The sequence below is a fragment of the Epinephelus fuscoguttatus genome, linkage group LG13 (assembly GCF_011397635.1).
Source record: "Epinephelus fuscoguttatus linkage group LG13, E.fuscoguttatus.final_Chr_v1".
Taxonomy (NCBI): Eukaryota; Metazoa; Chordata; class Actinopteri; order Perciformes; family Serranidae; genus Epinephelus; species Epinephelus fuscoguttatus.
The window spans coordinates 9,067,453-9,189,348 of NC_064764.1; the positions used below are offsets into that span (position 1 = coordinate 9,067,453).

Below are 121,896 nucleotides of genomic sequence, written 5' to 3' on the forward strand. Positions count from 1 at the left end.
GCCAAAGTCTCATAAGATGGCCCTTACCTTGATGGTGTGACATGAAGAACATAAATCAATCAATACAAAGTAACTGGGGACACAGTCATCCTCATTCATCTCAGTCCAAATTCAATCACACTGTGGATCAACACCAGAGTGAGAACATTTATCTCCCCAGTCTGGATCCATCATCACTCATGGAAACGTGAGTTTTAGGAGTATTTTGTGCTATCGCTGTTGCCCTGTCCAGTTGTAGAGTCAGATTTACTCATATTTAATGAAGTTGGAATAAATGTATTGAAATTATTTTTTTTTTTAAAAAAGGTATCATTTCTGGGCCTGAAAAAAATCAAAAAGACGCATTTTAGTCACCGAAATACCTCAAACAATGTGCTCAGAAACACTGGTGTAAATGTGTTGCATGTGTTGTTTCTGTCATTTTGTACATAACCACACATTTACTCACATATTTATGGACACACACGCACACACACACCACATCCCTTGAGCCGCAAACGGCCCTGCTAGAGAACAGTGCTGATGGTGTCAAAGTCTTTGCTGATCTGAGAGCTGCTGGGCAGTGACTTGAGGTACTCCAGGTGCCTCCTGGCATCCTCCTGATTGTGTCTCACATAGTAGATGACGTACGCGATTACCATGGTGAACCATCCGAACATAGTGACGAACATGGCTACATCAGTGGTCTTGTGATGAAAGTTGCAGAAGTTGATCCCTGAGTCCAGCACCTGGATTACCGGTTTGCCTGCGTATTCCTCCTGCACAGCTGTGTGGCAGATCACCTCGTTAACTGTCTCGGGGTCCAGACGCAGCTCCCTCAGGACCTCCTGCAGCGTGCACTCACAGTGCCACGGGTTGTTCGAGAGGCTGATTTTTGCTCGTAGACGTGCAAATGCCTCTTTGGGGACACTTTGGATACGGTTGTTCGATAGATCCAGGATGAGGAGGCTGTCGGAAACACCTTGAAATGCTCCGAGGTCCACAGTTTCAATGTCATTGTTGGACAGGTCCAGCTCCTGAAGGTAGTGCAGCTCTCTGAAGGCGTGGTTGGGGATGTGGGTGATGTGGTTGGATGCCAAAAGAAGAACAACAGTATCTCTTGGAAGATCTGATGGGATGTTTTCCAAGTTGCGAGACATACATTGCACCACAGTCATGCCACTCTTCTCTATACAGTGACAGCTCGTGGGACAAGCCATCGCTGGTGCACTTGTGATGAATATTCCAAAGAGCAAGCCCCATAAGAGGGCAAAGCCATCAAAGACAGGAAATTTCCTGGGCATATCAGGCCCCACTAAGTCCTGCATATTCAGCAGCGACTTCCCACAAGTCCTGTCAGGCAAAAGCAATCATGGTTTCACCTGTTTCTTGGCATTAAATGGCGATGATGGCAGCTTCATTAGCTTTCAAAATTATCAGCTTATTCACACCAACATGAGGACCTCTCTTGAGATAATTCTTCAAAATGGATGTGATAGAGCCTCAGATAATCTTTTGAAATAAATTTCAAAAGAGCCCATCCAAAAATGTTGCTGCTCACTGAGCATATTCCAGCAGGGACCTGTAATCTCAGGTTTATTGTGGCGATGCTGAAAGCTTCAGAGATGTGGGAGCTTGGCAGGTGAGGCTGGAATCAACACGTCATGTTGTGCACTGAAAGAAACAAAGAAAATATATGGTATTCTTGAACATAAGAAAACAAAGCACTTGGTGCACAGTGCAGCTGAAGATGGCAATGACTGTTGTCAGGTTACATATGAAGAATCATCCAGACAGTGATTCCTGCTAAGATAAGTCATTTTCTAAGTGACAATGGCAAATGCCTTTGTCTTCCCAAATTGAGCTGACTAAATGGTATTCCCACAATGTTTACAAAATGTATAATGTGATTAGTGAGAAAAATCCATTTCACTTCAGCAAATCTCATAAACCAGGAGGCACAGTCATGGGTCAATGCCAGCATTTTCTCATTCAATTAGCCAAACGTCATTTTGTTCTGCATTGTCTGCTATAAACCTTACATGAAATTATCCTCTGATGCTGGAGCACTTTATCAATATTAATTACATTGTTTCATAGCAGGACAAAGACGAAAAAACCCAACAATAAAACAGTTATTCTCCCTTTGACTCCAACAATGAGGATTTTTATTTATTTATTTATTTTTGCAGGGCTCCCTCTTTGCAGGCACTGCTGTCTCTCATGATAAGAATAGCCATGGGCTTTAAAATGACTCCATCTGTCCTACAGGAGGATCATCACTTCAGGACTGCGCACCCTCTGCTGGGCTAAACTGATCTCACAATGAACCCCTCACTGTGTTCGAGGTCATCCGCCCCATGGAGCCGGTGTCTTCTTCTCTTTTTTGTTCTTTTCTTTTTCCGTTTGTCTTTGGCAAAGGCCTTAGAGCTTGAGGCCACACACACACACACGCGCTCCCTCTCTCTCTTTCTCTCTCTCTCTCTCTCTCTCTCTCTCACACACACACACACACACACACACATATGCAAAAGTCTCAAATAAGCGCTGCACGTCCTCATCAGTCTGAGCCCAGCAGGAGTGTGGACAAGATGTGGACACACACAAGGACGCCTGCAACACCCTGCACGTATGTTATGACACCACTACATCATTAAGTAAACTAGTACGTGAGGTTTTACTCGTGCATGTGTGCTATAGCTTGTCCGATCTGTCCTCTATGATTTATTTCTTGGAGAGAAATAAGATGGCAAATTGGGTATCAAATGGACAACAGATGTTTCCTTCAGGTTTGCAGGGAAGAATCTGTTTTAAAAAACTGCACCAAGAGAGTAAACATTCATGTAAGCTCAACGTGAATATTAGTCGGACCTGTGAAGGCAGGGATACTTTAGGCAGCGATTTAAGTTTAATCAAGCTGATGATGCCTACATGGAGAGTAAGCTGTCTTATGGCGTTTTGTAATATTGCGGATTTTAATCACATTAACATGAGGCTTTGTGGTTAAATATTACATCGGCAAAAAAGAGCAAATGACTTAATTAACAAGAACAGTATTTATAGAGGTACTTACCGGGAGAGAGTTTCATCCTTGGACGCATCAATAGCTACTTTTAATGCAGCCTCTGTGGCTAGAAAAGGTGTGTTGGAGAGAAATGGAGTGGAATGGAGAAATGGAGTTTGCTCATGTCACACGTGCATCATCGTTAGACCCCTGGAAATAAATATTAAAACAACATTCTAAAAAACAAACAAAAAAGTGCAGTCAGCAACGCGTTCACATGTCCGCGAGGGAATAAGGGTAAAGTTCCAAAGCAGCACGCGGGGAAGTTATTAAATCTCCGAGTGAGCTGATTCATATCTCCGAATGTGGCTCTTTGTTATGTCTTCTCATAAAACACAAAAGTCACACTTGTTGATGATGATGATGGTGGTGGTGAAGGTGCTCACAGGCGAAGTCTCCAGGAGCCGCACCGGTCCGACTTATCACGCGCCACTCTCTCCGCACCTCGCGCGCACGGCGCCAGAAGGAGTCCCGGCAGCGCGTGGTTTGGACTGCTGTTCTGCTGGCAGCTCTCCTCGTCCTCCAGCTCCCCCCGCCTGTCCGACTGTCTGTCTGTCTGTATGTATGTTTGTCATCCTCCCTGGCTGCCCTGCCTGCGCCTCCCCTCTGCTCTGAACCCGTCTCCCTCTCCTCTAAGACAATTAACCAAGCAAACAAACAAACAAATTACACATCAGGATATTGTCCCTGCATGCGCAACAGGAGGAAAACATTTATCATGGCAAGTATTTTTGTAATAACTCCTAAAATGACTTTTTGTGTCTTAAATCAATTCAAAACAACCTGACCCCTGGATCATTATTAGTTTTCAGTTTACAGAAATGTTCCATCCTTTGAGTCCTGCAGCATGAAATGCAGTGACAACATGTTAATTAAAGAGTGAAAGACAGGTTTTCTGAAATCAATTCTCTTGTTTAACAGCCCACCTCAAGACCTTGCCTGTGTCACGTTACACTGTGATTTATTGATTATTTTAATCACCTCAAGTGCTGAATCAAACAGACCAGATGTTAGGGATTTAGGCTGCACAGCAGTGGATCAAGATGTCAGCTTTGAGGTGCACTGTATTTTAGTGGTAATTGCCACATCCACAGGCTTATTCCACACACAAAGTGCATAGAAAGTAGACTATATGCCTTTTTACTTAACGCTACCGCTTTCTATGAATCAATCAAGCACCATGCATGTCTGCATTATCTCACAGTAAATGCGAACCATTTTTCTAACCAAGCTATTACGGGTGTTTTATTAAAGAGGTTGTTATGCAACATTTTTAACATGTACAGGAGGAGTGTAAACCACAATGAATACAATTTGCATCTGTATGGTAAATAAGGTCAGATCCCATGTGACCTCGACAAATTGATGGTACACGACTGAACATGCAGTAGGGCATTTAGCATTGTTGTGTTTTGTTTCATGTCATCAGTGAGATTCAAAAAATAAAAAAAACAAAGCTATTTCAATCCATGCTGAGGAAACTTAAATAGCTGTTTTCAATGATCTGTGTTAAGTGCACTGAGCATTAATCTCACAGTATCTCATGAAGCATACCGTGGTTAGAATTTAGTGCAGGTTATAAAACACAATGTCATGTCAATCTTCTTAGATAACCTTGATAATAACGACAAAAAAAGAAAATCTTGCACATATGGGTTTAGAGGAGTGAGTTTAACCGACGGCTTCAGTTCCATTTGTTCCTCCTCATGTGATTCAAATGTAGGTCAGCTGGTCCCAGTGTTCCAGGTGTCATTTGAGCTACGGAGGAGTGGAGGTTTATCATGGGGCCAGTCCTGCTGCCACAGTCTCAAACCCACCGTGAGCCAGCTGGCATAATGAATTGAGAATGATGGGGCTGTTAGTCACGTAATATATTCACTACGAAAATCTTCCACCCCCTTCACACCTTCCATTAAAATGCTTTCTGGGAGATCCGATTGCAGTCGGATAGTGTTTGACCACATGTAAGCACAGGTGCTAATGGTCCAAATAGCACTGAGGGCAGTTTGTGATACAATCGGTCAAACCCCCTCCAGAGGTGGTCAGGGACGCATTGTGACCACATTAACCACAAGTGTAAATGCAATTACATTATCAATCCAAATACAACAGATACAAGGGAGAAATTTTGTAAATGAGTGAATCACTTCGAAGTCGTCGGAATCTGGTGCTTGGGCAGTGACTTGCAGTATCAGAAACCAACAAAAAAAAGGTGTCCTTTAACATCAGCATGGTACGCAGCCTGTTGCCTTTATAGGTTAACAGCGCCTGGCAGCATCAGAGGGAAACTCGGTAGGACAAGGACGAAAGTTAAGGGGAAAAGGGGGGAGGGGTGGTGGGCGGGTCCAACAAACACCGACTTCTACCCGAAAGAGCGGTATTCGTGTCCTGTAAGATTCTAAAGCTGGGCTGTTTGTAGTCCATGTGATACTGACCAATCACGTTTGAGCCAGCTGCAGTTGTTGCCAGGTTAAACGCTCCGTGCAGTGAACTAATGAGGCAGAACATAACTGACGTCACTACAAACTCTGAATCCATCGCAGTGGTTTAGCATATTTACTTATATATAAACAGAAGTCGGAAATGGAAATTCGCCTCCTCCGCCCAAATCACACCGGAATGCCAAAAAATTGGGAGTCTGCCCCCAGAGGCTGTATTGCCGTCTGCCGGAAGTCAGACACCAAATACAGCCGATGGGTTCCGAGAATGGTGAGGAAGCAACCATTAGTCAGTTTGCGAGCTAAGCTACTAGCATGAAAGCAGCAAGCGAGGCTATAGATATTCAAGACACTCGACACTGGAGTCAAGACCAAGTGTCTGTTTTCACTTTGGTTTGATGAAAGCAAAGAAAATCAGTTGCTACAGTTGTCAAGATGCCATCTAAACATGCTGACATTGCACTCCTGATCTCTGACAAACATTAAAGCCTAACAAGAGGAAACAACTTTCTTTGTAATTATCTCTTTATCTCGAGATAACAAAGCATGCTTTCTGGAGATAACGAATGAAGCCTTACATTTTGTCTTGATAAAAGGTTGATTATCTCGCCATCACAAGGTAACAAAGCTTAATTTCTCAAGATCACAAAATAATTGACTTGTGATCTTGAGATAACAGTGTTAAAAAAGGAATTGGTAGCATGGTCGTTCTCAACTTCCGTAGAAAGCAGTTCAATTTCTACACATCCAGAAGATAAAGCACAACATTTGGATTTATTTGGAGCACCACCCCAGGCCAAATTGCCAATCTAAATCCTTTATTAATTTTTCTTTCTCCTGATAATGAGTTTATTATCTCATTATCAAATGCTAACACAGCTCATTCAAAATAATTAACCTGTGATCGCAAAATAATTAAAAAAAAGTTTGTTGCTAGCACTTATTGTACAGATAAAATAATTATACAAATTTTCAATGTTGCATTTTCAGGATGCTGCGCTGCCCCCAAGTGGCCAAAAACAAATTTGACGTAGGGTTCACAAACCAATCATATGATTGAGATCAAAGGCATCATTATTGTAACAAATAAGAAATTATTAGCTAAGCCACACCCCGTTAATAGTGTTCAGCATCCATTGAGTCAAAAAGAGTAATTAAATGAGAAAATCTTTTTATATACATATATACAGTATATTATATATATATATATATATATATATATATATATATATATATATATAGTTTTTTGGGGTTTTTTTTTTTGATGATGATGATGATGTCAGTAGGCTCTCAGAAATATATGTACAGTATGTGTAACTTCTTTTTGAGGCTAAGAAGTAAACCTCTAATTCCATAGTGGCCGCACCACTGTGTGCATCAGCTTTCATTATTAGTTGTTCCCTGTATGATTCTGTGATAAATAAGCAGGCAAGATTTTGGGTCAGGTTTCAGCAGCTCCACAATTTATTGTTTTCATCTGGGAAATTCTATTATCTCAGCAGGCAGGTGAGCGGAAAAATGCAGCTTTTCAACAGCACCATAAAACACAGCCAGACCTTCACACGCCAATCCAATATCAAGGTGTCACAGTGGTTATCATGGAAGTCCACTGCAGAATCAATTCTTTGCAAACTGAAACGAATCTGCAACACAAAGATGTGGGTAGTGATTAAGTTATGAAATATGCTCATCATATAATCCCTTTCGATTTCTGGTGTGTTTTTCTAAGTATTTGCAAGGTTTCAGACCAGACATAGGATGACCTAATCAATTAAAGAGGTCAGCCTAGCAGAAATAAGTGAGTGCGCTGTCAATAGTGTGGCTGAAAGAAGGTGCTCTCTTTTTCCCATTGTTTGTATTTTATAGTGGCAGCAATGTTGCTAGAGTGAGAATGCAAATGTTTTGATAAGGGGTCCATGTCATTGGTCCGACAGCCCATTGGTTCGACATCCCATTAGTCCGACTGTCCGCGGTGCTGTACAGCTCGCAGCAGGCGTATGGTGCACCGCGACCGGCTCTGAGTCAGCTGGGAAAGGCTTGAGGTGGAGCAGGCTCACAGCTTATGTGTTTGCCACTTTCTTTTTCATTTTAACCCACACCATGATCTTTTCCTGACCCTAACCAAGTGGTTTTTGTGCCTAAACCTAACCAGACCTTAACCACAGGGCATCATGATGATTTCGGAACGGACTTCGGAACAGTGGGTTTAATATGGTCGGAACAATGGGCAGTTCCCTTTGATAAGAGGGTGTAAATTTTCAAATTTACCAATCTGCTTTATACAGCAGAGGTAAGCGCTGATTGTCATGCAGTGAGAAAAATTAATTTCCTTCCTCTTATAATGAAGTTTCCCATTATTAATGTGATGCTTTACACACGGTTTATGGAAAGAAAGAAATGCATAATCTCTGGTCTGTCCTCTCTAGACACTCATTTATTATTAATTAAACCAGTTATGCAGCATAACCATAACTATATACACAGGCAACCCAATTACTCAACACATTCTCACTCTGACCTCGTCACATATTGGCATTTTGGTCATGGATGTCCAGAGACGACATGCAAGATATCCTGGGTGCTTTGGTTGTTGACGTTCTGGGACACAAGTTCTCTTCTTTTAAGATACACTTCAGTTTTCACAGGAAATTTAATGTTTGCATACAGTCTCTTTCAAATGAAATGCACAATGTTGGTACAACAATGCCAATTGACATTTTTTTTCCTTCAACAACAAACACACATGGTTTGGTTTGGGCAACAAAAGGAAGTGGTTAGGTTTGGGAAAAAAGAACATGGTTTGGCTTAAGAATCTTACAGGGGGTGAACTCCGCTCTCTTGGGTAGAAGTTGGTGTTTGTTGGACCCGCCCGCCTCACTTGGACTTTCACCGCCTTAACTATCATCCTTGTCCTGCTACGTTTCCCCCTGACGCCGCCGGGTGCCATTAAACTATAATGGCAACCAGGTGCAGATCATGCCGTCCCTGCCCAAGCATGATTTATCCTAACATAGGAACTTTGCAAAAGCCCATATCCATTTCAGGCTAAAATAACAACTTTCTGTTAGGCCCCACCCACTTCTGGTACAGATATGGATAATTTAGTTGGTTGAACAGTTGGAACACAATGGCTTTCTTGCTCATCCTTACCAGTTAAGTGGCTCATTGGGAAACACAGTGACATGTCAGCAAAACAAGCCACGTTTGGTGCTGAAAAGCTGCTGGGAAACAACACTATGCACTGTTAAAAACACCCAAGTTCAGTGCAACAAACACCACAAACACCAGGGGAAATGCTGCAAGGGATTGCCAAAAAACAACTGGTGTTGTTGTCTGTTGTTTTTGAACAGATGTTTGCAGCCTGGTAGGCGTCTCACCTAGGTGACTCACCGTCCACCCCTCCCTCCACATTATGATGACAATGTCAGCTTATATATTATATCACTTAAGGAATGTTGATTTAATATACATGCAAATATAGCATGTTTGTGGTTTACAGAAACGTACAATGAGAATAATGGGTGTAGGTTTTGTTCCAACACTGGGTGGGGGGTTTGGGGGTCCTCCTCATGAACATTTTGCACATAAAAATACTAAATTTTCTCCATTGTGGTTAATTTTTATGCTCAAAGTTGCACCTTTTCTGCATCAATTTATAGTGTAGATGTGTTTAAATGTGGGACGAACTACACCTATGATGAAAACATTTTCTTCTGGCAACTGGGCTGATATAGAGAGTTATAATACCAAAACCTATCAGGCACTGGGTCAAGACATAAAGATTTTGCAGCATTAGGGAATGCTGAAAGCACTTGAGGTGCTGCCTAGACTAAAAACAACGCCCAGACAGAGACTGGTGGCAATTTAAACTGAAAGTCAACATGCTGGGAAGCAGGGTAGCTCCAGGCAGGAAGAGCAATTCAGAGTGCCAATCTGGCTAAATCACTTACATCCAGAGTTTACTGGCTCTGACTGGCACAAAGCATTATTTTTTTGTCTGTTTCCTCCTTTATATACTCCACACGGACGCTAATCATCACCAATCCATCATTCACTTAGGCCCAACAAAGGAAGCCTCCAGCAGATATAAATATGCTCAATTAGAACGAATAAACCCAAAGATGTTTAACCCTCGTGTGACCCCTGGACATTTTTGTCCATTTCCAAAATTCAAAACTCCCTCACAGAGAGATTAAAGGTCACAGGGGGGTGATTTTTTGCATGGGGGTGTCATTCTGGGTGAAATTTCAAATTCTCAACTTTCAGCATGAAAATCCATTATTTGACCCTGTAATGCATTTTTATCCTATCCATGACCCTTCAAGTGGACAAAAATGTCCACTTTCTAGGAAGTGTCCAACAAAAGGTCACAGGGGGGTGATTTTTTGCATGGGGGTGTCATTCTGGGTTAAATTTCAAAATCCCAACTTTCAGCGTGAAAATCCATTATTTGAGCCTGTAACGCATTTTTATGCCGGCAACAATACAAATGGCCAAATGACAGGTGGACATTTTTGTCCACTTGAAGGGTCATGGATGGGATAAAAATGCATTACAGGTTCAAATAATGGATTTTCATGCTGATAGTTGGGATTTTCAAATTTAACCAAAATTACACCCCTTGACAAAAATCACCCCCTGTGACCTTTTGTTGGACTGTTTCAGAAAATGGACATTTTTGTCCACTTGAAGGGTCATGGATGGGATAAAATGTATTACAGGGTCAAATAATGGCTTTGCATGCTGAAAGTTGGGATTTTCAGATTTAACCCAAAATGATCCCCCCTTGACAAAAATCACCCCCCTGTGACCTTTTGTTGGACACTTTCTAGAAAATGGACATTTTTGTCCACTTGAAGGGTCATGGATGGGATAAAAATGCATTACAGGGTCAAATAATGGATTTTCATGCTGAAAGTTGGGATTTTGAAATTTCACCCAGAATGACACCCCCATGCAAAAAATCACCCCCCTGTGACCTTTTCTAGGACACTACAAAAGTTTCTAGAAAGTGGACATTTTTGTCCACTTGAAGGGTCATGGATGTAACTTTTTTGAAGGGGAACACAAGGGTTAAGTTGAATACAAAAGCATTGCTCGCAGACAACACAAGCAGCTGGAGGAGGGATTTTATCTTAAGATATATCTGCTGAGTTTGATGATTCCCACACAAGGGGAGACAGACATTCACACGCAAATGTCCGCCTTTGTCTGACTAGATAAAAGGTCATAATAGGGATCAGTGGTGTTTTCGTTCTGCCAAAACACACACACCTACTAAGTCATAAAATGGGAGGACTGTGACAGTCAGATAAAAGAGAGCCAAGGTCGAGGAATTTGGAGTGCAGCTGTTCTGGGAGCAGCAGAATATACCACCCATATGCTGGCAGAGAGACGCAGCAGGTTTTCCACGTCAGCGACTTGTGCTAACACTTCCTCAATCAATTCAAGGGACCAGGCAGAGAAACTCCAGGGTTGGAGGAGGTGCGAGTATGTGGCTATTCATCTAGATGAACAACAGCACTACATTTACGTCCGTATCAATTTATTGTGATTAATGTAGCCACAGCAGAATTTCCCCTATGTCAGGATTTTTTTTCCCCCTGCAAAAACATGTTTTGTTCTGAATGCTTTTTGAGGCTATGAAGCTGGGCGGTGGATACTGTAAATAGGATGGCATTATTCTACATTTGTCTGATGATTAACACCCTGGTGAAGTGTTTCTAATGGTCACCATCTATTTATATTATGCACACTTTACCACAAATTTGGCTCATCCCTGCCTGTAATTGCCCCTCCGACAACTAATAAGAGCTTCAAACACAAAACACATTCATCCAACTCCCCCAAAAGCGGGGAGATGGCCCGCTGATGTATGACCAGTTGATTATGACACTGAAGATAAAGGACTGAGGTGTGTGTGGGTGTGTGTGTGTGTGTGTGCTGGCATGGCAGAATTTACTCAGCAGGCAAAAACCACAAGTCCCGTTGTCACCAGGAGGCCTTTCCCCTCATCTCCCTGTTCACCTGCCCCTTAATGAATCTCCAAATGCCTTAGAGGAGACAAATTGCCCGTGTCCGCTTCATCCAGTCAGTTCAACCTCTTGTCACCTACTTACTTATCCAAGTGTATCACTTTGGATTTCCTTCGACAAAGTAAATTCATCTACCTTGAAGGGGGTCAAGATACTGATGAGTCGAGCCTTTAGTTTGGAACGATTCATCACAATTACGTAGTGACTGTAGCAGTGTCCAAGGGAGCAGACCATCAGCAGCTAATGGCATCCACAGGCGGGGAGGTGGGCTGTAACTGTCTGATTAGCTGCTGCAATACATCTGGAGTCGCTTGTTTGTGACAGGGTGACATGTAATAAAACACAGATTGCACTGATGCGTGGCACATGGTAAATCGGCAGAACATGATTTATCGTCTGACACTGTATCGGGTTAATCTTAGTTATTAATGATGCTGAACATGTGTGCGTATTTATTGATTACCCAACCATCTTGTACTGTACATACATTAACTTTTCTCACATTTTGTTATGTTGCAGCCTTATGACTTCTGTTAATGTTTAACTCATCAATCCATAATGATAAACTTAAAAAAACAGGATTGTAGAAGTTTCTGCAAATGTAATACCCACCTTTTTCTTGAGGGTGCTGGAGGAGAAATGAAATTTTATGTTTAGATAACATTAGTTGCAGTAAGCGAGTTAGTCACTTAGACTGTCTACGCCTTAACCTCAGGGGTTAAATCTTGGTGTTTAACTGCCAATGGTGATTCTTCTCGAACGTAATACACTTTAAATTTAGCAAATACAGATTTGTTTTTTCCCCCTCACATATATTTAATTAATGCTACATTAGCATTTTCTAACATGTCCTTGTGAAGCTCTGGAATCTGTTGCATTGTCTGTGTCTGTAACATTACTCAACAAGGTTGTCTCTCACATTATTAACCACTAGACTAAGCTAAATTTGTGTCTTCAAGACATGCACCCAGAACAAAAAGGGGTTGTTCCTCAACCAGCGATACAGTTTCCATCCATTCCAGTTTACATACAGAGAGGAATAGGTTGCCATACTGTATAATACCAGATCATCCTCTGTAAAGAAATAAAAATACTCTGTCCCTTACTCAATCAATACTGGATGTGATTTAATCTGTTTTTTGCACACCCTACTCTAATGTATACACTACGTTTTCAAATCCTTGGAATGATATCAGAAACAAAACCAAAGGGGTTTTGAGAGCGGAGAAGTGTTAAACCAGAATTTGCAGAAGAGACTGACACCTAGAATAACAGGTCTTTCACTCAATGTCAGTACATGATGTCCCTGTCTGTCTATGTCTGACTGCATTCTCAACCAGCATTACAAAAATGCCTATTATAAAATAAACTTAGCTGCATACCTTGAACTGTATATAGTCATCTAGGCTGTTTTGTTTTACTTTTTTCATAACTCATAATTTAAAAAAAAAAAAAAAAGTTACACATTTTTCTACTACTTTATGGTACTTTAATGGTATTGCTGAGGTCTGCTGCTAAATTTGGTGTTGCGTAGTCAGTAGTACTCTGATTTAATAAAACAGCAGTTATAAAATTGTGTAAACTGCATCGTTAAGGCAGATGAGCTTTGAAACATCATGTAATTCACTGTATATGGAGCTAAATTAATATGGACTAATGTTAATGTTCGCCAAATATGCTAGCTTCTGTTTATGAGTTGTAAGCAATCAGTCACCTTCATGAAGGAGTAGATGATAACCTTAGGCAAGCTCAGGCTCTGTTACATTTACCTGCATGTTATCATAGCAAGGGAAGCCAGTTGCTGACAATCGCTTGGTTAAAAAGGAAAACAACCACTGCTTTGGGACTGTTGTCAGAGATGGCAGAGGTATGATCATGCTACCTTGTTTCAAGTGTAACAGGTGGTGTATTACACGTTTCATTTTTCCAGTTGCTTTAGGAGAGAGGATTAGTATACCATTAGGTACTGTTCCCATTAGAAAACGCCAGTTCTGGTTCAGTACTGGAAGTCGCGCCCATAATTCACGCAAGGCATCATGGGGGCTGGGAATATGGTGGATAAAGAAATGAAATAAAATATCACATTGAGAGTTTGCTGCGACAGTTAAGCTCAGGTGCTTCCCATTTCTCTTGAACAGCTTTATGATGTTTTTACACCTTGATTGGAGTCCATCTGTGGTAAATTTTATTAATTGAACATGATTTGGAAAAGCACACGCCCACCTTAATAAGGTCTCACAGCTGACAATGCATATTCAGTGTAATAACCGAGCCATAAGGTGGAAGGAACTGCCTGCAGAGCTCAGAGACAGGATTGTGTAGAGGTACAGATTTGGGGAGAGCTACAAAAAAAACTGCTGCAATTAAAGTTCCCACAAGCAGAGTGGAGAAGTTTTGAAACAACTAGGACTCTTCCAAGAGCTGTCCCAAACTCTTTTTTAAAAGATTATTTAATTTTATTGCCCTTATTATTTGATAGTGCAGCCGGAGAGAGACAGAAAAGTGGGGGGAGAGAAAGAGGATGAGATGCGGCAATGGGCCAAGGGTCAGAATCAAACCCAGGCTGCTGCCAGGGTCTCAGCCTACATGGAAGACATGCTCTACCGGGTGAGCTAGAAGTCGTCCCCACCCAGCCAAATGGGGGACGAGGGCCTTGGTAAGCAGGGTGTTCTCACTCCCAGCTTGTCAAATATGGAGGCTTGGTCAGTGGCCCTATGCTTTAAACTTTGATGCTCCACTTACCTCTCTAGTAAAAAGTATGACAGTCTTCATGGCTGTAGAAATCATGACTAGAGCAAAGGAGGAAGTCAGGCTGGATGGACGGGTCAAACAAACACAGGACTTTCACGCAAGGGACCAGGACTTGTGTCCCATATGAAACCACACATCCCGTGTGTAAGGTACTTAACAAACATCACATATGTCATGCAATGTACATACCTCAACTTGATATAAGAAATGTACTTATTTTAACCCAAACCCTGATCTTTTCTTAAACCTAACCATGTTGGTGCCTAAACCTAACTGTATGCTTATTTGGCAATGACACTACATGCATGTAATGAGCAGAAATCAACGTCCAAAACTGATACTAAAGATGACAGTGGAGCGCTTGAAGCATAGTGCCACTGACCAAGCTGCTGTATTTGACAAGTTGGAAGTAAGAATGTGGTGTGGTAAGTGAGGTGACCAAGAACCCAGTGGTAACTCTGGCTTAACTCTAGAGCTCTTGTATGGATATGGGAGAGATTTCCAAAAGGACAGCCATGTCTGCAACACTGATCTGGGCTTTATGGAGAGATGGAAGCTTCTGCAAACCGAAGACCCATGAAAGTCTGCTTGGAGTTGTTAAAAAAAAGCACATAAAGGACTCTCAGGCTTTGAGACATAAGATTCTCTGGTCTGATGAAACCAATAGTGAACTATCTGGCCTCAATTCTAGGGATTGTAACTGGAGGAAAGGAGGCACTGCTAGTTCTCTATGCAATACCATCCCAAGAGTAAAGCATGGTGGTGGCAGCATCAGGGTGTGAAGGTGTTTTTCAGCAGCAGGGACCATGGATCTGGTTAGGGTAAGGGGAAAACTGAGAAGCAAAGATCCTTCATAAAAACCTGGTCCATAATACTTAGGAAATCAAACTGGGCCAAAGCTTTACCTTTCAACAAGACAATGACCCGGAGCACCCAGCCAAGACAGTCAGACAGGTGTTGTTTGCTGTTTACACTGGTGACCATAAAAAAACCTAATACACCTCCAATGTAAGTCATGGAAGACAAAATCTAGATTCCCTCTTACGAGTAAAAAATACATCCAAAGGTTTATGTGAAGTCAATATGAGGCTTTAACAGTGTGAGTGGGACAAATCATGTAGTTATCTCCCAAAGTACTGTAGTCGACTGATAGTAACACAAAGAGGAAATCATGCACTATAAAGACATCCATTCAGACTTTCATTTTTGATGATACCCACTCAATTTGTCCAAATCAAACACTTGCAGCTTCACATTAGCTTCAGATAAGTGTCGGAAAATGTTCACACAGAACGAGGACAGTAGAGTTTCTCCCCCATCACTTGGACTGGTGTCACATTAGAAAGGGATTTGTTAATTGCCAGTATGAACAGAGAATAGATTACAGCAAGCAGAACCTGTTTTCGTGTTCATATGGGCAGCTGACGATTGTTTTAAGATAGACTTGAAAAAGTGTGAACCTGTCGGATCAATGCACAGAAGGCCCATCATAGTCATTGGTTGCATGAGCCATAAGCTGAAGACCTCCCACGTATAAAGAATCATCAGGTTGAGTTGCTTAAATGAAGAAGATGCAAGCCACTCTTTACTTCATATTTTAGCAAGTACAAGAGTAACATTATCATGACAGCTGTGACAATTATAGGCCATTGTTTCCATACCTGTCCATATCTAGTAATCCATAGTGTGCAGTGTGTCTCTGTATTGCAAGAGTGTTGGCTATCAACATAATATAACTTAACCCTCGTGTGACCCCTGGACATTTTTGTCCATTTCCAAAATTCAAAACTCCCTCACAGAGAGATTAAAGGTCACAGGGGGGTGATTTTTTGCATGGGGGTGTCATTCTGGGTGAAATTTCAAATTCTCAACTTTCAGCATGAAAATCCATTATTTGACCCTGTAATGCATTTTTATCCTATCCATGACCCTTCAAGTGGACAAAAATGTCCACTTTCTAGGAAGTGTCCAACAAAAGGTCACAGGGGGGTGATTTTTTGCATGGGGGTGTCATTCTGGGTTAAATTTCAAAATCCCAACTTTCAGCGTGAAAATCCATTATTTGAGCCTGTAACGCATTTTTATGCCGGCAACAATACAAATGGCCAAATGACAGGTGGACATTTTTGTCCACTTGAAGGGTCATGGATGGGATAAAAATGCATTACAGGTTCAAATAATGGATTTTCATGCTGATAGTTGGGATTTTCAAATTTAACCCAAAATTACACCCCCTTGACAAAAATCACCCCCCTTGTGACCTTTTGTTGGACTGTTTCCAGAAAATGGACATTTTTGTCCACTTGAAGGGTCATGGATGGGATAAAAATGTATTACAGGGTCAAATAATGGATTTTCATGCTGAAAGTTGGGATTTTCAGATTTAACCCAAAATGATCCCCCCTTGACAAAAATCACCCCCCTTGTGACCTTTTGTTGGACACTTTCTAGAAAATGGACATTTTTGTCCACTTGAAGGGTCATGGATGGGATAAAAATGCATTACAGGGTCAAATAATGGATTTTCATGCTGAAAGTTGGGATTTTGAAATTTCACCCAGAATGACACCCCCATGCAAAAAATCACCCCCCTGTGACCTTTTCTAGGACACTACAAAAGTTTCTAGAAAGTGGACATTTTTGTCCACTTGAAGGGTCATGGATGTAACTTTTTTGAAGGGGAACACAAGGGTTAAACAGTTGGACAGCCAAGCAGTGAGAAAACATAAAAAGTGTTGTCCAGTCAATCTTTTCAGCACACTGTTTATGGCCTGGCTTGGGAATAATTTTCTGCACCTTTGTGGACACCTCCTTGAGGCAAACTCCACCAGGAAAACAATTTAATTTAATGGCTGAAAAAAGACAAATTTAAAGGATGTGGCTTGTGCTATTTTCTCTTTATTATTACCAGTGATTGCCCCAGAGAGATGAAGTATTGTACTGATATGACCTGATGTAACATTTGTCTCCATTTACACTCTTTACAGTATCTTCTATTTAAATTAAACTTTTTCAGAGATTAAGCTGACATGGGAATGCAAAGACTGCCACTGCTCCTGCAGGTGTCGCAGCAGATGGCAGCTAAAGAAGATCTCCAGCGAACCATCAGCCTATGTTCAGGAATTACAGAACACACTTTAAAACTTTTTTTTTTTCAACAAAAAGAAAAAAAAAGGTATTTTTCCATTAATAGGTTTCTGTCAACTTTCTTTCTGCATCTGTCATGTTGACAAATTGCAATTTTGATAATCTTCAGGGACTCTGATTCTGATTTTGATCAGAGAGATATTTCTATTCATTGTGTAGGAAAGTTATTGTTGCATATGCCAAACAAACGATATTGTCAGACAGTTTCAACAAAGATAGACAGAAAGGAAAACAAGGCTGAGTAACAGAAGCTTGACTGACGTAGGCACCAAGATGCCCAGTCACTCCCCGAAATTAGAGCATCATTTGTGTTGCCAATCAAAATGACTCCCACATGGATCTCAAGGTTATTTCAGTGTCTTTTAACACAGAATAGCAAGACTGCACGTCATTTGTGGTGGATAAAGTAGTGCACTGAAACTGAGCTCTGTGGATGAGCACCACTTGTAAGGTGTCTCTCACAAGTGAAACACAGCAGAATAGGGTACGGAATACTATATTAAACTGCCTTTCATATCATACAAACTATAAAGTTATATATGTATTTCACTATTGAAAAATGGTGGAGGCTCAACATCATCATTTGGTAGATACACAGCCAAAAAAAAAGTCTGTAAACAGACTTAGGATGCCCCAAAGCCCCATATAAGACCATGAATGATTCATAAGTAATTGCATTCACAGTTTTAAGAATCATAAAACCCAATTTTTTGTAAGAGCTAATCTAAACCCAAGGGTGGATTCATTTCCTACCCAGCATGCCTCACAATTTGCTCTGAGACTACTGAGAAGACCTGCGTCTTTATTTAGGGGACAGAAGGCAAATGGCAGAGCAAAAAAAAAAAAAGTGATGTGATGAAAGAAATTCAATCTTAATGAGAGACATCATGTCACAGTTTGAACCTGAAATCTTCTGAATATCGACCACTTAAAGATGCCCTCAAATGTCAGTGGAAATTGGTAGTCATGTTCGAATGCTCAGGGGGAAGTAATGAGAGCATTAAGGCTTAACATTTATGCAGCTAAATCAGTATTTTTGAAATAAACGGTGTATCACATGACAACTTGTATGTGACAGGAATCATCCTGCAGTTCCCTTCAGCTCTACAGAGCACTTTAGCTTGTTTCAGCTCATGTTTTGGTCTTACAACCTACAACTGAACTGTTTTGGTTCACTTTCACTGCCTTACGCCTTGTTATCAGCTGCAGCAGGCAGCGTGTAAGAATCCACTGCACTCTACCGGCTCAGCACCAAATGACAAACATATAAGCAGCTGGTAATCATACAGTAGTGCAGCTTTTAGCTGCTAAAGAGGCAGATGTTTCCCTGAAGACTAAGTGGAACCTAAAAGGAGCTAAAAAGTAAGTGGGTATTGGACTTACATTTGTCATGTAACAACATTAGCATTCCAAATAAATGCTAATATTATTCCATATCTGCTGGATGTGTAAATAAGCAGCGCCTGTTTTGCTGACACTTTTGCAATATCAGCTTCATGAAGTGATGACATGTCAGTGTTTTCAGCTTGCTTCCACCGAGCCTGAATGGCCAAATGCTAAGTTAAGTTTAATAGAAACCTCAATAAAAAGCAAGAGATCCTTAAAGATACCATATTCACCATAAAACTTTTTTTTAAACATTCTAATTTCAAAATGAACCCAAACTCATAGATTAATTATACTGGGTTGTGGAATCTTTAAATTCAAGTACACACTTGAGCAAATTCACTAAGAATAGACTGCAGTCGCTGATAGCACAATAAATTGCATACCTGTTGCAATAGCTATCTGCAAAGTGAGCAGAACAATTACAGAGAGAAAAAGAAAATTTTCAGACTACAAGCTACAGGTCCTGACCAATGAGGTGCAAAGGTATTAGTCAAGAACTTCAGGCAAGGAATTTAAATGTGACAGAGAGAAACCGTAGTCAGGTCAGTGCTGGGCGTGACCCTCCTCATAAATGCGCTTTAGTAACCGACTCTCTGAAGATGCTAATAATTCTGTGATAACTGGGTGTAGCTACAAGTGCTGATCTTTGTGAATAAGACTGTTTTGGCAGTGAGGTTCATTTGCATAGAAGGGGGCCAATACTGTGCCAAATGTATTCATATTACCTAATTTACATACCTGCAAACAGCACAACACAATATGCTTGGCAGTGCAGTTAGGGGTTCACCCTTTGTGGGTGTTTTAAAGTTTTTACTCTTTCTCTTTGCTTAGTAAAACAGTTTAGTAGCTGCAAAGCAGCAGAGAACTTTTGTGAATACACCGCTGTGTCTTCAGCATCAGGAGAAGCGACAAAGGTCCCCGACTGGGGATGATATGGTTACTTAAATGCATGTCAGGCCGCTAGCAGGATGTAGCAAGAATAACAGTTATGAGAATTCATCCATGAAGGGATTCTGTACCTACAAAGCTCTGTAAGAAATGCTATTAAAATTGAAGTTACAAGGGTTCATTTCTGCTTTGGCACTGATATGAGTGGACAGAGGTTTCTGGTGTTTATCTGTAACCTGTCAGCAGTGACTAAATGAATTTGTCGTAATCAATATGCAGCAGACAGCCGAGAGTATGATGTTTTTCATTCTAACCAAACCCTGCACCATCTGATTTCACTAAGCTGCAAAACATTAACCACAGAGGCTGTTTTACCCCATATCGAGTACCAGATGGATGGGACCCAACACACCAGAGCAAAGCAGATTGTGTCACATAAGCAATTAATTATACAACATATTAAAGTCTCAAATAATTCTCCATGATTAGTTTTTGGCATCCAGAGTGCTGTCCAATATTTTTGTAAGCAACGCTCATTCCTTCAGTCAGATTGGTTCATATTTTATTGAGCTCCAAAGCTGACTGAAACAATTACATATGAGTGAAAAACAAATACCCTTGAGCCCTTGGAGTCCCAAAAGGTGTTTTTTTTTTTTGTTTTTTTTTTTTGGTATAGAAATAAACCCCTCTCTGGACTGTAGGGGACCCGTACTTTAACTTCGATTTGAATGGACACAAGCTTTTTAAATTTTCCTTTATATATAACAACATTAACATAAATAAAAGTGTACATTAACCTGCTTGCATTACCTAATTTCCTCACGCTTTACCTACAACGGCTTGAGCAATCTTAAAGGGATAATACACCCAAAAATGTAAATTCAGCCATTATCTACTCACCCATATGCCGAGGGAGGAATCACCGCGTTCATGTGTGTTCATGTGCTTTTCGCTGGTCTCGGTCCCCCTCTCCCCTGGGATCTCCAAAACTTCACCTGCGTCTCCCTCGGCATATGGGTGAGTAGATAATGGCTGAATTTACATTTTTGGGTGTACCATCCCTTTAAGATGGCTCAAGACGTTGTAGGTAAAGTGTGAGGAAATTTGGTAATGCAAGCAGGTTAATGTACACTTTTATTTATGCTAATGTTATTAGGCCTATATATAAAGGAAAATTTAAAAAGCCTGTGTCCATTCATATCATCGTTAGAGTACGGTGCCCCTAAAATCCAGAGAGGGATTTATTTCTACACAAAACAAAACAAACAACAAAAAAAGCAACTTTTGGGACTCTAATGGCTCAAGGGTATTCCTTGGCCATTGGTGAAAGTTGGCCCATTGATGAGTGTCTGCCGCCCTCATCAAAGTGGCTTCCCCAGCACCATTGCCCCTCGTTGGCCCCTATCTTATCTTACCATATAATGACGAAAACTCTGTCTGTGTGTCTGTTCCACGTTTTTCTCCTCACTGACTTGGTCAATCCATGTGAAATTTGGCACAGCGGTAGAGGGTCATTGGAGGATGCGAATGAAGCAATATAACATCAATTGGCCAAAGGGGGGCGCTATAGCAAATGATGCAGTATGTCCTAGAGACATTTTGAATTTTTTTTTAAAAAACACTTAAAATCGATCTCTTCCTAGGAAGTTTAACCGATCTGTATGAAACTCGGTGAACATAATCTAGGGACCAATATCTAAAGTTCCCTCTTGGCAAAAGTTGGAAAACTTACTAAAACTGAGCTTCTATAAGACAATGAATATTGCGGAGGGCGTGGCTCATCACATAAAGGTGTATAACATCTCAAGGGTTTCACCAATCACCACGCAACTTTGTAGGCATACGACCACACATAATCTGAGGGGACCCCTCCATTATTGACCTGATCAAACAAAATGGGGGCACTAGAGAGCTAATTTCTTATCCAGGCCAAACTGCCATATCAATTTTCAAGAAATTTAACTCTAATTGGCAACTGGGTGGCGCTATAACAACAGAAAAATGCTTAAAAATGGCTAAAATGCGACCGATCGCTGTGGCTCCCCCTGTGGCCCAATGTTGTTGGGGGGTTTTTTTTCAAATTTTTGGTATGACTAAGTCATGGTATGGTATGCTGTACTCAATGGGTATGGACTAGTAAGGACTAGCTTTTTTTTCCCCCACCAGTCAGCGTCCATAATAGTGGAGCCTGTTTGTGAATGAAATCACTCTGATTGGCCGTTCAGCTCAGTGCACAAGAAGGGAAACAAAAGTGAGAAAAAGAAACAAAGAGTTTAAGTCAAGAGGGAGTGAGACCAAAGCAAACTTGTCACATAAGGTCAGATTATTTTTCTGTAGCCATTAGGCTATTTAGGAGAGACGTTTCCTAATGGTTTGTGGTATTGTTCACTAGGGCATGGTACATGTGCTCTGTTCTTTCAACATTGTGTTGTTAATGTGCTAACTGGCTACACGACAGACTACCGCCGTCTGCTGCTGTGGAGAGTTATTTCCTCTCACACAGGTGCAGAACGTACATGCTGGTTGACCATCAGCTGTAGTCTTTGCAGTTGTTCATGTGCAGTTTATTTGGTGACACAGCAACACGAGGCAACGCAGCAGGGGCCTTTCATCACCTCTACTCCTCTGAAGTCTTTCTGCTGGGTCTGGGCCTTTAAAGGGCAGTTCACATAAGTGCAAGCAACCACTTCTTGCTTGACAGGAAAACAGCAGAGGAGTCAGGATTAAGTTATTGAATGTTGCAAAATCCCTATGAGCTTCATTTGGAGCTTCCTCTTTTCTTGGCAAGGTTGTCAATTGTTAGCATGGGGATTATCTCTCCCTATTTAGACGTGGTGAATGTGTTACTAAATGCAATTAGGGACTTTGGGAGCAGAATCAAGAGCTGTTTGAAACGCGGCATGTAACAGCTATGGAAGATTCTGTGAGGTGCTGATGGTCGAGCTGTACACAAGGTGACCTCTTGTTGCCCCTGAAGAGCGACAATGTTAATTTGGAACATGCCAGTGGACAAAAGGGTCCCCTGTGGCTCGATCTCTCGTGCACACACTCTGGCTGAATGTCAGGCCACAACATAGCTTCGTCCAATTAACAGCAGTGCCTCTTTTAGACACAACTAACACTTACAGTGGGAGACACAAGGGCTTTTTTTTTTTTTTTTTTTTTTTTTAAATCATACTTCCATTTTGCATTCAGACTGTGGTAAACTTTGAGAATTAACAGTTCAGAAGGCACAAATTATTCTATTGTTAACTGTCTCTCAAGGAGCTCATAGAGAAAGCGGAGAAAATTGGAACTCATGATGGTGTTTTAGATCATTTTCTTTAATTAACACTTAACTGTGGCATATAGTTGCTTACAATCTGGGCTGAGAGTGGCAGGCAAGATCAGCATGTGCTTGAATGCCATAAAAACATACCTCACAAATTTCCATAGAGTTGAATCAACACCTCACTGACAGTGTCAAGAAAAAACTGAACGTTTTTAACCTCATGAGTTTAGAATTCTTTGCAGGGATATTGCAGCTGATTGCATCATATTGCAAGGTGTTCCTGATATTGTGTCCACCCCCAGAGACATTGCTATCGTTGTTCTAGATTCTGACAGTCTTAAACAAAAACAGATCCAGACAAGCTTCTGGTCAAAACACAGTGGACGAAAAGGTGCATTGAAAGAGTACAAACCCAAAACATTTAGCCTGACAATCATAAAAAAAATACTACATTTCCCATTAGTTTGTATGTAACTTTCATTGTCAGAGTGGCTGTGAACATTTGGCACTGTGGGAAACCACAGTCTTTGTGTGCACTAGTCAATCTCTGAGTATTTAAGGGAAATGAAGCCAAAAGTCAGTAAGACCTTCTAAATTGCCATTTTGCTTGTCGGCAACTTGCATTTCAAAGATCTACTGCAGCTGTTTGCTCCACTTTATGGTCATTAAGTTGTGCATAAGTATTAATTAACTGACCTCATGCAGGGTATCTTGGTCTTATTTGGAATCATTTTCACCCAGTACTCAAGATCCACTCACTGGGGGTGAGGTGATATTCATTAGGCGGGGATAAGCTTCCTTTAAACTGACTCAGGTCTACACTGCCCATGTGATGCCACCCTGCTGATGTGTTCTTGAGCAAGACACAAGGGTGCTGTTCTGTGTCTGAATGTGACTCCTCTCCCCGTGGCGGGGGTAAGGGAAAAGCAGTGGGAATCAGAATGAATAACATATCATTGCATTAGATACTGTAGGTGTAGATTTGAATGCTACTTTAAAGAGGTTTTGATCCCTCTCCTACTAAGAGGTAGGAGAGGGATCAAAACCTTCCTTTTTCATTATGATCCGATTTTACATGTCTGTAGATGCTTTTATAACGCCCAGAACTGAATACTGAAATGCACTTTTATCTGGTCTATTCATGACAACAACATAACAAACTCAGCTCCCAGAGTACCTCTAAAACTGAGATGTTCTGTTAGATTTCACTTGTCCTGATGTCTCTGCATTGGCCATCAGAGCCAATCATCCTTCTGCCCTAAACAGACTCTGCATTTCTTATTCCTCCATAAACTCTGTTACACCCCTGATGCTTTCTTGTTACAGATATTTAAAGACCCCCTCCAGATATGTTAGAACACAGTAAAAGTACCTTGCTTTGAAAGATTATTATCTGTTATAGACTTGACTTTCTACAAACCTGTGCAATTACCTCTCATCTTCTACCTCAATGAAAATCCATTCTCACTGTATGATGCGCTGGAGATTCGCGTACACTGTATATTGGACCATGATTGGCTTAAATCGTCTTATATGTGTACGTTTTGAACTGAGATTTAATGTGAGCACAGGGGAACTTTGCACCTGCAGCAGATGAAAGTAAAAACAGCCTCCACATGTCAAACTCTGCACATTCATCATTCTGCACAGTGAAGGTCAAACATCACAGTGGAGTCAAAATAAGACACACTTGAGTACAGGGGGACTTACACTGTTTGACAAAAAAGTATTTTGAGGTTAAAGCTTTTGCTCACAAGTTCTCCCTTTCTTCCATATTGCAATTTCAGTGTGTATGCATGTGAGTGCCCATACGTTTGTGTCTAATTTACTCCTTGGGTGATGTTGCACCACAAAAAAGAAAAAAGATTTCACCATGTGTATTGATAGATGTTTTTTTAAGCTTAGTGAAGCTGAAACTTTGAACACATTCAGTATCTCAAAAATAGTTTAGTTTGTAACTTGTCACTGGAGGGGCCTTGGGTAACAACCCAATCCCTAGAATGAATGTTTTACTGCAAATCCCAGATACATTTTATATGTAAGTTAGTATGTAGAGTATGTTGAAACTTTACATTTCAACAAGGCTATGGTTAACATGTGGTTATATTTGGGCACAAAAAACACTTTCATCGCATTAGGAAAAAAACATGTTTGGGTTTAAATTAAGCCATTTTGGTGACACAGTCATGCTGGGAAATGCTGCAGGTGTCTTGCTAAAAACACCCGCTTTTGGTGGCACAGTTACCACTGGAATTGCCACAGATGTCTTGCTAGATAACACCTGCATTTGATGGCACAATTGCAGCTTAAAATATTGCAGATGTGTTGCTAAAAAAACACATGGTTTGAGTGGCCACATTTCTGGAAATGCCTCCAATGTCTTGCTACAAATACCTGCTTTTGGTGGCAGAATTGCCACTGGAAATGCCACTGATGTCTTGCTTAAAAAGCACATGGTTTTGGTGGCATAACCACAGCTGGAAATGTAACTGCACCAATATCTCACTAAAATCTCTAGCAGTTTAGGTCCCGCCAAGCTGCTGTCCTGGATGTAGCACATTTGGCACCCTATGCGAGCTTCACCTTGCTAATAATAATAATGATAATTACACTTACTCTTCAATGATACAGTGCTTTTCAAAACAGACTTACAAAGCAACTGGGCTGCCACAATGCCCAATTAAATATAACAAGATTTTTATGATTTTGTAATAATGAAGAAAGAACCCAATTCACAAGAACTTGAAAAAAATGACAATGATTCGAGTGAAGGGAAAAAACACAAACTTTATTCTCTTCTTTTTACAAAACATTTCAGAATCAACCTCAATAAATAATTATAAATCTATTACAGACCTTCAAGAAGCAAATGATCAAACTTAAACATGATCAGACACATTTGCTGAAACAGCATCATATAGTGCTAGACTTTAATTTTTTGCTGCTCTAGCACAGTAACAAAAGTGTTAATGCATCAGTAAAATGACAAAAACAACACAACAAGAGGTGTTTGACGTACACGGCTTTGTAGAGTGATGAGCACATGAGCGATGCCATGATTGTGAAAGATATGACAATCTAAAAGGCAACTGAGATGTTTGCAAATCAGTCATACTGTAAAGTATGACTGACTGCAGGACTTCTATGCTGGCCTGCCTGCACACAACCAGCAGACACCTTAAACCTACAAACACAACTATTAATGTGCACTTTACAGAAGATTTTAAACAACTTTAATGATCAGATTCTGCAGAAAACGAAATGTTTTTATATGACACATTAATAAAAACCTGGTAGCCCTCAATCAGCGATTCCTTAGTTTATTCATCTGAAACACATCTGAATGCAGCCAGATGAGCGCTTATGTACAGATTTACATTCGTAATGTAAATGTGAAGCGATGTATACATGTGAAATGTAAATGTATCAATGTAAAGCAGCCTTGTTTCAACAACAACAGTGTATTACTGACTTGTAACAGATGTATAATCAATTCAAACCAAAAGCCAAGTACCTGAGCCTAAATTGCAATGACGCAAATAATATTCCCCAAACATCATCTCTATAGTTATTATTGTAAATTATGCATATCCAGGCTTTGGGATTTAGTTGTATTAAGATAAAGAGGATTAAAAATGGTAGCTACCTGCAATCAGTGAGACACAGCCATCAGATTAACATTATATTACTTATTGGAGTGTCATGTTTGACTGCTCAGTGATTAGTATAAATATCATCTTTTTAAAAATCAAATAGCTTATATTTTGAAGTAAGCAACACGCTTACCCCTCTAGCATCAGTTTTGGATGCTCAGGGACGGCATGTCAATATCAGCTTGTTACATGTAGTGTCTTTTTAAAATAAACCTACCAAAACTACTTAAGGTGTAGGCCTGAAACTACCTTGTTAGGTTTAGAAAATATGATCATGGGTTTGAGTTACTTAAATAAGTCAGTGACTGTGTTTTGTGGTGTACGTCATGTGACATTATGTCACATGATGTTAAATGTGTAATGTAGTTGAAAAAAACTACATAGTTGAAAAAAATGCTGTATCAAACCCCCTCTGCATCTCATACCGACACAAAGGCTTTCCTCTGCGTAAAACATGAAACACGTGGGTAACATTGTCAAACGGTCACAGTTAGTTTCAGGGGACAAAACTACTAGATTAGGTCTTGAAAAAAATCATGTTGTGGGTTAAAATAAGTATGTAACGTGTCGGAAATACATCACGAGTGACTTAATTATCTCATGTGTCTACCTAAGTTATGTAAGGCTACATTAAAACAAAGTGGGCTTTTGTTTTTACACTGGACACTAACAGTGGTCTCCTGGATTAAAGTCCATGTTTGTTAGACCCATTCACCACCACAACCCCTGCCGCCCTACTTAGACATTCTTGCTCTCTATATTACGTTGTTGCGATGGAAGGGTTGACATTATGGTCAGCTGAAAGCTGAAACTAAAGGGTGCCTTGTGCATCGAATTCAGCTGCTGATGGCAACTGACCAAGCTTCTGTATTTAATGCCCTAGGAATGGCATCAAATACAGGGTGAAATGAGAGCTGCAAATACTGATGAGGCCATCTATTGAAATGTCTGAAAACACAAGGAAAGTCTTTGTTTATGTTTGAACTCTAACATAATAGAAAACAATCAGATTACATAACATTGTATGTATCTTGTCTTAAAATTTGCAGATTACAATTTTAAATAGATCATCTATAACAAACATCGTTTTCAGAGTAAACTGCTCAACCTTAAAAAACTGAAAACTTTTTGATAAATAAGCATCTCTACTGTATTCATCATTATGCATCACATTTATTTTACTTATTTAAATGCCAAAAAGACACCGTCAAAGGTGTTTTGATCGAATATGACATGTTATTGACAGCAGTTAAAAACATTTTGAAATACATTCAGCTTCAGTTTGAGCAGGGATGCAGGTTGGGTGTGTGTGTGTGTGTGTGTGTGTGTGTGTGTGTGTGTGTGTGTGTGCATTTATTAGTAGCTAAAACATGGTGTAACCAAGGAGATTCTGCATTGCATGTCAACCGCAGAGAGTCATACATAAATGTATATGTAAGCCTTATACGTATGTAGCTTGATGAGCTGACATACCAGCTGCAATACCAGCTAGTTCATTGCAGATACATATGTAACATGTTTCCAATGAGTCATAAATGCTAACCAGAAACACAGGCTTGCAAACAGATGTGAAAAACAGCCCTTATGGCAAATACTGAAACCTTAAATTAAGTGCAAATATACACTAGATGATTCTCAGCTCTTTATATGGCCCATGCCTCTTATACATAGCTGTTATGATGGCAGCATGGATAACATGATTATATTATGTTGGTTGAGTATGGGCGAATAAAGTGGGCTTTATTTGTAGCATGCATTTGGATTTCGCTCTTCACTGCAGTCATTTACTTGGCTTATTTTCATTTTTTTCCGCCCAACCTTCTCGTCAGGTCTCACATGAAACTCAGAAAGACGGATATTTGTGCATTACAGTGGATGTTTATTGGCCTGCGCCCATGAGGTCATTTCAGATTGGAGTCAGAGTGACACATCCAGATCATAAATAGACGTTCACAGCTTGTTCCGTTCCCCTTCACCGTTCAGTCTCCCTTTCTACCTGTATGATTTTGAAATAACTTGGAAATGCAGTAGGTTTCATGTGTCATGCAGATCAATCTATAGTGTACACACAACACTAAGACAAGCAGGCATATGTATGCATATGTCTACAGGCACACAGTAACGCACAGTATAAAATAAACAGGAATAAAATACCTGGTTTAGAGTTGCTTATTGGGCTTTTGTGTGAGTAGCCTAATGCACTGACACAGGTTGTTAAAATATGGAATAAAAATGTGTCAGCATATTAGATTGTGGGGTGGAAGAGGGACAACCTTGGTTTAAATTGTCACCAGTCTTTAGGTTTACTTTGCATTTACTTTCAGGTGCCTGCAGTGCAAAACAGAAAAGTACAGTGATGTGCTACAACATGAGGTAAAAACAAAATGGTGCAGTGCATGAGATGCCATGAAAGGTACTAGAGTGACAAAAAAGTAAAGCGACCTTTCAGAAACAGAAACAACAGGATAGGTGTGAGGAATCCTAGTAACAGTGCAAATACACGTGTTTATGGTAAACACTAGAAATTATAAAGGTTAAAGTCACATAAATATCAGGACAGTCAAATACAGAGAAATAATAAATATACTATGTGCAATGCCATTTGCTCAAAGGTCATGTGATGCACTGAGGGAAGATGGGTAGAAATTAGAGTGTGCCCATTCCAGTGACTTCAGACGTCAGCCTAGAACAGTTCAGGGGAGGCGGGAGAGGAGGAGGAGCAGGGGGAGGGGAGGGTGGGGAGGCAGACAGAGAAAAAATAAAAATACAGCTGTGAAAGAGGAACTTTCGCTTGAAAGTGAAAGTTATGCTGCAATGGCTGGCTTTGTGCTCCAATTCTTGTTGGCACCAGTTTGTTTGTTTGTCTTTTCACACAGATTAGATACCATATTTTCATTGTACCCTTTGACATAAAACATCTTAACTTCTAAAAAAAAAATATGGTAACATAACCATGCAGTACTAACCCTCTCATGAAGCCATGCAGTGGACAGAAAAGAATGGTAGTGTAATGAAAAATGTCTAGTGTAGAAATTGCTGTATTCCCTGACAGAGGCATCACATCACTCTTCTCTCTAACAGCATTGCTCAATTGGCAGTCATGTGTTTAGTCCTTTTTTTCTTTGCTTTTTTTGTTCATTTTACATTTTTTATTCATTTTACTCTTTCCAGACACAATAGGAATTAATAGGTAAATGTATCTAATATAGTAATGACAAAAAGAAACACAATATATATTGTTCCTGGAATGAGGCATGCTAAATAAATACTTGCAGGAATAGTGTGACATTTGGGAAATACACTCTATTTCTTGTAGTAAAATGAGAAGATCAGTACCGCTCTCAAGTCTGCTCATTAAAGTGAGGAGATGGTTAGCTAAGCTTAGCTTAGCGTAGCATAGCATAGCATAAAGAGTGGAAACAGGGGGAAACACCTAGCCTGGCTCCGCCTTAAGTTAGCAGACTCACCAACACCAATAAAACTTACTTACAAATCAGAGTTTGTTTATTTCATAGAAAAAATGACATGGGACAGAAGGGAAGTAAATGGGTCAAACAAACACAGGACTTTTATTCAAGAACTGCTGTTCATGTCCTGTGTGAAACCCAAAAACCAATATGGATGTATTTTAACAATGTTACACAGACTGTCTTAGTATGTGATGTGTGTCATGTGAGATACGGACTTTACGTTTTGTCAGTGATAGATGTACTAATTTTAAGTCCAACTGTGGTCTTTTTTTAGCCTAACCAAGGAGTTTTGTTGCCTTAACCTAATCATGCAGTTTTGGCACAACTGTAATAGTTTAACAATGTTGATCACATGTTTACACCTGCAACCATTAGTGTTCATATACAAGCTATTTTATCGTCCACCAATAGGAGCGCCAGTTTAGGAAATGCCCCAGTGGATAGTATTAGATGGTAAGAACAAAAAGACCTATGTGGCTGTATAGCTTGGAAGACTTTTTACAGCAATGAAGCCTGAAGCCTTGCCTTCAATGTGAATCAGTTAACTTTAGATGTGCTGCTATATGAATTGAGAAGAGTTAGGCTAGCTGTTTCCAACCTTTGCTAAGCTAAGGTAAGGTAAGCTAAGGTAAGCTAAGCTAAGCTAAGCTAATTATCTCCTAGCTTCATATTCAAGTGACAGAGATGAGAGTGGTGTAGATATTCTTATCTAATTCAATGCAATTATATTAATAATCTTAACTGAATATCCCACAATGTCAAACTATTCTTAATGATACACTGGCTACATCCATTTAAAACAAATCCCTGTGTTGTTAGTCTGACTTTTACTATAGGTCACTCACAGGCTAATGTTAAAGTGTTATGTAAAACCAAGGGAGTCTAAGGGAAGTTCCATGGGATAACACGTAGAGGTTAATTGTGAAGCAGTTGTGGTTTTGATGTTAGCTTCTGCAAACAGGGGCAGATTTGGTGTGACTTCAGGATGTAGTCATGGATGAGGGGTCATTCCACATGGCAGCCACGTCCCTGAACCTGCCATTGGAATTGTGGGAAAGCAATAGCCATTAGTTTCTCAGCGGGCTGTTGTCCGAAATCCCCTTAAAAGTCAAAGACATAAAGTCCTGTTTGTTGAGTATGTGGGTTCTCCTGCTCTGACGCTGATAACATTTGACTTTGAGGTGTGGGTAGCCTGTGGACATCAGTGAGGTTCTGTTTTATTTTCCAGAGTTGTGGATAACACATTTATTTTCTGTGTTGATAATGAATTAGTGGTTTCAGTGGATAGAGGAGGGAAAAAGAGACAGGGGTGGTAGGGCATGGCAAGAAAATTCAAATGAAAAATATGTTCCTCAGTATTTTACTGGTATAAGCAGTATCTTACCTATCCAGACCCTGTTTATCTTAGTCCTGGGGTTCAAAATATTTAGTTAGTTGCTTTAAATTAAACAAAACGATTGGCTTATTTACAAATACATGAGGGTCATCTTCGTTTCATCTGATATATTTGTCTTGTTGAGGCTGAATACCTTTTTGTGTTGTTTTACAGATCTATGATGAAGGTTTTGTCAATGAACTTTCCAGACCGATGTTAGCATTAAGCATCTGATGATTCATTTATTGAACATCCAATTTACTAATCTGCAGGTCTTGTTCAAAGGCACAGCTTACTTGTCTCAGTAGTTGGCATTGCTCCCACGAGCCACTTACTTGCAAAGAGTGTACTGACTGAAACTTAATGCATAATGCATGGAAATAAGGAACCAAAGTAGAAAGGAAAACCCAAGAATATAACATGAATAGTCACAGTCTTCATGGACCTATCTGTCACTTGTCAAAACCTAACAGATATTGTGCTTTTTCTGGCAACTCATCAAAGTATCAGTGTCATGAATGTCAAACTAAACTACCACGCTTTCTTCTTCTTTTCAAACAGCACAGTCACCGATAGCAGTGTTCTTGGATCTTCACTATATAAATGGACATTCAGGTGTTGCTTTTATCCTTTAGATTGTGCTGGAGCCCAGCAGTTAAAGTTAAAAGGTTACCTGGCATTGATGAGATACTGGGCCAGGCTGATGTTAGCTGGAGTCCCTGTTATGGTGATCTGGCGCTCTGACGAGCCCTCCATGGCGTTTGCAATTTTGATCTGCGCTCCAGACATCTGTCGAATCTCATTTATTTTGGTTCCCTGGCGTCCAATGATGCAGCCTATTAGCTGGGGAAAAGGGCAGAAGTCTTAGAACATGGAGCAAGGAATCCTCCGTGTTGTCTTAATACATTTATACTTAATGCCTTATACATTTGACGTTAAAAGGAAGTTTAATGGGTTATAAAATGGTCTGGATTTCATTTAAATCCCATCATTCAGGAAGTTAAGTTTGATTAATGATAGCATGGTCAATATACCAGCTGAATGGGGGTATTCTGCTGTGCAAACAGTAAGAACTGAAGTTTGCAGGAGCATTGTTGGTAATGATGTCAGTTATTTGATCCTATAATATCAATACCTTTGAAAGAACAGTGCACTCTACCATTTGTAAATATTTTCCTTATCATTTAATTAACGATCAAAGCTACCATCTACTCTCCTAAACTTTAAGTTAATTGGATCAGTGTGCTCTGTGACAAATTGTAGGTACTGCACTATGACATAAACCACAGTCTCACATAATTTGAAAAGTACAGAATTTTTAAACATAACTCTTAGTCAGCTGTCTACAGAAAGCATTACTCACATCATTAGGAATGGTGAGTTCATGGGTACTGGCTGGTGGACTGGCATCCAAACCTGAATTGGGGAGCAATGGGATAAGAAAGGAGATTTGACTTTAAAAAGTCATTTTAAACTTTTAAAGGACTACTTTGACATTTTTGAAAAATACGCTTATTTGCTTCTTCAGATGAGAAGATTGATACCACTCTCTGTATGATATAAAGCTACATCCAGCAAATGGTTAGCTTACCTTAGCACAGCTAGTGGAAACAGCTAGCCTGGCTCTGTTCAAAGGCAACAAAATCTGCCTACCAGTACAAAGCAGAGGTAAGAACAGTCTCTTGGCCCCAACTTCACATTTAGCATACAAATAAAAGGGTCAGTGTCGATTTTCTCAGCTAGCTCTTAGCTTACAAGGAGCTGTATGCAACAATCAGAGCGCATATGATTTAGAGACTGCGCAAGAATTGCTTGCACACGGCTCTGAACATGTAGGTGGCTACTCAGCAGCGAGCAGCTAACAGTGCTAACAGGGCAAGCAAAGCTAATCGCATGAACACTGCTATGGCAATAGTGCTGACAGAGCTAATAGTGATAACTTAGGGGTGGGGGGTTGCAGAGTCACACTAAAGAACAGAAAAGCTCAGATTAGTAGAACACACACAAAGGTAGCGAGACTTCATTCTCTGCACAGGACACCATTTTTCCACGAACGCTGGCATCTTTTTCAGTTGTTTCCAATGAGGAGAGAGCATATGCAGCAGCATGCAGCCACCAGGTAAAAAGTGGCGCAGCTAGTTGACACATTTGATTTGTGAATAACCGGGACATCTGACGCACAATGTAGGGCGATAAACCATATTTGCAAATATATCATGTTAACAGTTGTAGGAATCCCCATTGCCTCCCTTACCTCTATTAGTCCTGATGTGCAGTCGAGCTCATAACACTCAGCAGTCAGATACAGCTATTGCTTTCCTCTTTGACCATTTATGGATCTAAGCTTCACTAACTACACCTGACCATTTACTGAAGTAATAAGACAAGTTATAAATGTTCAAGTAACGTGAGTATGCTTGGTTTATACCATGTCCATTACAAAAACAGGAGCCCATATTCTCCATCCAGTCACACAGACCAAGTACATCAGTGGCTGGAAAATAATTGATCACTGATCATAAAGTCGAAAAACGTACAGAAACCTACGGACTGTTTTTGTCAAATCATTTCCGAGCTTAATCATCCTAATAGCAGCACTAGAGTAGCCTAACTGGGCAGTTGCTAGGTGATAAGGTAAACTTTCGTATTGCTGCTACCAATGAAAAAGATGTCTAAACTTATGGCCAATTGTTGCTGTGTGCTACTCATTGTTACCTGTTTACAGACATGGGATTGGATGTCTAAACATAAAGAGAAAAAAGCAGAATAGCAGTAGTAGAATCCGGTTTTATTTGGAACTCTGAAAATTTAAAGTACATTTTCACATTTTCTGGGGCAGTTGCTCAAAAAAGAGAACAATCTGGGAAAACCAGAACTCATGGCAACCCTCGCTGTACCCAGAGACTTTTTTTACAGAGTGCTCCAGTTTTGTTTTTTTGTTTTTTATTTTGTATGGCTGCTCCGAGCATGTCCAGTTGAAAATCTCTAAACTTTTCAGAAAACCGGTGACATCACTGCCACTCTTGTATCTACTGTATAACACATGTCAGTCTGGCGCTATCACAGCAAAGACAGAAAATCCCATTTGTGGGAGCATATCAGCCGGACACTGAATGTTGCGGGTGAGTGTTGTGCTTTTATCACCATATGTACTGTAAGCCTGTTTTTACCTGTGTAGTCAACCCTCTGTTAATGTAGTGTTACACTAGCTACCTAGCAAACATTAATGTCAAGATATTGTTGCTATAGAAATATACCCACATTTTGCACAGTATTTAAAAAAACACTGGGATAAAGCACTACCCAGCACCCTGCCACCGCTTTTCTGCTGAGTAAAAACGCCATGTGGACACACATTTACATTGCAAATAGTTGTTTGCTGCTGTATCAATGTTCTGAATGTTGCACACAGCTCATTTAAAGGTGTTGGTAGGCAGATTTTACAACTTTTCAGGATAGCTGTAATCGTTTGGCTAAGCTAGGCCTACCGGCTGTTAGATCAACTTTACATTTAAGTATGTAAACTCATCTCAATGGAACCTTTTAGCTGTAGTTTTTTTTTTTCTTTTTTTGGGGGGCTTTTGTTTTTAACACAATATTTCCTTATTAAATTGTGTGCGTGATTTAATGAGATGTCAGAAAATCAGCTAAAACACATTTTAATGAGGGAACATTTTTAAACAACTCCTGTTGATTCAATAAATAATTCCATGTATAAAGGTAATTGCCACAGACTTTTAGATGAAAGTGGTGAAAAAATATACATATTTCTGAGATGTTCAGTTCATCTTTTGCAGTAAGACATGCAGGACATATTTCAGGAAGAATATTACATGTATATGTACCAAGGTCCCTTTGAAACAGTTCAGTTCAGATGTGGGGGCAGAATTTGTTTGTTATTGCAATATAATGTGGACAACCTTTTTCACTGGAGGTATTCATCTTTAATAGAAAGGAACACAACCTAAAATGTGTTAGAGGAAGGATAAATCCTGCTGCCAAGTGATAATGCAATGCCGAATACATTGTTTAAAGTGAAGCGATCTTCCTTTCTTTTCTTTTCTTTTCTTTTCTTTTTTGCATTTCACTGGTACAATATGAGACAGAGCCAAGAGAAAAATATATATGAAAAAAATCAAAAAAGGAGAGAAACCACAGGGGTCAAGTCATGCTGTGCCAAAAGAGAGATAAGGTGGAAGGTAGGGAAAGAGAAAAATGTTTCTCTGGATGCAAAGAGAAGGAAATATCTAAAGGGCCTTGTGGGTACGTACCAGGGAAAGCAGGGGTGGTCTGTCCGAGAGGGGTAAAGGGGGTTTGCTGCATAGCCAACTGGTGGAGCTTGGTCAACTGCTGAAGGGTTAGGAGGGAAAGTAGAACTAAGAGGTTACTGTTACACAGGTCACACCAAGAAATGAAACCAACAAAAACTAGAGTGAAGAAACGGTGAGGAGAAGGAGGCCATGACACAGGGTGGTGGAGGACGAAAAAAGTAAGAAAAAGAGGTACAGTGATAGAGAGATTGTCTGCCATGGGGTTATGAATTGCTATGTAATTTGATTCTTCTTCTTCTGCTTCTTCTTTTTTTTTTCTTGCAAATTCCTTGTAAATTTCACATACATCAATGTGTTTTTTTTAATTTACAAGATTGAGAGACAAACAACTCCACTCATGTGCACATTAACCAAATGCAGGGAATCACCGAATTCCCATTTGCCCCCTCAGTTATCATGTGTCCTTCTAACTGGCACTTATGACTCAGAACTGAGAACCTTTGGTTTTACATGCCTGTCAGAGCAGCCGCTCTACCCCCCCTGACATGGTCACAGGATGTCCATCCCCTGCTGTGGATCATTTCCATTGGGAACGGGGGAAGACGAATGCTTTCAAGCCTTCTTCTCCTTTTAAGAGGAGTTTTAATGAGGGTGGAAGAGGGTGTCAAGCCTGCACTTGAGCGATTGTACCGTCAACCACCACCTCCAGCGGCATCAATCATTGCCCAACTTTGAATTAGTGGATCTGACACAGGGTAGCTCATGAGATGCTCTTACGACAAGGACAGATGAAGGCAGATTATTAATGGAGACTAGATGGTCCACTGGAATTAAAGGGGTGTCTACATCAAAACTGCCATTACTGTCTTTGCCTTTATCGTTATCACCAATAGTCACCATTTTTTTATCAACCACATCTGTGAAGAGTTCTTTCAGTGGCTGAGCTGCAGTCCACCCTCTAACCAAAAGGACAGAGAATTGAAGGACACGATTTATGACTTGTGTCTAAATAACTTTAAAGAGCTGCTGTGTCCAGGTATGGAAGCCCAGAACGGCCATAATTGCAATTATTTTTTAATTCCATTATCTCAAGATCACAAGTTAATTATTTTGTTTTCTCAAGATATCAAACCTCATTTTCTCATTTAGTTATGCCAATAATTGAGAAAACAAAAGGCAGATTTCTCGAGATAATTAGATAATTTATCTTGTAAACATGACCTTTTTTCTTGAGATCAGAGACTAATTATTGAGAACCAAAAAATGTTAACCTGGTTCATTTGATCACACCTGATTTCAGCCTTCAAGATCACTGTCATAACTGAACAGTAAGTCAATGCAAAAAGGTGTAGTTTTGTTTATCTTAAATCAGTTGCTTAAGTTAAGATATTATCTGTGCATGCTGACATGGCACCCCTGATCTCTGATACACCATAGACTGTATCAAAATAATGGATGTAGGCACGAATTGGCTTGTGGACTGCCATTTTAAAGCCTTGAGTTTGGCATTTTGGCCATTGCCATCTTGTTTTGTGGAGCCATAACTGACTATGTTTGGATGAGAACTGCGCCCGCCCTTAATTATGCATACCTTTAGGCCTTTATAAAATTTAAATGGGTGAGTTGCACAAAAATGTCCCTGTACGGCTGTATAAAAAGGGACATTAGTTACAGAACAAACTTTTTTGTACCAGGCTGTAAACATGTTTATTATTGCTGTAAAGTTGGGCATTTTAACATGGGGCTCTATGGGGACTGACTCGGTTTTGGAGCCAGCCTCATGTGGCCACTCAAGGAACTGCAGTTTTTGGCACTTACGTATTGGCTTCATTTTTCAGCCCTGGAGATTCAAACTTGTGGTCAACATAAAGTAATATGAAGAAACAACTTTTCATTTTTTGTTTTTTGATATCAGGATGATTATTGCCTATTTTCGAGATATGATCTAGAAAAAATGACAACAGAAAAAAAAATTTGCAAGCACAGCCATTTTTTTCTTTTGTGTCCATATAATAAAATTGCAGCTGCTATTTTTGTAAGTTGAATTCTTGATTAATTTAGTTACTCACATCCGGGTGTGGTATGGCATACTGTCCCTGAATTGTATAGGCCTGTAAAGACAAACATGACAGAATGAAAATTTTAGCATCTCATTTACAATAAGAAGGGTCGCACATAAAACAGATCAAAAACTGTCTTTACACTTTTATCTCAAACAATCATAATAATATTTCTATTGCAAATATATTATGATTTGAAAAAACAGTAGGGGATGATCTTGATCTTGTTAATCATATTCATCATTACCACATTCAAGTGTGAAATGCAATGAGACTTTGTACATGCAAGCCTTAGAAATCAGTGTGTTTCTATGATAAATGAATGCAAAATGAACCACTTCTGAGTGTCAGCCAAGATCATGTCCTATACAGTGTAGTGCACTGAATGCAAAAACAGGATTAGTATGCTCACGGAGGACACTTCATTATCTGAGAACAAGTGCAAATATTTCATAATATACATATAGTGGCCACCAGTCATCTGAAGAACAGTTATTGTAAATGCTGCTTCATAATTCTACATCTTCAGTTGTCCTGTGTAATTTTTTATTCACGCGTTCAATTCTTCAAAGAAAAAGATGCAATCCAACATGACACCATTAAAAACTTCAGCTTTGGAAATAATCATAATGTTGTATGAACACAGGCTTCATAACAGTAGTATTTATTCAGGGGTCTGTGTTATATTGCAAAGGCGTATCTCTGTGTATTTCTGTGTAACCCTGTGTGTGTTCACTCTTCAAAATTTTCCAAAGCAGGCTTGTGTATTATGTTGTCTGCTGAAGACTTCCATTGTGTCTTACGTTCCATTTAATGTCCACTGGGTATAATTTCCCGACAAAAAGAAAAGCAACCAAATTGGAGTCATTACGAGTAGTTATGTGAAGTGTTTCGCAAATTTACCTCTTTTGTTTGCCACATTTTCAAATGCATTCAACGGATCTGCAACTAAATTATCTATATTAGCTGGACAGACATTAGTGTTTGCTGTGCATTTTGCTGACACTAACGTCATTGTTGCTGAATCAAACATTGCGGTGCGACTTACAGCTCCCTACCTCTCTCACTGCACTCTGACTGTTGATAGGAGACAGCACATGCACTGCATACTCTAGTACCAAAGTCACACTTTTTACATACATCAAACCAAACCTGGCCTGCCTCCCTAAGACTTTTTCTAGCTGTTTAATAATGTCACACTACTTCTGCTTTTGCTACTGAGAGTGTGTGGGCAGATTAGCATGACTAAAAGCGGTCATTTGTCAGGAAAATGTAAACACAGGGCATTTTAGCGGTTTAACAAACAACCAACGCTGTCATTTTTCTAAAGAGGACAGCCTCATTTGTAAAAGCGTTGCAGTGGCATGTACATGTGCACACAGAAAGTAGAAAGGCTTGCAGGAACAGGCAGGGGCTGATGCTGCAGTAAAAGTGTCAGGTTGGCTGTAGGCACAAACAAGCTAGAGCTAGCTCAGCTCTTACCTGGCCCCCAGAAAAAATGACCGGGGTGGAGGCGGGCTTTGGGCGATAAGGGATGGTGGCACCTTTTGGTGGAGACTAAGAGAAAGGGAACAGAGAGGAGAGTCAGCATGTTCTACTTGAAAACGACAAATGCTCATTCAACATTCTGGGAAATGTGCTTATTCCCTCCCTCATGCTTACATCTGTTTGCCAAATAGGCCATGTTAGCTTAGCTTATCTTAATTTATCTTAGCTTATCTTAGCATAACAATCCATCTACCAGCGCCTCTAATGTTCACAAAGTAACAGATATTTTTTACCTTTGGACAGAGCCAGGCTAGCTGTTTCCCCCTGTTTCTAGTTTTTATGCTAAGCTAAGCTAAATGTCTACTGGCAGTAGATTCATATTTAACAAACAGATATGAGAATGGCATTGATCACTTGGAATACACTGGACATTAATGTGGATAGATCTTGATGTTAGCACACACTGTGTACATAATACTCCCATACACACTTTCTTTGTTTCTGAACATTATTTGCTTGTAAATCATTTTGGATTACTAGAGAGCTCCTAAAGTCCTGAAAGGTGACAGTTTTTGTGCACAAATTAATTATCTTGTGGGAACAAGTTAATGAACTTGTAGAAACAAGATACTTTCTTAGGAAAGTATAAGATAATTAACTTGCTCCCACAAGATAATAACTGGTGTGCACAGAATAATAAAAATCTAGAAATCTAACCTTTTGGGACTTCGGGGGCTCCAAAGCTTATCGTTTATATTAATGTAGGAATATGCATTTGATTTGTGTGCATTTTTCTTTTTTAAATAAATTTATTCATATTAGGGATGCCCCAATCAAGTAGCCTGGAAATCAAGACTCAAATCTAGAAAGATTTTGAGTCTTTTTGGCTTTTTGCTCTCGCAGCTTTTGTTGCACTTTGCAGTAGCATGGTGAGTGTGGTTGTCTTCGGTTCTGAACCACTTTGCCAGTGGTGAAACACAATGGTATGGTAAATGCAAGATACTTTTACAGTGAGCTGAGATATAATGAGAGCTCATAATTTTGGTAAAAAAAAAAACATAAATAAAAACAAAAATAAACAGTCTCACATTGCATCTTTGTCGGTTATGGCGTATTGTGTTTTGCTGCCGGCGGGGCTCAGCTGCTGCCCTCACAAACACACACAAGCACAGCAGAGTGGAGGAGAAAAGGAGAGCTGAGTGGGAGATGGCTGAGCAAAGTGTGTCTTTGCATGAAAGCTTTGCGAGTAAAAACACCTGCGTGACAGCTGACGTAAAACAAAGGATCATTTCCACTGTATAACTTAATATAGCCAATCCTGATAAGTTAAAAAATTCCTTCATCAGCCCCGATCCCGATCTCTGAGATCGGACTGGGACATCCCTAATTTCTATATGTATTAATTTGTATTTGTATAAGTTCCTTATTCAATATATATGAGTCATTTATTGACCAAAAAGTGATATTGTTTATATATATATATATATATAAATAAAATACTGGTTACCAAAAAAAGAGAGAATGTGGTATGTTTAGTTGGGAATTGATTGTAAAAACAATCATCCTTATGGCAAAAATACAGCACAACATTCATTCATTTACTTGGTGTTTCTCATGTATTCACTCATCACATTTCTCAATGTGCTTCATATGTATATTGCATCAGGCTGCATCAGAGTAACAGAAGAAAAATCATAAACAACACTTTGTCTTGGTAACTTTGTGTTCTTGTTGTTGTTTTAATTGTTTAATGTTTTAATTTGCTGACAGCTTTTGGAAGTTGAAATGTTGTTCATGAAAACAAAAAGGAGCCATGGGGCTCAGAGGTATGAATGGTCTCTATTCAGAGATTAGACGAATACAAAGACCCAGCACATGTCATGCCTGATCATCACAGATTAAATGCATCACCACAAATGCGGCAGATTTTGTCTCTAAGTCAGCAGGGAGGTGAATTCAGCGAGTAGGCAGGGGAGTTCCAGTTTGCGAACTTACTATAATGACACAGAGTTATTGATTCGTGCTGTGCCACAGCAACAAGGCTGTTCAAGACAGTGGAGAGGGCTTAATCAGATTTCCTCTGTAGCTGCTGCGCTGTTGAGGGAGGAGTATCCACTTAGGTGTGTGCTTTAAATAAAACATCAAGAAACAGCAACTGTGTTCTTCATGTTACAAAAACAGGCTTGGGGTTTCCTGACAGTTCTCCTGGATAGTCAAAAGCAAAAATGCTTAAGTGGTAATTATAAACTGCTACCTTTAAACTCTATTGAGATAATTTCTCTCTGTATTTAAGTAGTTGCATCACAAATAATTCCAGAATTTTTAAAGCCTATCCAGATGTACAAAAAAATGGACAAAGTTGGCACGACCTGCCCTCTCAGGGCCTCAATCAGGCAGGCAGATTGCTTGCTGAGTTGACATTTATGGACAACAATGTCTGACCCAGACAAAGCCTTACTTGTACTTCATCTTATCATTCCTCCTGCAAATTTAAATCACTGAGTCCCATTCAAAAATTGATTCCTAAAAAAATGTCTCACCACAAGCAGTGAATGCAAGCACATTCAAAGACATGGTTTAATTTCTTGCCAGTAATACAATACAACTGTTCAATACTGACTTCTTCTGTGAGAATACATAACTGGACTTAAAATGAGCACTTGAATTACAGCTGTTTTGCTGCATCTGGATATACTCTACCTCCAGCATGACCACACAGATCTGTTTGACACATTGGATGATGGCTTCTGGGGTTCCAGAGATTGTCACTGCACGCTCTGTGGAGTTGGGCAGCATGTCTCCTGCCACCTGAACCTGGGCCCCTGTGGACTGGAGTAGAGTAGGGGTCTTTGAGGGACTGTGTTGACAGAATTCAATTCTAAGTTACACTGGCTGCGATTTTGGTGAGTACAAACAGCTGCCCTGGCCTCTATATATTGAAAAGGTAAAACTTTCTTGAGGCTCTGACATCCAATATCACAACTAGGTGTGATGTGGTGATGTGATGTCTTGCTGTGAGGCGACAATGCTAACCACCACACCACCGTGCCACCTGATCATAGATGCATGTGTATTTATTCCTAACATATATTATGCCCCTCCCACCCCCCCAAACTTCCTGCACCTGGGGGCAATCACCTGACTTTGCTCCCATATGCTTGTAGACCCTATAGAGGACGACGCCTGTGTGAGATAGAACAAATGTTATGCATTGTAGCTCTACTTCTATAAGCACAGATGGAGCTCTCTAGCCAGGTGGCCAAACTTTTTTGATGTACGTCACATTCAGACAAAGACAAAGAGTCTACAGTAAAAATAGCACATGCATAGTTTTCAACAAGTTACACTTTTCATATGCAAAATCATTATGCAAAACTGTTTTGACATTACAGTAGTTTATTCACTGTAAAACCCAATTGCTCACTCAATTTAATTTTTAGAAACTTTTTTTTTTTTTTTTAAAAAGTGTGCACTCAAAACTTCTGACAGAAATTTTATGTCAGTTAAACATTGCTTTTTTTTTTTTTATTTTTTATTACTTTTTATTTATTTCATTATAACCCATTAGAACCAGTGTGAAACACATAAACACTAATCACTGTGTAATGGGTAATTTAAGTGACTTAGAACACATTTAAAGACAGTTTTCTTTGGCTAATGGCCTTAAACATATTGTCCCACGGCATGCTGAGAAACTCCACCCATTCAGCCCAACGCGCCACAATATGTTAAGTGCACAATGATAGTGTTGTCTATTGGGCTTAAACTAATTAGACGAAAGGGCATTATAAACAGAGGAAAAAAAACAACAGTCAAATAAACTCAAAAATTGATGACGTTACATAAAAAAATATGTCAAGCTCACAAGGGATGAGTTTTTTGTGTCTAGTGAACATAAAGTTTTTATGTCATTCGACAATCCAAAGAATTAGTATAGACTTTACATTAAAAATGTGTGTCACAGGTGGATTGGGGTTTACAGTGTTGATGTGACCTCATATTGCAAAAAGTATTTCTCTATCATCCGTTTTGCAGGTCCACTGCCATGTTAACTGAGGTAAATGTTTTTATCAACTAGTAAACAATAATTATATGAAGTAGTGATATCTAGTGTTTAAATTAGGAAGTACAAAGGCAGGGCTTGTTAGCAGTAGTTTGTGAAGATGACAGCGACATGCTGTTTTAACTAAGCTGTGCACATTACATGCAGTTCAGTTTACTGGAAATATTCTCAAACCATATTCTGATTTTTTTATTTTTATGTTTTTGCTGCAGGCCATTTAAACATGGGCAGTGGGCCGCCGTTGGCCTGCAGGGTGTAGTTTGGCCATCCCTGTCCTTACGAGTATTGCTGTTGATTCTGTCCTGATGGTGACCAAGTAGGTTAAAAGATTTTTGTGAGTCCATCGAGAGTTGAATAGGAAAAACCTGTTACAGGTCATTGCCTGTGCAGATTAAACTGGTGCTGCAATGCTGCTACAAGGTCAGAATTTTGTGCTGAAAGTGTAGTTGTGACGTTATCAAAGAGAACATTTGCCACGTTTTAAGTGGATGTATAATCAGTGTTGAGGGTAAATGAAGTCAAGTGAAGCAATAATTTCCCCAGAGCGTGCTATATTGACAGAAAAGGTCAAGTTTTTCTGCTCATGGAGCCATGCTGCCAGTGCCTACATGTAACAATTTAGTTAAACAATGAATACATTTTAATATCTGTCCCACCATTTGAGTGTTCATAATGTACATTCATAAAATGTAACTAGCATGAAGGGAGAGAGAAACAATTTGGCTACACAACATTTTCTGTTTGTCTTGCATTAAGAAAAAAGGCAAAAATATGAAAAGACCTACAGCGATTTATTCTTTGTTATCCAAAAAAACATGTTTCATATCATACCTCTCTCATTTCTTTTATTTTGGAGCCTCCTTTACCTATGAGGGAGCCACACTGGCTGGCTGGCACTACAAGCCTTAAGGTGACAGGGGGCTTGCTGGTTGCTGGGCTGTTGCTCATGGAATTGATTATGTCCTAGAAAACAAGATCATACATTTCATTTTGCAGTGGTCATATTTTCCTCAGTGTGACCCAAACAAATCAATTATGCTTTTGTTGGTTATGACGATCCATATATATCCATTTACAAACTGAAGAGTCAGTGCAAATGTGCTGCAAAAACACCTGTGTTTCAATGATTCTTTCATATCTGGTGAACCAGTAGCTGTCTCTGGCTTTGTCAATAAGTAAAAAGGGCATCATTCTGGCAGGCCAGATTTCACACAGGTCACTGCGGACACAGCAGTGGATTTCCTCTTCCAGTTCCAGTCACAGTACTTAAGTATATCAATTAGATAAATGGCATCAAGGACAAGAACAGAAGAAAAGGCTGCTGAGGCAGTTTAAATTAACCTATTACAGCCATGCAATACAAATATCTACCACAATAAAAGTGTGCCTTACACTAATCTACTGTACGTAAGTGCCCTATCAGAAAAGCCTGTGTTCATTTTTTAATTTACTACAGCAAGTGGAAATTGATTTTGAATGAGTAGAGATAAAGAGAGGTAAAAGGACAGTGCATGTGCGTTGTGGGCAATACTGCTGCCACAGTCTTATAGTACCTCCTCAAATTTGTAGGCGATCATAGCAAAAGCTTTGAAGATGGTGTCTGTTGGTCCGGTAATGGTGACAATCCTCTCTGGACAGTTCCCCTCAGAAATATTGATTCGTGCCCCGCTCTGGAAAAACAACATTCTGTCATTGAGGTCAATATAGCTGATGTAAGATCCAGGCATCCACGAATGGATCCATACCACATTTGAATTATCTACAAATCACTGATGAATTAAAGACACTATAAAATTACAAAGTTACATGAATTCGTCCTTTATTTGAAGCAGTTTGCATTGTCTATGGTGCTTTAAGTTAATCTCATTGTGACTTGTTTAGGAAAATGTACACATAAGTATCATTAAGTGATTTTGGTGCTTTTTGAGACTGAAACTAACCTCTTCTCGCATCTTTTTTACTGTTTCCCCCTTCTGTGAAGAAGTAAATTACAATTTAAAATTAAAAAAAGTGGTTTGATATTTGTATTTTTTCCATATAAGCATGTGCTCTGTAATAAAAATAACATACCTTTCCAATTATGCTTCCAACCTCCTGCAATAAAAAACAAACGAGAAAAAACATGGATTTTTTAAAATGATTAATTAAAGAATCATCTGGATAAATGTGTAGTACTAAAACTGCTTTGTTGTTGTTGTTATTCCCGGACCAGGTGCAAACGGTACAGGGGCATGTGGAGGTTTCACAGCTGCACGGCGGTGTTGAGGGCCACACTTTCCATATGCATGTAATCACTCTTCATGAGCTTGGTGTGACACAGTGGAGAAAGGGCAGAGGGACAGCATTGGCTGCAAGCGTCAACACTCCCTGACCTCTCCTCGGTGACTGCCAGAGTTACATCCATCGTGACGTTAAACCTGCGGGCTAGTAGCTGAGCGGTGCCAGGTTCTTCCTTGAGCATTCATTTATATTTATCAAGTGCTGTGAAAAGTCACACAGCAGAAACACTTTGTTGTTGCCCTCAAATATTCTTTGAGAAATGTGTTCTTCATTCAGGCATGAAGAACTTCAACTCCACTTTTTTGATAAAACAATCGACACTTTTACTCCAAAATAATTTCCCAATACTACCTTTGCTACATGCTGCACAATATTCATTTCTGTACCTCATGTTCCTGCTCTACTCTCGTCATTTAATTAGGCATGATTTAGTTTATTGTACGATGGAAGGCATGTCCACCTGCAAACACGTCATGTCGTCTCTTTCCATGCATTCAGCACCTTTGTTACAACACATCACTCACATCTGACAATCTGACCAACACTTAGTTGCAGTAAATCCAGTCAGATGCAAATTTTTACTGCTAAAGTAATGCTTAAAGGGACAGTTCACCCCAAAATCAAAAGTACATTTTTGCCCTCTTACCTGTAGTGCTGTTTATAAGTCTAGATGTTTTGGTTTGAGTTGCAGAGTGTTGGAGATATCAGCCTTCTCTCACTTATAATGATAGTATATGGCACTCGGTGTGTGGTGCTCAAAGCGCCAAAATAATAGATCTGAAAAACTCAACAGCAATGTCTCTTTCCAGAAATCATGACCCTGTTGCTAAAAATAATCCACAGACCTTGTTGTGAGCAGTTTCATGTAGAAACTCTCGGCCATGAGTTAATGCAAGCTTCCTTACATGTGGTGATATGGTTGCTAGTTGCAGTTTGGTAAAAAGAAAATAGTTCCTACATGAGACTGCTCACAACAAGGCCTGTGGATTATCTTGAATAACTGGGTCATGATTTCTGCAAAGAGGCATTGCTGTTGAGTTTTTCAAGTGTACTTTTTTGGTGGTTTGAGCACCACACAGTCGAGTGCCATCTAGTTTAATTATATTGGAGAGAAGGCAGATGTCTCTACTGCTGATATCTCCAACACTCAGCAACTCACACCAAAACAATAATTAGTTAAATAGCACGACAGGTAAGAGGAAACTTTTTTTTTTTTTTTGATTTTGGGATGAAAGGTCCCTCTCATTACTTGAGAAACTCACAGCCAAAACTAAGAAAAAAATCAACACATTGCTGTCCTGCAGAAACCAGTTCTGCTCATACAAAGTGCAGAGAAGGGTCACCCAGGACACTACATACTCCATCTTCAGGGACACATGTCTACCACAAAGTCTTTCAGACGTTCTTGTGCCACTGACACTATGAAAGAGTGGGAATGCCGGGGCGTCGGTGGCTTAGTGGTAGAACAGGTGCCCCATGTACAAGGCTGTTGCCGCAGCAGCCTGGGTTCGACTCCAGCCTGTGGCCCTTTGCTGCATGTCACTCCCTCTCTCTCTCCCCCTTTCCCACTTGTCTGTCCTATCAAATAAAGTTAAAAATGTCCCAAAAATGGGAATGCCCTCGTTAAGCAGTTGCACCTGATAGACCATTCAAGCACCTCAGCCAGCCCAACCAAATGGCTGCTCAGTTTGAGGGGGAAGACCCTTCTGCTGCTGTGGGCAAAAGAACCAGACCAGGGTCAAGCTGCCAAAGTCCTCCCCCATACGCCATCTGCTGGCAGGCTCTGGGGCCTGACTGGCTGCAGGGTTATTCAAACTATCACTTGGTCACTGGTGTCTCGAGCTCCTGCATGGGTAACCATGCAGCACTGGAATATTTGGCTGTAGACTGCTTGGCAAGCTTTGCAAAGACTTTGGCTCAAGGCTTTGTGGCGCATACCTTCATCAACATGATCAGTTCAGAGGAGATGTGTGGTGTGGGTGTTGGTGTTTATGACGACTCAGAATAAGTGAAGACAGTTGCTTGCAGCTATTAGCTATCACAAAATTGATGACCATAGTTTTAACACTTTACTGTAAGGGCAGGAAAGCAATGGCCATGTTAACCGGGAGTGATGGATGTTAACCAGCAGGCCAACATACACACAAACACACACCAACTACAAACAGCTCTGAAAGAGTAGATGGGGAGAAGAAGGGAGGGAGAGTACGCTACATATAAGTGCCTGAAAAAGTAATGCTGGTGCCCACTTACACTGTGCCCTGGGAAACCTGAAACCAATAAGACAAGAACACACTGAGCAGCATCTAAGGAAGCCTGTCACTCTTTGAGTCTGGAAGTCTGCTTGTGAGGGCTAATCAGCTATCCTGATTGCAGAGTCTCCATCAGGTCAAGCCAGTGCCGGAAGCTGGACAGTGGCACCAGAGGATAAAAGACAGCTGCTGCCCAGCCACCAAGATTTTGTTATGCAGGGAAACAACAATCGGTGGAAGAGAGGAGGGTGCCATGAGTCCAACCTCTGTATCAATTCCATCATACTGTATAAGGGCTTACGAAGATGCAAACTATAGTTGGATCAGCAGCACTAAAAATCAAGCTCAGTACCTTCATATGTTACATTAAAGGTCATGTCTTTTTCTCAGGTGGATTCCACACGCCGCACAGAACCTGCTGTCAAAGGGAACGTGGGGCAGCAGGGGCAGCATTACTCAAAGGAGATAAGACGAGGACATGCATGTAAATGTCTCATCTTTCATGGTGATCTTTCAGAATGAATGTGGATGCCAGGTTGGGAGGCAACACATGAAGAGCTGGTTTATTTTTTGGGAGTCCCTAATGTGAATATGGATCTGCCAGTCAGATCAATTTACTGTACTGTTGTTGGAGAAAAGCAGAGCTATTGTAGAATAATCACTTTAAGCTAATCTTGGGTACAGCTGAGGTCAATCTACAGACGTGACTAAAAAGGCACTTTAGTGATTACAAGCAACAGCGTCAGCAGCACAGGCTTTTAGCCTAAAATATGGGTCAAACTTTAAAAACTGCTACACCCATATACTTCCCACAGTGTAACTAACAACATATTTCCATTACACCCTTCCAGCCTGGTGAATGCAAATGTCTTTTGAGCTCCATGCTGTCAGCTTTTAACAAAGATAATTTTCAGCTGGTACTGACATGTGTTTTGGTGATCCCAAAGCAAGTGGACAGCTGAGAAACATTGCCGTTCACACCTGTGTCTATCCATACTCTTGCTAGCTGCTCACTAGTAACGTTGGCAGTTGTATCGGTGCAGCTAGAGACGTGGGCAAATTATGAGACAATGGGCCTCTTAGCACAAGTCACACAGACTTTATGAATATCTTCCCTCTTTTGGTGTTGTTTTTTTTAATCCCCTTTGTAGTTGAAATGCATCTTTGTGTGGTTTTCTGTCTCTTTCTGGTAATTTTGTGGGGTTTTTTTGTGGTTTTTTTGGTCTCTTTGTAGTGTCATTACATCTCTTTGTGGTTGTTTTTTTAGCTATTTTGTGTCTTTTTACAGTTTTATTTCAACTCTTTGTAGACGTTTTTGTTTCTTTGTGGTCACTTCTGGTCTCTCCTTGGTTGGTACCTGTTAATTTGAGCAACATTTTGCAGGTGAAGGCAAAAGGGGGCTCTGGAACTTTGGACCTCTAGGCCTTGGCCCAGTTGGGTTGTTCAGTAATGCATCCATCTATGACTGGAGATATCGCTGTCAGCAGAATTCAACGCATCTCCTTCCATAGTGCAAAACGATGGATGTTCTCGCAACACTTTGTCCAACTTTTCATGAAATGGGGGAAATATAGAGCAATAGCACACTGTCACCAAAACAACCACAACATCCTGCATTGATAATAAAGCCCTTGTTGGGGATGTATTTGTGTTTACACTATTCAAGATATGTGGTCAAGTGAGTCCCAGACCACCTCGGCCAGCTAAGTGAACAGAACACAATGCATCTTGTTGGTCTTTTACACTTGTATTTACCGCCATCAATTTCTTATTGGATCACCTAAGACGCATGTCAATACCAAGTGTACATAGGACCATAGGTTCTCTTTAAAAGATCAGCTGGTCCAAGTTCAATCAAAGATAACAGCAGATGATATTATCAGGGTTATCAGTTTAGTTTTGACAAAGCTCCCCAGACCCCCAGAGGACGTAACACAACTGCTTTCACAGACACAGTAGAAATCTCCATGACTGATATAAAAATAAAATCAGTTATGTGGCCATTTATGTATTGAGGCTACTGCACTTGAAATGAATAATAACCCTGGACAGGTTAAAGAGATGATTACTTTGATAAAGTTCAACCTCTTATTTAAAAGTTCATAAATAACTTAGAGGACCCTTCATTAGAGAAACTAATTCCTCACATCTTACTTTTTACTATGGCCTGTTTAAAAGTCTGTGCCTGCTTACTTTTCCATGCATGAGGAGGCGGATGGTAAGGGTGACATTGAGGCCACCCTCTGACTGGACTTTGGTTGGCTCCATGCTGTGAGGAAGTGAGAGCAAAGCACCGTCCTGGAATGGGATGTCCTCAGAAGGAGAAGGAGTAGTGTGGTATTCCAGCCAGCCAGTCACCTGCCAAACACACAAAAAACATGTTATATGTACTAGTATGTATATATATATATATATATATATATATACAGTACAGGCCAAAAGTTTGGACACACCTTCTCATTCAATGCGTTTTCTTTATTTTCATGACTATTTACATTGTAGATTCTCACTGAAGGCATCAAAACTATGAATGAACACATGTGGAGTTATGTACTTAACAAACAAAGGTGAAATAACTGAAAACATGTTTTATATTCTAGTTTCTTCAAAATAGCCACCCTTTGCTCTGATTACTGCTTTGCACACTCTTGGCATTCTCTCCATGAGCTTCAAGAGGTAGTCACCTGAAATGGTTTCCACTTCACAGGTGTGCCTTATCAGGGTTAATTAGTGGAATTTCTTGCTTTATCAATGGGGTTGGGACCATCAGTTGTGTTGTGCAGAAGTCAGGTTAATACACAGCCGACAGCCCTATTGGACAACTGTTAAAATTCATATTATGGCAAGAACCAATCAGCTAACTAAAGAAAAACGAGTGGCCATCATTACTTTAAGAAATGAAGGTCAGTCAGTCCGGAAAATTGCAAAAACTTTAAATGTGTCCCCAAGTGGAGTCGCAAAACCATCAAGCGCTACAACGAAACTGGCACACATGAGGACCGAGCCAGGAAAGGAAGACCAAGAGTCACCTCTGCTTCTGAGGATAAGTTCATCCGAGTCACCAGCCTCAGAAATCGCAAGTTAACAGCAGCTCAGATCAGAGACCAGATGAATGCCACACAGAGTTCTAGCAGCAGACCCATCTCTAGAACAACTGTTAAGAGGAGCCTGCGCGAATCAGGCCTTCATGGTCAAATAGCTGCTAGGAAACCACTGCTAAGGAGAGGCAACAAGCAGAAGAGATTTGTTTGGGCCAAGAAACACAAGGAATGGACATTAGACCAGTGGAAATCTGTGCTTTGGTCTGATGAGTCCAAATTTGAGATCTTTGGTTCCAACCGCCGTGTCTTTGTGAGACAGAAAAGGTGAACGGATGGATTCCACATGCCTGGTTCCCACTGTGAAGCATGGAGGAGGAGGTGTGATGGTGTGGGGGTGTTTTGCTGGTGACACTGTTGGGGATTTATTCAAAATTGAAGGCACACTGAACCAGCATGGCTACCACAGCATCCTGCAGCGACATGCCATCCCATCCGCATAGCGTTTAGTTGGACGATCATTTATTTTTCAACAGGACAATGACCCCAAACACACCTCCAGGCTGTGTAAGGGCTATTTGACCAAGAAGGAGAGTGATGGAGTGCTGCGGCAGATGACCTGGCCTCCACAGTCACCGGACCTGAACCCAATCCAGATGGTTTGGGGTGAGCTGGACCGCAGAGTGAAGGCAAAGGGGCCAACAAGTGCTAAACACCTCTGGGAACTCCTTCAAGACTGTTGGAAAACCATTTCAGGTGACTACCTCTTGAAGCTCATGGAGAGAATGCCAAGAGTGTGCAAAGCAGTAATCAGAGCAAAGGGTGGCTATTTTGAAGAAACTAGAATATAAAACATGTTTTCAGTTATTTCACCTTTTTTGTTAAGTACATAACTCCACATGTGTTCATTCATAGTTTTGATGCCTTCAGTGAGAATCTACAATGTAAATAGTCATGAAAATAAAGAAAACGCATTGAATGAGAAGGTGTGTCCAAACTTTTGGCCTGTACTGTATATATATGTGTATTGGACACATCCTTAAATTCCCCCCCAAAGACTTGAAGACTTATGCTGAGTTGTATTTTAGGATACTTACAGGTCACCACACATCTCATGCTACAGCTGATAATTTTCCCAGAAATGTAGGACTAAAAGTAAAACACTGTATTGGGAAGTCTGCAAACACAGCACAGTGAGACATCACTATTATGAGGTCCACATGATATTTGCTCCATGAATGATACATAATTCTGCAGGGTAGATCCACAGACAACCCAGTGTAATTAGATTCAGCTCCCCTAGGTTTTTGCTGTCTCAAAAATGAATAGTAAAAATTAAAAATAAGTAACCAGCTTGTTTGGATTTTAATTGGACAGTTCACATAACAGGGAGCAATTCGTCTAACCTTTTGCATGGTAAATATAAGAATACATTGGGGATGCTCAGTGATTTACAAATCATAATACTGACTACTACAGGGTCAGAAATGTTTGTTTGTCACAAAAGATTGTGCTAGAGGTGGAACTAAATGAAGATAATGAATGCATCAGCTAAACTCCTGAAAATGAATATCTCTGTGTAATAATGTTCATAGTAATGTTCACTAGAAGGTGCAGCGCGATGACTTGCAGAATCCACAGTGGCAAAGTCTTCACCGGTAAAAAGCTCTTTCCTATGAGTCAGACATTAAAGTTTTCCTTCAGTGCTCTCATTACAGTTTCTCCAATTACTTTGCTCCCCTTTGCCTTTGCGACTAAGGCAAAGGCAAACAGGACAGTCTGTAAGCATGGATGGCTCTGCTAAAAAAGAGAAAGTTACCTTTTTGTGTATAAGTTTTAAGAACTGACCCATTATTCTGTTCAATGTACTGTGTTCCCTTACTATGTCGACACTATGTATATTACAGAGTAAACTGTACTAATTTGAGGAATAGTTTCTGCATGGTTGGCAAGTTATGTAAACAATATTAATAGCCTACTAGACACCTTCGCTTTAGTTACGACACTGCAAACTTCTCTTAGAACAGACAGACGGATCTTCCTGTAGACACTCCCCAACCCAACCCAACGCCCCCTCCAAAAAACATGAAACAAAGTTTTAAAAAGTGGTGGTTCTATGGTTGTAATGTGTTCATCGGTGAGTGATCATCACAGTCAGAACATGCTAGAGCATTGATGGGTATGGTGGAGGGGAGTTTATGTGGAAAGCATTAGACTTAGCCAAAAAAAAAAGTAATAGCTATCCAGGACATAAGACAAAAAGAGAGAAAAAATAAAGAGTTCAAATTTGCAAATTTACACATACCATATTCTTTTATTGTTTGATATTTATTGTTATTGTTTTTCTTCTAATTAGCCCTTGTTCTGATTTTTAATAATTACAATGAATACAAAAGAAAATCCATAGTGTGGGGGCTTGCCTTGGGCCCTGAATGTGCTAGGTCCTGCACTGAATAGATAAATCAAGTTGTGTGAATTTAAAATTCTGCAGTGCCATGTGAAACAGAAACTGAATTCACTCTCATTTAAAAACAGTATCCCCTGTGGTTTGAACTGCTTTCCTTCTGGAGTTGATCTCTAATCATTTGGTCATTGACATTACATACAAAAAGGATTATCCAAGCCTTAATTTCCTCATCCACTCTGTTGATTTTCTGCTCTTATCACTACCTGCGCAAGTTATCATTTAATTTTCTACAGATATCAAAAGGCTCCAGAGAATTCTCACCAGTCTCTTAGTCTGCTCAGTGGATGATATTTTAGCAAATTCTAATATCTGTCCAGACACAACCTTAGGCTATTGTTGTTTTTGTGCTCAAACAAAAACAAACTCTCACCCCGTCTGTATCTCAAAATATAGACTTCAGGCAAAGTTTGTACTTATAATAGTTGTTTTAAAAATTGATAAATATTTTTTTCCTTCAAAAGGTGTGTTTGGCAATTATCTGTTATAGGCAACAAAGAAAAGATGGTAAAACAGCACCCTGTGGTTTACGAGGCAGAGTTAATGTCAGTTAGAGTGAATGGTAAAAGCAGTTATGCTTACGCTACTGAAGTTTGGTGGGACGCCAGGTGAAGCTGGCCCCTTGAATTAATTAACTGACACGAAATGTCAGTCCAGCTGTGAAACTGTGAATGGGCTCAGAAAACTGTGAATGGGCTCAGGAAATTGTGGAAAAATGTGAAATGAAGTTAGCCATGCAACGCAGCAAGTTGGAAATGAAAGAACCATGAAGGTGAGCTAACGGGTGTCTTGTTATGATGATATCAGCTAGCTTATGCTAACTATGCTAACACCAACAGTGTTGCAGATAGCATCAGTGACAGGTGGACTGCTGGACTTCTAGTGAAAAACAACGGCACAAAACTTTGCAGCAACTCCTCCGTTGGGATATTAACACCAATGCAGATGTGAATATCAATCAGTTGGCCTCAATGATGAACCTGAGAATGGCCTTTACTTGAATATCGAGTGAAACAACTGTAAATAACGCTCTGTCTGTCTCTTGCTACTACCACTACACGTTCAGTGGCACCAGGAGGGGGCCATGGCAACCCTGGTACAATTGCTGCTACACAACAAAACATTACTGTCTCTGAGATCCTGTGGTGGGCCCTTTTTAGGCTAGCGAAAAGATGGTGGCAATGACAGTGCTATCGATAACCTAAGGCTTCCTTTTCACGACGGACACATTGACTTGTCATACCAGAAAATGCACAGGTGAAACTAATAACCTTAACGATGGCTCGGTTCACAAGCAGTTACGTCAGTCGGAGACCTCCGTGTGGGGAAGACAGACGGACGCTCGGTCCGAATGCAATGATTGGTTGGAGTTTTCTAAGAACCATATAAGAATGGTATAATTAAAAAAAAAATCCAGATAGGTAAGTGTTGCTTTAAGTGCCCCAGTAAGCTGTTCCAGTGAGCCAACATGCACATTACCATGGCCTGTCTTACAGCTATTTGTAATCTTATTAAACACAGTTGTGCTTTTCCTACCATGGCCTGTCAAAATGTCTGCAGTGAAAAAGGTCTATTGGTACCAACCACAGGGCTGCCCCTGACCAAATTGGGGCCCTAAGCGAAATTTTATTTGGAGGCCCCCCCACCCCACCTCTCCCCATCCCAAATTAATTTAATTTAATTTAATTTAATTTAATTTAAGTGTTCATTTGGAAGGGACAATGCATATTGATGAACATCAGTATAAATACATCTGTAAATATGCCAGAGTTAGCAGAACTGCTAATTTACTTCCATTGTCCCTTGTTGTACTGTATCATAGGTACAAAATGACGGTACAAAAACATGCCATTTAACTTGACAACCTTTATTAGCACTAACAAATGTACTGTAGATACAGTAGTTTGGCTGTATGAGTCAAATAAAATAAAAAATTCAAGCTGAAATAAATAAATAAATAAATAAATATTAAATAAAAATAACTTCAAACTGAAATAAATAAATAAACAAATCTGAGTCACAAATAGCCATCAATTACTCATCAAAAGAAAGTAACTTCCACCACCTCAATCCCCCACCCTTGATGAAACACTGAAAAGGCAGGTTTGACAGGTTTTTCCTATTTAATTTTATTTTGTTATATTTCTCCCTCTCCCCTCTCTGGAGGCGTCTGATCTCCTGCCGCCCTCCCCCTCTCCCACCTTAATTAAACACTGAAAACAGAAATAAAATACAGAGACATTCTTTTCTATTTTCATCTTATTTAGCTATATTTCTCCCTCTCCCCTCTCTGGGAGCGTCCAACCTCCCGGCCCCGCACATACTCCTGCGGCTCAGGTCTCCCTCTCCGCGGAGCCCACCCTCCCGGCCCCGTACATGCCCGAGCGTCTCCGCGGAGAGGGAGGCTCTTTGGGATGACATGTCAACAACTCTTCACCTGCTGCAGCTGCAAGTGCCTGCCGGCGCACCCCTCTGATTGGTCACATGTCAAGTGCTGTCAATCATTGCAGCAACACATGTGCAGTCAGACTACAGGTCTCTTCTCTCCTTCCTCGAGCTGATTCTACGCGTGCCTCATGGTAGATACGCATATGCGCATCCATGCGCATATGCGCAAATGCGTCACCTCGTGCAAAATGTGGCCCCCCATGGAAGATGTGGCCCTACGCACAATGCGTGTTCTGCGTTTAGGGAGGGGTGGCCCTGACCAACCATGTCGGCATAGTTTGTCAGGAAGGGGACTACACAGTGCTCCAAAGCTGGGCTAAATTTTGGCAGGCGAAAAACTGGAGTAGCCACTTTCAAAGGGATCTGTGGAATCTCACCTGAAGATATGTGCATGAAAATGGGTTTCATGGGTACCCACAAGTCTTAATTAAATGTTTTCTTCCTAGTAAATGTTGTGTAAAATCAATGTCTACCCTCAAATTAAAGCTGTAAAATTGTGTTTTTAATGAAAAGGACAACCAGCATATTTGAAGAACACTGAATCGCCTAACACATGTACAGATACATAACATATTAAAACGGGATTGTTGTGGAACTCTGAGTGTATTTGTCTATGCACATCAGATAATTAGGAATATAAGTTATACTGTAAAGTAAGAACCAAAGTATATCAGTATGTGAATTCCTTACGTTTTGGTGTGCCACACCAAGATTTTTAGCCGCTCCATCTGGCCACCACTATAAAAAATTTCTGGGGTGCCACTGTATCAGTTCACTAACAGAATTGGGTATAGGAATTGTTGAGTTTGAAATGACAATGTAATGTGTTTACTTTATAAAGACAACGGGAGCAGATAAAAAGTAAAGATACAGAGGGATTAATAAATAACAGACCATCCATAATGTAGTCTGTTTCAAATGAAGCTGGGAGCCTCTGCAGTTGTGGTGAGTAAAAGCCCCGCCGCTATTTGTTAATGTTATTAGGCTACTTTATGTCTGTCTCCATTATGAAGAAATAACATTGTTTGCTAGCTTGATGCTAATGACAGTAACGTTAACTCAGCGGGTTGACAAAGTGCCTCTGCTGTTTCACACCATCATTTCCCCCTTTTACTCTGTGTGGTAACATCCCTAGAGGAAATATTAAAAATGCTGGGGTGTTGTTGTCATAGCTACGGTTGTCTACGGCAGCAGATCGTTGTGTGTTTCTACTGGTCAAAGTGACGGCTGTGATGGGAGAATTGGATCTCAGTGAAGGGCAAGTGGTCCATAACTTTAATTCTGGAGACAAAAAATGTAGGCTAAGCGCCCTGTGGTCCATTGCCCAATAGGAAATGTAGAATACTCAAAAGTACTTTAAAAGTGCTTGAGTTACTTTTCTCAGGGAGTAATGTTGGAAGTACTTTAAAAGTATTTGAGTTACTTTTCTCAGGGAGTAATTTTGTAAAGTAACTGGTTACTTTTCAAAAAAGTAACACAGTAAAGTACTTTGATTACTTTTAAAGTAACCCTTACCCAACACTTTTCAGTAAGTATTGGTTAAGTGTCCTGCCGTGGCTTCATGTGTTCACTGTCTGTGTAGTTCCTGACTTTTATGAAGGGTTATTGCTTGACTGTACAGTAAGGAGTGTTGCTGAACTTGTGAATGTGCCTTTTTTACCATGGTGGACAGGACCGACCTATTCACTGTGTGTGATTGTTCGCAGACCGTGTGGAGGGTCTGGTTGATGCTTGTCTTGGTTTTGAAGTCCTATATAACCTGTAATGACAGGGTAGTTAGAGGAGGAATGCTGTTGGCCTGTCTATGCTATTTCGTACGCCAAACAACTGAAGTCGTCAAAATCCAGCACTCGGGCAGTGACTTCCCGAGTCAGACACTGACAAAAAAGCCATCCTTTCACGTCGGCATGAAACACAGCCGGTTGCCGTCATATTAAAAATCATTTTGCGGTGTTGTACCGACATAGTGCAATTATTTTTTTTAAAGGTTCATTTAACTGCCCCTTCAAACAGAACAATTGGTCCTAGTCCTGCCTCTGTGGTTTAAATGGACCAGAACTGGAGTCTGATGACATCAGCACTTCTAAGTCATAATACTGAGAATCTTTCCCACTGCTACATTACAGATCACATCATACAGCATTTAGGAAATAAGATAAGATAACCTTTCTCCCTTGAAAAGATTTAGTGCTTCTTGTGCTATTTACGCCAAGGAAACACAAGGTGATCAGCTCAGGATGTACAGCTGTGCCACTGCTGCTTGTTTCAACAGTAAAGGCCCGAACATACTCGGGCGGAACATATGCGGAACGGACTCTGCGGAGGTCCGTGCGGACCCAAAGCGGACGTCCACAGGGCCTGTGCGTGCAAAGCTCAGATTTTATGACCGTGCGGACTCCGCTCCGCGCACCAGTGACTGCTCGGCATGTATTTTTCACATCGCGGGGATTTTTCACGGACATTTTTACAGGAAACTACAACGCGGGAGTGCGCTTGACTATGGCAGCCCGAATGACTGCGGACATTCCTCGCGGAGTCCGTTCCGCTTATAGTACGCCCGAGTATGTTCGGGCCTTAAGCCTACATGTGTTACAGTGACTTTTTATCTGTCCAGAGAACATTGACTTCTTAGGCTACTTGGTTGATATTTGGCTGCTTTATTCAAAAACCGTTATGATCTCCTTAATGCCTTGACATGTGCTTCAAGTATTGTGACTTCTTTAGCACTGTGCATGTCTTCACTGTTTCCCCATGAAGTCCTTTGAAATTTGAAGAAGTTCTGAAAAGAAATTTAATTAGCAGAAAGTGTCTGAAATCATCAGTGCATGGCTAAGGGTATTCATTTATTGAATATATTTGAAAAATTTGCAAAATTGGTAATTGGCAGGAGGTAAAATGTTCCGTATCTGCTCCTAATTTCACATTTTATTCCAATTAATTTGGTTACTGCAAAGTGATAAATGTGGTGTCAAAACAAATGACTCACAAACAAAACTGCCAACTTGGTGCATGTTAGGCTTTGTGCTTTTTGCACCTCCTGGTGATGTTTTTCTCTTTCAAACCAACTAGCAACACCTAGAAAGCAGTGAAAAAAGCATCCACCCCAAAAACCAATTCATGTGTCTCCTACCTGTCTCGGCTCTAATGACCACAGTGTGTCTGTTAAAAGGTGTCAGACAGCAGGATGTGTGCAGCGACCAAAGGTGCTAACAAGCTCAGGTGTCCAATAAACATTTAGACTATCTACATGTGGATGTGCTCACTTTGGTGAACTTCTAAAGAGAAAAACTGCTCAAACTGCTCAAATATTAATGTTGGTGGTCTTGTTGAAAGCTTCTTTTTTTGTGGGTTCACCTTGGATTGTGGTTCATAGGAGGCTCACCTCATACCCTGTGAGCTGATTATTGTTTACTGATTCTTATCGCTGCATTATGGTTTTCTTATTTAATTTGTCACAATCTGCTTCTGGCTGCTTTTCCTTGTGATGCACCGAACCAATATAACAGCACTTGTGCATTTGTCCTTGCTGTTTGAAAGGTGTGTCCTTGTTACTACTGTGTTTAAGGGCAGAGCCTGACTCGATGTCTATATTTTGTCATTTTAATTTTGGAGAAATGTTTTTAAACACAATGTAAGATTTAGGTAGGTGCAGTATATATAAAATGATGTAAGAAATCCATGAGTACAATAAGAACATGTAATCCTGCCAGCTATCTTCAACATGCAGCACACATAAAGTTTAAAGGAACAGTGCATCATATTATTAAAGCAGTGAGCATCTTTAATTCTCTGCTAGGTGCCTAACAACCTTACGGTGATGACAAGAGGAAAGTCCCAGCATCCGGGCAAGAATCAGTCTGGCCCATGCTTAAGTACAGCTTGTCATGTTTACATCCAATTTATTCAGATTAAACAAACAAGATATAGCATGATAATTACTGAGCTTTAGGGTTGCAAGTAGTCAACAAATTTTATCATCACTAAGATGGGTCTATGTTATGATGCAAGGCCTGAACTGTGGCAACGTCTCCACCATGTCCTAGCAGCAAGCGCGCACCCATCTGCTCTTTGTCCACGCTCAATCAGTAAAATATGCACTTCTGTTATGTCATGTGAACAAACCATGTGACGTACCTTTCAGCTGTGCACTCGAGATCAGACCGGAGATGTAACCCCTTAAAATATGGGCTAAGCACATGCTATCTACCTATGTTCTTCATCAGCTTTTTTACAGATGATGTGATGTTTGCTTCCATAATTTGCTGGAATTTAACTGAATCAATTTTTCCATCTACTTGTGAAATGTTCTCTGTGCCACTGGCGCAAGCCCAACGCAAGTCCAAAGTATGATCAATGCAACCTTAAGTTTAACAGTTGGACAGGTGTTTACGTGAAACTCTGCACCCTCTTTTCTCCAAACATACCTTTGCTAATTGCTTCCAAAAAGTTCTATTTTAACTTAATCGGTCCACAGTCTTCTGACACTGAATTTTGTGGTGAGGACACAGGAAAGGTTTGTTGTCACTGCACCACCATTTCAGAGTCTGCTAAATCTTCCTGAAGGTCTTTTGCCGTCAAAGAGGGGCTTTGATTTGCCTTTCTATCCATCCTATGAACAACTCTCTCAGAAAGTTTTCACAGTCTTCCAGACCTCAACTTGACTTCCACAGTTCCTGCTACAGTAACTGCCATTTCTTTATGAACTATGGAAACAGCTCCCTGAAAACACTTTGCTATCTTCTTATAAACTTCTCCTGCTTTGTGGGCATCAATTATTTTAGTTTTCAGAGTGCTGGGCAGCTGTTTAGAGGAGCCCATGGCAGCTGATTGTTGGGACAAGGTTTCAGGAGACGGAGTATTCATAAAGCTTTGAAATTTGCATCACCTGGCCTTCTTACTTTGTGTGCCCAAAACCTTTGCATGATCTTCCTTTCCTTTTTACACTCACACAAACATAGTATAGTAACCTTGCTTAAAATATTGAAAGAGCACTGTACAGGAAGATAAGGAATATTTTTTAAATATATAAATACATATATATATAAAATTCTGGAAATAATTAAATGTCCCTTTCTTCTTTTTATTAAATCAACTAAAAGTTATTAGTTGCTGCCCTACCAGACTAGCTCTTTTTCACCCTGTTCCAGTCTTTGTGCTACGCTAAGATTACATCACCTGGCTGTTGTGTTATATTTACTGCAGTACAAGTTGGATCATCTTCTCATCTAACTCTCAGCCAGACAGCAAATCAAACTTTACCTTTTAAACAACCACCATGGCTGAGAGTTGAAGTAGTAATTAGTGTAACTATTCTAGAACAAATCAAGTTAATATACCATTAATGTTATGTAGCACACTGCTTGTACTGAGGCATTGGCATTCCAGTTGCAATTAATTTGTTTCTCCTCAACCTAATTCGCCGCAGTTGCTATAGCAAAAGAACACAGAGGTCTAATCACTGCTATTTCTAAAGAGTAAATTGCTACTAAATCATCCATACCCCAATCATTCATGTGAAACAGATGTTTTTGTCTCTGTCAGCTGATGGTTCTAGCAAAGGCACATGAGGGCACAATGATGTCAACAATGATTTTCTAGTCTTTGTAATTCAGTGTTGTTTGCTTTTTCAAGCCATCGATGTTGGCGGCAATGATTCATGGAACATGTGCAACAAGGTAAATCCCACTGTGAAGTGTGATAGGTAGGGGCAGCTGGTCAATGTTATTTTTACAATCAGTTCATTTATTTAATTGTATTTTCATATTACTTTATCTTTTACTATGTTGTTTGCCATGTTTTATATGTTAAGTTGACCTTAAAGTTTGTACTGGCAATTTTCATCACAAATCATCTTCACTGAGTGAGGAATATCTTTGAAAAGCCTTGCCAGAGTTCAGATAGAGCATGAATGTCCAATTTAATATTTCCATTTTCCATTTATGTTGGGCATTTTTTCAAAGTACAGTCAGTGCTTCAAGGATGCAATTTGTCTTGAACATACAATGAATTCAAAGCAGCAACAACATAAAGTTTAATCAGTGATGTCAGTCAGGAATACGAATAAAGAAAACCCAGGTGACTAAAGCCACACAATTATGGCACACTGTTGTCTGGCTGAATTAGCTGCAGACACTTGGTTATATTGAATAAAGGTGCCTGCTATACAGGCAATATCTGACACTGTTAAAAATGTGGGACTCCTCTGCACATTTGCTCTGCAAAACCCACAACAGCATCACATGATATGCACCATCAGCAACACGATGGACTGTATTGGCTCCATAAATCTGTTTCAGATCCTCATTTTCTCGGCTATGGAAAGCCAGCTGTAAAAAAATTCCCTTTATTAAAATGCTGAACATTAAAAACGCTGCACATCATGCACATAGAAAGGGAGCATTACCACTGTCAGTCAAACATGTCATAGAATTCAGTTCACAAAGCAGCTGAAAAGCATTCATCATGAATGAAACCCTCCATCTTATTTCTGCATGTTTGAGCTTGTTGGTCTCTCCACCCCAAAAAAGACAAAATTGTTCCTGTCCAAAATTATTTTTAATATTGATATCTCATAAAATGCTTGATCAAAGTGCAGCTTATCACTTACTCATTAAAGTCTGTGCAGATAAGTAATTATAAAGGGCAATATTTTAAAATGTACTTTTTCTAGCAGAGGTTTTGGCCGAGTATTTCAGCAAGCACTTGGCTTTTTTGCCTTTTGTACCTCATATCATCAGATCATGATGTGTTTCTAAATATAGCAGACAACCAAGTGCCATCGCTTGCCAACATCTTTGAGATGATAACCCTGAACAAGAAGTGGCCGTTTGTTTGGGTTAAACATCAATTGCTCACTACTGGGTCCTATTAGCACATTCCCTCTGTAGCAGAGCACTTTCTAATATTTCAAAATGGTCTCTCGGCCATAAACAGGCTGCAAGCGTTTTGGAAAATGAGATGTGGGAAAGCGGAAGGAGAAGGTTGAAAATATCCGCAGATAGACATGCCAAGGAGCCTTTTGTTACAGTACTTCAGCCTGCAAGCAGCCATCCTGCCAGACCTATTTGCCCAAAAAGCTGACTGTAAACCTGTCATCTCTAATCAGTTAGCCTGGCTGAGATCTCAGCCTAAATTACAATCACAAGCTGACGGCCCCTTGCATTGTCGCTATGCCATCTAGCATTAGCTTGGAGGGCTAACATAGTTTATTGGTGCGTGTCTGCTAATAAGCCATGCAAGCTGACAGCCCTCTTTTCTTTAGTCTCACCATATAACTCAATCAAAAGACAATGCCCTCATGCCGTCGTTAATTACTAATGGAGAACAAAAATCTATCCAAAACTGATTTATGAGGTAATGATATAGACACAACTAACGGTCTGCTGCCCTCCTTGTTTCCATATAAATAGAAAAGCTTCAGTTTTTCAGTTGCATCATGAACTAAAATCCATGTTGCAGACAATGTAAGACTATTGTTCACGGTAAATCTGCCACTCTGCAGCACACACCCACACTGGAAAACTCAGCACACATAAGTGCCTGTATGAGACAAGTAATTCAAGCAAGTAATTTAATAGTTTTATGTTAACTAAGAGGATTTCTTAATAGCACCCTATTAGTTTTAGTCATTATCCTTTAAGAACAAGCTAAGGAGGTCTCACTTATTTATTATATTGAATAATGAATCCATATCAAAAAATTAACACAACGAGACATAACATCTCATCCAATCAAGGCGATTCACTGGAAAAGTTTGAGTATTTTTGTCTGCTCTTATTACCCCCCCCCCCCAAGATGTCACACTGCATAGACATAAAAATAGTCGCCAAGCAGACGGGCCCCAGGATAAGATACTTCCCGTATGAACCACAAGATTTAACCACAGAAATGTTCAATGCTGATCTGTGACACAATTAATAATTATTCAGAAAATATTTACCTTTATGCAGCTCCAAACAGGTGAACACCACTATGGCTGTTAACAAAAGATTATCAAAATGGAATTGAAATATTGTATCCCCCTATCATTAAATCAAGATGAAATACTGGCAAGTCATTGGCCAAGACGTGGAGTCATGTGGGCTTTGCGTCGCAACTGGTGACGTCACCTTTGGCGTGTAACCCGAAGGAAAAAAATCCCCAGTTTTTGGACAAATACGAAAGCCAGTCTACCCATATCATCTTGCTTTGACCAATGCATTGGCAAGTGTGCTCCACTACATGGGCAGAGGACATGATGGGTGCCCCAGATTAGGACGCCCCTCAGGGTCTTGGGGGGGGGGGGGGGGGTTGCAAACATTTGAGATGGGTGTCTGGATATTTTGACAGACATGTCAGCGGAGCCATGGAGCACAGTAGCTTCATGCTGCTGTGAGCTTGCTGCTAATATCGGCTTCTATACTGCTTCCCTGATTTTGTGTATTGTGCCTTGCAGTGGTGCACCGTTTCTCTGCTGTACACACAGCAAACCAGCTTCATACCACAATGGTTTGATTAATAGTGGAGTGGACTACAGAAGAAACGAACCTTTGTATTGTTAGGCACTGGCCCCACAGGCTACCAAGCCCCTAAATTTGACGGCCAAAGAACATTTTGATAGCCTTAATGTATGCTTATTAAAAAAAAATTAGTCTACAAAGGAGACCGTTTACTGCAGCTTAACACAGCCTGTCTTAAATGACACTTCAATAAATGAAATGAAATTAACAGAATATCTCTGTAAACATATGGTATATTCTTTCACAGTCTCTTTCTTAGTTCAGTTTATCATTTCTTTACTTTGTTGTTGTCATCTATAATTTTAAGTTTCAGACTTAAAACACCATTAAAATGTTAAGGAAATAAATATTTTGCTAACCTCAGTAGAAAAAAGCTACACTAACAGATAACAGGATTTGATTTAAAACAATCAGGATTATATCAGCATTAACTGCTGTTTCTTATTGTTTTGTTCTCAGTTTATGTAAACAATTTGTGACCAATAACAGCTATATACACTTTTAATTGTCCAAGTACAAGTACATCAGCAGTGTGTATAAGTACAGAATGTAATATAAATGTAAATGTAAATCTATGTGGTTACTTGCTTTTATCTTGTCTGGAACTCCAAACTTATAGTAATTTTAACATTACCTCAAAACTGTACTCATCTTAAATACTTAGCTAACTTTACAGTAATTTACAGTAAATTTGTCATGTTGTCATATTAAACCCCAGTTCACTGTTAAATGCTTAATATTCCTCTGAACAGAAACTTGGTTAGCTGTTAGCGGGACTCTGCTGCCCACCGGTTGCTAACAGCTAACTAGCTGCCCCCCTAGTTATAACAGCATGAAGATGCGCTCTGTTGTATTTGCTTGATTCAGTTAGTCATTTGCTCAGCAATACTTATACAAACAAAAATCCCTTTTACCCTGTGGTGACCCTGGGAAGAGTTTTGTTTGTCCAAAACACATTTTCTATCATCACCAGGATGAGGTATGCTGCTAGTCATAAGCCCTGGCTAGCTGGTGACGAGTTGTTGCTGTTTTCATAGAACAATAAACTACAAGGAGCAAATGAATCAGGATGTTTGTGAAAATGTAACGTTGTGTTGGCAAAGGTTCGGGGATTTTTTATATATTTTGTCTTAATTTGGACCAATAATCCATTTGAAACACGCAGTCTCACACTCAAGAGAGACCTGATAAAACTCAGTTGTCACTGGGGGGCACCTACAGGTGATATTTGGTGGCTACAGAATAACTTTTTCTGGCCACAGGCCATTGCGCCATGTTTAATGGTGAAACCTGGTTAGTCACCAATGGACTGAAATATTTTGTTGGTAAAACCATTGAACACAAAAATCATGCTGACTTTTCTTGCTACATAACAATGACCATACTGTTGTGACTCTTATGCAACTGTGTTGCTACAAGCAAACAGAATGAGCACTAATCAACTATGAAATTGAATGAATCCATTTCTCTGCCTAAGGACTCTGTCCCAGACACTCTCCAGCGGATTTTGTGATTGACTGATAACACATCTGCAATTATTTTCCAGGTCAATAACGACACTTGCAAGCCTTATTCTTATCTTATTGTGTTTTTTAATGTTTGTTTTATTAATTTACAACCATTCTCGCTTCTGTTGGTGTCTGTGAGTCACAGTATGTCTTGTGTTTTAATCATCCTGCATGAATAGTAAGTAGTGTTTTGTTGTGTGTGTCTGTGTTAGTGTGATTGTGAGTCTGCCCAACATGGTATGTCAAAGACAGGACCATGAAATTAGTGTTTCCAGTTTGACCTAAATCTAATTCATGACATCAGCATTGTTAGCGTCTACAGTTTAGGTACAGCTAAAATCAGATGTTGTAAGTCGATGTTCATTCATTTAGTAGATAATTAAATGCTTTTGGACATTACATAAAGTTATGATAAACATGTGGGGCTTGTAAATCTATTTAGCCGAGGGCTGCTCCAAATACAAGTTGTGCAAGTGCGATATTTAAGATTAAATAGATAAATGGTTAGACTATATTTGAGGTATACTGTGGAGAGATTTGTTTTTAACATGTCCAAGAGGAACAAAACTAAGCCCTAAACAAATGGACCTAAATATGACCTGATACAGCCTAGGAAAAGATATAGTAGATCTATGAAAGCATTAACAGTAGGCCTACATTAGCCTTAAGGTTTTGAAAATATTGAGAAAAATCTCAAGATCTTTAAGCTTAAGGGTCACAGGTTGAAAAAATTAATTAGTAATGCTTTGGGCTGATGCAATATGTCTAAAAAAAAGGAGGTCACTTTGTGTTTTGAGTGTTCCCTGGAGCCTTGTACAGCCAATTCTATCATAAGACACTAATGGTAAATTGTGCCTGATCCTGCATGTGGAAGTGAGTTCACAATATTGGTCATTGGGTGTTTTGTTAGCATGATTATTTATCTACAACTTCTTAGAAAAACTATTTGCTGTGGCTGTGTTATAAATCAACATGCAGATGCAGAAGGTGGCTTCTCTTTCCACTCCTTTATGCCCTTGCTCATGGGCTTTTTAGAAATGTTTGGTACTGTTAGACCCAAACTGAATAACAGCCCCTTGGTAATCTCTCAGTAAATAGAGAGGGCGAACCTATATGGAAAATTCTGTTTTACTTAAAAGGCATAACCATATTAATAGCAACAAGTTCTGTTAATCACATCACAACATCTTAAGGCTCAGACACACCAAACGGACATCAAAGAACTACTGGCAACAAAGGTGTTGCCTCATGATGCCTGTGTCTCACACCACGCACCACAAAGACAGCCAATGACCAACCAGCTATGGCACAGTAAAAGGGATGAAATTAAGACTACTCAGAAGCTGGCAGACGCTATATTCTTGCTGAAGTCAGCTACTGATCTGGCCAATGACAAGCCAGCACTGGTGACTGAGAGGCCAGCAGTGGACAAAGAGTAGTCAACTGTTCATTTGACAAATGTGGTAACTTATGCATCTAACCTAGCAGCTCACTGGATTGGCTACTGGCCTGACAAGACATTAGCTTCTATATCATCTAAGAAACAGGCTACAAGGGCCACACCACAGAAACTAGGACGACGCTCAGCGACAGCCTGACCATTGACCAATGGCTGACCGTGTGTGTAGGTGCTTAATCTAAGAGTTTTGATATTTCTGTACCAGTATAATATTACAATAACCCACAGACAACTTCCATGTGTTTGTGCTTCATGTTCCTATAGTTCTCAATGTAAGTTACATGGTCCCCACTCCAGTGGCCTCTCAGGTTAGAGCTATTATCTTTCCATATAGGGCCAACACAGTATCCACCTGAACCATGACCTTTTCAAAGAGGATGAAGAGGTGAAAGGAAGTCATAATCACAGTGAGATATGTGCAGGGATTTTTTTCTACAAAAACAGAGTCTATCTTAACAAGGTATTTGTCTGAAAGCCAGTGTGAAGGGACAGAAGGGCAGAAAGGTCACTTTAATCTTAAATGTATCACTTTCTCCTGAACATAAGATCATTCTTGTTCAACTTCAGGCTCCTGAAGTGTGGCTGACTAGACATCGCTCAATCGCAAACAAAAAACATAATTAGTCCGCACATGGATCCATGATCATACCTGTATCCAGAGAGAGGAAGCATTAAAGTCTATTACAAACTGAACAGGAGTTCTTTTATCAGATGTGGCTTTACAATTAAATGGGACAATTCACTCAGCAGGCTTGTTCAGTGGATAACAAATGACCTTCAGGCAGTGAATCTAATTTCATTCGCCATGATACAGTTTTTTCACAACTGCTTTTTCAAAGATGAATCGCAGATAACAAATGGTGAGTTCACAAATAATAGATAATATCTGCAGTAAGAACAAACACATTGCAAGTGTTGAGCCCAAAACAAAATGACTTCCCAAAGAGTACCATTCTTCTTGGCTCAAGCGCCCACGGCACTGTCTGAACTCTCTAATCACATCCCCCCTCCACAAGCCATGTGGGCCTACCTGTTTTAAATCCTCCATCAAAACATATTGCCAGTCGTTGTGTGTCCTTACATGGTAGGCTGTCAGAGCTCTTTAACAAATATTTTCCATATCCATACCTCTTGTGTAAAGTCTACTGTACATTCTCAATTTTCTTCATGAAATGGTTTTGAAGGCTCTGACAACTGGCCACATGTTAACATCTGCCAGTGATGTTAGTGGACTCAAAGGGACATTTTACATATTATAATTAAGAAAATGAAATAAAGTAAAAATGTATAAAACGTATTTAGATGCTCCAATTGCAATTTATTTGGGTGATTCTGATTTACAATTTTTAAAAGTCTGACTCGCCAATTCCAGTTTTAGCTAATTATGTTTTTTTTTCCTGCTTGAATTGTGCCCTCAGATGTAGCCTGGAAATCCAGACTCAAATCTAGAAAGATTTTGAGTCTGGCCCTCACCGATACACCCTTCCTACCCAAGCGGCAATTGGATAGCACGATGGCCAATCAGAGCAAAAAACAAGGTGATGTATTCATTTCACTAAGCGATGTAGGAAAAAGCAAGCACTCTCAAAACTAAATACACTCGTAAGGTGCAAGGCCAATAACAGTCAGGCGTTTTCCCTTTTTTTTCCATTGCACTAAGCCCCATTTGTTTGCCGACCAGTGGGGCTAACTGATATATTTCGCTTTTGCCGTGTCCCGTCGGCAAACCGGCAAAAATGTCCTTCCTGGAAACGAAGGCTTCTGGGGCAGTCTTCAGTTCCTCTCTCAAGGAAAAAGATAAGTGTAGTTGGCTTAGGGTTTCTTCCAAAGCTAAACTGAATGGACTCGGTCCATCAGCAGCTGCCATCTTGGCTGTTTACTTTTCGACTCCTACGGCGCAGCGCTGTCCTCATCATGTTACGCCTGCCTAGAGCCCGCCTCTGTCAGATAGACTGATTTGATTGGTCCAATTGGCGACTCACTGGGCTCTGCTCGTCTGGGCCAGATCCTCGTGCAGTGCAAATTAGAATTTGCTAGGGGCAGGTCATCTGGATTTCCAGGTCACTGTCAGATGGGTATTTTAAGTCAAATCATGATCTTTTCCAAACCATAACCAAGTGTTTTTGTGCTTAAACCTCACCGCACATCAACCACAGCGCTGTTGAAATTTAAAGCTTTAGCACATCTGTTACATAATACCATGCAAATGTAACATCTCTATGGTTTGGAGAAATGTACAATCTAAACGTTTTTTTCTGGCATTTGGGTTGTAATATGATAAAAATCTACCCATAATGTGGCAAACAGCTCACACTGCAGGATGAATTTCAAACAATTTTCACACACATCCGCCCACATCCACACACGAACACAACATACGCATCACAGTCACCATTATCTCTGACTGTAGACATTAAAGAGCACACTGAATTATGAAATCTCATTTTGTAGCTTTATTTACTGCATAATACTAAGGTCATTAACTAATTTCCCCTAGTGAGCCCTAACGAGAGAAAATATGCAGCCTGTGGACTCGTATATTAACAGGAAAATGTATTAATGGTTGTTTGCATTTGAAGATGCTGCTTTCATTTTTCTTCTTTCTAATGATACATTGGAAAAAAAATATGCTGCTTTTGGTGATAGCGCACTCAAATAACCAAGTAAGTGACAGCCTCTGCCCTTTTCAATATCCATTTAAAGCTATGCTGGCAGCAGCACGTGGATGTTTGAAAAAACTTCAAAATCCAAAATCATGTCACATCATGTTTGCCAGTCCGACTGGTCTGTGAAGCTCTATATGAAAGGAAACTAAAGGAAGAAAGGAAGCAAAGAAGTGTAGGTTTCTCTGGATGCAGTATTTTCTGGTGTTTGATAAGAAGACGGTTTAATAAATATTCAGTTCATTACTTTGCACAAGTTTACATACTCCACTGCCACAACTAAATGTCAATAATTATGTGATTATAGTGGGTCTCAGTCACTGCTGTGTTAACGATGGTATCCTTTCATTAAAAACATAGTAGGTATCAAACAATCAGATGTGGCCATTTTATGCAGCTGTGAATCTGTGAAAAGGTAAAGGGGAAACCAGCTGAAATCTGGCTGTTTAATTAAAGCAGGGGTCTACATCTGTTCCCAAGATGTGACTGAAACCAACCTGTCAGATTCAGTCCAGACTGCGGTCAGCCTTAATGCGTCTCGTCCAGTTGCGTACATGATGTGGAGCAACACATCCTGTCATTGTCTTTCTCTGTGTGACAGCTGAGCTCTGACAGTCACAGTTTAAGACAGCCAAAATGAAATAAGAAAAGAAAAAGAAAAATGCAGCTGGGGTCGATAAAAAAACAGCTTGTCTACACATGAGGAAAGTTTGTTTTGCTCAAAATGTCAGCTGGGCTACTTTGATTAGTCGAGACTGAAAGAATAATTTGTCAGGAAAAAAGACTCAGAGACACATTTAATAAAATCTATGTACAGTTTGTGGACTGATGATTTGTATCTTTACAAAGACATACGTCACTGTCCTGATGTCTCTCCTAGTTAGGCAAAAAATTAAGGGCAACACACACCAGCACACAACGTCTATCAAAACATCCACTTTACATGTGAGCCCACAGCGGTGGCATCTTGATGTCAATCAAGGTGTCAGTCAGCAATGACATCTGTCAGCTTTCAAGAAAAGCAGCAGCAAATTTTTCTCATTTGCTCCCTGAATTGGCACATCACAGCTACTGTACCATGACTACTGCTTATCTCTTCGTGACACATCCAGTCAAGGCTATGGGCGTCTTTTGACACGTGTCAAGCAGCTGATGTGGGTGGAACTCTGGTCTGATCAGAGACAATAGTGGCCTTTAAGTAGATGTAAACACATCAAATCTAGATGAGATTCAAAAATAGATGTGAGCGTTTGCTAGGTTATCAGTTTAAAATATCACAGTGTATCACAATTTATGTAATTGATAGTTTAGTGTTCATTGCTGTTCATCTTTACTGACACTGTTGATTCTTAAAATCAGAAACAAAGCATATCTATAGAGTAAACTACCTCATGGTGCATGGACCGAAGCCTCTAATACCAATCAGCCAAACTTAAGAGACATCCAGTTGGAGAGATAGCCAGTAAGACAGGAGTGAGTAAGCAGCTGTTTAGCCAGCATTTGGTGCTTGGGAAACCCCCCGCAAGATTTGAGAGTTACATAATGAGTCTCTGGGATCATGTCATGAAAGCAAATTTCAACCAGCTCATTAATATTTGACTTCATTGCATTGCTTTAGTGCTCCTCCTTGGCCAGTTTATGGGTAGTGCTGGAGAGGGTGTAATTAATGGCAATATAATGAAGGCAGAGCTGCAGTAGAATATGTTAGTGCATAAAAAACTTGTTTAAGAACTGTAACTGCTACTGTAGAGTTGATTCATCAGGTCTCAGTGAGTTGTGTGTATATGTGTATGTACACGCTGTGGAATTGCCCCCACTGGCTACTAGACTTTAAATCCTACTTACATACTCTATGGATGTAATTGCCTAATTTATATCGAAATCTTTAAGGGATTGAAATTGTGATGATCCTATGTACATCAGGAGAAGTCTGGAAAAAGACAGTATAAATGACCCACCCAAACTTTCTCCATGACCTTATCTATGCTGTTTATCTCCCAGTGGGTTTGGTAGTGCTCTGGGCAGTTAAGACTACAATGTAAGCAACTGCATCAAAGTCAAGCATAAAATTGCTGAGAAGGGTATATAAGCCAATGAAGCATTTTAGAGTGAATGTGGGTGAGTGCTGTCATCTTTGTGTACAACTCAGCATCATGCCTCCATGTTTTAGTTTGATGTACTGCACTTAGTGGCATTGGTTCATACTAATCCTATTATTAATCTGTTATAATCTTGTTCAGAATGAAGTCAACCAGCCATCAGCCCTAACAGAGTTGCTACTGTGCTTAGTGTAGTGATGTTTACTGAGATAAACCTCTTTCTATTATCCCCATTCATATGACTACTGAAAGAACAAAAAGCAACGTGCTTATAAAATCAGGGAGGATTAATTTCCGCGATTGTGCCTGAGCAAGTTAGGGTGAAAGCATATGTTACTTGGAACCATAAAAACAAATTGCTCTATGTGTAATCTCACCTGGTTGACTTTGCAAAAGCAAAACAACTTCTTTCAATAAAAACAATTTAAAAAATGTAATGTACTGAGTGGGGTGTGAAATGAACCTGCTCACACCAGACTGTGTGATGTATTTTTAAGTTGATTAATATAGTAACTGAACCTTATAAATGCTGTGTCTAGATTTATTTGGGCATTCAAACACCTGTGCAGTGATGGCATCTTATTAATTTGGCTGGTAGAGTTTACATGGTGTAGGCTTTCAAGGAAAGTTGTCTGAACTGTACATGCAAGTGTATTTAATCTCCAACCTGTTTGTGTCTAGTTAATCTTTCTGTATGGTGTGTGCTACAGACTATATATTATGGCCAATAGTAGCAGAGGCACAATGTACCTCCCCTATAGGGTTATGAAAGGAAGCCAGTATGTGCTGACATAGTTCCTATCATACCAAAGCAGTGCTCTGTAGAGGGAGCCAGCTTAGATATTTTTTTCTGAGGATCAATCTATAAAGCTTGGCTGCAAGTATTTAAAAGTCAGAACACACAGACATGGGACATACAAACATGCTCAAAGGATTTAAATACAAACGGGCAGACGGACACACCAATATATCCACACAGAAAAAACTTAAAAGGAAACATGCAATTTCATTTCCATTCTTCCTCCTCACTGTCTTGATGTTTTTACTCTCATATGAAGCAGTGATGGTGGACAGAAAGCTTACGTGAACTTAAAGCGGGGCAATATCAGTCACAGCTACACAAATGGGTTCCACCGTGACGTGGGAAATCATGGGGAGCAATGCAATATGCACTAACACTGAAAGTAGTGGGTTGGAAATATGTGACCAACCTGACTATAGCAGGCAATTCTTTGCCGTGGGTATTTGTACCTTAAATCCTGCTTATAGACTTTCATTCCCTTGCAGGCATAATTTCAGCTATGTTCTCCTTAGCTTCACTTCTGTGATAAATGTTAGAAAGGTGTAAGAAATGCCTCATATGTCTAGCATGGCATCTGGAATGAATGTACAGTCCCATAAAACACAACACAATAGTTTATAAGTGAAAGTTTGGCTCAGCTTTATACACAGGTGAAACTGAGCAAGTCTCTGTTGTTACTGTTGATGGGCCTTTGATTTCTAAATTGACTTGACATTTGAGTCACAAAGAAAAGTCCCTTGGAGATGATAAAAAGAAACTTTGTTGCAGTTCAGGGGCTGCCTGTTTGTAAGTCCACAAATCAAGGCTGAATATGTCGTTATGGCCAACAAGGCTGTGCCGTCTCTAAGGCTCCATACTGCCTTCTTTTGCCCAAATGCGAAGGTGTATCCTTGACAGCTCATGGCACAGTATCTCTCAGTCCATATTGCTACTGGTTGTTTAAAGGAGCATTCAGGCTCTCTAATCAACTCTGAAAGTTGGGAAATATGATGTGAACATGTCACATCAACGAGGTCTTTGCCATCAGTCACTGATGAATACATGACATAAACTGGAACAACAAAAAAGCCACTACCACTGTTAAGGCCCAATCCCAATACCCCCCTTTGTCCACTACCCCTTAGCCCTTGGCCCCACCCCTTAGCCCTTGGCCCTACCCCTTGGCCCTCAAAATGAAGCAACGAGGAGTAGGGGTAGAAATCTTTCTCTAGAAATTGGGACACCACTCACTACGTCGTTACGTTCACGCATACTTAACTATTTTAAACTGTAAGCTGTGAGCCATCTACATTTCCAACCAGCATCTACAATGGAGTCTCAATCATCCTACCGATCACGTTTGCTGCATTCATCATGCTTTGTTTGATGAACAACAGACAACAGAGGACTTCTGCTAGCTAGCTAACCAGCTAACATTACGAGGCAGCATAGTTATACTAGCTGGCGTGCTATCGTAATGTGAAAAGTCCGACAATTTTGCAGAACAGGACAGATGACAGACGCCAGATAGTGCGAGCTAGCTAGCTAGCTAGCTAACAAGCAACCTGACGACGGTAACATTAGCGATGTATGAAATTTTTTCCGTGTCTCTTGCTCGGTGACAGCCATGGCAACATCTACCCCTCGCTGGCAAGTCAGTCTGAAATCCCTCGCTCCGAAGGGCTAGTGTCATACCCACTACCCCTCGTTATGCCCCCTACCCTTACACACAAAAAGGAATAGGGCTAAGGGAGGTATTGGGAAGGGCACTAAGTACTTCAGAAATAGATTCCACTCAGGGCTGTTTCAAGACACTCTGGGGGCCCCAGGCAAAAGGCACCTTGGAGCCACCTCCCCCCCCCCACCTCTAGGGGGATCAAAATAAAATACATAAATAAAATAAAAATCAACCAGCCACCCTCCTCCCCTGACAAGTGAAGAACAGTCCCTTCACAAGTGAAGAACAGTCCCTAAAGTGCGGTGAGGTTTGTGGGCCGTTACCTGCCACAAATAGAGAAATGTGAACGGCTCATTTCTCCTCTGAAACATCACATACCTGTGTGCCGTCATGGCTCGGCTGTTCAGGTATTTCTGGGCAGTCATGAAATCAACAAAGAGGAAATTATTGGACCTGGAGCCAGACATCTCTGTTGCTGGTAAGCCCTTATCTTGTGCCGTATTTGACAGGAATACAGCATCTGTGACCCCCGTTCAACCCACAACCAGCAGGATTCGCCTTTCGTTTCTGCTGCTGGTTGAAATCTGTACTCGCACAGCGTGCTCCTGAATGATTTGTTTTGCTCGCGCAAACTATTTTTAGTCACAAATGTGAGTAAAATGCTCGCACCATAGAGCTCTGTGGAAAACAAATCACTGTAGCATATATAAACAAATCGAACCTACAAGTAAAAGGAAATAAATAATAACTTTCACTGCTTAAAGATACTCAATAGCTCAGCTAATACCTGAAATGTCACTGGATACAAACCACCGCAGCAGCATATCGAGTGCCAGGTGGCCAGCGCAGGGCGTTATTGGACAGCGCATGGACACTCACCCTCTTGTGATTGGACTTTGAACTTATCCCACCGTAATGGTACCGTGAGGTACCGTAGTACTATGGTACTCCAACAATGCTAGCATGGGTGGCAACCAATCATGCGGGACATGGTCTCAATTTGCGTGACGCGTGAAAAGAGACAGAAATGCTGTGCAGTCCCGCACAATGCGGGACGTCTGGTCACCCTACTTCCACTGCCACTCGCAAGCAGCAGCTAGTAGGGACCAATGTCAGCTGTCTCTGGGGGCCCCCTTCCAGCTCGGGGCCCTAGGCAATTGCCTAGTTTGCCTGTCTGGTTGTGACAGCCCTGATTCCACTATTAATTTAACATTTCCTTTGTTACACTATTTGTCAGTCATATGTTGAAGTAAAACCTCACAATTTATACTGCTAAGTCAGCATTGATGGAGTTTACCACTGCTTTTTTTTTTAAATATTTTGTTGGATGTTTGAGTGAAATTCCCTGGCAGTAAAAACAAACCAAAAAACATTCAGCTTAAGAGCTGTCATGAACAGCACAAATGCTGCAGACTAGACCATTTGCCTTCGGTCCAAGGTGGATTCATTCAGTAAACATGTTTATTGCTCCAAGCACAGTCTTTATAGTTGCAAAGAGCAAATGTTTCTCTGAGAATTTAAAGTATATGTTTCTTTTTTTTTGGTTTTCTATGACTTCATTGCTTCGTGTCTTTTAGGGCTTGATGTTGATTTGCAATGTTTAAGCCTGACAGTGCTCCCTTCCATTGGTTACTCTGAACCCTGGAAAGATTTAAAAGCTGTTACAAAGACAAAGGGTAAAGTCTGCCTTAAGGTATCCCTGACCACACTCCTACATACTGTGGAAAAGTGAGTTTTTACTTAACAAAACGGGCAGCCCAGTCTGTTGATAGATGTCACAATGAAATTGTCTTAAAGGGATAGTTCAGATTTTTTTAAGTGGGGTTGTATGAGGCACTTATCCATACTCAGTGTATTACCTACAGTAAATGTGGGTCAGCACATCCCCCAGTTTAGAGAAGAAGGCTTGAGTACCAACACAGAGGCTAAGCAATGTGCTGCTGTGGATGGGGTCAGCAATAAAACGTATTTTGGCCACCTGAAAAAGAATCATCAATCAGTTTGGGGGGGGGGGGGTATGGCAGAAAGCGCCGCTTTTCTTGTGTGAACGTCGACAGGGAATTGGCGCCCCCCGTGTTATGCAGACGCCCCTGCCTGTAGCCTACTGGATTACAAAGTGCTGATGCTGCCGCACACAGAAATTATGAGAGAAGAAGGGCAAGGGGGAGGGGGTGCGGGGGACAGGTTCACCTCTCTGTTGGAACAGGTGAAGTTAGGGGGGTCATCATTGAGGACTTTGTGGTAAGGAAGGCCAGAAGGGTGAGGTTGTAGCTGCAAGTGTGTTCTTCTGATCAGTGCAGTAGTATCAAAATTTTACTCTGGCTCGGCCCACATGACACGCTGCTGTGTTGTGCTATGGCCTATAGTGCTGGAATTTGTTATTTACGTGACACGCCATAGGGGGTGTCGCCCAGGGCGCCATTTAGGCTAGAACTGCCACTGCAATGTTGAGTACATTTTTCCACTGCTTTACCTTTGCATCAAACAGTGATTTTTAGGGAACTAAAGCTGTTATGTCACTTTCTTCAAAGCCAGACTCCATTGAGAAAAACAGTGATTTAACATTGCTGAAGATAGGAGCTGCTGGTCTACTGCTGCCTCGATCAGTTGGGGTTTTTTTGTGTGTGTTACTGTGTAACTGTGTGACTGTGGCATTTAAAGTGCTTAGTTCAGATTTACCAAAGTCTCAAAATAAGAAAACCAACTAACTGATCAAGGCAGCAGGAGACCAGCAGCTCCTGTGTTCAGTGAGCCAAAATGACTGTTTTGTCAATGGTGTCTGGTGGGTTAGAGGAGAGCACAGATGTGGAACTGAAGCCGTTAACATTTTCTCCGTTGGAATGGGCTGTCTGATGGAGTGTCTCATACAACCCCACTTCAAAATCTCTGACCTATCCCTTTATATAATGAATGTGAAGGTCCATGCATATAATTCATTTCCCCACTGGCATTCATTCATCAACACTCAATTCAATTCAGCCTCCCAAGCATGAAATATTTTAGTGGCGGAGTGGGCTGAAAAGATTTTGAAAATGTTTTCTGGGGTCTGAACCTCAGTTAACTGCAGGGTGCAGTGCATGCTATCTCTGAGCCACTCAACTTCTCACTTCAGTAACAGGCCCCTTCTTTCACTTTGGTGCCCCAGGCACGCATTACCTCCTAAGAGGAGGTGGTTGTGTCTCAAGCAGAGGCAAGCCATATTTGTGGTCAAGGCAGAAGACTTTGCTCGCTGAATGTTCAGCCAGGCAGCCTGTTCATGGCTATAGACTTAAAGGAGTCTTACTGTCACAGGTTGGTGGTGCCCAGACAGGAATTGTCTCTGTTTTGCCTTCTCAAGTTAAGCCTACAATACAACTGGCCACAGCTGTACCACCTTTCCTCTGGTACTTTTTTACTTTTTACACTTAAGTATGTAAGCATGACAATGGGTCTCTCAGAACAGACATAGGAGTTGGGTATTAAAATACCATGTGCACATGGACAGTAGTGCACGTGAAATTTTAACTGTACATCTAATTCTCAGCTGTGCAGTCTCACTTCTTCTTCTTCCTCTCCTTGCAGATCTCAAACTCGTGCAACTAAAGTTACATCTAATATTACAACATTTGTAATGCTTTCTGCTTTTCTTTCAATACAGCTCACTCACAGAGCAGCTCCAGTCCCTTGGCCTGTCTGTAGCACAGCAGTCGAAAGTGTTGGTATTACTTATGACATGTAGTCCATCAGATATGCTATACATATTATATGCCATACTTTAGAAAACTGTGGAAGGGACATTGAGCGAGGCTACAGAGTGGTGGCCCATTGTAGCACATTTTACAATAGTTAATTTTTTAATAATAACAATAGCAAAAAAAAGGGTGCGACCAACTGAGAAAGTTGGGTGCATCAGCGCTAAAAGTTAGTCTAGATCCTTTGCAACCTATAACTGATAACATTGCGGCATGGAAAGAGGAGACTGACAGACAAGATAAAGCAGCACTATAAAACACTGGGGTCAACTCAACCGCCGCTTGGATTCTGATGCACATTTGTTGGTGTTGTTAATGATACAGCTGTGAAGTCCTAATTTGATTGTTTCATGGTTTGCTAAGTCCAATGGATTTCTGCTGAAAATGTTCCTGTCACCATGAAATACTTTGTATAGCACATTACTACCAATAAAACACCACTCACAATGCAAGAAAACTCTTACATTTTGAAACCTGCATTTTTAAATTGATGTTTACTTTGGTTAAAAAATCTTCAAAGGCTACCTTTAAATTCCCCTAAAGACACATTTTAAATTCTGTAAAAAAAAACCTCTGCTATGATTATATTTTTTTAAATGTAACCCTCCCACATTAAATCAAAGCTTTAAAAAACTCTGGAAAAGGGGCTGGAAGCAAATCTATTCCTTCTCTCTCACTGAGAAACACTGGATGTGGCTTCTGCCAGCCTACCTTGCGCTAGGTTTGGCATTCACTTTCCACATTCTCCAGTGCTGGCACAGTGCTAAGAAGTGTGGAGATAAATTTGGCTATGTGAGACTGATATCAGGTTGAATAGTGAGAGAGCAGCACACATCAGCATTGTTAGCATTAGCATTAGCAAGGAAACATTGGAAAGATTCAGCCAAACATGTTTTTATGTTGTTTGTTAGCTGTTAGCTTGTAGGCTAACTGTCAATGGCTGACGCAGCATTAGTGCTCGTGAAACATAAAGGACTATTTTCTATGATGGGTTTTTCTGTGGATAGTGGAGGGAAGCTATTTATATCCAAAAATATCACACTCAAATCTATCACTGTGATAATGCTAACTCTGCTCTCTGTACTGACATGTCCGCTCTGTGCTGGAGATTTCAGTTTTCTTTGCTGGTCTTGTGTCGAAGTGTGTTTCCCCATTGATACGTGTTCCCGTATTAGAAAGTGATTGGCTCGCCCCTTCAGTAGTGGAGTGGGAAAACACCTCTTTAGTGAAAAATGTTACACAGATACAAGTCAGTGTAGTTAAGGTCAGACATTTCAGGTGACAAACAAGAAAAGCCCTTTTTTTAATTCAACTACAGGCACAGCTTATAAGCTACAGGGCTAATTATTTAAACATACCATGGCAATGCTACATGAACACTAAATGGAAAACTCATAAATCACCTCACACATCAGTCAGTCATTATCAGTCAATGTTAGTTTGATTGGGTTATGGTTTCTTGGTCTACACCCAAGTTTGGAAAAAGCATTCACATAATCAAATGTTTAGATCAGGGGTACTCAAAGTGTTGATGACTCAGTGCCAGTTTCGGGAGCTAGCATATAATTGAGTGCGGCACAGGCAGAGTGTAGTTTTGAATTGTCCATTGAAACCTCTGACTTTAGCTAACAGCTGACAGATGCTTGCTGGGGGGGTGAGTTTGATGCAGTCTTTTAATGGTGTATTAAAAGTAAGCTGTTGAAAGTTAAAATATATGGACCATGAATAATTAAAATATAATGCATACATTTCATGTCACATTTAGGGGCTGCACAAAATGTTACTGAGGGCCTCCATTGGCCTGTGTGCAGCACTTTGAGCAACACTGGTGTAGACGAACCACTACCGCATCAAGTCCTAACTGTGTGTAAAATTGTGAGACAGAACCCTAAAACCCTGAAGCTGATGGGAGATTTTGTTTAAACCCTCTGTGAAATGACATTGTGTTAGAGAGGCTAGTGGAACAGCAAAGAGATGAAGTTTGGAGTGACAGAGGAGTATATGCCTTGTTACTTTATCTGACAGTACAGAAAACTGAGACAGGTATTTAGGCTGACTGGGATGGTCTGAAAGGGGGAAGATAAAGAAGAGGTAGTAGTAGTATATAAAACAGGGTGAGCAGTCATGGTTGTTTGATGTGCAGTCATAAACATTAAATATTTATTCTGTTAATGAGCAAATATTTCCCACATTGCATCACTGATAGTTTGACTTGCCTTCTAGCAAACACAATTCCATGATTAAAATTGTCTGCATGTCAGTGCCAGTGCCACAGCCCCCCATCAACCACCATCCAGTCTAAAACTCCAAATCAAGGACACCTGCTTGTTTAAACCTCTCTGAAATGGAAGGAGTACAGTACATCCCATCAATTTACCATTGACAGATCAAATGAGTGTCGTTACTCACCAGATTTGCACTGGGCGTTGTGTTCCCAGGGCATACAGGACACCAGAGCAATGTGGTCTCACACGGACACAGATCAGTTCATCAGCCTTTGGACTTCCCTTCAGGTTGATAACCAGCCCATGCTAAAGCCAAGGAAAAACAATAGACAGGAAAAGAGAGGTTGCAACTGGGGCTGGGCCATATGAAGACAATCAAATATCACAATATTTTTTAACAAATACCTTGATAATATTTGATAAATAATCATCAGTAATGTTGATTTAATAATTAAGTGGGTAAAGACAAATAATAGAACAGCTTGAACAGTCTGGTGAGTTCATGACATTACATCACTTCACTGTAATGTAGCCTTTAAAACCAGGAAAAGACAACAGATTCATGACATCTCGTCTCATATCATCCATCCGAGGAATTTTTCTTTTTTACTCTTTAAAATAATATATCACTAGAATATCACTCGGAAGTCGTATTGAGGCATAGGTTATTATTACATAGGTTGTTTTTCTCATAAAGCCTGTGTTTCTCTCTACAGGATTGATACATTGTGAAGAAAACCGAGACTCTGGGATTTCAATCAAAATAGAGTAACGCATCAGTCACGTTGCTCATAGTGTGTGCAAGCAATAGCAATAAGAGGGCATGTCTGACCGAAAAGGGATCCCAAAAGTCTCCCAGGTTTTTTCTTCCAGGTCATGTGACCTGTGGCTGGCAGCCTTCCAGCAGAACGGGGAGACTGGACGTCTGGCTGATGCACCTAAACAGATCACAGGGTTAAGACATGAGAACATGTCTGTTACAGGGACTTTTCACAGCTGAATCATAGGGATCTAACAGATAAAATCTTGGGCCTTGGCGTAAGGAGTATTCTGATTGTTAACTCAGAGTTGCATCAACTGAATGCAGATAGTTGAATACTCAACTATCTTATGAACGCAGTGAATGAGTGAGTGACTTCTAGCCTGTGGGAATCCGTGGCTGAGGTTATTTAACCTCTGTATGATGTAATAATTTAGAGGGCCTGCATTTGCATAAATATGTGGCTCTTCAAGTGTGAAGAGCATGAAGTGATTCAGGTATGTTGGGATCCATGCTGTATATCTTTCAAAGAGATGTAGAATCATCTGAATCAAATTTAACACCACCACTTACTTTGCTGCGCTTGGCCAGCAGAAGGGTATTAAGATCAACTAAAGTGTGGAAGTGGACTCAGCGGATCTGTTGGAGAAAGGAAGATGCTGCTTTAAAGGCAATGATGAATATGTGAAAGCACACCATGCACTCCTCTGCTGTTAATATGAATTATAACACTATCATTATGCACGAAGTAAATGCATTAAGGGTTTACTTCTGAATATAGGCAAAGTTACTGAATGAGTAATCAGTGCAGGTTGTGCTAATGTTTCTTACATTGTGCTGTTGAGTTGTTGACAGATGGCACTCCAGGGGAGGAGAGGAGAGAAATTCCTGTGAATGAGATTCATATATTAATTTTAGTGTCAGTGTGACTTAAGGGGATGTACAGTAACAGCTCCCTCCATCGCCATCTGCCCGTACCCCGCTGGGTCTCATTCATTCCCAGCCACACCCAGCTCTACAATACACATACACAGTGTTGGAGTTGGTGTGCGCTGCCAAGCCTCTTTTCTTTAGAAGGGGACCACTGCCCTCTGTTGGTACTTCACGTGATTCACCATTCAGTTCAGCTGCTCATGGTTTTTTTGTCTGAGCATAAGTTAACATAAGAACAACACCATTTACCAAAGGTCACATACGAATACTGATGACATAAATGCCTCTACTGTTATATTTGACATTTGTCATAAGTGGTGACAGTAGAGTGCAACGGCAAATTAACAACCTATTACTCTATTAGTCCGCTCGGTGATCGACAGAAAAATAATGGACAGCTCTTTTGATAATTGATTAATTGAGTCATTTCTCTGACACAAATGCCAACAATCCCCCAGTTCAGCTTCTTAATTGTGAAGTTTGCTGCATTTGTACGTCCTGTTAATTAGGGAAGTGAATATTTTTTAGCTTTGTCTTGTTGGTTGAGAAAAACAAACAATTTAATCACAAGTAATTTAATGACATCAACTCGGGCTTTAGGACTCTGCGATAGGCATTTCAACTACTTTCTGGTATTTTGAAGACAAAATGATGAACTGAGAAATAATCCGCATATTAACTGATCATAAAAATAATTGTCATCATTGAGGACACAAAAACACTCCTCTGAATAATGCCAAAGAGGCCTGTCTTATACATAGACATCGACCAATGCACACAAAATCACAGACATATTAGCTAATGATGTGCTTATGAATAATAGAAGTATGAGAAAGACACTGCTTATATGTCTGAAGTCTAAAACTAAACAAAACTTTAAATATGAGTAAACAGTAATTTGCTAAATACTTCAAGCAGTAAACTGTAAATGCCCACAAAAACAACTTTTTTTTAAAAAGTATTTGAAGTGCTTCTCAGGATTAAATGTTGGGTTAATATATGCTAGTCTCTTCAGGGCCTTTTAATAGTTATAATATGCGTATATCATACATCATGAGCAAAAGACAGACAGGGAGCAAGAGAGAGAGTGCATGACCTCACATAATCTACAATTACACACACACACACACACACACACAGACTAAGCTTATCCTCAGAAGCGGGGTGGCGATCTGATCTTCTCTTAGCTTTAGCGCTGCACCGAGGGCTGGGTGGGGGTGGGGAGGTCCCCAGAGGTGAAACTCTATTAGCACGCAGCATGAAAGTCAATGAAAAGGACCCCAGTGTGCTCCAGCCCCCTGACAGTATTAATGTTTAATGATATCTAAAAAGGCTAATACTCATCCCCCCTTTTCGCTTTTGCTTTTATCCTCTCATTAAATATCCTAACAATATCATCACCTCCTCAGATTAGAGCGCTGACCCCGTCTGCTAAAGGACTCGCCCTTCACTGATGGTGAACACATCTCTCTTTCACTTACTATTTCTCTCTCTCTCTACAGTATCTCTCTCAGGCAAGCACGCACGCACACACACACACACACACACAAAAGATTAATGTAGCATTTAAGATGTGTTGGGGGGAGGCAGCACATCACCATATGTTGGAATATGGATATGTAATAAGACCTTATGTGCACACAGAAAATTACACTTTGAGTTTATATCAAATGTATAACACATAGGCTAACTCTCTGTCTATGCGCATGTTAATTATGTTGTGTTTGTGTCTTGATTCAGCAAGGGGAATTATGAAATAATAATGAGCCACCAGCGGAACTTCACTCTCAGACACCAGTGGCAGCGATGGGTGTTCAAATCTGTGAGTGAGGAGGAAATCGCACACCATCTTGGATCTCAATGAGGCCTGTTTAGCTGTAACTACAGGTCAGGGAACAAGACAGACTTTTTGCCGTATGCATTAATTACAGAAACTTTGAAAAACAAGTAAAACTAGGGACACACACAGACAGCAAAGACTGGGTCCAGTATCTGTTTGAAAGCCACCAAGATCAGTATCCAAGTATTCATGTTGAGCCATTCATGTGTGTGAAGAATCACTCAGACAAAGACACTAATGTGGATGAGTTATGGGAAGGAAGCAGGTGACACTTATTGGGCGTACGTGCTGGGTGAGCAGCTTTCACTGGAAGCCACTACAGCAGCCCCCTGTGCATAACATTGCCTTATTTATCACTATTTGTCAGCATACATTCTGTCAGTCATATGGCATTTTTCATTTGGGAGCCCATATTCATTTGCTGCAGTAAGCTAATGTTGATGTGTAAAAAGGTAACATTGATACTTTAAATGTCTGGATGCAACCACAAGAAATGTTTAAATGACAAAGCAAGGGTGAGCCTTCAGGAGCTGTTAACCCTAGCCCTAACCCTAACCCTACACAGTTTCCTCAAGGTTTGCTAACATTTAAAAAAAAAATGGTTTGATGAGGTTTATACAAATAAAAGAGTAAATAAGTGCTTTGACTTTATTAAAAACATTTTATCAGAAAGCCAGTTTGAATAAATGCAAGGGCCACACACAATAAAAGAGAGCGGATAAGAAAAAATTAGTCTAGCAGCACTCTATTAATTTGACAGATTTTTTAAAATTGTTTTGTGTTTAATTGACTTTGTTGTGATGAATGGACATTTTTATTTAATTGAAATCAATTTGTGTTGAAATTCAGATTTCTGTTGTTCTACATAAATTCACAGATTTGCAAAAAATGATTCTCTTACATCAGCATTGTCATGCAAAGTAACTAATTCACAAAATGTTGAGTCCAGAGCTGCCCTGTGCAGTCAAGTGTACCTTAAATGAATTAAATCAGACCAATTTTTATTGAAGGCAAGCCACTTTGGTTCAAAAGAAAAGAAAAAAACAGGGTAGCACCAATCATTTCTTTGTGCTCTGTGAGTAATGTGAACATTACAGCCTTGAGACGAATGGTAAAATTTAGCGTTCATGCACAATTTAAAATACACAGATAAAACTGGTATCAGCTTTAATTGACTTAATAACTGATTTACATTCAAACATTCATTATTAAATTTCATTTTCATATCCATTTATGCAAGTTTTGTAGGCGTAGGAACAGTTCAAATGTGACAGCAGACAGGGCACCACACAATTATACTTGCTACAGATTTACAGAAACATCCCCTCTTCTCTCCAAGTTGTTTGGAGGCAATATTCTTAAATTTGATATTGGAGACAATATTTTCCTATTCCCTTAATATGTTTCTCATAAAAAGCACAAAAAATCCTCCTCAAACTCACTCTGTGCACAGCTACAGTTGTCTCGGGTAATATCATTGTCAGATAATGTACTAAAGTTGTCTTATTTGGAGAAGAAGTCAGATATTTAAATAATTACCTAAATTCTATTTTGTAAATCACAGTTTCCAACAGTTAACCTTTGACCTACTATCATAGATGTGTGTGCACATTATTTTCCTGTGCAATAGAGGATTGTTACCAACATTTTTGGGGCACTTACTTTTGGTTTCACCTCTAAATAAAGTGATTTAGCGTAGGCATGAACTGATACCGGATATCAATTCCATTCCAGTGCTTCTTTTTTCCCCCAAATTTAAAATCTGTACCTCACTGCATGGAACTCATTCAAATAGTTTCTATGTAAGGTAATGTGAGGCACTACAGACTGACTTGACAACTCGCAGTGACTGACTGTAATATTTAGGGGACACACCAAACTTAATAAAGACATTGATGAGGAAAATTTTTTTAATATGGACTAGTTACGTCATTGCTGATACCAGATCCTCTTAATAATGTCAGTATTGGTGCTAACAAACATCCAGTCAGTGTATTCTATAGTTCAATTCCTAGTTTAGACAAAATAATAGACTGTTGGGTGTCCAATCATCTGACCGCTCATGTTTTTTGTCCTGTTGGAGTGATTTCGTAAGTGATAGATATGATGACCATATGAGATCTAAGTTGTAGTTAGCTGGAATTATCCTTTAACATCTCGTCACATGTTGACTAGTAATGGCCATTATTTGTGTGACAGCATTAATCCTGCTGTCTGCTGGTGGCAGTAGTAGCTCAGTCCATGGGGACTTGGCTTTGGAACTGAAGGGTCACTGGTTCAAGTCACTTAACGGACTTAGTATGAAGTGTGGAATGGCAGTTGGAGAGGTGGCAGCACAGCGCCTGGGCACTGTCTGGGTGCCCTTGAGCAAGGCATCAAGCCCCCAAACTGCTCCTGAGGCACCGTTCATGGCTGACCCTGCGCCACCCCTTTGTTGAAAGTGTTTGCTTGCCTGAAAAATTGTGTAGATTGCAAATAATAACAGTAATAGAAATGATACCACAGTTGACAAACTGTAATTACGTAAAACAAAGTTAGCCCGTACTTTTCCTTCGTCGTGTTTTTCTGCCCCGTCCTTTTTACTCACAATGTGCAACACTGCATGTCGTGTCGTGACCTGATTAACAAGACTAGAGTCTACAGCCACAGTAGCAGTTCTGCAAGGCTGTGCTACAGATGTGTATAACTAGATACTGAGCCCCAAGATGACGCCTAGTCAGTCTAATGACAATTGCATACCTGGCGCATGCACCAAAAAAAGTTTGCCGCTTCCAGGTTCCCTTTTATGGGTTATGTGGCCAACTCAACATCCTGATAAATACTTGTGACTACTGCAGAGTCATTTGACTGCATGCTGTGAATGCAGACTGTAACATTACCATTACATACAAAAGCCAGATGTTAGCAGGTGTCAGTGGGTTTTTTGAGCAATGGTATAGGGGCTATAGTCACAGTGCCATGTCATATGAAATGTAAATCAATTCCATCATGTTTTTTGACCGTATTAAACATAATTTTGTTGGTTGCATTACCTTAAAGTAAGAAAATACCACATCATATTAAACTGAGATGACTAATACTTAGTTTGTGGACACTTCTTGGGTCAAGGATTTTTTTGTTAATCTGTGGATATTCTCCCTTTCAAAAGTTGTGTCAATGGCCCATGTTTTTACATGGGGCCTTGACATCTTGTCATAAATGATGCAAACACACTATACTGCATAGCGCCACAATAAAACAGGGCATTTATAAACACAGATGTACTCTCTCACACACATGCACACACAGCAAAGCAACCACAAAAGCACCAGTGAGCACTACATTCTCAAGGACATACACAGACAGACAGGGCGAGCAGGCAAAAAGTCAGAGGAAATGCTTATGCCTACAAACACACTCAGGAGAGGCTGCACAGCACTTAAGTGGTCACTTTCACACACAAAGGCCAATCACAGGAGCTTAGCTGGCCCCATCAAGCTTTTTAGCAAATGCTGCCACACTGAAATTGCTTGTTTAGTTAACCCTGTGTGCGACTGACAGAAGTGTAGTTCCATCACTCAAGTCTGTGGTGTGCCAAATACTTTGCTTTGAAGTCATTTAGAGGGAGACCATTCATTGTGTGTAAGATGACTAGGCCTTGTCATTTGAGAGGAGGGATTAGTCATGCTATGTTTATTGGAGAGTGTGCATCAGCTTTCTTGACTGCTGCGTTTTAGGGATTTTTGCTTCTGAGGTGTTTTTGTCAGAGTTGCTGAACACTGTGACACTGTAAGAGAAAAACATATGAAAACTTCAGCTTCAAGCAAACTCTACAGCTATCACACAATAGTGAAACTGCATTATGCCTTCATGGAGGGTTAAAGTTTTTCAAACTTCGATTCATTTGCTGTGTCACGTCATCAAATTAGTCATGCTCTCTCAGAAATTATAAAGCAAAGTAGAAATGTGCATTCAGTGAAGTGCAGATTTCCACCAGGCGGACGCCCGAGTTGATTGCGGCCACTCTCGACAAATCTTGTAATTCCAGCAGATACACAGTAGCACGTTTCAGAAGTGTCACAGAAATGAATAAAAATGCATGCCTCGTTCTCCTGCTAACAGGCACCGTACAGTATATGAAATATAGATGTGATGTCATTATGAGGTTTGTTATGTTTTATGTAACTGAAACACAGTAAGAAGTCTTTGATCCATATCGCTCATAACTGGACTTTAAACAGTATTAACTTTGTCTGTAGACTACTGACCAAATTTTTTAACTAGGTTATATACAGTACTTACGTATGTTCTCTATTTCATTTATTTAATGTTTTACGGTAAAGCACACTGAGTTTACTTGTGCTGTACAAATAAATTTGACTTGACTTGACTTACAGTACTAATGGCAGAAGCACAAATATCAAGGAAAAATGACCAAATCAACAAAATCTGAAAGTCTACAAAATCTGGCAGGTGAAACGTTACGCTTCCAAAACACTCCCCGTGTGGTATGACTCCCTTACAGTCAAGATAGCAGCAAGTATAACAAAAACACAGACTAATTCATCTCGTATCATGCTTGACTTTAAAGAATCATAACATATTGGTTATGGAATAAGATGCAGATGCTCTTGTTCAAAATAAGACCAAACTTTTCTCAGGATGTCAGTTCTTGAGCCACAATAAAGGCCAAGAAAATGCCTGCAACAGACAGTAATGTTTGTTGTTTTTAGCCAAACATGTGGCCCCTGTCAGGGTAAGAGGTATGAGACATCAGCAGTCAGTGACAGTATACAGTGTTATGTATCACCATTACCACAAGAGATCCTTAAGCATATTGTCATTATTTTACTCACAAAATATTAGGCTGTTTGATCCAGTAGTTTGCAAAACCAAAGTTGTCGTGAATGTAGTTTCATCACAACAGTTCTGCCAGCTGAGTTAGGCCAGTCTTAAGTCTGCTTTTTTTTAGTAGTTTGGTCTTTAAGAGGATGCGCCTTCCTAGTATTTGTTTTTTGGTGGTAAACAAAATTATGTTAAAAAAGGCAGCACACTACCACACACACACACACACACACACACACACACACACACACACACACACAACCACAGAAGGTTGACTACTTTCAATAACAGCAGTTTATTCTGGCCCTGTCAAAAAACATGCTGATGTTTTGGCCTGGTGGCCTTCATCAGAGCATAGACTTGTATTAGAACATTAAACTCCTCCAATCAGAAGGGACAGTCTATCAAAACTACTCTACTCTGTGTTTACTCTGTACTGGTGTTCAACACTCAATACAGTGACGCCTGCTGAACTAACTGTTCTGTAAAACTCAGTTTTAAATGTTTCCTCTGAACAAGTTTCAAAATATAGGAACAGACTGTATATCACAAAACCTGCAAGCTTAGTTAAAACTGTTGAGTTGTGTATTTGCAATTTCACTTGTTTTTAGCCATTGTCATATTAATATTTTATATATATCTATATCTATATCTATATATATATATATATGTATGTATTTTATTTTGTTTTTTTACCATTTTGAAACTATCTATGCAGGGATGCACCAATTGTACAAGAAATTCTGGGCCAACACGGACTTTTTAGAAATAATAATATGTCTCCTTCAAACAACCGCATTATTTTTTATTAAAAAAACAAACAAAAAAACAACAACTACATTTTACATAATTACATTTAAACACATCATGAGAATGTTATGAGTTACCTTCACCCAACACTGTGCAACCTGTGTGGGGAAGATCTCTGGTAATTCCAGACAGGACTTAGAGACCTGCTTTTTAGCCTGCACAAAATGAATGTGACAACAGAAAAACATCGGCCACTGCCATTGGTGAATGTCGTCTTATTTGCCAATAGGCCGATGGCAGTCAACAAGGTGAATTTCAGCCGATTCTGATGTGCAGTCAATAAGTTGGTGCATCCCTTCGTATCTTAGTTAATTACCATGTGACCTTTCAAGCCAATCAAATTACATTAATTATCATAGAATAATGTGTAACTGCTGCAAATGATTTATTAAGGTCAACTAGCATGCTGGGGTTTCATTTGTTGATACAGTATGCAGAATGATTTGAAGTGGAATCAAACGTTAAGGTACCTACATACAGGAAATTACAAAGGGTAAAACGGACCTTTCTATTTAATTGAGTGTTGCATGATTTATACACCCACCCTGTCATTCATTTACTTATGTTTAGACTATGCTGAAAGATGATTTGGAGTCACAGCAGGGCTACATGGTCACGCCAAGGTTAAATGTTTAAAAAAACAGACTGTTGTTGGCAGAAGTAGTTGATTAGGTCACACATGATATTTAAGATCATCTATACTGTCAGAACTGACTTACAGGGACACAATCATGACTAAAAATCATTTAATTTAAATGTTTCATAAAGGATGTATTTATACAGTGTGATCACAAAGTTCTTCGGTTCTAATGTGAACGTCCAGACGCAGTGCAAGGTATAAGGAATAAGATGGCTTCCCTGGTTGTAGGTTGCTGCTCCGCTGTGCAAAGCATCAATGTATGATAGATGGATGTGGATAATCCTCAATTAAACTGAGAAGTCATTTTAATTAGTTAGATATCCCGTCTTTGACCCCCTTTATTGTGCCTGCATTATGCGTCTGGGCTGTGCATGCACATGTGCAAGGCCATGTTTTTGTCTGCGTGTGTTGCACGCCTGCATGAGTTGCAGGGAAAGGGCAAAAAGCAATCGGCGAGGCTTCAACTGGAGATGGAATTGCCAGTTGTATATCTTGACGCTGGACATATTTATGCTCAGAGAGGCTCTCCTTTCTGCCTGCTCATCACAGCAACTGTCGGGTGGTGAACTGTGTGTGTGTGTGTGTGTGTGTGTGTGTGTGTGTGTGTGTGTGTGTGTGCAGACTCTGTTTGTGCTATGTGCATGTGTTGATGATATGAGACCGTGTGCATGTGCATACTGTATGTAGTGTACACCGCTTTCTATTTGCATGTTGTTATGTGTGTATGTGTCACTGAGACAGAGTGCACACTTTATACAAAAACTTCATGTGCTTTATCAGCACAACTATGAGCCACCAAAGTATTGCCATATCATGTTGTACAAGTTTTACAATGCAAATATACAAATGGAGGATGTTAATGATGTAAATGTTTTGCACATTATGACATACCACAAGGGAAGGAGGGCTTTCTTTCTTTTGGCATTAACAAAAAGGAGAAAAGTCCACTTAGCCTGCTCATCCTGATCCTCAGCCCCTCTAATAGTACACAGCACTGTCCTCAGATAGTGTGCACCAACCAATTTAGTCTACGCACACAAAGAAAAATAAACGTGTCACTGGACATCATCAACACAGTAAATGCCAACGCCCTTAGCCCTGAACAGACGATAACAAGTTGCAGATGATCACTGTGAACAACCATCAACTGACTTTAGTCACACATATATGTTTGACTACTATGCAAGTCCAACAAAATTAAAACACTTTGCACAACACTTCTCTATTACACCAGACTTTATTCTCCTTGCTGTGCCACAGTGTACTTCAGTCACAGCCTGAGGAAAAAACGAAGACATAACAAAACATGACACTGTACTGAGCTCCTTGAAATTCTGACTTCTCTTTTAGTGTTTTTGGTTTCTTTGTTTTTAATGCAATGACACTGATCTGGATTGATGTAGTTATCAACAATCTGATATTATTAATACAAAGTGAAATATTCATCTTCAAGATATTTTAAAATTCCCATGTCATGTCACCATTTCCATCCATCTCCTTCCAAATTATTCAAACAGTGCTTGCGGCCTAGATAATGCAGATAATGCAGATAATGACAAGCAGCCACGAAAAAGACAGGTGTCGTCTCATATTGATCGCATGCCACTGAAATGTGTTAAATTGAAACTGTATCGTGGCGGAGTTTGTGATATCAGCAAACATCGTATTGTTGTCCAAAAACATCAGTGCATCATATTGTGATGAAAGTTGTGATTTACACCCATATAAATCAGATGTATAGTCACTTTATATATTATATATTTTCTATTGGTCCAGGTCCTGTTTTATACAGTTTATTGCAAAATAAGCTATCTTATTGAGCTGAACCAGGGCGTTAAGTTGCTCTTTAATGATGTAAGTGCAACAAATAGTCATTTCTTCTATAATATCTACACTGTGAATGCTTAACCCCGAGAGATGTGCAAAGAAGACTCAAACGTCCACTGGATGAAGTCCAAGTCAAACTATGCAAAGGACAAATGCAGAGATAAATATAAGAGCAAAGTGAGGCCTGTCAGGATAATTTTCTGGGCCGTTACGTTGCTGTGTCTGATAAATTACATTTCACACTGGTTATTCAAATCAGTTCATCCTTTGTGACATCTGTGTGAATGAACATTGAGACACAGAGCCCTGAATACAAATCACGTATTTCTCAAAAATGATGACTATTATTTTGTTTGTATTCTCCTGACACCCCTCATCACTTTCGTCACTCAGCGAAAGACAATTACCCACATGTTTTCTGCAGTGCGCCTTTGTTTTTCAATTTGTCAACACTGTATGGCGTGAAAAAATGACTGATTGTTTAGTCTTAGAGTACAAAAGTAATATGAATGACCAACATTTCTAATTACAGTGCTTGAAAAGCACCAACTCTGGCTTTGAGTTGATCATCACACTGTAATATTCCCCATCTCTGCTAAATCCTGTTTTTAAACTGAGTGCAGTATCCCTTGCCAACAGTTGGGGGTCACCCACAGCTTATTGTTGTCTGCAAACTGCACAGAGGAATTTTGTGTTATCAATTGTGACAAGCAACTTGTTCAGTAAAAGGAATTTCACCACCAATTTATTCCGAGATTGGCAGTCAATCACGGCCTGCATATCAGTTTTAAGTGCATTTGTTAGATGTACAGTCACAACAAGTCTGTTTGTAGCTGGCATGACATGTATCCTGCAAGACTGGTGCTCCATTTGTGGACAGATTTCTTACTGAGACGTGTTCTTTAATTTGCTCTGTTTGTATCATCTCTGGTGTTTATGAATCAACTACCATCTGTTTCTGAATTCTGATAAAAGAGCAGAATAGATGTTGCTCCTCCAGCTGTTTGATCTGAATATGTAAGGCTCAAGTACAAGAGTTTTTCTTGTCTTCTAGACAGACTAAGGCACATATTAAGCAAATCTTTAAAAAGACATCATCAGTGGGGTTTTTTTCACCATTATATCACTCTAATTATAGTTTAGCTTATTCCTCTTTGCCAGATGAGTAACATTACTGTAATGCCTGCAATAGAGGATATGAGCCTTATTAATCCTGCATGCATCTCCAGAATTAAAGAGGCAAACTTCCTCATCGTTCTACTAATGTCCAGCCCAAGTATTCATATTTCTGACTGAAGAGAAGTGGAATTCTATGTACACAGTCAGCCAAATGAGTTTCATGCATCACGAGACATGCTGCTCCTTATGTGCATGGAAATTGCACAGCTGTTTTTCCCCTTACTAGTACAATTTTTCTGCAGATAAAAAGTGCCAGCTTTAATAAATCTGATAAATTACCAGCTGCAAACTGTTGACCAGTCAATTTTTCTGACAGGCTGTATTACCTGATTTTCTCCTTTTTTATCAAGACATACTGCAAATGGAGCTTGATTGCTCCCCAAGGTGGTGAGTTACAGATTTAATGATGTTGAACTAACTCAGCTTTTTTCTTTCTCCAGTGGATTTTCTCACGTAAAAACAGACGGTCGCTCCGCTCGGTTTCTTTCCCTCTCTCTCTGACTCTCACACACGTAAACAGGTGCACTCAAAGGAGCCATTATTTTTGAACACTCACATTAATAGCTATGATTGCAGGTTCATAGATTCGCTTGACTTACAATTAGAGAATAACTTACTTAACACACTACACATATAGTAAGTCGTTCACCTCTGTTGCCTGTCATCTCTTAAAACAAATCAGTGCCTTCTTGTGATCCTTTATCAAAGGATGCATACAGTATACGTCCAGTAAAAACATAGTGTCTCCAAAAAGTAATATTTTTAGAGACTATGAGAAACAGCCTTGTTTTAGGGCTGTGATGTATTTTTGATCCATTGAAAAAATGCCTGGATTGGCCGAAATCCTAAGCCACAGGGACATACCCAGTATAGTGGAATTTTAAGGGTCAATTCAGGTATCTGAGAGTTTGAAGATGTGACAGCAGTATGGGCCTAATCCACCCTTTGCCAAGACCCGCCCATGGTCCCACCCCCCTTGGTTACAGTCAATCAATCAATTTTATTTGTAAAGCCCAATATCACAAATCACAATTTGCCTCACAGGGCTTTACAGCATACGACATCCCTCTGTCCTTATGACCCTCGCAGCGGATAAGGAAAAACTCCCCAAAAGAACCCCTTTAACGGGGAAAAAAAACAGTAGAAACCCAGAAACCCAGTTGCTGGGTTTGACAAGCCAAGCCTCGCAGGGGTTCGTTCCCATAGGAAACAATGGAAAATACCGGGAGATTTAACTTTCTCGTAATTCAAATTGAATCAATCATTCTTTCCAAAATGCGGTGTCAGTGATAGAGAACAAACGTGGCTACAGTTGAGTGAACGGGCATTGCATGACATCCGAAAACTTGTGGAAATCGTTGTGTTGTCCCGATGTCTGACGGTAGCAATGGACGCTAACGTGAGCTGCCCCCCTCCCCCCTGTTGCTAGCCGTGTCGTCTCCACAGACTTAACCCTCAAGTCTGTCAGTGACTGGAATAAAAATTACTCCGGGAATACGTTCTGGATATCTCGAGTCACTGTTGCAGACACCCCAAGCCAGGGGTTGCATTAACCGGATATTCTCGGTCATTGGCCGTTTTTTTTACAACAATGACCGGAAAATCTGAAGGCCATCGGTCATTTTGACCGGTTGCAATTACCACCCCTGCCCACTAGTGTTTTCACACTGCAGAGAAAAAGTCATTCATCTGCTTCACGTAGCGTTGTTGACATAACGCCCTGGACACACCGGACGCGGAACCGAAGCGCAGTGCCCAGCAGCAGAGGCAGTTTTCAATCGGTGCCCATGTTAACTTATCTGACTGTTCACACAGGCTGCTGAGCAGAGCGGAGCGCCCGCGGAGTAGAGGCAGCGCTTCAGTTCGGCATCTGGTCTATTTTTCATCCGAGCCGCGAGCGCTTCTGTCAAGCTGGATAGAGCGGATCGTACCAAACTGGAAGTCGGACACAGAAAAAATGAGAGAATCTGGCCAATTTTCAAAATACAATAACAACAGCACGCACTGAGGAACGTGAGGAGAAAATACCGTGTTTATAATTTAAAAAAACACAACAGTACATAACCAAACACATTTTTCAATACCCTAATCACTTTATTACAATTTTAATTTTGTGTCACCGAACCTACAGACATAACTACATAACGCCCTGGACACACCGGACGCGTTAGTGCCGTCCAGTGTGTCCAGGGCGAAGCCTAATGGCACGGGTGTGTGGATGTCTGTTCATCTTTTTGTTCATGTCCTTATTAATGCACACTTTATAACTTGCTTGTTGGATTTATTAAAAATGAACAAATGAAAACTAAATGTCTTTGAGTATCTTTATTATCATTTAAAAACGAAAATTAAAATGACCGGTAAAAATAGATTGTGACTGGATTTTTATGACCCTGTCAGTCAAAATGACCGGCGACGAAAAAGTCTAGCGCAACGTCTGCCTGTTTTTAACAGGGCTTGTTGGCGCCCTCTGGTGGACAAACTTTGCAATAGAAACACTTTCCTCTTTTTTTGTAAATTATTTTTACGTTAAATATTTCCCACTCAAACAAACCGTGTATAGCCTTGTGGGAAAACAAGCAAACTGAACGTTTTTCTTCTTTAAAAAAATATTTAAAATTCTGCATTGTTTACATCCATGTTTGTTGCATTTCTTGGCATGTTACCTGCATCAACAGTAAAATAGAGCAAAGCTGCAAACAGGAATGGTAATGCTCATGTGCACTCTCATGGCTGTAGCTCAGGAGGTAGAGCGGGTCGTCCGGAAGATGGGGGGTTTGATCCCCGGCTCCTCCAGTCTGCATGTCAAAGCATCCTTGACCCCAAATTGTCCCTGATGGCTGTGTGAGTGCTGACTAGCAGGTGGCATCATGTAACCTTGGCCGCCAGTGTGTGATTGTGTGAATGGGTGGATGTGACTCGGAGTGTAAAAGAGCTTTGAGAGGTCAGAAAAGCCCAATACAAGTGTTGTGCAAGTGCAACACATACTCACTCCAACTTTGTCACATATCAACATCTGGTCATGGGTGTTGATGTTCTGGCACTCTGCAAGTTCTGCCTGTTACATGCATTGTCTGCTCTCAAAATACACTTCTGTTTTCACATGAAATGTATCGTTTGCATACAATCTCTTTCAAAATAAACGTAGTATGTTGGTACAATGCCACAAATTGATTTTTTTTTTCCTTCAACAACAAAAGCATGTGACTACGTTTAGGAAACACATGCACATGGTTGAGTTTAAGAAAAAAGATCAGTTTTGGCTTTCATAATTTTATAGGAAGCCAACACTGGCCTCCTTGGTGAAAGTCAGTGGTTGTTGGACACATCCACCACCTCTCCCTACCACCCTACTCGGACCTCTGCAGTCTTAACTTACATTGTTGTCCCACCACGTTTCCCCCTGATGCCACCAGGCACCATTAAACAATAATGGCAACCAGCTGAGTACACTAAAAGGACAGCTTTTTTTTTGTCTGTGTCTGACACCGGGGGGCAATGACCCAGTGCTGGTTTTCGAAGACTTCGGAGTGAGAACAGGTTTTCAAGAGCAGTCATGCATAAAATAAACAAAAAAACATTCATCACCTTATATGTCCATGTCCACTCAGTGTTGATGGTATATGTAGTCAAGAGAAGTAATACGTTCCTCAGTGTGTGTTATATTAACTGAGAAAGCTAAGTTCTCCTGTTGACGGAGCCGTGCCAACAACGCTTACACGTACCAGGATGCATTGAGCTTCTGACGGCCAACCTGTCATGGCTACCGGAACCTCAACCGGTCCTTTCTGCTGCACCTCTTTAGTCGTGTTGTCTGGCTCGATTAAATACAGCCGACTCAGCTAAAATACTGTCAAATGTATCGCTGTCCATAACATCCAATGCACTGTCATTGATGCACTGACACCAGCTTTCACTGTGGGAACATAGCTAGCTTGCAATACAAGCAAAGAGAACAAGGAAGTTCTGTTCTCGAGCAGAAGCAGTTTAAATAAATGAGACTAGAAATCCAAACTGAAATAGCCTGTAGTTCTCCCCTAGTACCTTAATGTACAGTCATTACAGGTGGGACAATATACTTGTGGATTCGATACAATCATGACACTTGAGTGCCGATTTGATGAGTAATGCCTTTTTCAAGTATTGTAATTCTATGTGTTGTGATTGGATAATATGATTGGTTTCAGTTTTTGTTTACTTTTGTAACACTTGATCATGGGAAAAGGTTGAATCATACACTTCTAGAGACTGTGTATTTCCAAAAACAATGCTCACCTCATATCAGTTAGTCTTTCTGACTTTTATTTCAGCAGCATCATTTACTGCTTTGAAAAGTGGTAAATAAACTAGTAACTGTTTTTATGGTCTTATTTTTAAAAATTTATTTCACTGAAGCCCTCTTGTGACCTTACTCTGTGAAAGGTGCTATAAAAAATACATTTTACTTACTTACTAAAATACACATGTACAGTCAAATGAATAAAAAATATAGGCCTATGCCTTTTGAAATAAAAACTAAACTGCTCCCTATTTTTTTTTACAAAAAAGGTGAAATAATTTGAACACAATGCATTGATCCCCTCAGCCCCTTGCTCTGCTCTCTTGCTTCTTCTGTTTATCTGACCACAAACGAGATGAATTAGCCAGCCTGTGCACCCCGTGGTCCCTCTGTCTCACTCTCTGCCACTAGGAGACTAATTGCTGGGAGGAGAGCAGGCGCGAGCTTCTAAAATGGACCTTTAGGGGCACCCAGTCGTTCACCTGGTAGAGTGAGTGCCCTCTCTACAAAGACTGTGTCCTTGCCGCAGCAGCCGTGGGTTAAATTCCATTCCGTGGCCCTGTGCTATATGTCATCCCCGCTCTGTCTCTCCCCTTTTCACGCTAAAGCTGTTATATCTAATAAAACCAAAGCAAAACAATAATCTTCAGAAAAAAACGGAGAAAGAAAATAGACTTGTAGTAACAGCTATAGCAACCTGAATTCAGCTGGCACAAACCCCGGCGACGGGGTTCAAAGCAGGCTGGGTTAAATCTATGTAATGGCAGCAACAGAAAGTTTGCTCATCTGGCAGGGAGTTTGCGGTGAGCTGGCGGACTTAGAGTTGCTATTTGAGCAGCTGAAGGTCAGTGTCCTCGGATCGTCTGCCATTTTCTGCTTTCTTACCTCAGGCTTGTTTTTCGTGAAACACATATGACGTTGCAATCAAATTACATCGATTCAGGCATTAAAACAATTGATTGAAATCGTAATACTTAAGTAAATTTGTTTTTCCCCCCTTACCTAACAAACCTTTACCAATATATCCGCATTAAGGTAATATTGGTAATATATGTAGCCAAAGAACTTTTTTTTTGTTTCGTTTTAATTTCGTATCTAATTTTAAAATGGCAGAGAACTCTTGGTAACCCAAAAATAAAGGCACAGCCCACAAAATTGTCTTGCAGCCCCCTGTAGCGTTCTGACCCCACAGTTGAGAACCCCATTGCTAAATGGTAGATAGAAGACGATAAAAGACTGTTTGATCTAACCACATTAATGAGGTCAGCGGCTAAGAAGACCTTTTAACAGCACTGCCGCTCTGATGTACATGCAAATGAATGGAGCTACACATCAAAGGTAAAATTGTCCAAATCCCCATAACCTTCATGCTGTTCGTTGCACCAGTGAACAGATATTAAAAGGTTAATGTGCAGATTTACAAATACTGTAGTTGTGTGGTTTGTGGAGACTTCAGTGTGTTACTGTTGATGCATGTGAATGTCATAACTCTGTGTGCCACTTAGCTGAATGAGCTAATGATATGTGATGCATACGCTTAATTTACAGGGTGAAAATGTGTTTTTGCATCTTATATGTGTGTGGTGTCTGTGTGTGTGTGTCAGGGGAAGCCTAATAATTTGCATCGTTAAGCAGCATTTGACATCTCCACACCTTCATCATAGAGCCTTTCCTTAACATGGAGACGGCACTGAAACTCTTTGATGTTCAAGAGTCTTTAACCACTTAATCCCAAAGAGGGGGGAAAAATTAAGAACCTCCTACATTTGACTGTCGTTTTTGTAGTTTTCCACTCTCTGCACATTCTACACACACAAACACACACATTTTTGACATGTATAGAGACATATATGGGGCTTTTATAGCTTGACATCCATGCATTTGTGACTGACCTCATGTATATTTCAAAGGGTTCCCTCAGAATTTACTCAACCAGCAGAAATCACTTCAACCCTTCAAGTAAATACACTGAAATTCCCCCAACAATTGGAGTTACAAGGTTTGCACATGACGACAGCAGTACGCCCATGCGTGGTGAAACATTCGCGGGGGGTAATCATGATGTCATACGGCTCTCCCTCTTGCAGAGCGACAAAAGCGAATTAGCTGATGGATCAAGTTCCATCAAATCTGGGTGCGTGGAGATCACACCATGCTGGTTAAATAATCTGCTTCCACTTTTGATTCGCCTGCAGGGAAACAGATTGCGGCTCAGCTCACAACGAGCTCTGCAAAATGTCAAAAAAAAAAAAAAAATCAAGAGTATGTTCTTGCAGTTAATGTGCTCCAGTTGTGTTGCAGTGTCAATACAGAGAGGAAAAGTCGCAGATTGTGCATTATTATGGAAGTTTTGTGTCTGCTAATTAAAAGTGATTCCTGATTCAAGCTTTCAGCAAGAGGACAATGCTCGGTTTTAGCTGTTGGAATTATTCTTGCCATTGTTTGGTGCTGATCTGAAACAGATGGCGTGTCTCAAATAGGCCTGCAAAATGTCATGTCTCTAATGTCATCAGGTGATAATACACAACAGACAGGAGATAAGGGGACACCGTAATGTCGTGCAAACAAGAAAGCAGAGACTACAAGGCAGGAGAGAGGGAGAGCCACTGTTGCAGGTCTGGTACAATATCTGAGCAGTTGCACTGACACAGTTTCAGTATTCCATTAAATGAATAATAGAGGAAGAAGGGAGGGTTAAGAGCATTTCCTCTTTCCTAATGTGGAAAGAAAAGAAAGGCAGGGAGAGAGGAGCACACAACAAGGCACAGCTGTAAGGTGACATTCTCTTGACAGTTAGTTTAACAGAAGTTAATGCACCACGTTCAGCATTATTTTGGTGCATCCAGTCATCCAAATGTTACTTCTAATAGTACATGATGGAATTCTTAAATATGTCCCTCTGGGGGGTCTCTGAAATTTTTAGTGATTAATGAATTAGGTTGTACATATGGGGAGGTGGAAAAGCGCAGCTCGGGCTAATGGGATTTTAAGCTCTCCCTTTTCAGACCTGCCCCGTTTCATTACGGCTGCCCCCCCCCCCCACCAACTCCCCCTGCCATCAAACCCACTACCTAAGATGCTGAGCATACGCCAGCGGCAGCAACCCGGGGAAGTGTTTTCTCAAGCTCCTGAAGCGCTCGCCTCCTTTTCTACATCTGCTTAAGCACACTCGGCTGAGTTCTCGCTGACTTAGCAGCCTCTTCTGCGGATGCTTCAGGAGCTGCACAGAGAAGTATAAAAATAAAAAAAAAAAGGCGGCGTTGAGGAAAAGTGTGTCAGAGAAGCAGAGAGCACAGCCATCCCATTCTTTCTCTCAGAGAGGAGGATGAAATTAGAGGAGAGACAGATGAAAGAGATTGAACATGGAAAAATATAAAAAAGACATGCTTAGAAGTTCACAGCAAGGTTAACAGACTTGTTGCCCATGTAGTGAATCCCTAGCCTGATAACCTAAAAACAGGAAATAAGGAATCAATAACGTAATATTGTAATCTGCTGAATCCTTTACATTGACCTCCTGCTGATGTTGCTGAAATGTTTTTTTCTGCTAAGCTTAGCTTTTGCCTGTAAAATATGATTGTAAAGATGTTGATTTTGTCATTTTTTAGATTCTATTTAACTTTAATATTGTTTTATTGCCCCTAAAGCACTTCGTAATGCAAACTGAATTTGATTTTTTTGAGTCCAAAATGAAATAAAGTAAAACCAAGACAAAGATGGCACTTTTTAAACATATTTGCAGGATAGAGAATTGAAGAACATGTCTGTCAATACACTCTGTTTTTCTTTGACTGATCTCACCCATGCAAAGTCCAAACCAAACTCTGAATTAATCAACAGGTTTTATCTGTGTAGTCCAGGGGTCTGTAACCTTTGCAATCAAAAGAGCCATTTTTTTCTGGAGCCACAAAACATATATGAGCCTTACTAATAGGTCTAAATGAGCACTCAAGGTGGCTACTCTGCAGTGGCCTATTTATAATAATTTGGAGGTTAAACTTTGCAGCATTAGCGGTGAAAGCAGTCAAGTCTCTATTTTCCTCCAGGACTTTTCCTTTTTGGTTTGGAATCCATAGCTAGTCTAGCTAGACACTGCTGTTTAGGTTCAGCAAAAATTACACGAAAATCTGCCAGGCCATAGAATTTGAAAATTAAAATGTTTCAACAAAAACAACCATTATTAATTTCCATGTATTTTTTTGTAAAAGCTACAGGGAGCCACTGAAGAGGGGCTGAAGAGCCGCATGCAGCTCCGGAGCCTTAGGTTGCCCACCCTGGTGTAGTCAAAGCTTAATATGTTTGTTCTCCTGTGCCATAGTAGCTCCATGTTTGTCCAGAAAATTTAAAAAATGCATCAGTGTGACACATTATTGCATCAGGTAACGAGTTACTTAACTGTGAACATGAACATGAGTACTGTAGTTTATTTTAAGTCAATCCCGCATTCCTGCTAAAAAAAAAACTAAATCTGTAAAAAACAGTTCCCCACAGAAATACTATTTATTCCTGTTTGAATAATGTTTGCCCAAAAGCAAAAAGTGCAGCTGTTAAGAGATTTTTTTAGTATTAGTAGTTTTTTTAGTTTAGTATATAGAAGTATTGAGAGGTGAATTACATTATTGGTTTTGGTGTTTTCAGTGGTTTTGTTGACAATAAAAAAATATCTGTGCAGAATATCACAAGCTTTATCCTTTAAAGTGGTTTGTCTGTAATCAAACCACCAAATCAGTCCACCACAGACATGCGAAAGGCAGCTGAAGTGGCATTTTGTGCACTCCTCCATTGTGCATGTCCACAGTGTGAGCTGAATCACTAGGTAAGCGTCTGCTGTGTCTGTTCCTGCCTCAGCCTCCAGCTGGGGCCAATCTGTTGGTCAGGTGTGGCTCGGCGGTAGTAGCCACAGCCTCGCCAGCAAGCTGAGAGTGCACACAGCCCACATACAGACTAGGGCAGCTTATACTGCAGTGTAACCCATAACACGCAACAGATACAAAATATCCTCACTGCAATTTGTTATAACCATTACAGAGATGTTTCTTTAACTCAGAATGACATTATTCAGTCAGAATAACCTTTCATGTATGAATGCATAGATAAACAGGGGCAGAAACTATAATGCCAACAGAGTGCATATGGCCGTTATGCAGTGCCAACAGAACAGGAATGGTGAAAGACATTCTTTAGATGACAGATCCTTGTACACTTAGCGTTCACTAGCCACGTTGAGAATGTGGTATGATTTGTTTTGATGACAAAACAGCACTGTTCTGTATGTGTGATAATTTGACCCCTCTAGGAGGACATCAGGATTGTACCAGGCAACCACTAATGCATTAAACCCCAGCGGAGGGACTTTCCCTGTGGTCCACAGTGTTGGACAATACACAGCCTGGCTACTGCATACAAGAAGTTGCGAGCGAGGACCCTACACTGGGTGGATTATGTCTAAATAAAGCCTCAGCAGTGTATGAATCACTGTGTCACTGATCCCCTCTGCTTCCCAGACAACAGGTTTGCCTTCTGCAAGCTGTCACTGGCTTTCCACTCTTTCAAATGAAGAATAAAAGAGAGGGAGAAATGGAGACTGTGCGAGGGAGAGAGGGGAGTTGACGTTCATCACTCGAGTGCCGTGGCTTAGCCTAAGAGGCTTGAATAATCAGTATGTTAAGCTGTCAGGGTGTGCGCTCGCACCTACCACGCGCTTACAAACTCCTGGGCGCTTTTTAATCAAGCAAAAACGCTGAGAGGCAGTGGCGAGTGCCAAGAGCCCAGGCTAAGAGATGAGCTTTAGAATATCTGTTACACTTTCTCCTGACATCACCAGACGTGCGTTTCCACAGTAAGCTGCAGACACGTCTGTTTTTTCTTTTCTTTAAGGAGGACACAGAGAATTTTCTCCATACTTTCATCTAATATGAATCATCAGATTCAGTGTAACTGCCTCATAGTACGACGATTCTCTGCACATTCCACAAATAGATTCCACACGCACTGTGAATGGTGGTGTAATCTACATTGTTTTGGTAATATCCAGCCTACTGTGCAATTTACCGTGATGCTGTGACCCAGTGCACTATATGTGAAAGCCTACTGTCAGCAGCAGTTGTCAACATTGCTGAACTGTCACAGAGTCTGATTTTGATTTATGTTCTGTCTTGGCTTGATGAAAACAAACAAAGCCTACAGTGTTTCTCCATTTACAGAACGGAACCTTATTTCACCCAAGACAGTAGATTTTTGCAGATCGTGCTGGTGAAAAGTCTCCCCTAATGGAGCATTCAAAGGCAGTTGTACAGTTTGAGAAAATGACTGTCTTAATCAGAAGCTAGTTTCTAAATGCAGTGCTGTGTTTAAGGTGTGTCTCATCACTTCAATGTGTCTGATGTGCCACATTCTGGTTTGTATGTGTGATGGAAATCAGCTCTCAGAGAAACACTTAATTTGGTGATCCCCTGACTTCTTACGTGACACCACAAGGTTGACACTTTGTTTAAAATTAAATAGTGCACGTATACTTCCAATTCAAAGCCCCCCTTACCACCACCACGACCACACATCTTCCCAATGTCAGATGGGGGGGTTGGCCAACTATTTTTGTACCTTTCCAAAACCAACAGTCATGCCCACGTCCTGCTGTGATTGGTCAGCTGTGTTGCGGTGAGAAAGGAGCCAGGGTCTAAGTTTCTCTCTGTAGCTCTCTGCTTTCAATCTTAACACAACAATTGCTTCACTGTGAATGGCTTTCAGGAGAGACTGTGTGTTATTCCGATACTTAAACAATATCCCGTCTTGCCTCTCTCTATGACGGCTCCTTTTACACTCAGCCTTTCAGTGTGGCCATTCAGAACAACAAAAAACATTTTTGATTTCCCACAAGGCCGGACAGCACATCTTTCAAACTACTTCTGAACAAGTGTTCTGACCCCTTGTCTTGTTACCAACTTTCAAAAAAAAAAAAAAGCCAACCCCCTCCTCTGGACGCACTTACACCAAATCAAGCGTCTTCCCATTCATTTGAATGCAGGTAGTGCATCTGGGCTGCAGACTTGTGGCAAACACAACCCAATGTCCCGCTGTGTTGGTCAATCATGTAACCGGTTAACAGGCCGAAAGACACCCAATACAGGAGAGCACTGACTTCATTTGTATTTGCATACATGTGTGTCTTTTGTGGCAGTGAAGATAATGCACTAATGATAACTCTAGGGGATTCTACAGGTTTAAGATTTAAGCCAACATAAACAAACTTATGTTTGAGGACAACCACTGAGATGGGGAGATTGGCTTTCTGTGGTTGGTCTTCACCCTCCACTCTCCACAGATGGGCCAAATGACACTCCCACACCGTCACACAACCCTGTGGCTAATCGCCGCAATGCCTGATTTGGTGTGAATGCTGCCTAAAAGACAGTTAGATGTAAGGCTACCAGTGTTGGGTAAGGGTTACTAAGTAATCAAAGTACGTTACTTTTTTTTTAAAAAAAAAGTATCTAGTTACTTTACTGCGTTACTTCCTGAGTAAAGTAACTCAATTACTTTAAAAGTATTTCCAACGTTACTCCCTGAGAAAAGTAACTCAAGCACTTTTAAAGTACTTTTGAGTATTCTACATTTCCTATTGGGCAGTGGACCACAGGGTGCTAAACCTACCTTTTTTGTCTCCAAAATTAAAGTTATGGACCACTTGCCCTTCACTGAGATCCAATTCTCCCATCACAGCCGTCACTTTGACCAGTAGAAACACACAACGATCTGCTGCCGTAGACAACTGTATGACAACAACACCCCAGCATTTTAATATTTCCTCTAGGGATGTTACCACACAGAGTAAAAGGGGGAAATGATGGTGTGAAACAGCAGAGGCACTTTGTCAACCTGCTGAGTTAACGTTACTGTCATTAGCATCAAGCTAGCAAACAATGCTACATCCTCACGGTCGGATATAAAGTAATAACATTAACAAATAGCAGCGGGGCTTTTACTCACCACAACTGCAGAGGCTCCCAGCTTCATTTGAAACAAACTACATTATAGACGGTCCGTTATTTATTAATCCCTCTGTGTGTTTATATATTTACTTTTTATCCGCTGCGTTGTCTTTGTAAAACTCAACACTTGTTTCAAATTAAAAGCCCCTTATAACCTCAGCCAGAGAATCCCTCCATTTTCTAAATAGACTTTTATTCTGAAACATTTGTCAGGACTTCCTGTGGAAGATACAGTAGCTTGATAGTTTACTTATGGCGCTTCAAATGTAGCTCCTGCCATCTGCTGACGCTTTTAGGTGACTACAACAACATGTCGGCTGGCACATGAACAGACACACAGTGATTCAAATAATAGTGAAAGTAATAAAAACAGGACAAGAATAACCCGATGACATCACACACGCCGTGAAAGACGACCGGGGATAATTGGTGAGTACCAGCGTGTAGCGTGAACCAGGCATAATGCAAGTCCTGAGTCTGAAATATGTCTGTCAGCGAGTCCTACTCCACCTATTTAGACTCCACCGTAGACAACGGCAGCGTTTCTCCGACCACGTAGTGAGCCACAAGCTCCGTGGCTTCTTTCAGACTGATAGGTTTAATGTTATCTCCATTATTAGAACCAAACGACAGCATTCTAAAAGTAACGGAAGTAACTGATGTCTTGTTTGAAAATGTACTTAAGTATTTGATTACTCAAACAGCAAACTAACGCGTTAGGTTACTCGTTACTGCAAAAAGTAATCAAAGTATTCTAACGCGTTACTTTGTAACGCATTATACCCAACTCTGGCGGCTACATATAGAGGAACCCCACTGTGGGTCAAAATACTCAGTAATTCCTCCAGTCCAGATTATGATAATCACGTCAGAAGAACAATGATAGTTAATGGATAGAAATATGCATGCACAGTATACACCAGCAGACTGTATAAAGAGGTAAAACATGCAGAGGTTTACAGAACAGTCTAGTGAGCTGGTTAGTTTGCCTGCAGGGTGATGTGGACAGATTTGCCAAACACTGAATCTCAGGGATGGGCAGGAGTGGGTGCAAATTCTGGGTGCGCAGGCGGGTGCAGGATTTAAAAAACAGTTCCATGCAGACCTTTAAATAATTAATTACACTACATGTTGGCGACACAACTAAAGCGTGCGCATGATGCTTCTCCATCACAAACTGCATTACACTAAACAGCATCAGCTAGATTCCATGTTGTGTGTGACATGAAAAGGTTTTAAGTTAAAATAAAAGAAAAAAACAGTTTTGGTTGGCCATTAAATTTGAGGACAATATTGAAAAATCAAACTGGCAGTAGAATAATTCATGGCCTGGGTTGAAAATGTAACCCATATCTCCCGAGGTCAAGGCTAATATTCCGTATCTGTTTGAGCACTATCTGAACTCTAGCAGCCTTTTTTTCCCATTGTGCTCATCAGATGTCAAACTATCGTCTGATTCTTGTGACACATCATTTATTTCATCCTTCTCTGGTGAGAAAACTCAATTATTTTCACTTGGTTTACGTGAGCACCGGTTTCAAACAGCATGCTGTTTTCACAGAATTCATGGGAAACTGTAACACCTTTCCTGTTGCTTTAACCAAGAACAAAATACTCTGCACAAAGTCAATTCTCTAATAGGAAAAATAATGTAGGCAGAAACGTGGGCTTGTAGTGCAACATTTGACCTTTGATTTAACTCTACAGTATCATATACCAAAGCACTGTCTCTGTTTGAAAATTGATCCAGTATAAAAATGCTTCAACACGTCAGAATGGATCGCAGCCACAGTCATACATGAGCACATCTGAGCTCTAATCTAATAAAGAAATAACAACACAAGGCTAATTCTGCCACGACACTCCTCCATGGGTATGTGCATAGTTCTTTGATCACTACAGCTCTCTTAACTCCAAGCCAACAATAATATTTTCTCGTCACTTCACCACTTGAGCTGGTTCTCCAAACCCCATGTATTAGCGGGTATAAAAATAGCACTAACACAGGGGGCAGAGGGGCTGCCTATTTATGACCATGCTTCACCACCCAGAGTGATGCTAGGAAAGCAGCAGGGAAGGCTAAAGCCCTGTTCCTGCTCCACCTTTCCCTTCTCAACCCCACAGTCTCTTCCATTTTTCCCTCTCTCAACTCTTCATCCTCTCTGATTGATCTCGCAACCCTTCACCAGCTTAAATTACATCAGCCAGTGGCTTTGCACAGAGACAAAAAGGCCCTCAGGTTTCACAGATCATAATTCTCTCCAATAGCTTCAACTTTTAAAAGGTGCCGTGTTTAATTTCAGCCTCTGGCAATGCCTCAAACCCCCAACCCCTCGCATTCTGTTATGAATTATGACACAGGATAGATTGTTTTTTAAGTTTACAGCCCGGCGCAGTGACAGAAAACTGCTAACCAATCAAGTGAGTGTGAAGCAGGGAGTTGGAGGTATAAAACAGTCAGTGCCCACAGGAGTGCCCAATGGACTGTTTGTATCTCAGTGTCTGATCGCCTGTGTGTTGACCCTGTGTTTGATTTCTGTGCATTACTGTAATGCACATATTCTCTGCTAAAACACACTGCAAGCCTTCAACAGTCATTGAGTGCATTTACATGGTCATGAATAGGCTAACCAGTTTATGATCAGGTTTTTGGAGTATCTCGTTTATGTGTTCTTAATATGTAAACACTAGGGGTGGGGATCACCAGAGACCCCACGATATATTATCATGATACAATAGTATTGCAGTTTTAAATGTGTTGTGGAACACTGAGTATTGCAATAATATATATTGCAATTTATTTCCTTTTCTCCACTGCAAATTATGTCCCCAATGGAAAACTTTGTCAGCATCTGTTCTATCCAGTAAGATTAAGTTTTTAATCTTTTTATCTCACCTCAGTTTTTTTATTGTATCAAACTGTACCTAGTGAACTGAAAAAAAGGATTTCATTATTCTAGTATGGTACCAAAAGATTCATTAATTTACATTTGTAATGTTATTATCTTATATAATTAAAAGTTTGATACTTTGTCTATGTATCGATGCAATATTGCCAAGCAAATATACCATGATGTATTGATTTTTCCCCCCACCCCTTGTAAACACCATATCCTGTTTATGAGAAACCCAAATATGGAGTAAGACCATCGCTTCTTATTTTGAAATTCGAGTGTTTGTTTCAATTAAGTTAATTTTGGAAATGTACTGACCTGTTTGAAAAAATAATTAAAAAATGTACAGTCTATAAGCGATGTAGTTGATGTAGATTGCCTTGTGATTCAGCAGAGGGCGCTGTAAAATTTCACTATCAGTCTGACCTGTTGCATACCCTCTTGACACATCAGTAAACAAAGCTTAAGTAAAGATGATGGATGTATAAAGAGAAGTGGATACAGCGATGGAGGCGAGGCTCCATTCATCCCTATCAGCCCCTACAGGTACACTTTAGACTTACACAATCTGAGCCAGCTACTTGCTGTTTCCTGTGTTTGTTTCCTGTGACTTTCCAATTCTTATCGGATTGAACAGTTACTTGTGAAACAAGTAATTTTTTGCTGGGGCTGTAATGCTCAAAAAATGTATCCATTGATTTACAGACCTCTCTTTTGCCATATAAGTCAATGGGAAAACATTTTGGTCCATAGGGCATCATATGACGATGTAATATCACTGTTTGGCCACTGCTAATATTAGCCTCAAAACCCAGCCCACCCGTTAAGGTTGTTGTTTGCTATGAAAATGCAGGACACTGGCATGCAAAACTGTCCTGAGTGGACAATCACGACGCAAAAGCATCTGAGAAGCACTGTGTGGAAGTATTTTGAGTCCTACACCATAGATGGAAGAGTAACTAACAAAGACAAGGCTGTTTGTGGACTATGTACAAAGCAGCTGTCTTACTCTACGATAACGACAAATCTGTGGACTCATCAGCTAATGTTAGCTTGCCCCCCAAGTGAGGCAGCGCAGGCGTCATAGATGAATGGAGCAAGAGCACTGCGCAACCTCGTCTGACTGCCTACTACTCAGCACAATCAGCTTCAGTAGGCCCCTTGCCAGAAACTCATAAAAATGTTATCACTGCCAGGATAGCAAGACTTCTTTGCAAGGATATGCAGCCCATTGGTATTGTTTCAGGAGAGGGGTTTCAGGATCTAATGATGGAACTTGAGCTATGAATTGTATGTAATTTCAAATTCATTCAATCTTGAAATCTTAATTTTTGGGAAAAGTGACAGCCCTAACCTGGAGTGCTGCGAGAAAAAACAACAACAACAAAAAACCAAGAAACTGTTGCATGCACAACCTTATTGTGATGACAGTACTTGGCACCACCGACTGCCTGCACAGGTGTGGCTTCTGCCAAGTAACAGAAATACAAACAATGGCGGCAATGAAAGTGTCTCACTTCTTCTTCTTTTTTTTAAGATTTTTTTTTGGGCTTTTTGCCTTTAATGGACAGGACAGATTGAAATTGGGTGAGAGAGAGAGAGTGGGGGTTGACATGCAGCAAAGGGTTGCAAGCCGGAGTCGAACCTGCGATCGCTGCAGCGAGGCATCGCCTCTGTACACGGGGCGCCGGCACTATCCACTATGCTACCGACGCCCCAAAAGTGTCTCACTTCTGAAGTGATTAAGAAATGGATTTTGTCTTCCAGTAATAAAAGAGGCCGTGTATTTTCTGCTCCTTTGTCCTGCGTGGTGGCAGTGAAACGCTGGCACTGGTTTAAGTGGAGAACAGAGTTATAACAGCAGCATAGCTCCTCTCAGGAATAACATTAGCTTAGTACATAGTGTGTGTGTGTGTGTGTGTGTGTGTGTGTGTGTGTGTGTGTGTGTGTGTGTGTTTGAGAGAGACGGTGGTCGGAGCAGACAGCTGATGCCGATCAAAGCAGAGAAGAAATAAACAGTTAAGTGGCATAGTGGTAGTAAATGTAAAATGCCTATAAAACGTATTCACCCCCCTTGAATGTTTTCCGCTTTTGTTGCTTTTATACATTAAGTCATGGTCAATATAGTAGTAGCTATAGCTGGAATTTGAAAAAAAAAAAAGCTTCTTTCATGTCAAAGTGAAAACAGATTTTTACAAACTAGCTTTACAATTAATTAAAAAATATATAGTGTAAAATAAGTGTTTGTAAATATTCACCCCCTTTAATATGACTGACTTGATTCAACAGAGGTTCAGCTAGTTGATGCCAGCAGTGTTACAATTAGTGAAATGGACATCGCCTGAGTGCATTTGATGCGTGTCAAGTCATTGTAGTATAAAAACACATGTGTCTGGGAGGTCCAGTCTCTGGTTCATCAGTATTCCTGCTACAATTTCAAGTATAAGTCAGGAGATGGCTACAAAAAGATTTCAACTCACTGGAAATCCCACAGAGTTCAGTTAAATCCATCATTTAGAAATGGCCGTCCTCACAAACTGAGTGACTGGGCAAGAAGAAGACTGGTGAGGGAGGCCACCAAGACACCTGCGACCACTCTGAAGGAGTTGAAAAGCTTCAGTGGCTCAGATGGAAGAGACTGTACATACAACAACTGTTGCCTGAGTTCTTCACCAGTTGAAGCTGTATGGGAGAATGGCAAAGGGAAAGCCACTTTTAAAAAAAGCTCATATGAAATCTTGCCTGGAATTCGCCCAAAGGCATGTGGGAGACTCTGAGGTCAATTGGAAGAAGGTTCTTTGGTCTGATGAGACAAAAGTTGGCCATCAGACTAGACGCTATGTTTGGTGAACACCAAACACTGCACATGACCACAAACACACCATCTCCACCATGAAGCATGGCGGTGGCAGCATCACGTTCTGGGAATGCTTCTCAGCAGTAGGCCCTAGAAGGTTTGTAAAGGTAGAGGGGAACATGAATGCAGAAAAATACTGTCAAATCCTGGAGGATAATCTGACTCAGTCTGCAAGACAACTACAACTTGGGAGAAGATGTATTTTCCAGCAAGACAACGACCACAAGCATACAGCATAAGCTACACAGAAATGGTTCAAAGACAATGAGGTGAATGTTCTGGAGTGACCAAGTCAAAGCCCAGATCTCAATCCAATCAAGAATTTGTGGCTGGACTTGAACAGAGCTATTCACACCCGATCCCTGAGCAACCTGACAGAGCTTGAGCTGTTTTGCAAGAAAGAATGAAGAAAAATTGCAGATGCAGTGTCCAGATGTGTCAGCCTGACTGAGACATATCCACACAGACTCAGTGCCTTGATTGCAGCCAAAGGTGCATCTACTAAATACTGACCTGACAGGGGTGAATATTTATGCAATCATTTACTTTACCTTATATATTTTTGTAAAAATCTGTTTTCACTTTGATATTAAATAGTTTGTTTTTATTGTCAATTTTTGTCAAAAAAGCCAAATTATAGTGACCATGATTTCATGTATAAAAGCAAAAAAGCGTGAAACATCCAAGGGGGGTGAATACTTTTTATCTGCATTGTACAGTGTAGTGTTTGATATTTCCTGTTGCTCTCATCTCCCAGTAATAAGTAACTGTGTTACTAGTATTATTTATGTGTACGGGCAATATGAATAAACCCCATTACTCTGTGCTCGTGTTAATATTATATCCCAAATACAATCATAACCTGGATAAGCCTCATGAAACAGTCATTCATGTCCATGTAAACACACCCATTGACACTAACTAGAGCTTTTCAAAAACAACACACTGTTACAGGTTGAGCTGTGAAGATGGCTATGGGTGTACAGGTCTGTGTCAAATGGCATTCCTTAGCACATTCACTGCCCACCGTGGAGCTACCACCCTCTAGTAATCTTTTCTTTTCTCATCCTAATGAAGATGGAAGGTGTTCACCGAGCAAGAAAAAAAGGAAATGTAAATTAGTGACTTTATCATTCCTGCAATCTTCAAATTCTTTACTGAATCAAAGGGAGCGGAGTTAGATCATAGTGATGGCAGAACAAAACTGGCAGTTTCAACAAGTGCAAGCAGTCAGTGAGAATTATAGTGGTACAGTACCAGCAGTGACATATCTAGTTGTAAATCAGACAAGAAGAACTAAAGTTGATAAACTCTTGTAATGGATCTTTGTTTTCATTGGTGTACCAAGTTGAATTAAGATTAAAATACAAGGTTTAATGCTATACAGCCTGTGCAGTAAGCTGCTGAGCTACTGATGGTGTGATTGTTCAAGTGGGTGGGAGAGGAGACCTTAAACAGCCAGGGTTACATCGAGGTCTTAATCCAGCCATGACCTCAGGTGGTGAACCCTTTTAATTTCAATCCTTTTACCCTAACTTATTAGCCCATATATGCTGCGCTGAACCAGATAATCAGTATAATTAATCAGGTGATCATATTTCACGTCAAAAGAATACGGTACACGGACTGACAAAGTCAGTGGCCCTTGGCGTCAGATATGGACACACCTAGCACAATTTAGCATCTTTATAAGCCACACTGGGCTGTCAGCAAACTCCAATGTAAAACCATCATTATAGTCAAAGCTATTGATCTAATATAAAGAGCGACAAAGTCATCTTACACCTGGCATACACTGTGCAATTTGAAGAAAGGAATGTGGTAACGTCTTTGGTTCTGGCTCTGAAACAGTGGTCCTACGTCGTACAGCGAGAGACGTTCAAGGATGGCCTTATCACAATCTTGCAATCAAAGACAGCCTAGAATGAAATTCTAAGTGTCAGAAATTTGTGATGACCATCTCAATGTGTGACTGCTGTTACAATGTACATCTACAAACCAACCAATAGAAATGCATCATGAAATAACGCACCGGCACTAAACCCAAACAAACAGGCAGACAGCAACTTGCCGTGGAGGCAAAAATTGCTTAAAGAAATGTGTGGGATTCCAGCAAAGAGGGAAACCTTGTGGAGTTGTGGCAGCTGAAGCCTTGCTCATTCACTTTAGCCTGCACTAAACTTATAAGATCTCTAAAATCTCACAGTCTGTAGGAGGCTTAAGGGTGAGAGGAAAGGGAGGTGGACGGGTCCAACAAGCACAGGACTTTGACCCAGGAGACTGGTGTTTGTGTCCAGTGTGAAACTAAAAGTCTATGTTGAGTAATTTTGTCACATCAGTCATTAGTCTTGTGAACGTCCACTATGATTTTTTCCTAACCACAACCAAGTAATTTTGATGCTGGGATTGATGCTTCTGCGTCATATTGACACTGTACTTACAGCATAGGCTCTGGGTCAATGCAGAGCCAATGCCATGCCCTACACCGTAGTCTGATGTACCCCTCCAAAGAAATGCAACTACACGGCGCAGTGACGCGGCCCTCCTATTTTTGTAAGCTGAAACCATTTCCCTCAGTGGAAACAAAGCTTTTATTTATCTTTATTTCACAGATAAGAAACAATAAACTGCGAGAGCAATAAATCCTCAACAAAATAGCATTTTAAGTCTTGTGTATGATTTATCCTGGCTTCGTATGGTTAGAGGAAATCTCCACTAGTTGGTCGACTAATTTATACAATGTAAAATGCCATAGACTGGCGCTAATAACGTTAGCATGATGTATTTGTTTGGAAAACGTTTTTAGTACAAGACAGTTGTTTTGTCAGTGAATGTTGTGAGTTGTAATGGACCCGAATTTTGTAACATTAACTTTGTTAAATGTTGCTGTTGTCCCTGGCTTCATATGAATAAAGGAAGTGCCTGCTAGCCGCTAAGCTAATTCATACACTGCAAAATGCCATAGGCTCTGGCTAATAACATTCACATGTTGCATTTGTGGGGAAAATGTGTCCAGATAAAGAGCTTTGTGTGTGAATCCGGCCAAATATAATGTAGCTGATTTGTGTACTTATGCTTGAAATTGTCACTATTAAGCCATGTTTAATGTGTATTTTGGGTGTGCTTTGAATCAACTAAACCACATATCACTTCACAGAAACCCCACCATCGACTAGTGTTTTGGAGGTGTAACTGCAGAGTGACACAGACACACCAATGCTCTGCCTGAAACCTAACCACTGACCCCCTCTGTGTCAAGTTACAATACAAAGACTGCCCTGGGGTCCTAGTGACACCAGGGGTGGAGATAAAGATAGACTAAATACTGATTGCCTTTGAGAAGTATTGTAAGCCTCAATGTTTTTTCTTTTGATACCACGGAAATGTTTGTCTATAAGTTCTTTAACGTGTCAAGCTATGGGAAGTTAAGTATCTGCTGATATGAAAGCTTTCTTACTAAAGGAACTGAGAAGGGGTAAAAATAAGGATCAAGATAGAAAGCACCCACAGCATCTTTTAGTTATGAGATGTTTTTTGAGAAATTAGTCATAGTACAGTACAGTCTGCCTATGAAATCCACTGAATATGATTAAAATTAAATAAATCTGAAAAATACTCAATAAAAAAGTTCAGTACCTGATGTGAAATAATGATAAATAAAGTCAAATTAAAAGATCTAGAAATAAATATTAATATTTCAGTCTATCGTTTGCAGAAATTGCTGTCTGACTCTCTGGAAAGGCAAACCAAACTGTCAACAACCTTAAAGTAATTAAAAAACCCATAAAAAGTTTACGCAGGTTTTTGTTTTGACTTTTAAATCTAATTTACACATGTTTTAATATTCAAAATAAAAAGCGGATACATTCCTGGATTTTTGTTATTATGCGATATACATCAACCATCAAGATATAACTTGTGCTATAAATGATGTACTATATTTTCTTTGAGCTGTGTTTCTATAAAAAAAATATATATATATATATTTTTTGACTTTGAGTTGTTTAAGATGACACATTTTATTTCACCAAATTTTAATTCATAAATTGCATAAAACTGATTTAGCCCATGAAGATCTTTTTTTCCTATAAAGCAGATGCCAGTGTACAGTCAGTTTTCCATTGTATCATCTCTCAAGTCAGCACCCAACAGACCAAACCCAGTAATTCCTCTGCACCACTTTTGTCTGTGTCCATTTGCCCTCCATCATTCTGTGACAGCGACCAAGACGGCAGTCAGTCAGTGTCAGTGGCCTTTTTCACACTGAGCCAGTCCCTACCCAGGCAACTCCCAGCACACTCTGTGCCCTGAGCCAGGCCAGCGGGAGATCCGGAACGGCTCGAAAGGGCCAAGGCACAAAGGGCCAGCTGCTCGCAGAGCGTTGGCTTTACATAGAAGGAAGCAGGGCTTACTGAATATACTGGATACATGTGATCCATCTTTTTATAGTGTGGTTGTTCCAAATGGAAAATTAGCGGTGGAAACAGGAACACGCTGAAAATGAATTTAAAGGAGGGCATTTATAGAGAATATATACATTCATATATAATTAGTGAGGATTCACTGAATAATTACGAGCAAGTAGCCCATGATCGACCGGTAAGTCGTGTGCCACCCTCACTTTCATCCCTGTCTTTTCTCAACGACATTATTTGAAAAACAAAAGCCTGCCTGCTCACATTTCACATGCTGCCACTTCAACACTTCATTTGTTTGTTTTGCTCAAATCAATTCCCAAACCTTCACAACACCTAGTGCCCCAAACTGACATCTGTGGCATTATGTGATGTGAAAGTGTAAAACTGGTCTGACACGGTGAGCCACACTCATTGTCTGCATCAACTGCATGCAGCTCAACTTAAGCTTAAAGCAGTGGCTTATGAAGGCATGCAAGTGCAAAAGCAAACACATCACTGAGGCTCATAAATATCTCATTCTACAAGGGATTTTATGTATGCATTCTTATGAGAGCTTACACTGAAAGAGTTGACGTGCAGTAAGTGCATTAAATATGGCCGCATAAGAGCTACTGGGTTCATGCGGTGAGAAAAAAAACTGTTATGTTTGCACAGCAAGGCCATTTTATTTTCTTTCATGTTCTTTGGCTCTCTCAGTGACTTTTTTTTTACCAACATTGAAAATCCTTGACAAAACCTGGACATTGTTACTCATGGTGATTTAAAAATCATCAATTTCGGAAGCAGTTTAAGGTTTGTGACCTCAAGTTGTCACAGACCTGAATGATGAAATGTTTTTAGTGTTACTGGGAAAGAGCCTCTCTCAAAAACTATGAAAAAAATTTCCTTTGAGACACTGCGTCATCCATTCATTCATAAAAATAGGCGAGTGCTTGACGTAAGACTATTCTCCTTTATTTGTGTTTTTGTTCAATGAGCAACATAACTAAGCATCCAGCCTGGGCTCTGTTAAGGTTTAAAGGCCTCCTGTCAACATGCTTTTTGTGATGATACATGAAAATGAGTCTGGGTTAATACAAAGGAGGACGAGCAGTTGTGACTTTGCTTCAGCGTTTGGCTCAGAGCCAGCAGAGCATCTGAGGGGTAAGTGCAGACAAACACCTGCATGTTTCTTCAAGAAGTAAAGGCAGCCAATTTACACGTCCTAATAAACTAACAACAGCCCAACACCTGAATGCATGAGTATGTGACTGCTGCCAACAACATCATAAATCTGCTCTTCACTGACATATTTATATTAAGATAAAATAAAGAACACATCATAAATATGCTAAATCAAAGTGACATTCAGAGTTGGATTTTAATCGTTAAGGATTTCCTTTTTTTTTTCCCCCACTCACTTGTTCCACAAAAACTACCACAATAAAAGCCTTTCAGTGAAAGCTGCTCTCCCTCGAGGCAGCCCTGATGGGAAGACCCTCATTCCCAAGATGCTTTGCCACAGATGCTCTTTTTGTGTAAATTAGAAAATGATTATCACAGAGAGAAAGGTCAAACTGTCTGAGAGAGAAGGCCAGCTTCTTTTTAAGTTGAAAGTCACAGGCAAACTTAACAAGATTGCATAACAAAAATACAACAAACATTGGAACTGTAATGATGAATCTATTAGGTGTAGACTATTAAATTAATCTCAGACTAATTTAATTAATAGATTAATTGGTTTAAGTCATTTTTTTTAAAAGATAAAACATGTAATAATTATCTCTTTCTTTGCTCCTCTATGACAATAAACTGACTATCTTTGGGTTGTGGATAAAATAAGACATTTGGGGATGTCATTTTGGGGCTTGCGGAAACACTGATCACCATTTTCTGACTTTTTTTGGACCAAACAGCTAATCAATTAATTTAGGAAATAACTGACAGATTAATTGACAGTGAAAATAATCGCTGTTTGCAGCCCTAATAACACAAATTAAAGTGCCTTAAATAAGGCAGCAGACTCAATGTGTGATTGGATTATACTAACACTGTCTTTTTAAACTGAATTATCTAAAGACTTTAAAAGCAAACATGAACCCTGGTCGCTTTTTAGATAATTGTTGGAAAACAGATGCTATTCACAAATGTAAATAATATGATAAAATAAAATATGATTAAAAACCTCCATCCATCTTTTTTCCTCAGTCGTATTTAAACACCCACCTCCTCACAGAACCCCTCCACAGAAACAAAACACCACACCAGGAGAAGCATTTCCTCAGTTGTTGACATTGTTGTAAGGTCCAATTTTCAGATATGATAGAGTGGCTTTAAAACTCCAGGGCTGGCAGTATTGATGTCTAAAGCACTTTAGCAGTATCTCTGTCTCCCTCACAAATACACACATGCACACACACACACACTCACACTCCACTTCCCCTTCCTGGTAAAGTACAGGATGTGCGGATGGAGAACTAAGCAGTTTTTTTTTGTTTTTTTTTTGTCTCTGCTGTTGCCAGGAATGCTTTATGGGCCATGTTAATATTGGAGTTCTCTCACTGGAAAGATTGCTTGATTCAATCAAGCAAGTCCCTGCCTTGTAAAGTCATTCCACTTTGTGCAATGTCATGCATTGTGGAGCCAGTGGACAGTCCTGTGTTCTGTCCCGGCATTAGGGGAAGTGGCCTAGTGAAAAGCACGTGTGCCTGGCGCGTCAGCACCTATAAATAGCTGTCACCAACTAACATAAACACTTTTGAAAAATCAATTAGAGATGCATTTTCCATAACCAAAACACAGCATGTTGTTCTTGTCAACTTGTGCTCCAGGCAGACTTAAAAATAAAAGACTTTGCCAGTGAATTTGCACACGCTGAGCCGGAGGGTATGAGATTGCAAAAGACATGAGGAGAGAAGATGAAGAGATTGTGGGGTAGAGAGGGAGGAGGACGGGGAGTTGATATCAGAGGGAGAAGAAAAATACAGTGACCTCACTGATATCATCTCCTGTAACTGTGTCACTTTTCTGAGAGGGACAAAAGTGCTGCAGGGAAAACTTGAAATATGCATACAGGAGAGACAGAGAGGCCAGAGAGAACAGAGACAAGTGAGCGTAAAGAAACCAAAAACAAGAGCAGAAGGAGAGGCGGGAAGTACTTTTTAAAGCCTCAGTGCCGGCTGAAACAAGCAGAGTCTTACCTGCTCAGAGGTGTTGGTTGGTGGGACGGAGAAGTGAGGAGAGTCAAAGGGTCCCGGGGTGGTCTGGGTGGTAGGGGGTCTCGGTCCGGCTCGAAGCAGGGCTGGAGGGTGGTCCAGGAGAGGGGAGGAAGGATGGAGTGACAGGGAGCAGGGAGACGGGGAGGCTAAAGGGGGGAGAAGAAACGCTGCTTGCCTCTCCCTCCCTTACTCTCTCTCTCTTTATCTCTTTTCTCCCTCCAACATACACACACACACACGCGCTCGGAGGCAGACACCAAAACCCCGAGTCACTCAGATAATAGGCAGAGAAAGAGTCTTTACATTTACACGCTCTGCCACAGGGGGAGGATGGGGTGAGCTCTCCTCCCACTCTCCTCCAGGCAGCCAATGGGAGGCAGCACAGAGGTGTCCAGGCAGCCAATGAAAGAGGAAGCAGCCGGTGGCTTGCCCCAGCCAATAAGTGCAATAGCTCATATCCAGTTGGAATAATTACAATATGGAAGGAGTCGTGAAAAGCTTCCCTTTTTTGAAGGACAGACCAGGCGTTGCGGTCCAGCCGGTGACTATGATGTAGGGCTGCAACAGACATTAGAGTGATTAGATTCTGGGCCACTTAACCCGGCACAATATCCCTGCATGCTCCTCTGCAGACCTGGCAGAATACCCTGCCGCCACACACAAGAAAAGAAGAAGAAGCGCCAGTCAGCTGGAGTTTGAGAATTACTCATGTACAGTCAAACGAGCCACACATGCACAAAGCCAGGAACACATGATGACACACATGCAGGCATGTGTTCACATTCACAGGCTCTCACACACACACACACACACACACACACACACACACACACACACACACACATAATCAATTGCCTTCTGCCACGTACAGTTCATTTACACTCAGCATTCTCCTACAACACTGAGCAGGGAAGAGGAGCATAGTGTGAAATTTCATCAGGCGTTTTTGCTCGTATGTTCACTAAGGAGCATACTTCACTTCCACAAGTCTTATTTTATTTCCCCCCGCTCAATCGATGGGTCTGGCAAGCACCCAGCTTGATAAATGATCAATGGTGAACTGTCAGGTTGAGGAATGAAAGGCACATCACCATTCCACTCCTCATACTGCACAGGGAAGTAAAGGAAACACCAGTTATACTATTACATCAAGAACAGTGGAAAGAAGCAGTACTTTTCCGTTGTTCTTTTTGTCAGCAAACAGCTCGGCGACTTGCTGAAAGGTAGATTTTGTGAGGGATGGAGGGAATTCTCAGGGGCCGCCAGCTGTGGGGGGATGCAGGCTTTTTATATATTGCTGTGAAACTCTGTTTTTTTTTTTCCTTCATGATGTTCACAAGCTTTAATAATAACTTGGCTTCACTGTGAAAAGAGAGTCCCCAAGGAAAATTATCCATCCATTTCTAAACCGCTCTTTAGGGTGGCGGGGGGGCAAGAGCCTGTCCCAGCATGCTTTGGACAAGAGGCAGGAGTACGCCCTGGCTAACACACACAGACGAACAAAATCACACTCACATTCACGCCTGTGGGTATTTGAGTGTTTTCAATTCACCTAACCTGCATGTGTTTGGGATGTGGGAGGAAACCCAGGCAGACATGAGGCATACATACAAACTAAGGGCAGCAGTCAGACAGTGGGTTTCAAGGAAACACTAAGAGTTAGTAGCAGTGCCATTTCTTCTCTTTCCACTTAAGTTCTCAAGCCAAACTTTACTCTGATGGGCTTGACAATGTCTGTAACCCTTTTCCCATTTTAGATATGGAATGCATGCTATGTCCATATGGAATATCGGTTCATGTATCTGTTAAGTAGATGGATTTTCAGCCACTTTTTGGTTTCCATGACATAATGTTTGTTTGAGCTTTATTCAGACATGATGGGACTGTTACAGAAATAACCACAATGTTAATGTGACCTGGTGCAGAGGAGAGGGAGCAATGGCAGAATGGAACAGTTTAGTCACATGCTGTATGTGAAGCATTTTAGAGATGGCTTTTTGGTAGTTTTTATCATTTCAACAACTTGTATTTGGCTCATTCACAGTGTTTTTATCTGTTTTTTCTTTCTTGATAAAAAATGATAATTAAGTGTAGGGCTGGAACTAATGATAACAGTCATCATCAATTATTATTAATCTGCCAGTTATTATCGTGATTGATTGTTTTTTTTAATAAATGTTGGCACTGTATGTTTCTGCAAACAATGGTTATGTAACATTTGTAGGTTATAATGTGGCGGACATGTTGAAACGTGGTTGACGTGTGGTTATGTTTAAGAAAAATAGCTTGGTTAATTGTGAAGAAAAGATCATGCTTTGGCTTAAAACATCCGCTTTCAGTGGCACAATCACAGCTTGAAATGTTGCTATGTCTCACTAAAAAACAACCGTGTTGTTTTTGTGGTCTCAAACAGTGATGTGCAGCTTGGCAACTGTCTTGCCTCAGTGACACGACATCCACCATCCTTTCCAGCTCCTGATGGCAAAGGTTATGTTTGGCCAACACACACAGTTGGTTGGTTGGTTAGGGAAAAAGGACAGGGTTTGGCTTTACATTAATACAGAAAGTGAACACCCCTCCCCAGGTGAAAGCCGGTGGTTGTTGGTTCCATCCACGACCCCTCCTGCCTACTCTACTGGGACTTTTGCCCACTAATTTATGTGGTGTTCCAGCCGCGTTTCCCCCGATGCCTCCGAGCATCAATACAGAATAACGGCAACCTAATCACATGAAGGACGGCATTTTTTTTGTTGGCGCCGGAAGTTACTGACCAAGCACCAGTATTCATCGACTTCGGAATGGAGGGGTGTGGTTGCATTTACATGTAATCAGAACTATGTCACTTTAAAAATACTGATATGATAGGTGTAAAATGTACAAATGTAGTGTATCTATGGTTTGCAGAAACGTACAATGCCAACATTTTCATCTGGCTACTAGGCTGAAAAAATGACTATCGCAAGCTTAAGGTCACATGAGACGCT

General features: G+C 40.4%; 2 protein-coding genes across 8 annotated transcripts in view; both read right to left on the reverse strand.

Annotated features, from left to right (window-relative positions):
* The window catches only part of lrrc3 (leucine rich repeat containing 3), an 8,550-nt gene extending 4,968 nt beyond the window's left edge, over positions 1–3,582 (reverse strand). Inside the window, exons 1-2 of the mRNA XM_049594239.1 lie at positions 3,053–3,582; positions 1–1,653 (exon numbers count right to left, since the gene is read on the reverse strand). The exon at positions 1–1,653 is cut by the window's left edge and continues 4,968 nt beyond it. Coding sequence (XP_049450196.1) covers positions 507–1,307 — 801 coding nt within the window. The 5' untranslated portion in view covers positions 1,308–1,653; positions 3,053–3,582 and the 3' untranslated portion in view covers positions 1–506. The remainder of the gene's footprint in view (positions 1,654–3,052) is intronic.
* Positions 3,583–26,936: 23,354 nt separating this feature from the next.
* On the reverse strand, positions 26,937–119,194 carry pcbp3 (poly(rC) binding protein 3). 7 transcript variants are annotated; one of them, XM_049594222.1, is made up of 17 exons: positions 118,895–119,194; positions 82,058–82,114; positions 81,800–81,865; positions 81,299–81,404; positions 80,651–80,772; positions 50,068–50,232; positions 45,413–45,436; positions 45,283–45,315; positions 44,896–45,012; positions 44,174–44,305; positions 41,980–42,108; positions 39,274–39,348; positions 37,801–37,842; positions 35,732–35,807; positions 32,824–32,876; positions 32,134–32,303; positions 26,937–29,298 (listed from the first exon to the last, which is right to left on the reverse strand). In XM_049594222.1, exons 6-17 carry the CDS (start codon positions 50,140–50,142, stop codon positions 29,262–29,264), a joined length of 963 nt encoding a protein of 320 aa, XP_049450179.1. In that variant the 5' UTR covers positions 50,143–50,232; positions 80,651–80,772; positions 81,299–81,404; positions 81,800–81,865; positions 82,058–82,114; positions 118,895–119,194; the 3' UTR covers positions 26,937–29,261. The 7 variants fall into 7 exon arrangements, with proteins under 7 accessions (XP_049450179.1, XP_049450178.1, XP_049450177.1 ...); XM_049594221.1 differs by having other exon boundaries at positions 35,732–35,810; XM_049594220.1 differs by lacking the exon at positions 26,937–29,298 and adding an exon at positions 29,323–31,120.
* Positions 119,195–121,896: the final 2,702 nt, after the last annotated feature.

Coding starts and splice junctions, on each gene's coding strand:
- pcbp3 (XM_049594219.1), bottom strand. CDS start 50,142: ATGGAGCCAACCAAAGTCCAGTCAGAGGGTGGCCTCAATGTCACCCTT. Junction 32,877..35,731: donor GACCACCCCTGCTTTCCCTG/GTACGTACCCAC, acceptor TCCCCAATTCAG/GTTTGGATGCCAGTCCACCA. Junction 32,304..32,823: donor AACTCACCATTCCTAATGAT/GTGAGTAATGCT, acceptor CCTTTTCCCCAG/CTAATAGGCTGCATCATTGG.